Consider the following 144,179-nt stretch of genomic DNA (forward strand, 5'->3'; position numbering starts at 1 on the left):
GTCCTGAATTCAGGTCTTGACTCTGCTGACTTCAGCGCTGCACTAGGTGTCAGCCTTAATGTCCTGTTTCTTCCAAATTCCAGGTGTTTCTTTTTCTATTAGCAAATTATTCCATCTTTTGTACTATACCGTGACCGTGTCCACATTACAAACAGTTGAGCTGTACATATAACTCTACACTTAATTTGTAGAGTACAGATGCTCCTGGGGACAGAACATATACTATTTGGTAATGAGAAAGAACTAACAAATTATTGTAAGTTTCACAGTTTTAAATTGTGAATTAATAAGAGAGAAGACCAAAAAAAGAGTGATATTTTTCCTCTGTTATTTTTGTAATAAAGCAACTGATGAACCAACCAGGAATAAAGGATTGCAATAAGAAGAGAATAACCCAAGCTGAATATTCTGCCCAGTTTGCTGAAAACCACCTTGATGTGAGAATAACAAAATACTATGTGTAGATACCATGTTTTTTGTTTGGTTTTTTTTTTTTTTTTTTTTTTTGAGACAGAATCTTGTTCTTTCACCCAGGCTTCAGCACAGTGGCACAATCTTGGTTCACTGAAACCTCCACCTCCTGAGTTCAAGCAAGCATATCCAGCTAATTTTTGTATTTTTAGTAAAGCTGCGGTTACACCATGTTGGCCAGGCTTGTCTTGAACTCGTGACCTCAAATGATCTGCCCGCCTGGGATCCCAAAGTCCCGGGATTACAGGTGTGAGCCACCCTGCCTGGCTGAGGTTTCTTATATTCTCTTTATTACTTCCTTTTTCTTATACACTGACAGTGAGAGAGGAAATAAAAATGTAGTTTACCTAACATGTATCTCAAGAACAGGAACTGATCTGCTGATATATGAGGGTTGTACTGCTTCATTTTGTCACTTTAATGAGCCCTGTTCTTGGGCAGGCATTATTTTTAAGTTATTATTCGTTATGAAGTGAAGTGTTCCCCCACCTCTGATTACTATGTTGAACTAACCCCTAGTACTTAAGAATGTGACTGTATTTGGAGATAGGACCTTTAATGTGGATATTAAGTAAAATAAGGCTGTCATGAAGGGCCCTAATGCAGTCTTACTGATATCATAATAAGAACAGGAAATTTGGAATACACAGTCACCAGGGATGTTCAAAACCACATGAGAGCACACTGGCAAGCCAAGGGGAGAAGCCTCAAGAGAAATCAAAGCCACCAACACCTTTTCCTAGACTTGCAGCCTCCAGAACTATGAGAACATACATTTTGTTGCTTAAGTCACCCAGGTTGTGGTACTGTATTATACCAGCCCTAGAAAACTAACCTGCTGTCTTAAGATGGCATCACCTACTAAGTAAAAGGCACTTCAATGAAGTGGGCCTTTTTTATCTTATGCCATCATCCTGGGAAAAACAGCATATAGAGAGAAATCAATGAGCTACGTCAGTGTGCAAACACCTCACAAAGGACTTTAATCATCAAATGGGAGATTAAAGACAAAGGCCTTCAATAATCCAATAACAACGTTATACACACTAAAAGCTTGATACAAGGTCTAAAATAGGATTACATATAGGGTCAAGGAAGGGTGACAGAGCAATCTGTCGAAAGTAAGAGACAGGATAACCAAAGTACCACTCTCACAGTTTCTACTTAGAGAAGAAGCGATTAAGATCTCTGAACAACCTGAACACCACAGCAGGCAGACGTATGTCAGTGGTTAGCCAGCACCTAACATTTAAAATGTTATAGGAAAATTATTGATCGACTACTGGATCTTTTCCTTTTTTATATATTGTACTTATTTTAGTTATCTGTGGCGAATATAAAAGCTGACTGCTAAACAAGGAACTCAAAATTTCGTAAATCGTTAAGACCTACTATAGTATCCATTTTGATACACACTTGTGTTAAACCATGTTTTTCGTTTTATATTGCCATTGTTTCTTTGAAGATTGTACAGATGGAAACATGTATGTAAGCCAGAAAGCTTTACAAGTGATGGGTGCCGGGTCTTCTGGCTCCAAAATCCACACGCCCACCGCTCTGCTGTCTTGCAGGTCCTGCCCTCACACTTTGAGAAGCAACCTGCTGCAGGGAGACTGGGACAGGCCGTGAATCTCCATCTGAGAGCATCGAGAACGCTGGACCTTTAGAGTGAGAAAGAAATTTAGAGTTCTTACTCATCTCACTTCACAGGTGAGGAATTCAAAGCTTGACATTAAAAACAGTAATTGAAATTGAGGGATTAAGTGATTGGCTCAAGGCTACATAGCCAGGGTGGCAACGGCACTGAGGGTGTATTGCACTCTTCTCACCTACTCTAGACTAAGAACCTTTACCCACCGCTCCATATCCCCATGTTACGGGCTAACTTGTCCCCCTGAAATTCATATGTTGAAGTCCCAACTCCTTTCCCCTCAGAATAACCGCATTTGGAGATTTAAAGAGGTAATTAAGGTAATTAAGATGGAACAAGGTATCTAGAACGCAGTTCTAATCTATTATGGCTGGCGTATTTTCTAAATAATTTTTAATATTTATAAAATCCTAATGGAAAGGCACAAAATAGGGTCTAACTAGAATTCCAGGTTTCATTGCTTTTAGGTAGAATTATACCAATGTGGTGACATCAGCTATGTCATATGCATCTGATACTTTAATTAGTGATATACATCTTTGATTAATTTAAAATGAGAAAATTATGTATCATTTAACAAAGTTGATTTGCTTGATAAACGAAAAACTCGAGCTTTTTGATGAAGAGAAGATTGAACTCCAGGAACCACTACTTTAAGCCTCCAATTCCTTTAGGTGAATCATCTAAGACCCATGATTGTTAATCCTCTTCAAATTTCTAGAGATCTTTCAGGGATGAACTGAACAAATGATACGGCTTCAGTCATCTGTCACATCAGGGGTGTTGAAAGCCACTGTTTTCAAATCTCAGTGCTACTAAGAAATACAGCTTGCTGGATGCTGTATTTGGTTATTTTCCTGAGAAAAAAATGAAACTTTAAATGAAAACAATTCTAAGATGACATTAAAAACCAGTCTAAATAATTGGATAGACCTAGCTCTTTAACTTAATAGAAGCAAAACTTAAAAGCCGAGATACTCAGTATGTGTACTAGGGTATCAAGTGCCCACAGTAGAACATATCTGAAAGTGTGAACAACAGTACTTTAAGCAGAAATGTACATTTTATTTAAAAAGCAGTAGCAAAGGTGTGAAGAACACAAACTTCTAACAGAAGTTTATTAAATGCTTTATAGTAAAATATTGAGCCCACTCTATTACAATACACAGGCTTAATTTTGTAACAAGCAAAACTGTGTCTCAATTGAGGGAAGCTTGTGATGCGAACGCAATGTGGAATTCTGGGGAGCAACACAAATGGATCCTCCTTCTGCTCTTCCATAACTGTGACACTGATGTTCAAAAATGCTTAGGTATTGGGAGAGAGCTGTAGAATTTCCTGAGTATTCTATTCAACAGTTCTTACAGTTACGTTACCTTAAAGGAAAACATGAAAATTTTCTGATGGAAACATCCATTTTAATATTTATTATCTTCAGTAACTAAGAAACACAATCCTAAAAATGTATTATACCATAAGAAAGTCTTTGGAGTTATCATAAGGCTTTCCAGCACAAGGTAAACTTCAAGGCAATTTATCAAGAACTAAATGTTTTTGAATTACCAAGCTAGTGGCATGTGAAGGTGAAAAGAAATGTCAAGGTTAGCCAATTGTTTTCCAAATACCAGGATCTAAAACATATTGGGGGAAAATAGGATGTGGGAATGAGGGGCTATTGGAAGTAACAGATGGTTAGAAAAAGGTACTGAGACTAGTTAGCATTAACTTGCATGTAATGTATCTTCATTCATTAGTCAACATTGCCTTCATGTGTATAATTATTTCAGGATAGTATTTCTACAACGTCTATTTGTTTATCAAGTCAGCTTGCAAATTTTGATTCTGAATACCTAAAGTTATAGCTACTAAAATTGCATTTTGATATTTATCCATAAGTATATCTGGCATTGTCAGCGATGGCTCTTGGATACATTGTTTCTTGATATAACATCACTGAAAATAGAACTGATGTTGAAAAAAATACTACCTATCTAAAACTCAGGATTCACAATGAACTTAACCAATTCACATCATTGAGCTCACACTGAAACTAGATCTCTTTCATTTTAAATAAGTTAACCAAATCCTACAAAGAACAATTATTCAGAAAATCACAGCCTAAGGCAGGCATCCCCAAACTTTTTACACAGGGGGCCAGTTCACTGTCCCTCAGACCGTTGGAGGGCCACCACATACTGTGCTCCTCTCACTGACCACCAGTGAAAGAGGTGCCCCTTCCTGAAGTCGGCGGGGGGCTGGATAAATGGCCTCAGGGGGCCGCATGCAGCCCGCGGGCCGTAGTTTGGGGACGCCTGGCCTAAGGTTTGCACTCATAGCCATCCATAATACGTACTGAGTATTGGGACTGAATTTGTACTCCTGGTCTGCACCTTGGTACCCTATGTTTTCCATATTGGACATTCCATTTTATAAATAGGGCAATCAAAGAACTTAAAAGTAAAGAAAATAAGTTTTAATTTGGATGCAAGTATTTTGCATTCATATTACTAAAAGAGATCATGCTTTCAAAGGAAGAGAAAATAAAATTCTATGTGATAATATAGAGTACTGCAGTCACAAGTAGCCCAAACATAAAACCATCTTCATTACAGAACTAAGCAGCCAACTCTAATACACTACAAACCATTTGATTAAAAAGGCTTACAGCCAATGCTTTAAGAAGGAAACACCAGTGAAAACAGTTTTTAAATATGTACCCTTGTAAAACGATATATTCTTTTAACACTAAAATCTTGTTTCAGAAGTTCCCCGCTTTAGGTTGTTACTCAAAAACTCATCATGTTCAAAACTCAAATTATTGTGAGATCTTGAAATCATAAGAAGCTTCTCCTTATTGGTAAAGTCTTTTTTGATGGCAACTTGGGGCACAAGTAACCTATCCATTGGGTCCTCTTTGTTCTCTAGTTTCATATACCCCTTGCTGTTGTTCCGATCCAACCTGGGCCAACTTGGATGTTTCCGTTGTTCTGCCTGAACAGTTAGAGTGGAGGGACCCCGGTCTAAGTCTAAGGACTTTGAGTGTGACGACAGCAAATGCAAGGATGTATTGGATCCAAACTGTCTTCTAGCAGCCCCAGGAGACAAGAGCTGTCCAGGCCCAGGCCCGAGAGCCATAGATGACTTGTACTGACTGGACAATGACTCCCCGATGGAATTATTCCTTGGTAGCATGGTGCTGACAGGCTGAAAGGAATCACTGGTGTTGGGCAAAGGAACCACAAGGGAATCCATTGACAAGTTCCTTGACCTGCTTTTGAGGTTGTCAGCATCTTCAGTGATGTTATCTATACTGGGCTCATCAATAACACAGTTATTAAGTTTGATCACAGGCAATGTAAAAGCACTGATGGATGATGACACAATTGACTTGGTTTTGCATTTCTTAGAGCTGCTGGTCTTATCATCAGATGTCTTGGAAGGAGGTGGATAGAGGCCAAAGACAGAGACAGAGCTGTCAGAGAGCAAAGGGGGCATAAGATGTCCAGAACTCTTAGTTTCATTTAACATAAGTTCATCCTCCTCCACGGAGCTGTCCATTCGAAAACTGTTCCGAAAACCCGAGAAAGAGGCGATCGTATTTGCTGCCAATCTGGAGGCACAGGAGCTCCCATTCTGTTTTACTTCTGTCTCTCCCAACAAGCCAGTGTACGTGCCGTTCATTTGCCTCTGCTCCTTGATTCTTAGCGTGTGAATGTCAATGACTGTGGAATAGATATCCCTCATGTGTATGATTTTGGTCTCTTTGTCACGGTTTTCATGAAGAATGGCGTTAGCACAAATGAAAATGAAAATGCCAATCCCCATGGTGAATGGACCAAGCATTTTCATCTTATCAGAATGCAAATGCTGCTCGAAGAAGCGAACCACCACGCCGCCCTCATTCCGAATGACCTGAGTTTCATTTGTTGACAGCGTTGTTTCGGCATCAATAAAATGTTCTTTTTGGGGCCAATATCCAAGAACGGCCATGGCAATTCCTATAATGGAGATGAGTACTCCTAAAATAAGAAAAAATCCAGATGGGGAATAAAGCCGGATTTTACCACGAACAACCACGACATCTGCCCGGGGCCGGCGCCTGACGGGCTTCTTCTCTTGGGTAGCAGGAGACGGGCTGAGGTTGGCAGGCTGCTGTGATCTGGCGGAGTCTTGCCTTTTCAAGGCGGCCAGGCCGGTTATCACTCCACCAGTTGCTATCATAGCTTGGCCTTTTATTCTGGCAGGAAAAAAAAAAAAAGGAAAAAGATGATCTAAATGTGTTCTTGGGGTATCAGCATCAATTCCATTAAACAACTGTTTACATAGAATTTTTGTTGCTGTTACAGTTTCATGCGATTAAATGGGGTAGAATCACTTTTTAATTGACATAGTTTTGGTACAAATTTTATTTATGGACTAATGTAAATTTCTTGAGATTTCTTTTTTGGCTAAGTGAATATCTCTGGGTTTTTTTTTTTTTCAGTTACACTTCTATTGGTAAAATGTGAGCTTGAGGAATATTGTGTTTAAATAATTTTATCACTTATAAAATAGTCCCCTGGCCACAGGCTGATGCACTGTCTCTCTCTCACACACACAGAGTTATCTGTGCTGTTTTAAATCACTGAACAAACACTCCAGACTGACAAAGAGGATACATTCCAGCAATTCATGGTTCTAAGACCTCTCTAGTGAAAGTCATCAATGAATTCTTAGCTGCCACATTTAATTTCTCTCTCTCAATTTTCATCTTCCTTATCCCTCTGCTTCCACAGATATTACCGGCCCCTCCTTTCTCCACACTCTGTCTTCCCTAGTCTTTTATGATGTGAAGTTCTCCTACTTCTGCTCTGACCTCACTATTTCAATAGACTCACCTAAAAGTCGAACTTCTCCCTAGAGTCTTGTCCTTGGCCATCTTCTCTTCCATACTCTCCCCTGGCATTCATATCTGTTCCTACATCTTCCACTATTTCCTTTATGCTAATGAGTCCCAAGTCTATAGTCCAGGTCATATCCTGAGTTTCAGTTTCACAGCTTCCACTGCCCGTTAGGGAACATACACACATCATGTACTGCTAGCGAAGCTGAACTTACCTTCTAGCACACACCAGCTGCAGCACTTGACTTGTCTGACTTTTTTAGCAGGGTTAGTTCTCAGGTTTGGCTCTTTACAGTTATCTTCCTCTTCCAATCAGGTTCTAAATCCTAGAAATTTCCACCACATGATGTCTTTTAATTTCAGCCCCCCCCCCCCCATTCTAATCCTACTCTTCCCAGCCTTGTGCAGATCTTATTACCTTTTACTAGACCATTATTATAACCCCCTAACTGGTCTTCCAAACTATTTCTCTTCCTTTACAATCAAGATTAATCATCTCTGAAGTTTGTTTAAAGAGCAGAATAATGAAAAAATATTCTCCACTACCTACCAAAGCTTAAGCTGAAATTCTAGACCCACTGACTTTAATTTTGTCTCTGACTTTTCTCTTTAATTTGCATAAAACTAAAATCTAACCAATGTCCTGTATTTCTCATTCATATTCCATTTTGTATAATTTCTGAGATTTTTGTTAACAATGTTCCAGCTGTCCAGAATCCACCCCCTCCCCACCCTTGGTCTTCACATATGGACAACTGGCTAGGCATCAAAGCTCATATTCCACTTTCCTTATAAAGTCTTCTCTAGCTGACCCACTGCACCCCATGCAAGCATTTATTCCTCAGACCACTTTATAATGGCAGGTTTTCCATGGCACTCATAATATAATATTATCAAGGTTCTTCTACTTTTTATGATCAAACATCAAATTTAATTCTTATTTTAATTACCAGAAACATTCACTGTAGTGGCTTCACATGGCCACTGTTCAAGAAATATTTGCTAAAATGCTGAATGAGGGATAAATGACTACCATATTACTGTACTAACTTTCCTAGTTGAGAATATGAACAAACTATCCAAACAAAAATCAACATTTGGTAAAATATCTATCCTGATTTATAATAAATGGTTCTCATGCTGCCATATCTAGATGATAGGAAATAAGAAGATATTTTAAGTCCCACAGGTCTTTGGCAAATTTCAGAGTTTATTCAGGGCATCAAATCTCATCTTGCAGCATTGAGCTCTCCTTTTGAATTTCTACTTATGATTTCTAAATTGTGTTTAAATAACAGGGTTGTGGTTGGTATCTACAGTTTCAACAAGCCAGTGAGTAAATCCAGTCTTCAATTAAATTAAAACTAGGATTAAAATAGTTTTATGTTGGAAGAACAAACTAAATTGTAATCTGTTGGTCTAGTCTACGAAATTTATCAAAGTATACATACTACAGATTAGAACCTTCCCAAATCTTTGCTAAAATAAAGCTTAGTGTCAACCTATGTCTTCTTGAACCAAAAGCCATTTCAAATGTTTCAATTAAATGCTTAGATTAGATAGCAGCCATCTAGCCCAGTTATTTCCATATGGCAGGCTTAAGGATTTAGTCTGAAATCCTTCTGAGTAGAACAGAAACAAGGGCAAAAGCCTTTCATTTAATTTAAAAGCAATAAAAGTGAATTACATTCCATACAGATTTCTAGTCCTCCCCCACTTTTAAAAACATTAGCACTACCATTTTCTGTTCAGGAGGCTGACAGAGGAAAGGAGGTTGGAAGAGAAAAGATATTTTAAGAAACATATATAAGGAAGGAAAGGTGAAAAAGAGAGATGGATGACTGAGCTTGCATGTGAGCGTGTGAAGAAAAATGAGACAGGAAGAAACAGCAAGGGTAGCTTAAAAGTATGAAAATGCATAGAAACAAAAAGAGGTAAAAATTCCAGAGTAGTTTAGAAATAAAGAATATAATGAATGGGGGGATCACAGTTTCTTCAGCCATTCTACCCTGCTCAGGCCCAAAGATTAGCAAAATCAAGTTTGGTGTCAATGTCCCTTAATTCTGTTCAAGGCAATTCAGTACTACACAAGGCTCTATTATGACTCAGGATCCCAATCTAGACCCAGAGAGGAAAGCAAAGGTGAGAAAATTCAATCACAGATTCAAAGAGCTTGAAACCTAATGAAGGAGCTAACAGATCCATATAAAACAGAATGAGATAACTCCTAAAATGAAAGTTTCCATTAGGGAAGAATCTTTCAATAGGCTTCACACAGAAGATAGCACATAGATCACAGTCAAAAATCAGGTTAGCAGCATTTCAGGAAGGTCAAGGGAAAGAAAGCAGGCTAGGGAACAGGAACTTGGCCAGCATACAACTCAGTGCTACAGGAGGTCAACTAGGTAAGTAACGTCAGAGCAAGAGGGAGGGTCAAGTCTTGGGAGCTGGCAAATGCTATTCCTAAATGCTGCAATTTTATACACATCTGCCATGGAGTTGGAGTAAGACATAAATAATGCTGTTGTTATTTTAGAAAAATTAACTAGTAGATGAAAGCAGTAACGGGGGACCAATACTGAAAAATGGCATGAGGATGCTAAAGGCAGTTTCACAGTAAGGAGCCTAGTGAAGGCTGGGTGCAGTGGCTCACACTTAGTACTCTAGCACTTTGGGAGGCCAGGCGGGAGCATCACTTGTGGCCAGCAGTTCAAGACCAGCATTGTCAACTTAGCAAGTTAGCCAGGCATGGTTGTACATGCCTGTAGTCTCAGCTACTGAGGAGGTTAAGGCAGGAGGATCAATTGAGTCCAGGAAATGGAGACTGCAATGAGTTATGATCATGCCATTGCACTTCAGCCTGGGTGATACAGTAGTCTGGCTCTCTGAAAAAAATAAGAGGGAAGGAGGGAGAGAGGGAGAGAGAGGGAGGGAGGGAGGGAGGCTGGCTGAGGATTTCTGGCAAGCTGGCCAAACAGGAACAGCTCTGGTGCACAGCTCCCAGTGAGAACGATGCAGAAGGTGGGTGATCTCCACATTTCTAATTAAGGTACCCGGTTCATCTCATTGGGACTGGTTGGGCAGTGGCTGCAGCCCAAGGAGGGTGAACCGAAGCAGACTAGGGCTCACCTCACCCAGGAAGTGCAAGGGGCCAGGGAACTGCCTGCCTAGTCAAGGGAAGCCATTATGGATTTTTCCCAGCACTCTCACTCAGATACTGTGCTTTCCTCACAGTCTTCACAACCCGCAGAACAGGAGACTCCCTCCAGTGCTACAACATGAGCACTCCGGGTTTCTAGCATAAAACTGGGTGGCCATTTGGGAAGACACCAAGTTAGGTGTCTAAGGGGATCCAGAGAGAAAGGTTGGGTTACCCACAAATGAAAGCCCATCAGACTCATAGCGGATCTCTTGGCAGAAACCCTACAAGCCAGAAGAGAGTGGGGGCCAATATTCAACATCCTTAAAGAAAGGGATTTTCAACCCAGAATTTCGTATCCAACCAAACTAAGCTTCATAAGCAAAGGAGAAATAAAATCCTTTACAGACAAACAACTACTGAGAGATTTTTGTCACCACCATGCCTGCCTTACAAGAGCTCCTGAAGGAAGCACTAAACATGGAAAGGAACAACCAGTACCAGCCACTGCAAAAACATACCAAATTGTAAAGACCATCAACATTATGAAGAAACTGCAGCAACTAATGGGCAAAACAACCAAATAGCATCAAAATGGCAGGATCAAATTCACACATAACAATATTAACCTTAAATGTAAATGGGCTAAATGCCCCAATCAAAAGATACAGACTGGCAAATTGGATAAAGAGTCAAGACCCATCGGTGTGCTATATTCAGGAAACCCATCTCATGTGCAAAGACACAGATAGGCTCAAAATAAAAAGATGGAGAAAGATTCACCAAACAAATGGAAAGCAAAAAAACAAAAAACAAAAAACAAAAACAAAAAACAAAAAAACAGGGGTTGCAATCCTACTCTCTGACAAAACAGACTTTAAACCAACAAAGATCAAAAGAGACAAAGAAAGGCATTACACAATGGTAAAGGAATCAATGAAACAAGAAGAGCTAATTATCTAAATATATATGCACCGAATACAGGGGCACCCAGATATATAAAGCAAGTTCTTAATGACCTACAAAATATTAGATCAATGAGACAGAAAATTAACAAAGATATCCAGGACTTGAACTCAGATCTAAACCAAGCAGACCTAATAGACATCTACAGAACTCTCCACCTCAATTCCACAGAATATACATTCTTCTCAGCACTACATCACACTTATTCTAAAAACTGACCACATAATTAGAAGTAAAACACTCCTCAGCAAATGTGAAAGAATGGAAATCATAACAAATGGTCTCTCAGACCACAATGCAATCAAATTAGAACTCAGGATTATGAAACTCACTAAAAACTACACGACTACATGGAAACAGATCCTGAATGACAACTGGATAAATAATGATGACAGAAATAATGATGTTCTTTGAAACCAATGAGAACAGACACAATGTGCCAGAATCTCTGGGACACATTTAAAGCAGTTTGTAGGGGGAAACTGATAGCACTAAATGCCCACAAAAGAAATGAGGAGAGATCTAAAGTTGATACCCTAACATCATGATTAAAAGAGCCAGAGAAGCAAGATCAAACAAACCCCAAAACTAGTAGAAGACAAGAAATAAAATCAGAGCTGAACTGAAGGAGATAGAGACACAAAAAACCCTTCAAAAAAAAAAAAAAAAAAAAAAGTGAACCCAGGAGCTGGGTTTTTTGAAAAGATCAACAAAATACATAGACTGCTAGCTACACTGATACAGAAGAAAAAAGAGAAGAAGCAACTAGATGCAATAAAAAAATGTTAAAGGGGATATCACCACAGATTACACAGAAATACAAACTACCATCATAGAATACTATAAACACCTCTATGCCAAAAAAAAAAAAATCCAATAAATCTAGAAAAAAATTGATAAATTCCTAGACACTTAAACTCTCCCAAGACTAAACCAGGAAGAAGTTGAATCCCTGAATAGATCTCTAACAAGGTTTGAAATTGAAGCCTTAATAGCTGACAAACCAAAAAAAGTCCAGGACCAGACAGGTTCACAGCCGAATTCTACCAGAGGTACAAAGAGGAGGTGGTACCATTCCTTCTGAAACTATCCCAGAAATAGAAAAGGAGAGAATCCTCCCTAACTTATTTTATGTGAACAGCATCATTCTGATACCAAAACCTGGCAGGGACACAATTAAAAAAGAAAATGTCAGGCCAATATCCCCGATGAACATTGATGCAAAAATCCTCAATGAAATACTGGCAAACTGAATCCAGTAGCACATCGAAAAGCTTATCCATCATGATCAAGTCAGCTTCATCCCTGGGATGCAAGGCTGGTTCAACATATGCAAATCTATAAATATAATCCATCACATAAAAAGAACCAAAGACAAAAACCACATGATTATCTCAAACGAGGCAGAGAAGGCCTTCGACAAAATTCAACACCACTTTATGCTAAAAACTCTCAATAAACTAGGTATTGATGATAATAAGAGCTGTTTATGATAAACCCACAGCCAATACCATACTGAATGTGCAAAAACTAGAAGCATTCCCTTTGAAAATTGGCACTACACAAGGATGCCCTCTCTCATCATTCCTATTCAACATAGTATTGGAAGTTCTAGCCAGAGCAATCAGGCAAGTTAAAGATATAAAAGGTATTCAATTAGGAAAGGAGGAAGTCAAATTGTCTCTATTTGCAGATGACATAATTGTATATGTAGAAGACCCCATCGTTTCAGCCTCAAATCTCCTTAAGCTGATAAGCAACTTCAGCAAAGTCGCAAGATACAAAATCAATGTGCAGAAATTACAAGCATTCCTATACACCAATAACAGAGAGCCAAATCATGAGTGAACTGCCATTCACAATTGCTACAAAGAGAATAAAATATCTAGGAACACATCTAACAAAGGATGCGAAGGACCTCTTCAAGGAGAACTACAAACCACTGCTCAAAAAAATAAGAGAGGGCACAAACAGATGGAAAAACATTCCATGCTCATGGCTAGGAAGAATCAATATCATGAAAAGGGACATACTGCCCAAAGTAACTTACAGATTCAATGCTATCCCCATCAAGCTACCACTGACTTTCTTCACAGAACTGGAAAAAAACAACTTAAACTTCATATGGAACCAAAAGAGAGCTGGCATAGCCAAGACAATCCTAAGCAAAAAGAACAAAGCCAGAGGGATCCTGCTACCTGACTTCAAACTATACTACAAGGCTACAGGAATCAAAACAGCAATGGTACTGGTATCAAAACAGAGATATAGACCAATGGAACAGAACAGAGGCCATGGAGGCAATGCCACACATCTACAACCATCTGATCTTTGACAAACCTGACAAAAGCAATGGGGAAAGGATTCCCTATTTAATAAATGGTGTTGGGAAAACTGGCTAGCCATGTGCAGAAAGCTGAAACTGGACCCCTTCCTTATACCTTAGAAAAAAATTAACTCCAGATGGATTAAAGATTTAAACATAAGACCTAACACCATAAAAACCCTAGAAGAAAACCTAGGCAATACCATTCAGGACATAGACATAGGCAAGGACTTCATGACTAAAACACCAAAAGCAATAGCAACAAAAGCCAAACTGGACAAATGAGATCTAATTAATCTAAAGAGCTTCAGCACAGCAAAAGAAACAATCATTAGAGTGAGTTGGCAACCAACAGAATGAGAAAAAATTTTACAAACTACCCATCTGACAAAGGGCTAGTATCCAGAATCTACAAAGAACTTAAACAAATTACAAGAAAAAAAAATAAGCGACCTCCATCAAAAAGTGGGTGAAAGATATGAACAGATACTTCTCAAAAGAAGACATATATGAGGCCAGTAAACACATTAAAAAATGTTCATCATCACTGGCCATTAGAGAAAGCAAATCAAACCACACTGAGATACCATCTCACACTAGTTAAAATGGTGATCATTAAAAAATCAGGAGACGGAATGCTGGGAAGATGGCCGCCTAAGAACAGCTCTGGACTTCAGCTCCCAGTGAAAGTGCAGAGGGTGAGTGGACGCCGCATTTCCAGACGAACTCTTATTGCCCACAGACCAGGAGATACCCAGGCAGAGGGGTCGCCAGCGTCGCAGTCCCAGCCAGTGTGGCTGTTTCGGCCCCCGCGGGGCTGATTCCGCCCACGCGGCTGCTGTGACCACTCCCTGTTGCTGCGGTTCTCCGTACAAAAGCCACTGGTCTGGGAGCCCTCTTAGCTGGCGAGCAGAGCCCTGAGACGGCAGAGTTGCCCATTCATCTGAAATAGCGAGTCAGGCCAGGAGATTCCTAGGCAAAAAATCCGCCAGGAGCCGGCGCCACAGTTCGAGCCGACTCCGTGAGTCGCAGCACGGGAGATCCCGGCGCCTTTTCAACAAGCGACCGGAACGCGGGGTCGTTCAACTTAAAAGAAAAGACTGAGTCAGGGAGCCAGGTGATCAGGCTCCGTTGGTCCCACCCCTCCACCCCCAACAACAACGAAAACAGAAACAGTAATTGGAAACCCTCTGGGTTGAGCCCTTCAAACCAAGCACAGCTGAACCCGGACGGTCCAGCTCCGTGGGGGAGGGGCTTCCGCCATTACTGAGACTCTCCACCGCTACAGAGGCAGGCTGCCGTTGCCGAGGCAACCCGCCATTGCCGAGGCAACCTGCCACAACAGAGAGAGTCCAACATAACAGAGGCGGGGCCACCATTGCCAAGACAGTTCTAACTACGCCCATATAAAAAGGACTACAGGGAAGAGCTCAGGGCAGCTGGGCGGAGCCCACAGCAGCTCAGCAAAGCCCCTGCCGGCAGGCAGAGGCTAGGCGTGCTGCTAGCTGGGCGGGTCCGACCTGAAAGAAAAATCAAAAAAGGCAGTAGTGCAACGGAAACTCATAAAGCTCCAACTCCCTGGGACAGAGACAGACAACAGGTGGATAAACCCACAAAAATGGGAAGAAACCAGCGTAAAAAGGATGAAAACTCCCGAAACCAGAACACCACTCCTCCTAAAAGGGATCACAACTCCTCACCAGCAAGGGAACCAGACCGGATGGAGGAGGGTGATGAAATGACAGAATCAGACTTCAGAAGGTGGGTAGTAAGAAACTACAATGAGCTAAAAGAACATGTTCTAACCCATCACAAAGAAAATAGGAACCTTGAAAAAAGATTGGACGAACTGCTGACGAGAATGGACAGCATAGAGAGGAGTATAAGTGAATTGATGGAGCTGAAAAACGCAACACGAGAACTTCGTGAAGCATGCATAAGCTTCAACAGCCGAATTGACCAAGCAGAAGAAAGGATATCAGAGGTCGAAGATCAACTCAATGAAATAAAAAGAGAAGGCAAGAACAGAGAAAAAAGCGCAAAAAGGAATGAACAAAATCTTCAAGAAATATGGGACTATGTGAAAAGACCTAATCTACGTCTGATAGGTGTACCTGAATGTGATGAAGAGAATGAATCCAAGCTGGAAAATACTCTTCAGGATATTATCCAGGAAAACTTCCCTAACCTAGCAAGGCAGACCAATATTCAAATCGAGGAAATACAGAGAACACTACAAAGATATTCCTCAAGAAGAGCAACCCCAAGGCACATAATCGTCAGATTCACCAGGGTTGAAATGAAAGAGAAAATGCTAAGGGCAGCCAGAGAGAAAGGTCGGGTTACCCACAAAGGGAAGCCCATTAGACTCACAGCAGATCTCTCAGCAGAAACCCTACAAGCCAGAAGAGATTGGGGGCCAATATTCAACATCCTTAAAGAAAAGAACTTTCAACCCAGAATCTCCTATCCAGCCAAACTAAGCTTCATAAGTGAAGGAAAAATAAAATCCTTTGTGAACAAGCAAGCACTCAGAGATTTCATCACCACCAAACCTGCTCTACAAGAACTCCTGAAAGAGGCTCTACACATATAAAGGAACAACCAGTACCAGCCACTCCAAAAACACACCAAATGGTAAAAAAGCATCAACACAATCAAGAATCTGCATCAACTAACCAACAAAACAGCCAGGTAGCATCAAAATGACAGCATCAAATTCACACATAACAATACTATCCCTAAATGTCAATGGACTAAATGCCCCAATCAAAAGACACAGACTGGCAAATTGGATAAAAAGCCAAAACCCATCAGTGTGCTGTATCCAGGAAACCCATCTTACATGCAAGGATACACAAAGGCTCAAAATAAAGGGATGGAGGAAGATCTACCAAGCAAATGGAGAGCAAAAAAAGGCAGGAGTTGCAATTCTCATCTCTGATAAAATAGACTTTAAAGCAACAAAGATCAAAAGAGACAAAGAAGGACATTACATAATGGTAAAAGGATCACTGCAACAAGAAGAGCTAACGATCCTAAATATATATGCACCCAATACAGGAGCACCCAGATACATAAGGCAAGTTCTTAATGACTTACAAAGAGACTTAGACTCCCACACAATAATAGTGGGAGACTTTAACACCCCATTGTCAATATTAGACACATCAACCAGACAGAAAATCAGCAAGGATATCCAGGACCTGAATACAGACCTGGAACAAGCAAACCTAATAGACATTTACAGAACTCTCCACCCCAAATCCACAGAATATACATTCTTCTCAGCACCACATCACACCTACTCTAAAATTGACCACATAATTGGCAATAAATCACTCCTCAGCAAATGCAAAAGAACAGAAATCATAACAAACAGTCTCTCAGACCACAGTGCAATCGAGTTAGAACTCAGAATGCAGAAACTAACTCAGAACCGCACAGCTTCATGGAAACTGAACAACTTGCTCTTGAATGTTGACTGGATAAACAATGAAATGAAGGCAGAAATAAAGATGCTCTTCGAAACCAATGAGAACGAAGACACAACATACCAGAATCTCTGGGACACATTTAAAGCAGTCTCTAGAGGAAAATATATAGCAATGAGTGCCCACATGAGAAGAAAGGAGAGATCTACAATTGACACCCTATCATCAAAATTGAAAGAGTTAGAGGAGCAAGATCAAAAAAACTCAAAACCTAGCAGAAGACAGGAAATAACTAAGATCAGAGCAGAACTGAAGGAAATAGAGACACAAAAAACTCTTCAAAAAATCAATAAATCCAGGAGCTGGTTTTTTGAAAAGATCAACAAAATAGACAGACCACTAGCCAGATTAATAAAAAAGAAAAGAGAGAATAACCAAATTGGTGCAATAAAAAACGATAAAGGGGATATCACCACAGATTCCACAGAAATCCAAACCATCATCAGAGATTATTACAAACAACTCTATGCACATAAACTAGTAAACCTGGAAGAAATGGATAAATTCCTGCACACCTGCAACCTCCCAAGCCTAAACCTGGAAGAAGCCGAAACCCTGAATAGACCAATAACATGGTCTGAAGTCGAGGCAGCAATAAAGAGCCTACCACCCAAAAAAAGCCCAGGTCCAGATGGGTTCACAGCTGAATTCTACCAGACATACAAGGAGGAGCTGATACCATTCCTTCTGAAACTATTCCAGACAATCCAAAAAGAGGGAATCCTTCCCAAATCATTTTACGAGACAAACATCATCCTGATACCAAAACCCGGCAGAGACTCAACAAGAAAAGAAAATTTCAGGCCAATATCCATGATGAACATAGATGCAAAAATCTTCAATAAAATACTGGCAAACCGATTGCAACAGCATATCAAAAAGCTCATCCACCATGATCAAGTAGGATTCATCCCGGGGATGCAAGGCTGGTTCAACATACGCAAGTCCATAAACGTAATTCACCACATAAACAGAACCAAAGACAAAAACCACATGATTATCTCGATTGATGCAGAGAAGGCTTTTGACAAAATTCAACAACCCTTTATGCTAAAAACCCTCAATAAACTAGGTATTGACGGAACGTATCTCAAAACAATAAAAGCTATTTATGACAAACCAACAGCCAATATCATACTGAATGGGCAAAAACTGGAAGCATTCCCTTTGAAATCTGGCACTAGACAAGGATGCCCTCTCTCACCACTCCTATTCAATATAGTACTGGAAGTTCTAGCCAGAGCAATCAGGCAAGAAAAAGAAATAAAGGGTATCCAAATTGGAAAGGAGGAAATCAAATTGTCTCTATTTGCAAATGACATGATTGTATATCTGGAAGACCCCATCATCTCAGCCCAAAATCTCCTGAAACTGATAAACAACTTCAGCAAAGTCTCAGGATACAAAATCAACGTGCAAAAATCACAAGCATTCCTATACACCAGTAATAGACTTCAAGAGAGCCAAATCAAGAACGAACTGCCATTCACAATTGCTACAAAGAGAATAAAGTACCTAGGAATACAACTAACAAGGAACGTAAAGGACCTCTTCAAGGAGAACTACAAGCCATTGCTCAACGAAATAAGAGAGGATACAAACAGATGGGGAAACATTCCATGTTCATGGTTAGGAAGAATCAACATCGTGAAAATGGCCATACTGCCCAAAGTAATTTACAGATTCAATGCTATTCCCATCAAGCTACCAATGACCTTCTTCACAGAACTGGAAAAAAACACCTTAAACTTCATATGGAACCAAAAGAGAGCCCACATAGCCAAGTCAATTCTAAGCAAAAAGAACAAAGCAGGAGGCATCACACTACCGGACTTCAAACTATACTACAAGGCTACAGTAATCAAAACAGCATGGTACTGGTACCAAAACAGAGATATAGACCAATGGAACAGAACAGAGGCCTCAGAGGAAATACAACATACCCACAACCATCTGATCTTCGACAAACCTGACAAAAGCAAGCAATGGGGAAAGGACTCCCTGTTTAATAAATAGTGTTGGGAAAACTGGCTAGCCATGTGCAGAAAGCAGAAACAGGACCCCTTCCTGACACCTTACACCACAATTAACTCCAGATGGATTAAAGACTTAAACATCAGACCTAATACCATAAAAACCTTAGAAGAAAATCTAGGCAAAACCATTCAGGACATAGGTGTAGGCAAGGACTTCATGACCAAAACGCCAAAAGCAATGGCAACAAAAGCCAAAATAGACAAATGGGACCTAATCAAACTCCACAGCTTCTGCACGGCAAAAGAAACAGTCAGTAGAGTGAATCGGCAACCAACAGAATGGGAAAAAATTTTTGCAGTCTACCCATCTGACAAGGGGCTGATATCCAGAATTTACAAAGAACTAAAGCAGATCTACAAGAAAAAAACAAACAAGCCTATTCAAAAATGGGCAAAGGATATGAACAGATACTTTACAAAAGAAGACATACAGGAGGCCAACAAACATATGAAAAAATGCTCATCATCACTGGTCATCAGAGAAATGCAAATCAAAACCACATTGAGATACCATCTCACACCAGTTAGAATGGCGATCATTAAAAAATCGGGAAACAACAGATGCTGGAGAGGATGTGGAGAAATAGGAACACTTTTACACTGTTGGTGGGAATGTAAATTAATTCAACCATTGTGGAAGACAGTGTGGCGATTCCTCAAGGACCTAAAAATAGAAATCCTATTTGACCCAGCAATCCCATTACTGGGTATATATCCAAAGGATTATAAATCATTCTACTACAAGGACACGTGCACACGAATGTTCATTGCAGCACTGTTTACAATAGCAAAGACCTGGAACCAACCCAAATGCCCAACGATGATAGACTGGATAGGGAAAATGTGGTACATATACACCATGGAATATTATGCAGCCATCAAAAACAATGAGTTCACGTCCTTTGTAGGGACATGGATGAACCTGGAAACCTTCATTCTCAGCAAACTGACACAAGAGCAGAAAATCAAACACCATATATTCTCGCTCATAGGCGGGTGTTGAACAATGAGAACACATGGACACAGGGAGGGGAGCACTACACACTGGGGTCTGTTGGGGGGAAATGGGGGAGGGGTGAGGGGGTGGGGAGGTGGGAAGAGATAGCATGGGGAGAAATGACAGATACAGGTGAGGGGACAGAAGGCAGCAAAGCACACTGCCATGTGTGTACCTATGCAAAATCTTGCATGTTCATCACATGTACCCCAAAACCTAAAATGCAATAAAAAAAAAAATCAGGAGACAACAGATGCTAGACAGACTGTGGATAAATAGGAATGCTTTCACACTGTTGGGGGGAGTGTAAATTAGTTCAACCACTTTGGAAGAGGGTGTGGCAATTCCTTGAGGATCTAGATCTAGAAATACCATTTTACCCAGCAATCCCATTACTGGGTATATATCCAAAGGATTATCAGTTATTCTACCATAAAGACACATGCACACATATGTTCACTGCAGCACTGTTTACAATAGCAAAGACTTTGAAACCAATTCAAATGCCCATCAATGATAGACTGGATAAAGAAAATGTGGCACATATACACCATGGAATACTATGCAGACATATAAAAGGATGAGTTTATGTCCTTTGCAGAGACATGGATGAAGCTGGAAATCATCATTCTCAGCAAACTGATACAAGAACAAAAAAACCAAACACCACATATTCTTACTCAAAAGTGAGTGTTGAACAATGAGAACACATGGACACAGGGAGGGGAACATCACACACTGGGGCCTGTTGAAGGGTCAGGGACAAGGGTTGGGATATCAGGGGAAGGGGGGATGGGGAGGGATAGCATTTGGAGAAATACTTAATATAGATGATGGGGTGATGGGTGCAGCAAACCACCATGGCACATGTATACCTATGAAACAAACCTGCACATTCTGCACACATACTCCAGAATTTAAGGTATAACAAAAATAGAAGAAAAAAGAAAAAAGAAGCCATGTGCAACTGTAAAATCTAGAATGAGTGAATCTACAAGCTCTGCATCTTCAAACGGTAATGCCAGTTGGTCCACAGTGTTCAGTATATGCAAAAACAGCCCCCCCAAAATACCTTTTTTTGGTCAATGCTGCAAAGCTACATGCCCTCCATCCTACACTTTTATGACTGTTTTTCATTTTGTATGTTTTTCTATGGCATGAGGGTTTAAGAACCCTGTTAACTAGTCTCCTCCTTGTAAAAGCCATACTTTTCTAAGTTTTAATGTTAGTAATAACGGACTATACTGCTTATGGTCAGGCACTGTTCTAAGTGCTTCAGTACAGAAACATTTATTCTCACAACAATTCTGGAGGTGTACTCATTGTAATATCTATTTTTCATATTTCTGAGGCTAAAGGGGCTTAGGTCACTTGCCTAGGGTCACATAGCTGGGAGGTGACCCCAGATCCTGTGGTCTTAGAGTATTTGAGATGCAGAGGGGCCTCCAGATTTGCATTCATCTGAGGTTTTCTTTTTTCTTATTCTGGTTCCTGTTTCCATAATAACAACAAATGCTAAAGAATGCTGCTTGGCCTTTAAAACTAGGCCTGTGGACCAACCAACTCCCATTTTTCAAATCCCAATGACTGCCTACAAAAAGCGAGGGGGAGTACATAAGTTTGGAGGCCTCACCTTGGGCAAGTATCTGGCCCCTTGCACCTGTCCAGATCCCCTTTAGCGTATGGAGACAAAGACACAAAAGAGACCATATCTCTACCTCCACATCCTCCTCTTTGCTCTCCACCATGGCTGACAGGGCAGGGCCGGGACTTACTCCCTCAAGGATCCAAGTGAAGGATTTTACTACACTGAATTTCATTTTGTTAACTTGGGCACAGAATTTCTGCTTAACAGTCTCTTTGGATCTTAAGCCTGGCTTCCAAAGTCATGTCGTCCCTCTTAGTTTGTGTTCATCTGCAAATATTACAAATCTGACTTCCCAAGCTTCACCCAAGTTTTTGGAAATTGAAGCATAGAACAAGGAAAGCTCTGTGATATTCCACTAGAGACTTCTTTCTAGGTAGACACTGTTCATTTGTTTAGATATTCATGTAATTCCAATAAAAATGGACACCTGGCATCAAATTAGACACTAGGCTCAAAATATGTTTCCTGGCCTCAGACTATATTGATCAGCGACCATCAGTTTGATGGCGTCATTCAACTGGTTATAAGTAACCCTAACTAGAAGGCCAGCCACACTTAATGTTTCCATATACTCCAAAAAGAGATCATGATTTTGTCAAAGGTCAAGTTAAAAGACAAATATGGGCTGGGCGCGATGGCTCACATCTGTAATCCTAGCGACTTTGGAAGGCCGATGTGCAAGAACTGCTTTAGCCCAGGAATTCAAGGCCATGCTGGGCAACATAGCAAGACTGTGTCTCTTAATTAAAAAAAAAAAATGACAAATATGTATATACGCTGCAGACAACCAAAAATACAAAATTGGTTTGGGCTAGCTTTTGGCCACATGTTGATCATCCTTTTTTTTTCTTTTTTCCATTCCCTGCTCATAAACCAGCCACGATTTTGCTAAGCAATAGACATCAAGATTACCAGCTTGAAATTCACAAAACACGTGTTCTTTACTTTGCAAACCAGGATACTGCTGGGCTATCTCCAGGCCTTCGCCATCTTACATAAATCTGAGTCATTGTGGGTCTTGGAAACCAGCTGTAGGAAATCTTATTTTCTACCTTTCTCACTAGAGAGAGATGTACTCATGCCTGCCCTCGAGCCCACTGTCTGCGTGCCTCTCTTAGGTTTACTTCCCTTTGAGTCATGCTTATTTTACCCTTTGCAGACAAAAGCTCTTCTTGACGAGAAGGTTTCTGATTTGTATATCACATGTACATCACATACCATCGGTTCTAATCTTCAGGCTTACCTCTCCTATTTTTGTTCTCATACTAATCTTAAAAGCCTTATTGCTGTTGTTCTTTACCCTTTTTACAAGCCTAAGCACATTCTGGTATTTGCTTTTTCTGGCACTAATCCATCCAGTTTTCAGTATTCCCACACTCTCAGAAGTTTATTCCTATATATTTAGGTCTTCTAACCACTATTCTGACCACATTGTGAGCCTATAATACGTTAGACATGGTTCAGTTATATTTGAGATAATGATAATTACATAGACTTAAAAGTTGAGAGACTTTAGATATCTTTGGGTCCAGACTTTTTTTTTTTTTTAAGCTAACTAAAGACCAGGAATGTTACTGAAGATCAAACACCGAATTAGCAGACAGAATAGAACTGAAAGACAAGTTTTCAGACTCCCAGTCCAGTGTTCATTCTTGTTTTATGTTCCCCTTTCTACTGTTTTTTGTTTTTTGTGTTTTTTCCATGCTGTCCCAGTGCCTGGCAGAGTGCCTGGCATATACTAAATGCTCAGTATCTGTTGACTGTGAACTGAGTTGATGAAGTCTTGGGTATGGTTAAAATGTTCCAGGCACTAGGGACACAAAGTTCATAAAACCTCATCCCTGATTTCAAGGAGTATGGAGTCCAGTAGGAAAGCAATAGAAGTAGACATTTCAAATAATTGCTATGATGGAGTTACAGGAGCTTTGGAGAATGTTCTTCTATACCAGGCGTCCCCAAGCTTTTTAGACAGGGGGCCAGTTTACTGTCCCTCAGACCGTTGGAGGGCCGCCACATACTGTGCTCCTCTCACTGACCACCAATGAAAGAGGTGCCCCTTCCTGAAGTGTGGCGGGGGGCCAGATAAATGGCCTTAGGGGGCCGCATGCGGCCCGCAGGCCGTAGTTTGGGGACGCCTGTTCTATACTATCTGGAGGAATCAGTAGAGGCTTTCAAGAAGTGGTGGCAGTTAATGAAGGCTTGGCACACCAGTGAGGGTATGCCATGCAGATAGATTCTAATTTATCCTTGTTCCTGATATTTCATGAGGGTCCCTGCCCTCCGATTTTTCATCATCTTCCCAGTTGAAGTGTGACTTATTTTAAATATAGTTGATACTGACTTATTTATATGTTTGAATTTTTATCTTTATCTAGAGGTTTAAAAATTCACCAGAATGTGAGGCTGTCTGCCCAAAGGAAGTAAAAATTAATCTATGCCTTGAGTACCAAACAAAAACATTATATAAAAACCCCATGTGGTATCCACAAATGTGACAGATGGAAATATTTTCTGTTCAAGCTAGAACAGTTTTAGGACTTTCTTCCCAGTTGAGACATTTCAAACTTTTAGAATAGGATTTTTCATCTGTATCTTTACCAGAATTGAAAAAAGAAAATTCATATAGGTTACTAAGAGTTCAATCATATAAAGTTTAAAAAAATAAGAATAGAATAAATATCTTCTTTGGCAGGCATGGTGGCTCATGCCAGTAATCCCAGCAATTTGGGAGGCCAAGGTGGGCAGATCACCTGAGGTCAGGAGATCAAGACCAGTCTGGCCAACATGGTGAAACCCCATCTCTACTAAAAATACAGAAAGTTAGCTGAGCATGGTGGCGGCCACCTATAATCCCAGCTACTCAGGAGACTGAGGCAGGATAATCACTTGAACCTGGGAGGTTGCAGTGAGCAAAGATCGTGCCATTACACTCCAGCCTGGGCAACAAGAGTGATACTGTCTCAACATCAAACAAACAAAATATTTTAGTGTGTAGCATAATGGTTTTTCACATCAATACTGGAATCAGAGACGGGGGCTCATCATGTCTTTGCTTCCTTACTTGGTAGCCATGCAAGTGGCTTTTCTTATCTCAGTTCCTCCATCTATAAAATGGCAAAGCCTTCTTTAATACACACAGTATATAGTGCACTTGAGGCAGAAGACGTAGGGGGGCTTGAATCCCTACACAGCACTTGATACTTAATAACCACACTTGAACTGAATCAACCTCTTGGAGTCTCAGTTCCTTCATTTGTAAAATGGGTATAGTTAACAGTACCTGTAGGACTGTTGTGAAGCAGAGGAGATAACGAATGCAAAGGACAGCTCAGTGTCTGGCAATTAAAGCCTACATGAGTGATGTCAGTGATATTAGCTGGGTCTGACTACAAGAAATTTTCAAAGGTAAGTTATGTATATGATGCTTACTTTTGTGTTGATTATAAGAGGTTCTCAATAAAAAATAGCTATTAATAACTCTTCATAGCTCACATTATCCTTTTACTGCTCTGCTAGGCAAATTAAAAATGTACTAAGTTAAGTAATTAATGATGGCTTGCTGTCCATGAAGAGGACTGCAAGTTTGTTCTGAGACTTAGAATCTGTATATTTTAGTGGCAAAAGCATTAACAATTTGGTATTTAAAAAGAACAGTTGAATTTATGTGAGAAAGACGGTTGGGAGATATAGAAAGAATAAAGCATACTTTTTTAAAATTCATTCCATTTCTTCATATTTGGAGACTTGTGTTGTGACAAACATAAAAGCAATAAGAAAAACAAGGTAGGAAAACCTAAACCAGTCCATCTGATGTTTTTAGTTATCTTAGTGATGCAATTGGATCAAATGCATGAGTAATCTGATCAATTGTGCAAGCACTATCCTGTTTCCATTGGGAGACCAGGGCATAAAACTAACTGAAAATGAAGGGTAATATGGGGCCTGGGCATATGAGGAGTAGAGAAGATGCCTTAAGGGTGATATGATGTGAAAATTTGCAAAATGTTAATTCTGTGGCAAGTTTAAGCTATGATTTTAAGGACACATTCTGAAGATCTTTGCTGGTCTACCTTGGAGAGAATTGTTTCTCAATAATCAGTATGGTTCTACATTCACATGAATGCTGGAATTAAAAGGAAATACAAATTGTTTAGATAATTCACAAAATGATATTCAAGTCATTAAATGTAAAATATCACTTTATGGTCAAGTACATCTTGAGCCTGCAGAAAGTGCTAGAAATAGAGACTAGATTACCTTTGGAAATCTATACCTGTTCTGTTAGTAATGCCTTCAAAACCTGCCAGCCTGACAAACTAAAATATGGGCCCACGCCAATTATAAGCAGTGTAACAATGACAGAACAACTGCTCTCCAAAGACTAAAAGCCAGAATCCCGTAGAATACAGATGTCTCCAGAAGGCTAAGTAACAGATCCATAATGAGCTCAAAAAACACCCTGCTGAGACCCTGTGGGAGATATTTTCTGCAGGAACAGAAGAAATTAGAAGGCCGTTTCCCCCCAAGTAGAAATATGCTTTCCGTTCTGCATCCCAACTCCTCAAATCTGGACAAGCTCTTATACAATCACTGTCACACTCCCCATTCTCTGCATTTCCTGACAGGAAGGAGACTTGAAACTGGTAATAGAGAAACTATCACTAAAAATGTCACCAATCTACTAAGATGCAGGACAGTAGCTGAGATATTCCTGGATGAACAACTGAAGCATTTAAAATCACAAAGTGGACTTTTTATAGAGATATCTCCACTGCAGGAAAACATATAGTAATTTCACTTAGAAAATAGTGGCTATGTTTTTGGAGACATCATTGAATAGTGAGACTCTCTTAAGTATTAACATCCTTTCCAGTGATTTTAAACACCTGTAAAATCCCACACGCTGTTGGCTTTCCTACAGGACAAGGCGGAAAGCTGGGGGATAATAGCAATTTAAATTCTATTTGCTCTACATACTATTAAATATCTTGCATAAATAAGTCCACACTTTGGCAAGTAACACAGATGTGTCCATACTGTTAGAGCGTAACTGCTCCAAATAAGGACCCATTTCTCACCAAGATAAAATCACCATCTAAATGAGCAATGAGTTGTGCCGTCTTTTAAACCACAGACTAATACACTGTGCATTAAATTTCTTAAGAAGTTTTCCAATTGATGGTAGCTCAATTAATAGTAAAGCATTCTTAAGAATCTATACAAACATAAGAAAATGGTTCAAATTACATCATTTCTGCTGGAGAATTTCACATTTTTTTTCCCGTAAGTAAAATTTAAGTAAGATCATCCTTAAAGCAAGGTAGAAAGAGGTGTGAAGGGAGACTTCCTGGGGGATGGCAAGACCAAACTTCCTACTACTCACAAGAAGAATGATCCCACTTGGAAATGCAAATTTCTTTTAGCATTTAAGGATCATATAGGGGTTTTTCAGAGAAATCCCACAGATGAAACCTTAATGGTAAATGTACTATTGGAAAAAAAAAAAAAAAGGAAGGTAGTGGAGATGCCTGCAACTATTTCTGGACTATTTCTATTTTCATCTTTTTCCCTCTCTTCTCCTACTTGTGCAGGTTAGTGGCAGCAAGGTGAATTGAAGAAATCATAGATTTTCAATTTTTAAAATGTATTTCTCAGTCTGTTTTTCTCTCATCTATTTCGCTTTGGAAACTACTTGCTATAGACTGAAGATTTATGTCTCCTCAAAATCCATATATTGAAATCCTAGCCCCCAAGGTAGTGGTATTAGGAGACGGAGTCTTTGGGAGGTGATTAGATCCTGAGGGCAGAGTCTGTGAATGGGATTAGTGCCCTTATAATGGGAGGCCCAGAGAGCTCCCTTGCCCCTTCTACCATGTGAGGACATAAGAAGAAGACAGCATCTATGAACCGGGTATACTGTATCTGCTGGTATGTTGGACTTCCCAGCTTTCAGAACTGTGATAAGTAAGTTTCTGCTGCTTATAAGCCATCCAGTCTATAACGCTTTTGTTATAGCAGTCAGAACAAAGTAGGACACTCCACATGCTCATGGTAAAAACCAGCAGTGCAAAATGAAGAGGGAGTCACTTCAGCCTCTAGTTCCCTTTCCCCAACGTAAGCATGGTGTTGGATTACTTATAGCTATATCCAGAGAAGAGAGAAGAATGTTTTCTCATTTATTTTTCTAGAACTGATTTTTACAAGTTTGTTACATATTGAGGAAATCAGGTTTCTGATTGTAATATGCATGGCAAGCCTGTTTAATTTATATTTTTATTTCTTTGTATCTTTTATCATACAGGAAAATTCAATTGTATATTCAATGGTTAATCCTATGAGTATGTTCATGGATGGTTTCATGTCATCATTAGAAAAACCTTCTGCAGTGTAAGATTATATTTAAAACATTCTCTCATGTTTCTTTCCAGTAATTTTATGGTTTAATTCCTTGCATTTAAATTTTCTGATGTACTGAAATTTCTTTTTATGTAAGAATCAGGCAGGGATCTAACTATTGTTTACAGGTAAACAATTTCTCTTCCCTTGGTTTGAAATACTACCTACATTACATATCAATTTTATATATTTGTACTGTATACCAAATCCGGTATGTATTTGGGTCAATATTGAGTTACCATTCTGTTTCATTAAACTGTCAATTAACATGGCAGAACCAAACAGATATTTGAATATCTGATTAAGATTAGCCTATTCTCATTTTTTTTTTTCATATCTTATGGTTTTTTGGTGTTTTCCAGTGAGTTCTATTGCTTCTGTTTTTTGTTGTTGTTTGTTTGTTTAGAAATAGAGTTGCCCAGGCTGGAGTACAGTGGCACAGTCTTGGCTCACTGCAACCTCTGCCTCTGAAGTTCAAGTAATTCTCTTGCCTCAGCCTCCTGAGTAGCTGGGATTACAAGCTCATGCCACCATGCCCAGCTAATTTTTGTATTTTTAGTAGAGACAGGGGTTTTACCATGTCAGCCAGGCTGGTCTTGAACTCCTGACCTCAGGTGATCTACCCACATCTGCCTTCAAAAGTGCTGGGATTCCAGGCATGAGCCACCACTCCTGGGCTCATTATTTCTTTTTGTCAAAAGTTTCTAGTCTGTTCTTACACATCTTATGTTGCACATGAACTTTAGAATTTGATTTTTAAAAAGCTAATTAGTAATTTTTATGGAATCATGCTAAATCTATGCATAAATATATGGAAAACTGATGTTGTTACACTGCTGTAGCATTTTATCAACAAATAAGTTTTGTGTCATAGTTTTTTTTTTTTAACATAGACCTTTCTCATTTCTTGTTACTTTTTATTTCCTGGGTATTTTGTCATTGGGTTTCTAATGTATATTGGTATGCAATACAATTGGTATTGTATATTTCTTTTACTCCCATTTCTATTGTCAAGTAGTTGTTTGAATGTAGGAAGGCTACAGATTTTGTGCATTGATTTTGTACTAAACCACATTACTAAACTTGCTAGCTATTTAAGAAGAAGTTTCCATTTCATCCTCTCAAATATTCTAGAAATACAATAGGTTATATAGTATTATTTGCCCCCCTTTCCTCATTTCAAAACCTACAATTGCTATTTTCTAACTGTATCACTTAGTACCTCCAGTGCAAAGGGAAACACAACTGGGATGAACGTATACATCCTCGCCTCGCTCCCGAATTTAATGGGCACACCTATTGTTTTGCCACTGAAGTATCAATCAATCAGTGCCTGCTTTATTAAGAGTTTTCACCTAGAATTCCAGGAAACAAAATTAATTGGTTCAGAGTTGCTGTCAGAAAGAAAGCGCTCCACCTAGAGAGGAAAACAGAGAAAGTGAAACAAAGGAGCAGAGACAGGGCAAAGAGACGAAAAAAGAAAAAGGTGAAGGATAAAGTACAGGAAGAGAAGGAGAAAGTTGTGCTGGGGGAGGAGAAAACTATGGTTTAATGACATCATTAAATATTGGAAAGCATGAATAAGAATTCCTATATTCCTTCTTAAATGTCCTTACTTCTTAAAAATAGTATCTTCTTTGAAAATAACATGTATCTAAGGACAGGAATTTTCTGCCTGGGATTTTCAAGATTACTGAATTATCTACAGAATATATGAGCTGAAAAAGGAAAATTGAGAAGAATGATAAATTGCCTAAGATGTCAGGAATACAAAAGAGATCAGAAAAGTGAGTTCAAGGGAAGCCTCACATAACAATAACAGGACAAAACAATGTTTCTAGAAACACCATACATACGTACTACCAGTTTCTACAAGGATAGTGTAATTTGGAATCATGCCTCAGATATTCTTAACCTCAAGTATCTGCTACAATTTATAATTGTTTGTTTCCTCTGCAACATCCTGTTAGAGATAGCAAGCCAAGAGAAAAGTGGGCAAAAAATTTTGATAGTTGATTCACAGAAGAAAAAAACATAAATGTTCTGTTAAAAAATGAAAAGAATAATGAGCAGAAAAATGCAAACTAAGGTAATCTCAAAAGTAAAAATATTCACTTACTAACTGGCAGAAATGAAAACAAAAACGGAGATTGATTATGACCATTATTGGTGAGGTTTAAGGAAGAAGCTCTAATAAGCTATCAATGAGAGGATAAATTGGTACTGTTCGTGAGGGTAACGTGAGAAAGACTCAAAAATTGAAATGTCCATTCCCTTTGCCACCCACTGCTTGCTGACTGCCAAGTTCCCTTCTATGAATCCTTTCAAAAGATTTGCCCAAGAATACATGAAACTATGTATAAGGATATTCACTGCAGCACGATAGTAATGGCAACAACTTGGAATCAACTTAAATGCTCAGCAACAGAAAAGTGGTTAAATCAATCATGCCACCTCTATATAATGGAATAGTATACACTATTTAAAAGGATTAATATACACTAACAATGAAAAATGTTTACATGACATTTCTGAGATTGCAGAACAGAAATAAAGAGTTAGATCCTGTTTATGGCAAATATACAGAATGTTATTGATGATAGGTAACAGAAGGCTCACTTACATGTAACTGTATTGCTGACCTTATGCAAGGAACATTCACTGCTTTTATCTCATTTCCAAGTTGGAACTCTAAATACAGAGCAAAAAAAGGATGTTGAATCCAGGAACATTAAGAGTAAAAGGCAAACCAGTCTGGTACCTATTAGGTGTACTTGCTCATTTAAAGCAGGTAGAGTGAAGCCTTTGAGGCAAAAATGCAGGACCAGAATGACTAGAAAATAGCTAAAATCACAAACCAGACTAAATGAGAAGTTCAGGAAAGAAAGATTTATTTATGACACATTATAATCTTGAAGCACTGAAAACAATTCTACCCACTTGGATAACACCTGAATCTACTGGGTGTAAAGAAGCGTAGAGGATGAATTAAGAATTGGTATCTACCTTTATGAAATTTATACTCAAGAATCTGTTTAAGGCTAATGCTGTGCATTGTAAAGCAAATGAGAAGCCTTAAACAGCATTGATGAACTTTCTCTGCACCTAGGTCATCCTAACTTATTGACAGCTTCCTTCTGGTCTCCAAAAGGAGGTGGCTTGCTTTTTTCCCCCAAAGCTCAGTTCCCACTGTTTATTTCTACCTACTTCATGCCAGCTCATCCGTGATCTTCAGTTGCTCTAATCTTACAACTTTGATTCACATATGGAAACAGCTTCTGAGAAGATTCTGTGACTTCAGAATGGTTACTCTCATAAAGCATGCAGCCACAGAGGCTGGACAGAGATCTTCAGCCTTGTGATGTGAGGAAAACTGAGCTGGGGCTCCAAAAAGGATTCTTCCCCTTAACCTAATTTACAGTCATGTCATTAAGGTGGTGAAGCAAGACTGAATTTTATTTAGTTTTCATGCCTTGAAATTAAATCTCCATTCCACTCCCTCTGTTTACCCTGTTTCACTTTTTGTGTGCTGCACAGCCCTGTTCCTACAGAGATCCATGAGTCATCCCAGTCAGCAAGGGTCTGTTTCATCAAGGCCTCAGGGCTGGAGCTGGGTGAGAAAGCGAGAGGCCACTGTCCCTTGCACTCAAGGGTTACCCCACTGGTGGCTTTTCCCTGTCTACTCTCAATCTACAGAAGAAGTATTTACAAATGACTTTTCTTCAAAGCATTACAGTCCCCGGGGCTTATTTTAAATGAGTTTATGACAAGGGAAAACAGTCCCCTACATTCAAATTACTTCAACCATAGTTTTCTTGATTTTTTTCATGAAAATCAAATACTAATAGTGTTATAATGAGTTTTTGATACGTGAATGCTTTCTAAACAAATACTTAGCATTTGTTTGCATTTCTTGATCCTCATCATATCCACAGATGAGCACAACTTATGTAACACTCTGTTTCTTTTTTAGCTTTGCTGTGGTTTCATGCAAAACCATAGATTTATTTGTAGTCTTTTGGAGATTAATGGAATGTTTGTTGGCTTAGTCACATACTTGCTCACTTAATCCTCATAACAACCCTGAAAAGTGGTTATCAACATCCCCTTAGACAGATGAGCTAAGGTCCAAGAGGATATGTAATTGATATATAAGTGGCTGTTTTAGCAGCTCATTCAACTCAAGTTCTGACTATACAACTTTCGCAGCCACTATATTACTTCCGAACTGGTTGTGTCTTCAAAATGAAAATGATGTAGAGAATTGAAATAATTGCTCAGCTTTCTCAGGTTTCAATATCCTTTTCTTTAATATATTTATGGGGTGTCTGGATTATTTTTATATTTTTGAGTGGTGAAGAGGACTCTTCTTTCTTCCTAAATCTGAGTAAGATAATGAAATCAAGTAATTAGGTAAATCAAATAGCATTCCTAATTCTTCCAGAACAATGTTGATAATTGGTTTGAATTTCTAGTTCACTATAATTAGAAGCAGACTCCAACTCATCTCTATTTAGCTCTGCTTGTGTTGTTTTCAATCCAGACCAACAATTATAACTTCAAACTTCTATGCTCCTTTATCTAAGGGAACTTTTATCTTAAACTCTTGTGATGTTTAACATTGATTTCTGCAGAAATATTCAATAGATGCTTGCTGAGCACTGCCATGAATCATGACCAGAGTTTGTCACTGAATCCAACATCCTCTGTGCTCTAACTGCACTGAGGGTCTAGAAGCAGGGAGATGAGCATTACTAGAAAGCATTCTAGGTACAAGGATGGGAGTATTCATGGGGCACAGAGAAGGCCAGAAAAAGACCTCTGGGGATGGAGTAAGAGGGAGGGAGAGAGCAGGAGAGGTTTCACAAAGAAGGTGACCCTCAAGCTGTTTTCAAAGAAAGGAGGAGGAAAAGCAGAGAGGCAGAGAGGAATTACCAGCCAGAAAAATTAAGAGAAGATGGCTACTAGCATAGCATGATTTGATTCGCATGCATTCAGACTGGTCGGAGTTTAGACCTAAGAAACATAACCTTCTATCACCAATTGCAAAGCAGAAGACAGAAAACTGGTAATATCTCTAGGTTTTACTTGAAGACACCAGTCACCATCACGGCTCCCCCACCCATCCCTGGTGATCTTGGGATAATAATTTCAACCCATAATATAAGTTGAAGACTACTGCTTAAAAGGTAATCTCAGGACTCATTCAAATTGAAATTAAATAAAGTTAACTAAACCAAGGTTTACAGCCTCAGATCAAAGTAAATATTAGTTAAATGGAGACTTTTTAATAATGATAAAGTCCAGGAAAAAAGAAACAAAAGTTTTAGCCTAAGTCTTTCCTTAAAGAACTGCCAAGAAGTTTTAAATTATTCATCTGGAGACTTTGGGGGTTAGTATGAAAAATGAGAAGAAAGAGTGAAAATTAGAAATGAGACGAGAACTAGCATTTATTGAGTCCTGATTTTAGTTTTTAGCAAGTCAATATGTATTATTGAATTTAGTTTCAGAAAAATGCAGGAGGAAAAATTGCTCCAATTCATTGAGGCTCAGAAAAGGTCTATAATTTGTTCAGTGTCACACAGCTAGGAAGTGGAAGAGAAAGCTTTCAAATCCAGATCCATTTAGCTTAAAGAACATGCAATTTCTTCTTCCTCATACCACACATTTAACAGAAAAAGGATTAGGAGAAGGAAGCATAATTGAAAATTTGGGGAGTTAACAGATGAGAAAGAAAGAAGCCTTTATGAATTTAGAATGCTGTTAGAAAAAAATATGCTAAAGAAAACATTTTAAAAATACGTTATTTAAAGAAAGAAACCAAATGCATCTCTGAATTGCATAGCACAGTGCCCTGCCCTTGATAACTTGCAACTGTTGATGAGGATAAAATAAGTTCAACTTCTATCCGTTAAAGGAACCCACTTCTAGAAAAAATTATCAAAACTGTATGTGAGAAGTAATCAAATACCTCAAAACAGAAGCAAAAACAAACACACACCACCCAATGCACAAATCGAGCCCAAATATTCCAAATAGCATGTAACGGTGGCAACACATAATCTATTTAGTTTCTTATGCATCTTGTTATTTGGAGGCATAATTTCTATTGTTTTTATCTCTTTATTGCTATAGATTGGACCATCTGTCTCCAAAGCTAAGAGAATATTAAAAATGACTCCTATCACCCCAAACTGACTGATGTTTTTAAACCTAATCAGGTTAAAAATTTCATTTTCCTCCTAAAGTATCACATAGAAATATTAACAAAAGGTTTTTTTGTTAGCAACATTTGTATATATTTTTTTCTCTCTCTCTGGAAGGTAATTTGGCAACATGTACTTTTTTTTTCTTTCAATTATTTTGAAGCAATGATTTTCCAACTCATTAGAGTGTATTCAGATAAAGGAATTCTATGTAATCATTTAAAAATGTAAGACATCATTTAATGATAGGAAGAAATATTCAGTAAACCAGTGAATATAAAGACAATGTGGTAAGCAATCTCATTTATCTGAGACTTTTTCACACATACACATGGCTGGATAATAGATACGAAAATATATACAGCTGTCTATATTCAACTGCTGATTCAGCAACACAAATGTCCCTGTAGTTACAAGAGGCACATGGAGAAAAGATATACACAGAGAAAATACCCAGATAAGCCATGTGTAAAAGAGCTCACTCCATGGTCTAACTAAATATAATTTTAATTTTCCTCATTTGTTAAGTAACACATCAAATAGAAGGTCACTTAAAATATAGCCTTTCATTATATCTTTAGTCTAAAAAGTCAAATTACTTTGTTGTTATGCCATTTGAGAGCTACAACTATGAATTTCTAGCTTAATCAGTGAATTAAATTATAAAATTTCATGTCAAAATCACAGATACATTAATCTTATCTTCTACGAATACTCCTTTTTAATGATTTCAAAAAGGCCAACTGGCTAATTAGCTAGATACCAGAAATAGAATAAGAACACTCATATAAGTTTTTCAAATAGTTGGTTGAAAGAGTCCAAATATCTTTACTATTGTGACCATATATAACTTTCATTAAATGCAGAGCAAAAAACCCTCTCTAAGGTCTTCTGGTGCAAAACAGTTCCTAAGTTTTGGGATTCGCAGTCCGTAACAATCAAAACAACATTCAGGAAGACACATAAAAGACACCAGTATTATGATATTCAGGTGGGCATGGTGGCATACATTTGTAGTCCCAGCTGCTCGGGAGGCTGATGCAGGAGAATCACTTAAACCCGGGAGGTGAAGGTTGCAGTGAGCCAATATTGTACCACTACACTCCAGCCTGGGTGACAAAGTGAGACTCCATCTCAAAACAAACAAATAAAAAACTATAATGAGATACCTCCTCACACCTGTCAGGAAGGTTATTACCAAGAAGACAAAAGATAACATGTGCTGGCAAGGATGTGGAGAAAAGGGAGCCCTTTTACACTGTTGGTGGGAATGTACATTAGTGTAGCCATTACTGAAAAAGTATGAAGGTTCCTCAAACAATTTAAAATAGGACTACCATATGATCCAGCAATCTCTCTTCTATTTATCCAAAGAAATAAAATCAGTATGTTGAAGAGATACCTACAGTCTCATTTTCATTGCTGCATTATTCACAATAGCCAAGACATATAGAAATCAACCTAAAAGTCCAGTGACACATGAAGAAAATGTGATAAACATGTGTATACATATATATACATATACACCCACACTATAAAATATTACTCAGCCTTTAAAAAGAAAGCAAGCATCCCATTTGTGACAACATGAGTCAATCTGGAAGACATTATGTTAAATGAAATAAGCCAGACACAAAGAAAAATACTGTATGATCTCACTTACATATGGAATCTAAAAACGTCAAGTTCATAGAAGCAGAGAGTAAAATGGTGGTGAGCAGGGGTGAAGGGAGAAATGGGAGATGGTCAAAGGGTACAAAGTCTTAGTTACATTAAGATGGTTAAGTTCTAGAGATGTATACCAAGGGACTGTATATAGTTGATAATACTGCATTGTATATTTAAAATTTGCTAAGAGTAGATCTTAAGTGTTCTTAACATGCACGCATGCACACACATATTTACACACGAAGGTAACTATGTGAAGGAATGGATGTGTTAATTAGTGGACTATAGTCATCAGTTTACTGTGTCTATGAACATCAAAACATCATGCTGTGTACCTTAAATATACACAGTTTAATTTTTTTTAAAACAACAACAACAAAAAATAAGCAAAACCAGTACCTGAGAATAAACTAGCATCAGCAAGTCTTGAGATGTAAAGAGGTAAGAGAACAAGAGTTCAGATGGAGTAACATTGCCCAAAGTATGATCCTTGGGCCAGCAACACTGGTATAACCTGCGAGCTTGTTGGGAATGCAGATTCATGGTTCCACTTCCTACTGAATCAGAAGCACTGGACCAAGTGGGCCCGGCAAACTGGTTTCATAAGCCCTCCAGGTGATTCTGATGCCTGCTGAAATTTGACCACCACTGAGATGGAAGAATTTCTGGCACAGATGCAGCCTCTACTCAGATGAAACAGAAGGGGAGGGGACCTTCTAAAACAAGATTCTTTTTGGAGGGTGGGAGGAGGTGGGGAAAGGAATGCTGTTACTAGAGAAACATGACTTGAGGCAGCAGTCTCCAGCATGTCCTCTAGGATCAGGGAGGCTTCTTGGTGCTTCCCCAGTGCTAACAGCCTGGCCATGAAGGATGGAAGAAGAAATGAGTAGGAAGGGAAAGATGACAAGCATAGGATTTCAGGAGCCCTGCACTGAGAAAATGTCCCCTTGTGCTCTGCCTGTGCCTAGAATTCCTTTTAACCGGGACAGCGCTGCTTCTTGTTCACTCAGTCCTTTCTTCACTCACTGTTACCTGAAGATATAAATGGAAACTAAGGACCGGAGGCTGAAGAATGCCAGAATGTGTACTCCAGAGGAGCTCACAGGCCAGAATAACACATTTAAGATTAAAGTGCCAACTGAAGTCACATATTTCCATAGGTCCATTGTTTAACTGCAGTTTCCCAACCCCACGAAGTTAGCCATAGAGAGGTGACTTGCTTAGTCAGAAAATGTGAGTGGAGGGATGTTCATCTCTTCCTAGTGAAAACCTTTTAGAGCTAGTGTGTGACATGACATGATCCCTTCCCCTTGCCATTGTGACCAACAGCCTTCCAGATAGCAATCAATGGGTCAGTCAAGTCAAGCTCTCATGTAAGGATGATGTGGAAGAGGGACTGGCCAAACCACAATGGACCTGAGTAAGTGAGAAATTCATCTTTGTTCTTTTAAATACTGATATTTAGGGGTTGTTTGTTACTGCACATAACCTATTCTGACTGATACAAGTAGGTATTAGTAATATTCCAATGTTATATATAAAGAAATAAAAGATTAAAACAACTTACTAAAATACAGATAGGTGATGCTATGGTCTGAATGTGTCCCCTCCATCAAAATTCAAATTCGTATGTTGAAACTTAATCACCAATGTGATAATAATACTAAGAAGTATGGCCTTTAGGAGGTGATTAGATCATGAGGGCTCCACTTGCATGAAGATGAATGCCCTTATAAAAGAGGCTTCATACAGCCTTCATCCCTTTTGCCTTTCTACCTTCCACCATATGTGGATACAGCAACAGGTACCATCTTGGAAGCAGAGAGGAGCTTTCACCAGACACTGAACCTGCTGGCCTTGATTTTGGGAGTCTCCTAGCCTACAGAGATATGAAAAATAAATTTCTGTTGTTCATGAATTACTCAGTCTGTGGTGTTTTGTTATAGCAGCAAGAACAGACTAAGATAAGTAGTGTCACTATATAAATGTTTTTGGTTTAATTCCTGATGTTTTGGCTTCAGGAGCCAAGAAAATGCAATTACTTGATTCCCTCTTGTAGCTCTAGTTCATACTTTGCCATATTGATGTGTGTTTATATCACATGACTAATAATTGATCAGAAATTGCTTCAACTAGATAAAAAATAATGAATGCTGGAAAGAACGCAGAGAAATGGGAAGTCCTACACACTGTTGGTAAGAATGTACATTAGTACATCCACTATGGGAAACAGTATGGACATTTCTCAAAAAAATAAAAATAGAAATACCATAGGATCTAGCAAAACCATCACTGGTTGTTGATCCTAAGGAAAAGAAATTAGTATATCAAAAAGATGGCTGTACACCCATGTTTACTGCAGCACAATTCATAATGCAAAGATATGGAATCAACCTAAGTGTCCATCAACAGATGAATGGATAAAGAAAACATGGTATATACACACCATGTGATACTATTCAGCCACACACACACACCAAAAAAACAACCATAAAACCATGTCATCCGCAGCAGCATGAATGGGACTGGAGGTCATCATGTCAAGTGAAATCAGTCAGTCATCTATGGCCATACATACCACCCTACACACGCCTGATCTCGTCTGAAATAAGTCAGGCACAGAAAGACAAAATATTGCATGCTATCACTCATATGTGGGACCTAAAAAAGCAGATCTCATGGAGGTAGAGACTAGGATGGTGGATTCCATCCTAGGAAGAGACTGAGTGGGAGTGGTGGTATGAAGAGGTGTTGGTTAATAGATATAAGCATACAGTTAGATGGAAGTTCTCATGTTTCATAGCAGAGTAGGGCAACTATAGTTAACGACAATGTATTATAGGCTGGGCGTGGTGGCTCACGCGTGTAATCCTAATACTTTGCGAGGCCAAGGCAGGTGGATTGCCTGAGCTCAAAAGTTTGAGACCAGCCTGGGCAACATGGTAAAACCCCATCTCAACTGACATACAAAACATTAGCGGGGCATGGTGGCGCATGCCTGTAGTCCCAGCTCAGCTACTGGGGAGGCTGAGGCAGCAGAACTGCTTGAACCCAGGAGGGGGAGGCTGCTATGAGCCGAGATCCTGCCACTGCACTCCAGCCTGGGCAACAGAGTGAGACTCTGTCTCCCCTGCTGCAAAAATAAAAAAAATAAAAACAAAATACAGAGAGGATTTGATATGTACCCAGTACATACAAATGATAAACACTTGAGGTGATGGATACCCTAAATACTCTGAATTGATCATTACACATTCTATGCATAACAAAATATCACATGTACCCCAGAAATATGTGAAATATGTATTAATTTTTTTGAAAGAAACAGCCCTCATCAAAAGAGGCTAAGCATATTGCCCACTGTGACTCAAACTAAAGGAAGGACCCAAACCCAGATCATTCTGACTCTAAAGACTGTGATTTTATCACAGTGCTACATTGCTTTCATGGCTAAACGTATCCTAAACCAACTAAAAGTTCTGGTCTCAATTTCACCCTTAATAGCAATAATCTTGAGGTAATAATATAAGCAATGGCTTCAGGTTTTTATTTGTAAAGTGAGAATGTTTACTATCCCTTCCTCACAGGTTGCTATGAGCTAGACTGAGTTTAAAAGGTTTGCAAATCATACATCAAAGAATTAGAAGTAGTAAACAATATAATTTCAGCTCTGAGACGCTTTGGTTCATGAGTGGCTCTAGAAAAGAGTAATAATGTTGCATTCATCATTTTAGAAGAAAAGCTTTTTACTTTCATTATTTGTGATGGAACTAATACTTCATTCTAGGCTCCTCAAACAACATTAAACATAATTTGATTTCCTTTTGATGACTGAGAGTTGTTTTGGTATGTTTTGATTCAATCAACCAGGACATGGTTTCATGCAATACTCCGACAGCTGTGTGAAAAACCAAGGCCTTTCCTTAAGAAGCTTATCTACATATAATTAAGAATGAGAAATGCCTTTTTAAAGGCATAATCATGCCAAGAGGCAAATGTGGTCAATGTGCTCACACTAGTGACAGTCCGCAGGAGTCTGGAGGAGGAAGAGATGGCCTCTAGGCCAACACCACCGTTGATATGGGTGGGCTACCACAACTGCCTTTTCCTGTCCAATTCATGACTGAAGGTTTTAATTTGCTGTGGCCCTGGAAATGAGACAACAAAGTAAAGAGGCTTACTGATGTGTGTAAATTAAGAGCAAGCAAAGTTGAAGTGAAGACTGAGTATACATACGTGTTGGGCTTTATGACATCTATTTGACTTGTTTTTTTAAATTTTGTGTGTGTATGTCTACTTCCTGGTTTTGCTTCCTCCTTAATAAGCAAAGGTCCATCAAGTGTAAAGTTATGATACTGTATTGGCCTTTAAATGGTTAAACAGTTGTTGAATATGTTGTAGCATTTGAGTGGAGGAAAAATCTGTTCTAGATTTTACATTCCATAAAATACAAAGAATTGATAAAGAATCCTTTCCACTTGTTCAGGACTTACCAATGTATTTAAAATTTTCCACCTAAAAGATTCTTTCTATACATACTTATATGTTGCTAAATCAACTTCAACCTAGGAAGATAAAGCTGCAGATATTTTCAAACTATTTTTTTAAAAGTACTACCATTTGTGTTCCAATTTTCATAATTTAATTTTTTTTCAAACTCAAATGGTCAGAATAATTCAACACCAAAAGTGTTTGAGTAACATTCAAATCAGTATTTCTTTGTTCACTCACTTGTTGCATTTATTTATTTTCATTTATCTAACAAATATTTAATTAGCATCAACTATGTGTCAATCACTCTGCCAGGGGACCAGGGATAAAATGATGAACAACTCAAGACTTGATCCTCACCTTCTTAAATCTAAATCTTGTGCAGAAAGACAGAAATTAAACAAACAATTATACAAGTGATATGTATTAAAAAGAGAAAATGTAGTGTGGTGTGGAAGTGAATACCAAAGTGAGCAATCTTAGTCTGGAAGGTTTTAGAAGGCAGTTTGAGGAAGTGACTTTAAACTGAGACAATGCAGGGAAGGGAGGAAAGAACAGCATGTGCCAAGTCTCCAATACTAGAGTACCTGGTTTCAAAGAAATGAATGAAAAACAATGTGGCTTGGGCAGGAGGTGAGTGAAAAGATAGCAGGCAACATCATACGAGATTTCATAGATCATATGAAGGAGTGTGAACTCTATCTTAGGAGATACCATGAGGACGCTTCTTGCAGAGATAGAACAGGATCAGATTTGCATTTTTATAATATTCGTGCTGCTGTAGGGAAATGGACAAAAAAATAAATGTGGGAAGGCCATTTAAGAAGCCCGGACAGCAAATCCGGAAAGAGATGATAGTAGCTTGAGCCAGGGTGGCAGTCAGTAGGGTGAACAGAGTGGACAGAACAAACAGCTATTTAGAAGACAGACTACAAAGACCTTGACATTGGATGTGGGCAGAAAACATGAGCAGCTATGCAGTTGCTGGCTTGAGCAATTGGATGGATGATGGCACCTTTTACTGGAATAAGAACAAATGAAAAGAAGCTGTTTGAAGAGTTTAGTTTTGAATATATTATTGGTTCTTACATTCCTAGAGACTTCTTGTTAATTGACTATATATAAAGACACACAGACATACACAGACACACAGACACACACACACACACACACACACACACACACACAGAGAGAGAGAGAGAGAGAGAGAGAGAGAGAGAGAGAGCGAAAGAGCGCACAATCCTATAATCAAAACTAAAAATTTAATCCACTAATAAGCATGAAGCTTAGTGACTATGAATCATAATAATGTTGTTCCTCTTAGTGAAATACAATCTCTGAATCTTCACACTAGAATCAAATGCTAACTGATGAGTATAATTTGGGACTAATTTCTGTTCTCTTACATCATCATTTGTTTGATAATGAAGGAGAACTGTGATAGCATGTAGTATAAAGTAATTGTTAAACTCAATATACTACTAAAAAACAAGAAAAAGCCTGCCTCCAACTGCTTCCAAAATAAAAAATCATAGTAAAAATCAATGTAATTGTGACATTAAAATGATAAAAGGAAGAAAAGCCGCAACATTTAGAAACTATTTGGTATATAAAACACTTCGAAACCCTGAAATTCAAAGTAGTATTGTTACCAAATTATTACTAGTTTGATTTTCAAATGACTTGTTTCAACATTTGATAATGAATTTTCACTAATGATGCTTGCAGTGTGACACTTCCTTACATACGCATAGCACAGTAATTCACCTACACATCGTATCACAGCTTTTTCTTTAAGGTTTGGCCACAACCTCAGACATCCTTCAGTAACTTCCTTGTGGCAGCAGGAATAGGAGGGTTTCATGACATGTGGGTAGAGGAAAGGATATCTCATGAGCATGGGAGGAGTGGGCAGATTTCTTGTAATTTAGTAAACAATGAAAGTAGGGCTCAAAGAGACCCCCAGCTCCTTTCAAAATGTAAGGATCTGCCATGTTATGGTGATGTCAGCTCTTTTTCTAACTACTGGCAAATAGTTTTCTTTTCATTATACAGAACTGATTTCTTCACCAAGGGATGGTGCAATTCATTAATAATGAAGCTTGTTAGTGTCAGGTCAAGTACACAAAAGTAAGGAGAATATATGAAAGGATGCATTCTTCCCAGTTGAATTTTATCTTTTAGTCTCACAGGGTATACAGGACCTTCTGCTCATTATCTCAAATCCTCCAGTCCTAGTACATTATGTGCTCCATAGGAAAAGAAAAACTCTCTCTTTGGGGTCAGACCTTTCTTCTTTCCAGCCCCTAAAGGTCCCTAAGTCCCCTGTTGGGCTCTTTTCCTCAGAGTAACCCCTTTCCTTCTGCTTCCCTTGAGGATAATTCTGCAAGTCCTTCCATTCCATTGAATTGCATTCCACATATGTTGGTAGGGATGGGCTTTCAGTCCCTGTGGGTAGACTATCTATAAAACATTTCATACTGAACCAAATACTTGACCTCCTATCAAGGAATGTGCTAAGGAGCCTCTGACTCTTCCTTTCTTTTATATTTCTTATCCAAAGGTGAGTTTGGAAGTTCAGTGTGGTACCAGCCCCATAAAAACAGCCCGTGCAGAGCAAAGGAAAACAGCCCTCAAACCACACATATGTATTTGCTGGTTTACTTGTTTACGACGTGTCTCTTCCACTAGATTATAAAGGGAACACTTTTGTGCACAAGTTCCGAGCATAGTACCTGACACATAGTATGCTTCATATGACATTTACTGAATGAAAGTGGAATCCAGAGAACTGGACTTGGCCAAATGATGTTACAGGAATCTTTGAACTATTCTGTGCTCATGAGGTTGTGAATTTCAAGGCAGACCATGCATATAGTATTGTACTGAATTATGGACAAGTGACAAATTATTACAGTATTTACAAGCACTGGTAATGAAAATTCATCTTTACTATAATGAGTCATTTGAAAATTAAGCCAGTAATAATTTGGTAATAACACTTTAGCATCCCTCTTCTTCCAGAGTTTTAAAGTATTTCATACACCTAATATTTCTAGATATTGCAGGTTTTTACTTTTTCTTTTCTTTTTCTTATTTATTTATTTATTTATTTGAGATAGAGTCTTGCTCTGTTGCCCAAGCTGGAGTGCGGTGGCATGATTTCAGCTTACTGCAAGCTTCACCTCCTGGGTTCAAACAATTCTCCTGGCTCAAGCTCCTGAGTAGGTGGGATTACAGGCGCCTGCCACCACACCCAGCTAATTTTTATATTTTTAGTAGAGACAGGTTTCACCATGTTGGCCAGGCTGGTCTCAAACTCCTGACCTCAAGTTATCCATCTGCCTTAGCCTCCCAAAGTGCTGGGATTACAGGTGTGAGCCATAGCACCTGGTCTCCTTTTATATTTTCAATGTCATAATTACATTGATTTTTATTAAGACTTATTTTGGAAACAGTGAGACGCAGGTTTTGTTGTTTTCTTAACAGTAAATTAAGTTTAACAATTATTTCATATTAATTTCCAAAAAGAGTCTCCTTCAAGTATAAAATAAATAATACTCTAAGATAACAAAAATTAGCACCCAAATCATACACATCAGTTGCTTTTAATTCTAGTGTGAGGATTTAAAACTCCTATTTGGAAGAGGGAAGATAAAAGTTTGATATGTTCTGGCAACAGAAAGAAGGCCAAAGTGGCTGAGGCAGAGAGGGACAAGGGGCTGGTCATGCAGCCTAAATAAAAAGTGTGTGATTTGTTAGGTGTGTTTAAGCAAGTTTATGACACAATCTGATATGCAGAAATCACTTTGGCAGCTGTGAGGATAATGAATCCCGAAGTGGCAAGAATGGAAGCAAGAAGTAGACCAGGTGAGGGATGCTGGTGGCTTGGACCAGGGTTGTGACAGGAGAGGCTGAAAGGAACAGAAGACAGGATGCACTGCATGCGGGGTGAAGGACAAGAATAAAGGGCACTTCCAGATCTCTGGCTGGGGGGATGGCTGTGCCCTTTATTGACACAGGGAAGACTGTGAGTAAGAAGAATATTTGGCCTGAGGAGGACAGTCAGTATTGAGACTGATGAGTTCAGGTGTGGGCATGCGGGTCCGAAATACCTGTGAAACATCAAAATGCAGATGCCAGGGGCCGGTCCTGGTGGCTCATGCCTGTAATCCCAGCACTTTGGGAGGCTGAGGTGGGTGGATCACGAGGTCAGGAGTTTGAGACCAGCCTGACCAACATGATGAAATCCCGTCTCTACTAAAAATACAAAAATTAGCTTGGCATGGTGGCACACATCTGTAATCCCAGCTACTCGGGAGGTTGAGGTAGGAAAATCGCTTGAATCCGAGAGGTGGAGGTTGTAGTAAGCCAAGATCTTGCCAGTGCACTCCAGCCTGAGTGACAGAGTGAGACTCCATCTCAAAAAGAAAATGCAGATATTATATAGATACTGGCTACAGGTACATGAAACCCCAGGATGCCTACTCAACATCTGTTTTGATCTCACAGGCATCTCAATGACAAAGTTTTAATACAATTGAGACAAAAGGGCAATCCAAAGTAGAGGACTTCACAGGCAGTTCCAAGGCCAAAATCTGGGCTGGAATAGAAATTTGGGATTATCAGCACATATTCCATGCGTAGAATGAGAGCAACCTCAAACCTCTGTTCTGTTTAAAAGACTACAGATACGATGCAAGGCAAATGAAGAACTACTGGTACTTGATTCTGAAGTTTCCATCATGAATTACTTTGGACTCAAAATCCTCTGAAGACAACTTACTCCTAAGTAATTTATGTACATATATATTTTACAGAAGATATGTTATAAATATGTTCATTTCTCAATGCAGAATTAATCAGACATCAAAGTTTTGCCTTATTAAAATATGTATCTTCACATTAAAAAGTAAATTGATATGAGGACATTTAAAAAATAATTTCTCTTCAATTATGTGTTCCAGAATCTTGGTTTCAAAATATGAGCATAGAGACACTGCGTTTGGCAAACCATTAGGTAACTTCTAAGTCAACATTCCAAACTAGCATCGAGCCCCATGCTCCTTCAAGAACACATCCCTGAAACATTCTAAGTGGGTGAGCACAGCAGGAATCTACAGCAGAGCAGAGGATTCCTGGTGACCAAAAGTGGGTGTCATGGCTTGGCTAGCATGAGGAGGATGGTTACTCAAAGTTGTGGTAGCCACAGTGGGATATTCAAGTCTGAGCTGGTTAAAGAGGGCATCCCCATAGGGAGGGGAGTAGGGGTGTCTAGGCACAAAGTTTCAGAGCCCAAGCTGAGAGAGAAGCCACTTCATCTGGTGCTGTGGGCCAGCACAACGTGTTAGTATGTGAGGGAGCTGAGATGGGACTCCCTGTGGGAGGGGCAAGATGGATGAGGAGTGGCAATGAGGGGCACAGCCCTGCAGGGAATCAGCTCTGACAGTGAGAGGCAGGAGTCCCTGTGGGGTGGAGGAAGGGCTGCAGGGATGGGAGACGGTTTGCACACAGAGGGCCTATGAGTGGTAGTAATACCTGGATAGCAACAAGCACATCCATCATTCAGACCTTGGTTTCTAAATACCATTTTCCACTAAAAAAAAAAAAAAATCAGGCTTCTGGGAGAAGTAGCTAATTTCAGAGCTAGAGCAGGGAAAGGACAAGATGAGCTCACAACAATTAGTGCCAATAAATAGATAAAGGCACAGAAATGTTCAAAGAATAATGGGGTATGTCAAAAAGGCTTGAATGAATTTCCACCACTGGTCAAATATGGGATAACTGATCATCGAAATAAATAATGACAGTATCAGATTTTACCTATTAAACCACAAGACCTAATAATATAAACAAATGTATACATTGATAGTTTAAGAAGTAACAAGATATTTACATACATTCAATTTACCCCCTTACAAAAAGCTTAGTAATTAAAAATGTAAAACAATATGCAATTTTATAGTGGTGGACATGCCTAATCAAGTGATCAAAGTGAAATTCATTATCATGGGACAAACTGAAATGCAGTAACTAACACAATGAGAAGACAGCACCACTTCCGGGATGATCCTGCCAAACCTGAATCCAACAATAAGCTAGCACCAAACTGCACCTTAGGAGACATTCTATAAAATCACTGGCCCTTCCAGTTTATTGAAGTCAAGCAAATACTGAAGAAATGTTCCAGACTGAAGCAGAGGAGAGACATGACCACTAAATCCAATACATGATTTTGGATTGGATGCTTCTTCTATAAAAGGCATTACTGGAAAACTGGCAAAACTGAAGTGGGATCTGAGAACTCAATGGTAGTAATATGCCAATATTATTGGTTTGAATTTAATGATTATGTTGTAGTTATATAAAAATGTCTTTGTAAGGAATGTTCACTAAGGTACCTGGAGGTGAGAGCAAGTTACTTTCAAGTGTTTTAGGAAAATAGTTTTTTGTACTATACTTGCAAAATTTCTGTAAGCATAACATTTTAAAAAAACTCTTAAAAATGGCATTGATTTGTCTTAATACCCCATAAGCTAAGACATTCAGCCCAACATGGTCAACTACTGGTGTAAAACAAATCTCAAGAGTCAATGTAAAATGCCATATTTATTTTCTTTTTCTTTTTCTTTTTTAAATTAGAGATGGAGTTTTACTCCTTGCCTAGGTTGGAGTGCAATGGCAGGATCAGCTCACTGCAACCTCCACCTCCTGGGTTCAAGAGCTTCTCCTGCCTCAGCCTCCAGAGTAGCTGAGATTACAGGCACCCACCACCACACCTAGCAAATTTTTGTATTTTTAGTAGAGACAGGGTTTCACCATGTGACAAAGCTGGTATCAAACGCCTGTTGATCCACCTGCCTGGGCCTCCCAAAGTGCTGGGATTATAGGTGAGAGCCACCACACCCATCCTGATTTTCCAAAACTTCCACTCAAGCATGCAGTCTCCCTACAGTAGTCAAGTCTAGAGTCCACTGTGGCTTTCCTAGAGCTTCAGTAACACTGACAACTTATTCTTAATTAAATAAGAAGGTCATGCGCCTAAAATCCAATCTTATCAAAATTCAGACATAAGTTCATCAATATTTCACTTGGGCTTTTGAAGTGGTTAATTCTTGCCATGTTTTCTGATTATCACTTAGCTTTGTTGAAACAAGGGATCTGCCACACTCAACAGGAACAATGACTCATTTTTGTACATAGGTTCTAAATACTACAAAATTATAAGACCATATGAAATCTTTTCACCCAAAAGACTTGTAGCGCTAGTAGACAATTTCAGAGAAATATGAGGTTTTTCTTTACATGGTTCTTTTCCTATTTAAGCAACTTCTATATATTCCTTTTAAATAAAAACTATCAGGAAAATGCCCACAATTACCATGAGACATCTTAGACTTAGACATTTCATTTAAAAATGAAAAAGTTAATGTTAAAGGACCTTATCTCACTTCACAGATTTTGAATTCATTTGACTTTCATCTGCCCTTTAGTTGTCTCTTACTGATTTCTAATGTGTAAGATGAGAGCAAAGCAGCGAAGCCAAAGCAATGAGCTTGGTCTTCAGCCCCTTCCTAAATCAGCCAGACCACACAGGGAATTCCCACTCACAGAGAACGCACAAAGAAACTCTGATCACAGGAATACTCAAAAGTCTATCCAGGAGATAAGTTAAGGCTCAATTCCATAACTTAACTCAAACACATTCACTTTAGTTTCAAAATATATGATATTCAATCTAGCATTTTATTTTAAAGAAATGTAGTGTCCAATTTTCCTGTCAGAGTCATATTACATAAATTGCAATGAATACCATAAATCTTCTAAAAACTAAAAATTAACTCCTCATACTTTTCTGATATTTAAAGATTACAATATACTTCAAGAACATGATTCATTGTTTTTGCTTAAACAGTGAGTTTTCATTAAAAAAAAAAAAAAACAAAAAACTGAGAGACAGAAAGGAAGTGCCTTTCATACATAAGGCATATTATTCCATAGAGAACAACTGCCTCAAAAATCATATCAAGATTCACTATAATTCATCCTGGCCTCCCAAATTCTAGGTCACTGGCTTTTAAGATGGTAAATTATCCTCTTCTTTTGTCTAACCACCTGCTAGTCATGAGATATCAAAATACTTTGTATTATAAGAATGACAGAAAAAAAAATCCCATCTATCTGAAGCATTACCTGTCCATCAAATCTTTGAATTGGAGGCAATTCTGTCACAGATAGAATGTGGGAAATAGTTCACTAAGTAGAATTAAGCAAAGGCTGGCACCTCCACACTGGTCCCTGGAAGCCTGTCAGATCCCAGGTAGTTGTAGAGACACACTTGTGCAGAGAAGGCTGGCATGGCCCAAAGGTCCAATCAGTCCTGAGATCATTTATTTAAGATTATTTCTGACTTTAGTTTTAAAAGTTTATTTCATATAAAGGGAGGCATGCTTGTTCAAAGGGTAAAACATAACCACTTAAAGATAAATAATTAAAAATAGACTTTGAGGTATCATGTGTCAGTTCATGTCCAATGGGAAGCAGACGTCAAGAGAGAATTAGAAATATGACTGTTGGGAAAACACTTGTGACAAATAAAGAAAAGAGGATACAGGAATAGGTAGAGAAAACTTGAGACCACCATGAACCCTTGGCACCCATGAAAGGAAGGAAAGGAGGCAGGACTGTGAAGGAAAGAAAGGAGATGCATGTGACTCTGAGAAAGTATCAAGAAAAGACTGCCCATTAGAGGAGTCCCATGCAAGGCACAGCTGGCCTGGCCCTCGTATCCCACCATGCTTAGTTGCTGGGAACATCCCAGGTTCGGGGAGTGGGAGGTGGTCCTGTGTGAGCACTGTGGTGGATCAGATGTGGCACCGCAGGCTGTTGGCTAACTACTCCTACAGTCATTTTCCACTAAAGGGAGATCTGAATGGCACCCTCATCGATGATGTCAATGCAGAAACAACCAAACTAGAAACAACCAAACTAGAAAAAACAACCAAACCTAGCATGCATATACTACACAGGTAGTTTCATATCACTCCACTACTTGAAAGACTGTCAAACTTCTCCATTATCCACGTAATAGTACCCAAACCCACAAAGCACATGATCTTTCATAATCTGGACCTGCTTTTCTGGTCAACTCTATTTCCTACCTCTTTTCCATAAGCACTTTACTACCTACACTTGAGCCACACGTATTTCCTCATGCCCACCCACATGTCTTTCTTTGTCGGTCCTTTGTCTGTATCTGATTCCCCAACCCCATCTAAGATGCAATACCTGCCAAATCCGTTCAGGCCTCTGGGGCCATCAAGAGGCTTGGGGGATTATGGAAAGTAGATAAGGAAGAGGTCAGGGTCAGAGGATGGAGGCTAGAGACAGAAGCAGTATCTCAAATACTCAGGAGGGTCTGGGAAGAGGTTTATCATAGACTTCCTCTGGCGTCAGGTGTAGCTGGATGAATATATCTGGGGAAGTGCCTACCTGGGCAGAAAACCCAGAATGCTTCCCTCCTCATCCCCCTGGTAAATTCCTATCCATTCTTCAACACCCTCATTGGGTTCTGAAGCCTCTACAGTCTGCTCTGCCCAATCCATCAAGGTTCATAACTCCTTCCTTTGGGCCACTACAGTACTGTGCAGTATGGGGCACTTTTAGTACTATCCTGGGAATACTATTTCCATATCTGCCTCCGTACTGCTCCAAACTGCTTGACCATGCCTTATCAACCATTGCATGCCCCACACTTTGCAGATGGAGCATGGTCTAAGTACTCAAAATAGGTTTGATGAATGAATGGCATTTACCACAAATATAACCATATAGATGATACGTAAATAACACATCAATATACTTGTATAAAAATAAAAAGAATAGCAGATGTAAAATTCAGAGACTAGGTCTGAGATGCAGTCTTTTTTTTTTTTTAAGAGGGAAGAAGGCATTTAAGCATTTTCAGATGCAATGTCAAGCTTCTCTGCCTCCCCTCATTCCCTTATCCACATAGGCTTATTACACCACAAGACTTCCAGAATACAATTATAATTCCAGGCATCTTTCACATTATGTAATGGAGGCTTCACTCTCCATCATGTGAAAATAGAAGGAAAGCCACACTAAAATCAGGTATAATATGCTGAAAACCAAGAAGACCAGATTATAAACTATAAGGTTTACATTTAGCATTTAGCAAACAGGACAAAAGAGGCTGTCATGAGTTTTGTTCAGGAAACTAAAGAAGAAACTTTAAAAAAAAAGTTTGATCAGCCATCAAGCGATCAAACAAGGCCAGATCGGAGGCCAAGACGTAAAGACGGTGAGTATGAACTACTGTCACTAAGATTTCAGTCTTAAAGAAAAGGAGAAAGAGCATGAGTTAGAGATGTGTACACAATTAAGAAGAGAGGATTCGGCTTGTGTTTAAGACAGAAGAACTGCTTCTGACAAGGCTAACAAAGTCAGACCAAACAAACGATTTCCAGGGTGTAAGACTGAGAAGGAAGGTTCTTTCATTTAGAATTCAGGACAATTTGTATCAGGTATAGAGTCTACAGCAATACACCTGGAAAATGGGAATTGGTTAAGCAAAAACTGTCACATGTATTAACATAACATAGATCAATCTCATAAACACAGTGGGGAGTGGAAGAGCTAGTTTCAGAAGACTATATATATTTAGATTCCATTTATATTTAAAAATATGTGAGACTAAACAAGACTTTTAAGGGATGCATACATGTGACTAAACTTTAAAGAAATGCAAGGGGGAATAAATATAAAACCCAAGATATTGTTTAGGGGAATGTGGGAGGAGAGATCACGGCACACAAGGGCTACAGATCTATTTAAAAGGGTCTAGTCTCAAGCTGGATACTGTTTTTCTCAATATGATTCTTTTTCTTTTTCTTTTCTTTTTCTTTTTTGAGACAGAGTCTTGTTCTGTCACTAGGCTGGAGTGCAGTGGCGCGATCTCGGCTCACTGCAACCTCTGTCTCCTGGGTTCAAGTGATTCTCCTGCCTCAGCATCCAGAATAGCAGGGACTACAGGCATGCACCGCCATTCCCAGCTAATTTTTGTATTTTCAGTAGAGACAGGGTTTCACGATGTTGGCCAGAATGGTCTCAATCTTCTGACCTTGTGATTCGCCTGCTTCAGCCTCATTACAGGTGTAAGTCACCGCACCCGGCCACTCAGTATATTTCTTTAAGCTGCACATATAGTTTATATTTCTCCTTTGTGCATGGGGTATATTCTATATATTTTTAAAAACCAAATATAATTAAGACAGAAAAAAACTTGGCTATCCTATATGTAAATGGAAAGGTGCCAAGAGGAAAAGTTAGATATTGAAGATATGAAAAGACAAGGATCTGATGGAGACAAATCCTGGAGGAGAAATGATGTCAAAAAATAACAGATGCTGGTGAGGTTGTGGAGAAAAAGGAACACTTATATACTGTTCATAGGAGTGGAAATTAGTTCAATCTCTGTGGAACAAGTGTGGTGATTCCTTAAAGACGTAAAGACAGAAATACCATTGGACCCAGCAATCCCACTACTGGTTATATACACAAAGGAATATAAATCATTCTATTATAAAGACACATGCCCATATATTATGTTCATTGCAGCAGTATTCACAATAGCAGAGACATGGAATCAACCTAGGTGCCCATCAGTGATAGACTGAATAAAGAAAATGTGGTACGTTTACACGAGGGAATACTATGTGGTCATAAAAAAGAATAACATCACGTCCTTGGCAGGGATATGGATGGAGCTAAAGGCCATTATCTTCAGCAAACTAACACAGGAGCATAAAACCAAATACTGCATGTTCTCACAAGTGAGAGCTAAATGATGAGAACACATAGAGGGACACATAGAGGGAAACAACACACACTGGAGCCTACTTGAGGTTGAAGGGTGGGAGGAGGGAGAGAATCAGGAAAAATATCTAATGGGTAGATTTAATACCTGGGTGATGAAATAATCTGTACAACAAACCCCCATAACACAAGTTTAGGCAGTAAACCTGCACTTGTACCCCTGAACTTAAAAGTTTTAAAAGGCTGTAAGTCATGTTGAAAAAAAAAAAGCAAACAGCAAAATGAAAAAAAAGTTTCTGAAATAAGGATTTACTAAAAACCTGTAGATGATCCAGGTTTTTCCACTGTAAAAAATACATGTTATCAAATCGTATAAATTTTTTATTCAAAATTCTATAATTTAAACCATATAATTTGCCTCTTCTAATAATGTTCTGATTATATAAATGATCACCAATGTGAATCAGCAAGTTAAAAATACCTCAAAGTTAAAAAAGAATAAATTCTGGATACCACTTACCAAAATAATAACAATAATTAAGAAGAATTCATTATTACAGTATCTAAAATTTACTTGGTGTGAAAGTACTATCTTCTATGGCCATACATTCTGTCTGAACATCAGAAAACAAAATCTGTGATCTACTGTCATCAAAATTAACTATAAAATGGCTTCTTATGAATTTCTTGCTACATTTATCCAAAGAGTTCAATTTAGAAATTAGTGATTATTAATGTAGTCACATGATGGATGCCCCTCAGAATGGAGGGGACCATCTTCTACACAAATGGTTTTCACTGGTAAAACAAGTGGTTTACCTGGAGTTGCTGAACTTAGAGATATAAAGAAAGAAGCAGGACAGCCAGGGATGGAAATTATACCAATGCAGATTTGGAAGATGGAGAGTAGTAACTAGAGGCAAGTTGCAAAAATTGCAGTTAAAAGTGATATGGGGGCATAAAGAGATGGAAATGGACTCTGGCATACATGCAGAGAACATAAAGAGGCTACATTTTTACAACAACAAGAAGTTATTTATGATATAATTTCTAATAGAGGATAGGGATATTTATAAATAAAATTTCTTTTTTTTTTTTTTTTTTTTTTGATGGAGTTTCGCTCTTGTTACCCAGGCTGGAGTGCAATGGCGTGATCTCGGCTCACCGCAACCTCCGCCTCCTGGGTTCAGGCAATTCTCCTACCTCAGCCTCCTGAGTAGCTGGGATTACAGGCACACGCCACCATGCCCAGCTAATTTTTAGTATTTTTAGTAGAGACGGGGTTTCACCATGTTGATCAGGATGGTCTCAATCTCTTGACCTTGTGATCCACCCGCCTCGGCCTCCCAAAGTGCTGGGATTACAGGCTTGAGCCACCGCACCCGGCCGTATAAATAAAATTTCTAATAGAGGATAGGGATATTTCACCTCATCTAACATATGTACTTTAAATAAACTTTGTATATCAACTTTCTATACAATTACAAAAGTTGAAAACCAAGGATTTATAGAAATTCCTTGAGTTTTTTATGAGTTGTTTAAACTATACACATTATATTCCTCTTCTGTGTCTGCAGTATATTCTACGGGTAGATAGCAAAAAGAAAAGTCTTGGCTATGATACATGCCGAAGAATGAAAGCTGAAAGGAAAGGGAAATATCAAAGGTATAAAAAGACAGGAAGAATCAGTAGAATCAGGTTCTGGAAGAGAGGGCAAACTATGGAATCTTGAGATGGATAGATGAGCCTTGGCTCCTCGTGGTAGCTGGGGTGGGATGGGTAAGAGGCTGGAGGAAAAAAAAAGGAAACTAAACTGTTGTTAGATTAAACCACATAAAATAGCTGACATGGCAGGTCAAAAGTGGTCAAACATCAGCAATTTCATTTGGATCAATATAGTATGCCAAAATCATCACCCAAAAATTATTTTTTGGAACATAGCCTGTAATCAGTACATGTTTAATGAATAATAAATGAAGTTTATTTAAAGTTGAATAGACCCCAAGTAACTCTCATAAGTATAATAAAAAGTTCCTTTGTAGGTCTTATCCAGTTAGTAATAAATCCCTAATAACATAAAAATAGATAAATTATCATTTTTATGTGTCTTTTAATTAGATCCACTGAGTCTCAACGTTTTTCTTTTATTTTTTTGCTCGGCTGATTCCCATTTTCCATGAACAGTGTTATACTCTCTCCAACGGATACCAGTGTTTCCATTTTTATTTCTTGGAAATTGTTGGCTTCACTTTAAAGTTTTCATCATTTCATCATTTTAATGTCTTTTTGCATAATGCTCCATTTGTTTATTATATGAATGGCAAATTGTAAATTTTTCCCATAAAAGTAATTCATAAATTCCTTCTTTTCAGTTTTGTAGTCATAGTAATAAAACCACAAGACTTAAGGTTCTTCTTTAAAGAAAGGCAGCTATGAAGATACAAAATTTTAAACTTCTGTAAGGCAAAGCCACTGTAGTCAAATTTAGAGCACAAACAGCAAACAGAAAAAAACTGTGTGACAGGCAAAGGTACACTATCCTTACCATATAAAGAGTTCTTAGAAATCAATGGTTTAAGAAAAGTGGAAAAATAGGACATAAACAGGCAATTTACAAAAGAGAAAAACTGAAAAAAGTGCATAAACACACACACACACAAACATTAATAAAGAAATACTAAGTAAATAAGTGAGATATCATTGTTTTTACCTATCAAATTTACACATTTAAAAGAACTGAAAAGACCTACTGATGGCAAAGTATGGAAAAACTGTGAAGTGGAAGTACAATGGGTACAAACCTTCAGGGAAACACCTTTAAATACTTTTTTTTTCTTTTTTATGGAGTCTTGCTGTGTTGCCCAGGCTGAAGTGCAGTGGGCATGATCTCAGCTCACTGCAACCTCCACCTCCCAGGTTCAAGCAATTCTCCTACCTCAGCCTTCCAAGTAGCTGGGACTACAGGCACTTGCCACCATGCCCAGCTAACTTTTGTATTTTTGTAGAGATGGGGTTTCATCATATTGGCCAGGCTGGTCTCAAACTCCTGACCTTGTGATCTGCCTGCCTTGGCCTTCCAAAGTGCTGGATTACAGGCATGAGCCACCACAGCCAGCCTTCTAGGCATTTAATAGACAAAATTATTTGACAGGTACACAAAAATATATGTATATGGATACCTGGTTGCAGCATTGTTTAATAGTTAAAAAACAAAAGAATAAAGAAAGAGAGAGAGAGATGAAGGAAGGAAGGAGGGAGGGAGGGAGGAAAAAGAAGGAGGGAGGGAGGGAAAAGAAAGAGGGAGGGAGGGAGAGAAAAGCAGGAGGGAGGGAAAAGCAGGAGGGAGGGAGGGAGGGAGGGAAAAAAGGAAGGAAGGAAGAAAGGAGGGAGGGAGAGAGGGAGGGAAAGAAAGAAGGGAGGGAGGGAGGGAGGGACGGAGGGAGGAAGAAAAAGAAAAGGAAAGAAAAGAAAAGAAAAAGAGATTACCAAGGGAGGGTAAACATTTTCATATATTTGATCCCAGGATCCTTTCTGCTTATCAAATGTTCACATGAATATACTCAAAAAATATCCCAAGGAATCTTGGCTGTCATAAGCAGGCAGGCAACAAGGGAGGAAGGAAGGAAGGGAGGGAGGGAGGGAGGGAGAGAGGGAGGGAGGCAGGCAGGCAGGCAGGCAAAGGAAGGAAGGAAGGAAAAGAAAGAGAAAGAAGAAGGAAAGGAGGGAGGGAAGAAGGAAGGAAGGGAGGGAGGGAAGGAAGGGATCTGTAATAGAGATTAGTCAAATAATTTATGGTTCAGCTGAACAATGGAATGCTAAAAGGCTAATAAAAATAATAATTTACTGATGTAAAAAGATGCCTACCATATAGGAAGTAAAAATGCAAGATATTAAACATGACACCTGGATACAGTGAGGTGGCACTCTGAGGTAAGATGGACCTCCTTGCTAGAAATGCACAGAATTGCTAAATAAACTATAAAAACAAAAAAGGTTAATGCACAGCTGAGCTCTGATGAAGACAAAGAGACATCCCCACTCCCCATTTATTTCCGGAAATAAAGAGGTACTCGAAGCCAGAATGAAAAATTTTAGCTGATGGCAAGGCATCTCAGGGAAATTTCAGACCTAGATGTAAGGTCCATCACTTAATGACTACATTTTGTTTATTTATTTGTTTGTCTGCTTCTGTAACAGCTGTGTGGGGTCAGGTGGTGTGATGAGAAGGCCACACAAGGCAGGGGTTGGACTTGGAACACTAGAATAGAGTCTGTGCCCTGGACAGTCAATTATGCTGAAAAGAGACAAGAAAACTTCAATCACTGGCTCAGTGAAATGATGAGGAAGCTTATCTTTGCCTGAAGCTCCAAGTGTGTGGCTAGGCAGAACCCAAATTAAACTCTCCAGGAAGCACAAAAATCTTACGTCACAAAATTATAGTTAAAAAAAAAAATCTTGGACTAATGATTGGTTTATAATAATGGTTTCCTCAAAACCCAGCAGAAAAAATGTAAGTCTATTGAAACAACTATAATTCAGGGCTTATATATGAAAATAGTCCCAGTTAAAGATAAGCTCACAATTTAAAAAAAATCATAGGAGCTAAACTGTCACTATGATAGAGTCAGGAGATTTCCCAAACAGTAGGACTCATAACCCCAAGAACTGGAGATAATTAAAAAAAAAAAAAAAATAGGAAGGTGACCATAAAGAAAGCTGAACAGGGAAGCAAGCAGTGAACAGGGAAGACTTTCACATTGCTGGTGGGAATGTAAACTGGTACAGCCACTATGGAAAACAGTGTGGAGATTCCTGCATGAACTAAAAGTGAACTATCACTTGATCCAGCAATCCCACTACTGAGTATCTAACCAGAGGAAAAAAAGTCATTATTCGAAAAAGTGACCTGCACATGCATGTTTATAGCATCACAATTGACAATTGCAAAATCGTGGAACCAATCCAAATGCCCATCAGTCAACGAGTGGATAAAGAAACCATGGTATATATGTGATGGAATACTACATAGCCATAAAAAGGAAGACATTAACAGCATTTGCAATGACCTGGATGAGATTGGAGACTATTATTTTAAGTGATGTAATTCAGGAATGGAAAACCAAACATTGTCGGTTCTCACTGATATGTGGGAGCTAAGCTATGAGGAAGCAAAAGCATAAGAATGATACAATGGGGCCGGGCGCGGTGGCTCAAGCCTGTAATCCCAGCACTTTGGGAGGCTGAGGCGGGTGGATCACAAGGTCGAGAGATCGAGACCAACCTGGTCAACATGGTGAAACCCTGTCTCTACTAAAAATACAAAAAATTAGCTGGGCATGGTGGTGCGTGCCTGTAATCCCAGCTACTCAGGAGGTTGAGGCAGGAGAATTGCCTGAACCCAGGAGGCGGAGGTTGCGGTGAGCCGAGATCGCGCCATTGCACTCCAGCCTGGGTAACAAGAGCGAAACTCTGTCTCAAAAAAAAAAAAAAAAAAGAATGATACAATGGTCTTTAGGGACTGAGGGGGAAGAGTTGGAGGGAGGTGAGAGATAGAAGACTACAAATACGGTGCCATGGATACTGCTTGGATGGTGCCTGCACCGAAATCTCACAAATCACCAAATCACCACTAAAGAACTTACTCATGTAACTAAATACTACCTGTATGTACCCCAATACCTTATGGAACTTTTTAAATTTGAATAGGGAAAAAATAAAAGAAGAACTAGCAAACATAAGTAGAAAATGATATACTATTAAAAAACGGTGTTTTTAAACAGAATTTGTTGAATGAAAAATATAATAAATTAAAAGCTCAGTGGCTGCATTGAGCTACAGATTAGTCACTACTAGGGATAAAAGTGACACACAAAGATGCTTCTGAGGAAAATGCCATGAATAAAGAATTGGAAAACATAGTAGCTAGACTCAAAAGATCCAAATTGGTCTATTAAGAGTTCCTGAAGGAAACAATAGCAAGGATGGGAAAGAGGCAATTCAAAGACATAGTGGTTGAAACTTCCACTGCTGATAGAAAACATGACTTAGCAGGCCGAAGAAATATACTAAGTTTTGAAGAATTTGTTTTAATGTATACTTACTTACAATGAAGTAAAACATTACACAAAAAAGAGAAAATCTTGAAACCAATTAAAAAAGGTTACACACAAAGGAACAATAATGTGAGTAAGTCTAGACTTTCTATAAGAAATTGTAGAGTCAGAAGTTAAAGGGAATGGGAACTTGAAGGTGTTGAAGAAAAGGAACCAGCTAAACTATCATTGAAGTCAGAGAAAAAGATAAATATATTTTCAGACAAACTAAGATTGTGTTTACACTCATGGATCTTAATGAAATAACTACTAAAGGATATACTTTAGCAGAAGGAAATTGAACCACGAAGAAAAAAAAAAAGAGATATGAGAGGCAATTGGGAACTAAGAAAATGGTAAACTAATCACTAAATAGCAGTAAGAATTTACTATAAAAATATTATAATATCACTAGATGGTGACAGTTCTCAAAAGAAGACATAAATTAGATCAACAAATAGACACATGAAAAAAACGTTCATCAACACTAATCATTAGAGAAATGCAAATCAAAACCACTATGAGATATCATCTCATACCAGTCAGAATGGCCATTACCAAAAAGTCATAAAACAGATGTTGGTGAGGTTGTGGAGAAAAGGGAACACTTATACACTGCTGGTGGGAATGTAAATTAATTCAGCAACTGTGGAAAGCAGTGTGGAGATTCCTCAAAGAACTTAGAACAGAACTACCATTTGACCCAGCAATCCCACTACTGAGTATATACCCAAAGAAAAAGAAATCATTGTATCAAAAAAGCACATGTACAGGTATGTTCATTATAGCACTACTCATAATAGTAAAGACATAGAATCAACCTAGATGCTCTTCAGTGGTAGACTGGATAAAGAAAATGTGACCACATATACACCAGAGAATACTACATGGTCATACAAAAAATAAATAATGTCCTTTGCGATAACAGGGATGCAGCTGAAAGGGATTATCCTGACAGAACTATGTGGGAATCTGAAACCAACCACATGTTCTCACTTCTAAGCAGGAGCTAAACATTGAATACACATGACCACAAATATGGGAACAGCAGGCACTGGGGACTACTTGAGGGAGGAGGGTGGGAGGGAAATATGGGTTGAAAAACTACCTGTCAGGTACTATGTCACTACCTGGGTGATAGGATCATTTGTACACCAAACCTGAGAGACATGGAATTTACCCATGTAACAAACCTACAAATGTACCCCCTGAACCTAAAATAAAAGTAGAGAGAGAAAAGAAACATCTATAAAGAAAAATAATTTATATTAAAAAATCTAGGAATACCCACTAAATAAAAATTTTACATTTTATACAATTATTATATATTTTATATTGTTTTATGTAATTAGTATATAAAAAATATTGCAAAGGATATATTATAAAAACGTATGCTTTCCAAAGCAACAGAACGAAAAAAATGAAAACCTATGAAAAGGTAACCAATGCAATAAATAAACATAAAAAAACCTGGTGAAAAAAGAAACAAAATAGGATGGTGGAAATCAATCCAAATGCTTCGGTAATCATAATAAAACCATACATATTAAATTTACCAGATAAAAGCCAGACATTTTCACATTAGATTTAAAAAAACACACACAAATTTAAAACATAAATGACACAAAGTAAAAGAACAGAAAAAGACAAATACTAACCCAAAGAAAGCTTGTATAGCAATATTAACATACCAAATAGACTCGCAAGAAGGGGAAAACATTGTTGATGAAAAGAATTATTACATCATGCCAAAAGGAATAATTGGCCATTAAAATGTAGTTTTAAATTTAAATTTTAAATTTTAAATTTAAATTTTAAATCTATGTTTATCCAATAACATGAGTTCAAAATATAGAAAGCAAAAATGGACTAAGTTACAAAAAACTGATCCTTGATAATGGGGATCTAAATTGGTACCATCACTTTAAATTCCATATTTGCAATTATTAGTTAAGTTTAAAGCTGCCCTTAATCTATGATTTTAGTTGAAAATATAAATCCTAGGAAATCTTACATGCATGTACAAGGAGACATGATGTCCTCTGCAATATTGTTTGTAACAGAAAAACTGGAAACAAATTATTAATAGTGGCCCATCAATAAGGGACCGATGATATAACCATGTAATCTAACACTACACAGCAGTTTAAATAATCAGCTAGAGCTACAAGGATTAATCTGGTTAAATTCAAAAAATCTATTTAATGACAAAATGTGCAAAGAGCATGTGAACTAGGAAATCATGTATATGAACTTAAAAATACATAAGACAATGCTATAAATAAGTGTAAGTACAAACATAGTAAAAGTATGAAGCAGAGGTGAAGGCTGTACAGGAGGGTGAAGCATGCAATGTAGGGGGAAGAAGCCTCCAATAGTACCTTCTGTACCCTCATTTTATCTCTTAAAAAGTATTTACACAGTAGTTTTTAATGACAAAATATTAAATTTCACCTGGACGATGAGTACATAGGTGCCTTCTATCCGCTGTATGTTTTGAATCCTTGAAATATTTTACTATTAAATATAAAACCTTAGCAAATTAAAAGATATGGGTGATTCCACTTTTTAAAAATATACTAAGTATAAATGTATGTGCATACATATATAATATTTGTATATATATATAATGTCTATGGTTTTGATACTTTTTAAAGGCTGTGCTCAAAATACGGATTACTTCCAACTTTTACTTATTTTTTTCCCAAATTATCTGATTTTTTAAAAAAGAAAAGTATTATCTTCCTAAAACCAAGCCAACAACAAAAAGAAGAAATTCCCTCCTTTCCTCCTAAGATATTTTATTCTTTACAACCTTTATCTTACCAATTGAAAATATCCTTAGTTTAAAAAGAAAACAGACTGATCAGAATCCAAAATAAGTTCTCAGTCATTTTTTGAGGCTCCAATAAAAATACAAACAAACAAAAATACATACATAAAAAACCAGTGCAAAAGGTTTTTCTTATGTTTTTTTAAAATCTCTATCTTCACTAGCATTTTCAGAGCACCCATTACACACAAGCAACTGCTGGCCCCATGTTCATAAGCATTAGAAATACTAACGTAATAGGTAAAAAGTCTGGGAGTAGAGAAATTCGTAAAAGCTTTAGTTAATATTTTTAGGCAAAAAGAAAAAGAATTAAACCATATCGGCTTTCCATACAGTTTACAACTAAAGCATGTCTAAGACCTTTCTTTGAAAATGATTCCAACATCAAGTATCCCTTTTCATATTTACTCCAGAGAGAAAGATGGAGCTGTTTAAATGTTAAATTTTGGCCACTAAAGGCACTATGACAAGCTGGATAGCCAAACCCTCTTTAGAACTGCCATCACAAAATGATTGTCTTAAGTGATCACAGTACTATTACCTCAGTATTTTAAAGTGCTGTTAAGGGTAGTACTTGCTTTAAATTCAATGACTTTGATCCAGCTTGACTTACCTTCTTGGATATGTAACGCAGTCCCGTCAAAAAGTGTGTGGGATGAGCCTGTTCTATCATCATTAACAACAAAACCTTCTCCATCTGACCAGTCAACCAAAAGCAATTGTTATAAACAGAAATTTCGTTCTTTAACTATTTATTTTTTAATCACTTCCTAATATCAAGTTTATTGAAAGCTATTTTAAAAAATTACTTGACTACTTAAGATTCTCGACCATAACCTAAAACATTTTCAGGGCTACTTTCCCTCAAATTAGCTGTTTAGAATAATCATTCCCTCTGAAGAGACTGTTTTTGAGATCTGTTCTTTCTGAGTATACCTTCACAAATCTGCTATTCATGTTTGAGAAAGTTTAATAGAACAGACGGTCCAAGAAAGGTGATTGGAGCTGCTTTTCCACAGCCTCCAAAATTACAGATTGATTTTGACACCAGCTCTTCAACTAAGGGTTCCATCCTACTTGGGAAAGGGAAAAACTACTCAAATGACCGCTTTCCTAGGCAACTCTATCTAGCTAGAGGAATCATAAGCAATCCAACCAGCACGGCTAGTCAGCTTCTCAGAATTTTTTGTGTGCATGTTTCTGAGGGAAAGGGGGAGTGGAATTTTTCCCTTCCTACATGCAGGAAGGAGCTGTGAAGACAGGTATTGAGTGGACCAAATACATATTTCCTGAGTGTCTACTACTTTCAAAACATTGCAGTGCAGTCAAAATAACACAGGACACAGAGAGATGACCCGGATCCTGGTGGAGGCTCTAGCATGGGTCAGCTGGATGGACTTGAGCAAGCCATGTAACTGTTCCTGGCCTCAGTTTCTAGGAGAAAGAGGCAACACATCACACAAATTTTCACATCCTTACCCTCATACAAGTTTAGGATTCTGTGATTCACTGTTCACTAAGGGGCCTTAAGACTTTTGCAAGAAGGCAAGTAAACCATGCCCACTGTCCTCTGTTTACCCTGTACCATACCTCCTATACCAGACAGACAGCTTCAAACATCTCACGCATGCCTACTGAAAGCTCCAGAATGTAAACGCAGTCTTCAGTGTTTTGCATGTACCTTTTGACATCTTAACACATGCATAAGGTATGCCAAAAAAAGAAATTAGCAAGGTTGCTGTCAGCCAGACATGAAGAGAAGAGGATAATCTGTGCCAAAAAATGTCCTCCCACATATAGAGAAACTGGTAATTGGAAGTAAGAGGAATCCCCCACCTCCCCAGAGCAGACTGTGCAGAGGCGGGCGCCCCTGCCAATATTCAAGCCTTTGCCAAAAGCAGAAGCAGCGTGGGGAGAAAAGAAAGCTCTGCCACCCCTGCCACTCTGAGTATTTACGGGGATGCATTCCAGCTCCCAACAGAAACCTGCTGGCAGAGGTAAGTATTCCCTTTTGTGGGTGCCGAAGGGAATTTCAATATGACAGTTGTGAAACAGCAAAGATCACATCAAGCCTTGATAAAGGTTCGGTTTTTACGAGCAGTCTCAGCTTTACAGACTCTAGGCTGGGTTCAGGAGAAGGATGTTGGCTCCCTCAATATAAAACAATCAAGATCCAAACCTTCTGAGGTTGGTACAAGGTTTTGAGAAATGGACAAATATTGACTTCGAACCCTAACAACGAAATCACAAGTACAGTTTATTGAATCACTAAATGCAGCTAGGGATGTGATTCATTGCCATTTCACCTCAACAGCAAAGCAGCATAAAATAATGGGAACAGAAACTCATTCATTATTCCAATCAAAGAGGCATATGTGATATTCAATCTATAGGATCAAGACAGGAAGAAAAGTTCTTACTCAAAAGGTGGGATATGAGATTCCAATAAATAAGCCATGGTTAGAGATGTTTCAAATGTAATTCTAAAGAGGATGTATTTGGACAATGCAGCAACTATTTCCTGGGCCACAGAGAACAACGTGGTTTCTTTGAAGAAATCATGCATAAAATGGTTAGTGATGTTACTAAACGGTATTTTGCTTATCTCCACAGTGCTGAGAAAACTGTATACCATTTCCCTGTTTTACATGACAGGCCTGGAAAATAATCTTGAAAAATGACTCTTGAGACTATTGTTCCTAGCAGCAAACTAATCTAAAAATTATGCTTACACAGAAAATGACAAAATGCTATCACCATTGGCAGCTGAAGCAACGTGATCTCAATCCATTCAGACCCCCTGAACATGATCTTTGCTTAGGCTCCCATGTGAAGCCGTGTTGACACTGGAGGCCTTAAGACTGATGAAACTCAGCTGCCCATTGTACCCTCACCTCTGATATTTGAACTGGTCATTTCTGGCCCACCGACATGACATGACACCATTTGTTGAAAAATTACTTCATTTCTGTTGCCATAACACTAGGTATATATTTTTTAAATAGCACTCTATTGTTAGAATTAATATTTTTTTTCTTCTGATATTTCTCCCTTACAAGATCAAATTCCTTAAAACTAGGGACAATTAAAGAAGATAGCCTGACTTAATACACAGGCCCTTGGTCTTCCCCTCCCTACCTCCTATTGCAGATTACCTTATCCAGCTAGGACCTCTGACTAGATCCCAGCTTTCAGCTTTACTTTGGATATTTACTGATCTCCTGGTTCTATCTAACAGAGATGCCTACATGGTTTATTCATTCATAATTTGGCTGGTTAATTTCATCAATGAATTCTTATACAATTTTGTTCCTGTGATTTTGCAAGTCTATACTGCCTGATTCAATCTTATGGAACCCTAGCTGTATTCAACTACAAATAGTTATTAAACACCTACTACATGTCAAGAAATGTTCTACTCACTATAGAAACCAAAATAAATGAGGAACCAAAATGAATGAGGTGTCAAAAACTCACAATTCAGAGGTGGGGAACCAAGAAACACAGTTATGCATGGTAAGTGCTAAGAAGTACACATGCACAAAGTGTTACTGGGCTAAGAAGACAGGCGCAAAGTGTAGCAATGATCTCAGGGCAGGGTGCTTAGATGTTACTTCTAAGATGAAGAAATGCTTGAGCTGTATCTTAAAAATAAGTAATGTTAGCTCAACAAAGAAAAGAGAAGAAAAAGAAGAGGGAACAGCCAGCACAAAGACATAGAAGCATGTTGGGATTTGAGTTACTAGGCAATGGAAGACACTAAAAAATATCTCTCTTTCCAGACATCAAGAAAATGGACAGATAGGCTGACAGTGAAACTGGAAGTGGAAAGGCTTGTTAAGAGGCTGCTGCTGTTAATGATTCGGTCAAGTAAGGATCAAGGTCTGCACTGAAGCCACTGCACTGGAAATGAAACAGGTAAGGATGAACTGTGCCTACTGCACTGAAATGGGAGGCAGGATAAAGAAAATGTAGAAACCTAGGCAGGGTGCAGTGGCTCACGCCTGTAATCCCAGCACTTTGGGAGACTGAGGCAGGTGGATCACCTGGGGTCAGGAGTTCGAGACCAACCTGGGCAACGTGGTAGAACCTCGTCTCTAGTAAAAATGCAAAAATTAGCCGGGTATAGTGGCACGTGCCTGTAATCCCAGCTACTTGGAGGGCTGAGACAAGAGAATTGCTTGAACCTGGGAGCCAGAAGTTGTAGTGAGCCTCTCACCATTGCACTCCAGCCTGGGCAACAGAGCAAGTCTCCATCTCAAAAAATAAAAATAAAAAAAAAGAGAAGAAAGAAAAGAAAATGTAGAAACTTGAGTGGGAAAAGAGAAATGGTGAGAGCAAAAGTAAGAAATGCCTCTCAAGTATTTGGTTAAAGCTTGTTTTGAGATCGCATCTACCTTTATTAAGCAGGCTATTCATTGTTTTCTAAGTGATTTATATGCATTATCTCATTAAGTAATTTATATGCATCACCTAATTTGATCTTCACAATAACACTGGAAGATCAGTATCAGTGTGACAGATGAGGAAAATGAGACAAAGAGAGGGTAGGTAATCCATACAAGGTCACTGGGTTATTAAATAGCAAAGCAAGATTCTCACTCCAGAGTCTCTACAATATTCCCTGGGATAAAGAATCTTGAAGGAGGTTTAAAAGAAGTGAAGTCCAGATGTAGTGCCTCATGCCGGTAATCCCAGCACTTTGGGAGGCCAAGGCAAGCGGATCATGAGTTCAGGGGTTCAAGACCAGCCTGACTAACATGGTGAAACCCAGTCTCTACTAAAAATACAAAAATTAGCCAGGCTTGGTGGCATGCGCCTGTAATCCCAGCTACTCAGAAGGCTGAGGCAGGAGAATCGCTTGATCCTGGGAGGCAGAGGTTACAGAGAGCTGAGATTGTGCCACTGCACTCCAACCTGGGAGACAGAGTGAGACTCCATCTCAAAAAAAAAAAAAAAAAAAAAAAAAAAAAAAAAAGAAGTGAAATAAGATGGTGAGTTTAGTTTTATGCATACTGCATTTCTGTTTCTGGAGCTTGCAAAATATGTAAGAGGAGACCTCTAGTAATACTAGGAGCTAACAGGTAGGTTCTAAGCTTGAGATAATATGTTTGAGGATCTTCAGGTTATAGGTGGTTGCTGGAGCCTGGGTATGGGAATTACTACAGAGTTTAAGAGAGAGGGGGAGAGAGAAAGATGCCTTTAATTTCCGCCTGGACCTTGAAACCTAACATTTCAGGTATACAATCCCCGATTACCCTCTTCTTTGACTGAACACATTGTCCAATTATATCAATGATGGGGCATGGGCAAGAGAAAGATCTGAGAAGGTGGTGCCATTAATGGTTTGAGGAAAGAAATCTGAGGTTATGGTGAGTCCTTGCCCTTTCAGTCCAGAAGAAAATAAAAATCCACTGCATGTAATGAACCAACACAGGTTATTATAACTGATGACTTCTTTAAGTATTTCTTAAACCTTTTTCTCTTTCCATATTTATTGCTTCTACGTGTGTCTGAGCTGTGGCACCAGAGAAAGACACCGCACTACCCCCCAGGGGCTGGCAATCTGGTGAGAAGGGGCACAGCTAAACTGATACTTACATCACAAAGCAGTGACTGCTGTATGTTTGTAGTGGTTCTAATTCCAAGGTAATTTTGTCCCCCAGAGGATACTATGCAATGTCCGGAGACATTTTTTTGGCTACATCTTGGGGTAGAGCACTACTAGCACCTAGCAGATAGAGGTTACAGATGGCACTAAACACCCTACAATGCATACACATTACTCAGTCCAAATTGTCAATAGTGTAGAGGTTGAGAAACCGTACTGTGATGAAGGTGAGCTGATAAAGAGCAGAGCAGTCAACAAAAAGTCAAAGGTACCTGGGAGGTTCAAAGCAGCCTCACCAACATGGAAGCTGACTTCAAAAGGAGCAATTTGCTAGGTTAATGTGTCAGTATCTGATTTTTTTTTTGTGTGTGTGCTATGCAGTATTTGCTTTTCATGGTCTCACTCCATTATCAGTATTTGTTAAGAAATACTGTTCTATGCAACACATTGCCCTCTATGCTATGGAAGAGAAATACTCATTAAAAAACAGGATTTGTACTTTAAGTGTATAAAGAATATTAAGGCTTTTCAAGCTTTCTAACATACTTTATCATTTAAACCTCAGCAGTCCTATCAAGTTGGCAGTACTAGTTTTACTCTGTAAAGTCAGAAAGAGCTCCCTGAGATTAAATGACATACTGCAGCCCATACAGGGCTGCTCTGATATACAATGTGTGTTACATTCAGATGATATGGCAAAAAGCTGTGGTCATTTCACCAAATACAGCACATTTGAATTTTCTCTACAGCTATGGTTATAGAACTTCAGAATGCTTCTTGGTTAAAACTCTAATAGATGACACAGAGGTATGAGATCTTATTCCTCCAGCATTCAAACCACTGAGATTAATTAAGCAAAACTGTATGACTCATAATCCTATCTATCAGATTCTGAGATTTAATAAATGAATAAAAGTTTAAATTATATTCAAAAATGATCTGGGGGTTGTTGGGCGTTTCATTTTTTATACTTTTTTTAAAAACTGATAAGTATTTATAGCAATTCATGGTTAAACAGAACATCTAAGAAACCAAAACACATTTCTGGCCATTCTTGACAAGTGTCTAATAAACTTCTAAGCAAAATAACTTATTAGTAACTCTTAGGTATCAATATGAGCAAATTTTACATGGCTAATTGTTCTTAAGTAAAACATTTTAACATAGAACTGGATAGGGATCCTAGAATTTTGACAATGGAAGCCCATGTAATAAACCCAGGGAATCTTGAACTGAGTTCCTTAATTGGCACAACTGGCCTGGAAATTTTACTGAGTAATTTTGAAATTTCTAAGAAAATCTGAAGTTCTGTGTCTCTCTGAACCCACTGCTGGTGTTAAAATTAGGCCTGTGATATTATGTATCTAAAATTAATGATTTCTCAAAATTCTACCAATCTGTATTATTGCTTTCCTCCTATTCAAAATATTTTGGTAGAGGGTCCTAGGATACATTTAACTCTATCACTTTCAAGCTTATAACTTCTTTTCTCTCTCAAATTGTTTCTTACATAGGATATAGAGTTGTGAGTTGAGGGAAGAAGCAACATAGTAAAAGAGAAAGAGCTTAGGTGACAGACACCTTCCCTAGTAGGCAACCAAGGGCAAGTCCCTTCACCTTTCCAGAAAATTCTTAGATGGAGTATCATTACCTCACACAGTACAGTGAGAACCAAATGAGAAGGCATGTACAAAATATTTAGCAAAGTACACAGAGTTCACACTAATAAATGTTAGCCATTTACCTACCCAGAAAGATGAAATCCAAAAGTTAAAGTAACTTTTATCTCACATAGCCCTTCATACTAAAAGGGTGTTCCACAGAGTTCCCATGTGTACAATACACTTGGCTGGTGAACTGCAGTTCCTGGTCCCCACACCCTTAATACTTTTCTGCAGGGTCATGACCAGTTTCTTCTCTTTACCTAATGGTACAAACAGAGTGAAGTTTCTACACCCCTCGGCATCTAGAGTCCCAGCATGCGCCCTCACTGCCCATTTCAAAATCTGCACTTGACCTTCTGGTCTGTGCGCTACACAGGAGAGTGCCCAGGGGTGGGAATCAGGAGAACCCACAGCTGCCTCTGCTTCCACTCATATCTTGTTGTGTGACTAGGTACCAGTACTAAATCTTTATTTGCTCATCTGTAAAACCAGGGGACTCTATTACAAGATCTTCTAGTCTGTCCAAATCTAACAACCGATAGTTCTAATCTAAAACTGTATTTTACAGTTCTACTCTGTTGAAAGACAAAGACTTATCTAAAGATAACGGCGTTAGAACATAGTGCTACTTTCATGTTTATTTTATATTTTCTATAAAATTCATTTTATCTTATACTTATTCAAGAAATCATTGTTCAAAACATGATTTAGGTTTTGTAAATTTCTCTTAAATATAATAATTGATGTTAAAGTTACTGCCACTTACTGATGTGCCAAATGTCATCAGTTAGGTGATTTTATAAACACACATACCTGCAGTGCTGATGCAATTCCCACAAACTGATGCTTTCTATAAGGGTATTCTAATGTTTTATTTTTTCATTCTTGGCAATTTCAGTATTTACAATTGAGTAATACACTGGATTACTGTAAAAGTTACTGTAAAAGTCAACTATATATTTACAAATATAAAAATGAATAGCCATCATTTCTGGTGACAAGATTGAGACATATGATTATCTACTTATGCCACTCAGCAAAAGAACCAATCATCGTAAAAGAAATAGAAAAAAAGGACATATGAATTTAATTATGAAATACTATGCATGAATGAAAACATTCACAAGCAAGAATCCACATTTAACATCTACAGAAACAGAACTTACCTAAACAATGAATTGTCACACCCTGAGGCTATGCCTCATGTTTCTTACTGAGGACAGATACAACACCTCTCTTGATAATTCAGTCCAGAGAGTTATCAAATTGGGAAACATCTGCATAGCTAATATCCTAATGTTGTAGTTTAAGTATATTTCCTTTTTAACTGGTTATTCCTCAAGAAAGTAGATATCTGAGTCCTACATCATCTTAAAGCCATAAATACAAGCCTTCTCTTCTCCAGAATAATCCTAGTTCCTTTCACATTTTCCAACTTCTTATTGCTTGCCTAGAACTTCAACTCCTTCACTTCCTTCTTTTTTGTTAATTACTGAAAGTGACACAGTAATCTCCAAGGGATCTCCACTAGTGTGTAGTATTATAAACTTACTAAGTTTTAAAATGTTATTCTCCCCTTTCCTGAGTGGTACTTGCCATGCTACCTACAACTCCCATACAACTCATCATGAAAACTTCCACCTGTGAAAGGAAAATTATTCTGAGAATCAGAAACTAACTGTAAATCAATACTCTAAGACTTAGGAATACCTACCCTTACACTTTTGTATTCTTTCCTACCTTCAAAAAGGCAAACAGGATTTTAGAAGCTTTTTAAGAGGAAAAGACACCAGAAGTTGGATAGGGCACTAAACCACTCTAGTAAGAAAGTTTAAACCTAAATATTCTCAAGTCTAGTAGCCAAGGAGCCTCATGCATAACTGTTTTGGGGAAACATAATTAAGGGTATGGAAACTAAGTTACAATTTTGAGCTACAATTCCCTTTACATATTTGAGTTCTGTTGGATTAACCAATAGCAAACAAGACTTAAGAAGCCATGTGGCCAAGTCCACATGATTGCATTCAAACAGAAAATAAAAGGGTTGTTTACCCTAACCAGGCCAGGTGCAGTGGCTAACACATAGGATCTCAGCACTTTGGGAGGTCGAGGCAGGTGGATCACCTGAGGTCAGGAGTTTGAGACCAGACTGGCCAACATAGTAAAACACTGTCTCAACTAAAAGTACAAAAATTAGCCAGGTATTATGGTGTTTGCCTGTAATTCCAGCTACTCGGGAGGCAGAGGTGGGAGAATCACTGGAACCCAGGAGGCAGAGGTTGCAGTGAGCAGAGATCACACCATTGCACTCCAGTCTGGGTGGCAAAGCAAGACTCTGTCTCAACAAACAAACAAAGAAACAAACAAACAACAACAAACTTCTATCCAAATAAAAATATCCATTCTGCTACAAAGGAATTACAGAAGATTTTGCAATGACCTTTAATGATGTTACATTATTTTTACTATAAACATGGGTTAAAAACATTCTTTCCTTTTAGGCATCTCAGTATCTTGCACTACTACCTTCATATAAGAAACGCATATTGTCACAAAATTATAGAATTAGAATCTTAAACGTCAAGTCCTTTTAGCATTGATAATTAAAGGCCATCTTCTGCCCACTCACTTCAATAGCATTCAAGGATTATTGATGAATAAACTGTGTGACTGCCTCCACCACAACTGGAAGGTTTTAGGTTTAGAAATAGGTTCTCCATCCCTCCCCCATTTCCCCCCAACGGACCCCAGTGTGTAGTGCTCCCTTCCCTGTGTGGGGAGGTGGGAAGAGATAGCATGGGGAGAAATGACAGATACAGGTGAGGGGAAGGCAGCAAACCACACTGCCATGTGTGTACCTATGCAACAATCTTGCATGTTCTTCACATGTACCCCAAAACCTAAAATGCAATTAAAAAAATAACAATAAAAAATAAAAATAAAAAAAATAAAAAGAAATAGGTTCTCCATGAAAAAGTGCCTGGGAGTACCACAGGAGTGCCTTATAAAAAACCTGGCTTCCAAATGATGCTGGCAAAGAAAAAGGAATGCGCCTTTGAGCATAGTTTTAAAGTAACAGTATGTTAATGCAAGGCAAATTTGTTTTATTTGAAAATGCCCCAAGTTCCTATCTGAGAAGGACATTCTCACTAATTCTTGAGATGACATTCTTCTTAGTTCTTGCGGGGGTTTTGGTTTGTTCATTGGAATTTTTTGGTGAAAACAAAATCTCAATGCTAATCACCAAGAATATCTTCTAAAGCTCTATGGTTTCCTTTCTGCACTAGACATTGATGTTGAAAAGGGTTAAGGATTTAATTTTGTATCTATGTGGAGGGAAAAACCAGACATCTAAGATGAAGAGGTTAGAGCTTTCCTAATCTCTTCCCTAGATTCTCTCTACTGGTCTAAAAAGATCATCAATTTCAATTCCCATATGCCACTCTTTGGTTGATAATAACATAGTTTCCTTTAGTGACTCAAGAGTAGCTTATAAACAGTGCATCTTTAGAGTAATCAGTTTGCTCTGACAAGCAGAATTCTAGTCCACAGCAGTTTTCAGCCCTGTTCTAAGCGAACTCAGTGGCTAGTCCTTTTGGCAAACAAGACTTTGAAACACTCAAGTGCCGCACACAGAAGCCACTCCCACGTACCTCTAACCGTTCCTCTGAGCTTCAGTGAATGAGATTGGTCCCCGTTCAAGCTCCTGGATTTACTGTATTAGAGATCATTTATCTTTGAGGCATGGGGCTGGGATTACTTCAGAGAATAAAAACCAAAAAACTGTCTCAATAAATTATTTTCTCTCAAAACTGAATGTTAGTTGTTTTATAAACCAAGTTACATACCTAGATATATACACACAAGTGAAATAAAGAATAAAGAAAAATTCTAGATAATTTGAGTTCAAGAGTCCCCTTACAAATATACAAAACAATTTTCTTCAGATTATCAACATTATTTCAGAAACATGGGATTTTCTTCAACTGAAGGATTATTTTCTCAACTGTTCATTTTGCATTTTAAGGCACCTTTCACCAAAGGGCAAAAGGTGATCCCCAAAAATTCATCTGAAAATTATTTCTATACTTTACATAAAATAATGTGAGATAACATAGCATCATGAAATGGCTAATGCTCAGACTCTTAGAGAAGGTTTTCAAAAAGAAAAACAGCATGAAAGATTACAGTTAACAAGGTTATAAACCTCCTTTTATTCCAAGCAGAACAAATGTAATTTTGAAATTATAGAAGAGCAAAGAAAATTATTTTTTTCTGTAGACAATAAGCTTCTAATTAAGGGCCTTTCTCTTGGGGATTTGTGTGGAGAGAAAAGAACTAGAGGAATGAGGAGCAGTCTTGCTAAAACAGCCTATGCTATAAAATGACCTATACACTTATTTTTACAGTGAGTGTTTTACTAGAGCAGAGACCTATCTCTATCTCAATTTAAAAGTGCTTATTGCAAGGAACTTTAAAATGTCCAAATAAGACATCTGGTTTATTTAACCAAGTTGACGAAAGAACTGCCTGACAAAGTTCCACCAATAAACTCTGTTTAGAATTTAAATAAATGCAGTCAGATCACTGGAAGACTAAACCCATTACAGAAATCATCATAAAAAGTCACCATCTAGGTGGTGATTAGTGTCCCAGGTCCCTGACATCATTCCCTGCTGTCACTCACCTCCAGAGCCAGGTGTCCCAGGAGAGCCCTGGCTCTCTTCCGTCCTTTTCAGTGGCTCTGTGTAGTAAGAAATACCGCATGTTCTCACTCATGGGTGGGTGCTGAACAATGAGAACACATGGACACAGGGAGAGGAGTACTACACACTGGGGTCTGTTGCGGGGAAATAGAGGAGGGACAACAGGGGGTGGGGAGTTTGGGAGAGATAACACGGGAGAAATGCCAGATATAGGTGATGGGGAGGAAGGCAGCAAATCACACTGCCACATGTGTACCTATGCAACAATCTTGCATGTTCTTCACATGTACCCCAAAATCTAAAATGCAATAAAATAAATTTTAAAAAATAAATTTTCTTATGTGAGCTCCATAATTGACAATGTTGCAAATGCACATGCATGAAGCATAATGTCAACAAGGCAAATCCTCTTTCTAGATATAGACTACTTTTCTCTGACTATATTCTTCCATATTTGTATCCAAAAGAATATGTCAGAAATGACTGAATGGTCACGTGTTTCTCTCTGCCACTGGATGAGATGCTGTGATAGAGATAAATCCATTAGCAAAAAAATAACAAATGTACACCAAATGTAAATTTTTGTATATTAGAAGAAAAGCAAAAATAATCCCGAACTGTCTAACATCCTCAAACTTTTAAAGAAAAAGGAAAACTATTCTGCTAGAAAATTTTATAGGAGAGATATCTACCTGTTGACCAGCGTAATTTGATCATCACTTCAAAGGTTAAGCTTGATAGAAAATAAAACTATCGAATGATTACATATCGGAAACATGCTATTCCTTTCTGAATCAAGGAAATTGCAAAGGAAAGTTTGAAGTTTCACAACAATTAACATTTCCTTTTTTATTAATTAAAAACAATAATTTTTTGGCAGGTAACATGGATCACGCCTATAATCTCAGCACTTTGGGAGGCCAAGGTAGGAGGATCACTTGAGTTCAGGAGTTCAAGACCAGCCTTGGCAACATAGCAAGACCACCAACTCTATAAAACATTAAAAAAAATTCACCAGGTATGATGGCATACACCTGTAGTCTCAGCTACTCGGGAGGCTGAGACAGGAGGATTCCTTGAACCCAGAAATTTGAGGACACAGTGAGCTATGATCATGTCACTGCTTTCCAACCTGGGAGACAGAGTAAAATCCTTTAAATAAATAAATAAAACAAAAATAAAAATACAGTTAACAGACCATTATACAGCCTTTAGAAAGGTATGCTTACAAAAATTTCATGTTTACAAAAAAACATAATAAATACATATAATAAACTACAAAAAATCATTGACAAACAGCAAGCTTATTCTTTATAAAAGACTAAAAACAGCTTACAATGTTGAGAAAGTACTTACAAGTGATTTCTCCTTTTTTTTTTTTTTTTTTTTTTTTTTGACAGAGTCTCACTTTGTTACTGAGGCTGGCGTGCAGTCGCGGTATCTCAGCTTACTGCAATCTCCACTTCCCAGGTTAAGGCAATTCTTGTGCCTCAGCCACCCAAGTAGTTGGGACCATGGGTATGCGCCACCACACATGGCTAATTTTTTGGATTTTTAATAAACCTGGGGTTTCACCTTGTTGGCCAGGCTGGTCTCGAACTTCTGATCTCAAGGGATCTGCCTGTCTCAGCTTCCCAAAGTGCTGGGATTACAGGCATGAACCACCGTACCCAGCCTCTTCTGTTCTCATATAATTTGAATAAATTATTCCTACAAACTTCTTTGGGCCTCGTGTCCTTCAAAATTAATACTTGTCAGAATTATTCAAAAAATATTAAAAAGGAAAAAATAATCTTTTGTACTCATAATGAAGACAATATTTACCATGTCTTGATATTCATTTTTATATCAATGCCAACCACATGTGATTGATTAAAACACTAAAAATTAAAAGAAAACTAAAAATACTGTTTTTTTTTTTTTAAATCACAACAGCTCATAATTCATTGATCAGTATTTTCAGAGACCCAAAAAGCCATGTCTGGATACAGCTGAGTGAAGATGGCTATGGGAACCAGATTATTTTCCATCACAGGCATTCAAGTGTTCACATTTCAATTTTATTAAGATAGCATCATGCATGTTTCAAACATCAAAGTGAATAAGGTCAAGAATGGGAGTGGATTATCCCCCGCCATGAATACTCCCCATCTGGCTGTTGTGGAATGTCAGCATGCTGGAACTTGCTGCTCAGCTCACGGCGTCTCATTCTCTCCAGGATAGCGCTCACCTCACAGCATCTCACTCTCTCCAGGATAGCACTGCTGACTTCCTAGCAATCAGGAAGAGAAAAACTCCAAGCCTAGGGTAGCTTTTTCTGAGCTTATTAATGCCCTTGGTTTGATATGACATGTTCCTCAGTTGAATGACACCGTCCTGCCTGATGTCACAGACAACTAATGAATCCCATGGAGCTGCCATCCTAATTCAATTGAATGTGACAAATTTAATAATGCCTGAACAAATAGATGGGGGCCATAAGGAGGAGTTGCGGACACAGTGTGACATCAAGCCTGGCCTCAAGGAACTCACACAGTTTCTGGGTGAGATGGTTTGCTTCCTGGTCTAAAGTCACTAGGGAGCCCAAACAGGTGCCTTGAGAAACCTGGCCACAGACAAATGACTTCACATATAGCACAAATGTTCCTGCTTCGTGCCACTGCCTCGCCTCTGCCCCAAGAAGCTGGAGGGAGAAGTTCTTGAAGGCCAGAGGAAGGGGGATACTTTCACTGGGGCTGCAGTCATTCCCCTGAATCAATCCACTAGTCTCCAAAAATCAAGCACTCAATTCTCCATCAACAGAGCTGATATGGGCTCTAATTTTTGGTAACATTGCCAGTGGTAAAATCACTAAATGGAAAAAAAATTCATTCATGTTCCACTCTCCACTCAACTCTTTTTGTAGTCCTAAGGACATGCGGTCCACTTCTACCACTTATAGCCATGGGTTTAGGCTAAACACAGAAGATAGACCAGTCACTGTAATTCCATACAAGCTTAGCTGCTGGTATGAGCAAAGCTGAAGGTGCTAGAAGCTGCAACCAACTCTCCTGAGACAGGACAGAGAAGACTCCATGGAAGAGATGAACTAATGGAAGGTGGGTCTAGAAGAGTGAAAAATGCTTCCCCAGCAAAGACTTCCCATCCAGGCAGAGCTAACAGTTGTTTCCAATAGCGCATGGGTGCCTGCCAGTGGGGAAGGGAATGACACTGAGCAGTCTCCACTTTGTGCCACACACTGTGCCGCGTCGTCACTTACATGACCTTTCATACCCACCCCCCGCAAGTCCTAAGGTGATCATGCTGCCCTACACTAACCTGGGACTCACAAGGTGAAGTAATTTGTCCAAGGTTTCATAGATCTTAGGTAGTAATGCTCTAACCCTCCTGTGATTTTCAAATTATCCTTGGCAATGGAATTCTTTTTTCCAAACAAAATCTCAATTGAATCATAAGTAGCCCAAATCATAAAAGGTTCACTACATATCTTTAAAACTATCTTTGAAGGAGAGTCACTCAAGTAAGGCAGCCAGATGGCAGTGTGTTCTGGAGTGAATGTAAAAGGAAGCCACAGATCATAGAAGCTGCAGACAGGTCGGTTAACCAGCCTTTCAAATGTTAACCTTCAGTCAGCAATTTCTCAAATTCTACTAGATAAACTATGGAACTCGAGAGTAAAAACCAAATAAACCTTTCTGGTTCCTAGATTTGAATTTTAAAATGACACTGTCGTTCCATAAACTTTTAATTTGTGCATCTCAAAGGAAAAAAAAAAAAAGTAGCCTCCCATTGTCCAGGTGCAATATCATCCTGTCTGTGTGGCATAACACAGGGCAGCTTTGGGACCGCCCTCCACATTCTGCTGTTGTCACAGAAACATGGTGGACATTCATTCTCTGATGATTGCACTGGGAGAATTATTAGAGTGTCTGGCACCATAATCCGAGGCTGATACTTGTTCTTCACTCAACTTCTGCAACTGATGTACGTGTCCAAAGGGAAGTCAACTTTTGCAAATATAAATATCCTCCCTGATCAGGAAAACAGCTCCACTCCCCTCATGGGCCATCTTCAGAGGTGGTTCACCCAAAGGCACAGATTTTAAAAAGCAAAATTATATTTTTTTGGTTAGAGGCAGACAAGAGGATGGATCATCAAATACAGCCAGCAATATTCAGCACTGCTTCTTATGACACATGGCTGATAAAGGTCATCCATAACTGGCAGATACTTATGCCAGGACAGATAGGACCACTGATAAGTTCCCCTTCTAAGCATTCAGATAAGAAGAGAAAGGTGCCACATGATTGACTGGATGCTTCTTATTAAACAGGAGACCCTGAATGGCACCATGCTAACTCCCAGACAACCAATGTCTAGGTAAGTTTTCACTTTATACTTCTAAGTCATAACTTAAGAGAGTACTGCAGATATATTAGACATTATTAGGTGCTTTGATAACTTCATTTTAAAAATTACTTCTGAAACTTAATTTTTATTTTTTTAGAGACAGGGTCTCGCTCTGTTGCACAGGCTAGCTTACTGCAGCCTTGAATTCCTGGGCTTAAACATTCCTCCCACCTCGGCCTCCCAAAGTGCTGGGATTACAGGTATGAGCCATCACATCCAGCCTTAATTTTTTAATAGTTTAAATATTATAAGAAATGAAAAGACTACATTGGTATATTAGAGAAATGTAAAATAAATGTAGCCACCCCTAATTTGACAATGCTCACACAAGGCTGATTTTTAATTTTTTCATATCCATTTCATGTACTACCAGTGACTCTCTGGTGTATAATTCACTGTAGGAAAATAAGAACAAGGATGTTATGTTCCCTCAGGGTGCACCATCACATACAGAATGGGCCAAGATAAGCTCCCAAATGGAAAGGCTAAAAGCAACCTCCAATAAAAGTTGTATTTTCTTGTCAATTTTAATGAGCTAAAATGCATTCATAATAAAAGCCAGGGTAGCCTTCAGAGTCTTCTGCTAGCTATTTGAGCACTTCTCTTTTAAATTTTATACTTTCCTTATAGTGTCCTGGCAAATAGCTTAAACTTCTATTTGTGGCTTTAAAAACATCTATAACAAAAATAATATGTCACCTGGTCGTAAGCCTGCAGATGCTTTAAAAAAGTATAAAGGCCTACTCAACTGGAAGGAAGCAACGGAGTTGACAGTAAGAATAGATTAGTCATCAGCATGATCATGAAATCAACCTTCAGATGCACTATTTTATCAATATTTTATTGTGAAGGTATGACTGTGTCTATTCTGCTCTAACAGTATCAACAACTATGACATGGAATTCAAAAAAAGATTTTCAGTAATTTTTAATCCCATTTCATTCAAAAATTTTAAGGTTATACTGCATCAGAGTTGCACTTACAAAGTAAATTGAAGATACTGAACCCAAATATTCAAAAAGGGCTTCAGTAAGGACCAAGTGCGAACAAAGCTTTATTGCTAATATCATGGAGCTTTCATCAGCGGCAGCACACCCCAGCTTTTCTCCCACTACTAGGGCTGCTGCTTCTCGGTATGCTCTCTGATGACCCTGAAATAGAGAAATCCCCAAAGCTTGTTCCTAAGCCTTCTCCTTTTCTCAATCTCTATTCTCTCCACAGCTTTATTTATCAGCTACATACTAATGACTCTTAAATTTAAGTCTCCATTCTGTATTTCTCATCTGAGCACCAGCCCCATCTGTCTGAGCTCCTGACTCATCTCTGAGGTCCTGCCTCATCTGTCCCATCTGTACTCTTTCCTCTAAGATGTCTCACAGGTATCTCAAATTTAATGTGAGTGATACTGAACTCATGCCCTAACTAGTCACACCGACTGGTTCTGGCCAGTCTATGGAGAAGGCACAGTAAGGGTTTTTGTATCCTCTGCATTTGTATCCTTCACCATTCGACAATGGAGGATGGCAAGATCCACCCACAGATCATGCTAACCCCACCATTTTTTGTATATGGGACCCATAGAGAGGCATGAAGCTCAACCGTGCATGTGCATGTTTCTTCATTAATATTTATGACTCCTCCTATGGCTTATTGAATATGCTTATTTGGCCACTACATTCAGCATGAATTCCTGTTTCCTTTGTCCCTCCCTCTGAATATCTGTTTCTGGCTTCTGGCTGGAGGCTATGCTTCCCAGACTGTCAGAATGTCACCCTGCAGGCTGTAACCCTTTATAAGAAAGTCCCCTTGTCTCCTTTTCTAAATTTCTAAATTGTACTATTTTTCAATTTAACACAGTGTTGTCTGAAAAATTCTCTTTACAGCTCTCTACCAACAACAAAATTTTGTTCACACCTGCTATGGTTTGAATGTGTCCCCCAAACTTCAAGTATTAAAAACTTAATCCCCAGTTCAAGAGTATCCAGAGGTAGGACCCCTGAGAAGTGATTAGGCCACGAGGCCTCTGTCCTCATGGATGGATTACTGCCATTATGGAAGGAGTGGGTTAGTTATTACAGGAATGGTTTCTTCATGAAAAGAATTCGCTCAAGCCCCTTCTTTTTTTGTACCCACACGCTTTTGTCCTTCTGCCTTCTGCCATGAGAATATACAGCAAGAAGGCCCTCACCAGTTGCCAGCACCCTGATATTGTCAGCACTCTAATAACCCAGCCTCCAGAACTTGATACATTTCTTTTCTTCTTGAATTACCCTGTGATATTCATGTTATAGCAGCATGAAATAAACTAAAACATCATCCAAACTAAAATATCTCCCATTAGGCTTGGGAATTCTCTGGGCTATTCTTACTCAAGATATTTATCAATATCACTTTCACATGACCACAGGATTTCTAAGAACATTGAATTTGAGTTCAGGCCCCATCAGGCAGGGCCCATAGCCAATGCAGACACCTGGGATTTTACTCACTGTATATTTTCTTCTGAGACTAACAATAAAAGTGAGAGTTGGGACCACCAAAACCCCTACTGATGGGCCTGAAATCATGTGGTCACATGAAAATGGCATTGATAGAGGTAGGCTCCTAGCAGATACTTCCCATACAACTCAGAGTGAAGTCCAAAGTTTCCTTGTGACCCCAAGACCCTCTGTGAGCCTCATACAGTGAGGCTACGAATGCTACTCACACAGTCCAAGCCAACTCCCACCCAATACGCCAACTCCTCATGGCCTTTGCCCTTTCTATTCCTCCTGTGGCACACTCCTTCCCGAGATATTCTAATGACTTCTTCCGTCACATCATTCAGGTCTCTGCTCAAATGTCAGACCTTAACAGAAAGGCCTTCCTTGGCCATACCGCTCTACCCCCATCCTAATTGCTCTTAGTCCCTGGGCTCTGCTTTATTTTTCTTATTATTTGTCACAATAAATTATATGTGTACTGCCTGTCTTCCCCAGCTGGAGTATAAGGCTCATAAAGACAGGAAATTTGTTTCCTATTACATTTCCAGTGCCTAAAATAGTACATGGTAAATACTCAGAAAATATTTATCGAATGAATAAATAAAGGAACAAATGAGTGAGGCTCTACTGGAAATGAAAGCAGCAGGATGGGTGCCTCTTCCAATCCAAAACTGCAGGAGGACTTGGAAGAGCAGCTTAGGTCGCTGTACCCGGAGACAAAAGAGTCAATATGCAGCCCCACATGCAGAAGGATGAAGAAGGGAGGCTGGGCTCATGGGACTCTAGGTAGGGATGAGTCCCAGAGGCCTGCAGCCAGATGGGTTTTCTGCCCAATAAACAGATGAGATTCTGGCAGTTGGGGCAGTAGAACAGGGAATCCCTAGGGCAGTAGCTCTAGAAATGAGAATTGGGATGTGGGTGACCTTGTTACCTGGAGATGGATGGCATGCGCTGCTTTTATTATTTCTTTTTTCTTTTTTGTTTTTTGAGACGGAGTGTCACTCTTGTTGCCCAGGCTGGAGTGCAATGATGCGATCTGGACTCACCACAACCTCCGCCTCCCAGGTTCAAGTGATTCTCCTGCCCCAGACTCCCAAGTAGCTGGGATTATAGGCACCCACCACCACATCCAGCTAATTGTGTATTTTTAGTAGAGACGGGGTTTCTCCATGTTGGTCAGGCTGGTCTAGAACTCTTGACCTCAGGTGATCCACCCGCCTCGGCCTCCCAAAGTGCTAGGATTACAGGCGTGAGCCACCACGCCTAGCCCATGTGCTGCCTTTATATCTTTGACTTCTTTTTGTAATCTGTCTTTTGAAATCACTTAACCAAATACCAGATTTAAGGAATTCCTGAATTAATTCAGTTTCACTCCTCATTACTGCCACCCCAACTTAGACTCAGGAAGTCCCATATATCATCTTATTGCAAAACTCTTTCCCTTGCTCTAAGTACTTAGAGTATTACCTGATGCCTCTCTAGCCTGTGAGTTTCTTGAGAAAAGCTTGTGATGCTCTTAGCATAGAACACAACGGCCAGCACTTAGCATGCTCTCCATATATGTCTGATGACTTAGTAAGTATATTTGAATAGATCTCCCAGAAGACACTGAGCTAAATATTCATTAACAAGCCACATTAATTACATGTTATTATCTTATATTCAATTATGCACAGAAATTTCTGAATAGAGGTTAGCTCGAGAATTGGGGGACTTATAAAATAAGGAATTTCCACGTCAAGTAAAGTGTGATAAGAACACGTGATATTAATAAAATCTTTATCTAAAATGTGGACTTTCCAGAGATTTCTACTTAACCAGGAAGGAAAAGGAATTTATGTGAGGAAGATGATTAAACTTGTGTATTTTTTTATTTTTCAATATTTCAATTTTTAACATTTTCAATACGATTTAAAATTACTATTAACATTTAAGAGTATAAGCAACATATTATCTCTTTTTTTTTTCCAAAAAGTGGCTTAGTCTTTTCATAAAAATACTGTTATATGTGATTTTGCTGGGTGCAGTGGCTCACACTTGTAAGCCTAGCACTTTGTGAGGCCAAGGACAGGTGGATTGCTTGAGGTCAGGAGTTCAAGACCAGCCTGGCCAACATGGTGAAACTCCATCTCTACTAAAAACACAAAAATTAGCTGGGCATGGTGATGCATGCCTGTAGTCCCAGCTACTTGGGAGACTACTTGTGGAGTCCCAGCACAAGAATCACTTGAACCGGGGAGGGGGAGGTTGCAGTGAGCCAAAATCACATCACTACTCTAGCCTGGGTGACAGAGCAAGACCCTGTCTCAAAAAATAAATAATTAATTGAATGTGATAATTATTTAATGTAACAATAATTAAATGTGAAAATAATTTAATTAATTTAATGTGATTTTATATCCTTGGGTAATTTCTTTCTTAAAGGTAGAATATTTTATATGGTTAATTTAGCAACATTTACCAAATGCATATAATGTACAAGTCATAATGCCAGGCTCAGTTGAAGAATACAAGGTTTACCTAACAAAAACTCTGATGGACTTACTAAGCTCTCTATATTCTATTGAAATTGCTGTTTATATTTAGTTACATTTATATATTTATTAAATATATTCACATGTTATATTTATGTTAAAGCCCCTTTGTAGGTAGACATACATATGGTGATATATGACATCTCTTGAGCATAGCTACATGTAGCCTCAAATGTGAGCACTGTTTTTGCTCCCAATACCAATATCATCATTACAGTGAAGTACTACTTGCATTCTTCATCTCAACACTCGTTTTTAATAAATGACCTCAAACATCATGCTCCAAAAGAGCAACCTTCTAATGGCTTTCCAGTGCACTGAGTATAAAACCTACTCTAATGCCCCCTTCCCCAGACACGTGAGGCTGGCTCCTTATTGTCTTGCAGGTTGTAGCTCAAATTCGTCAAACACAGAGAGGTCCTCTTTGACCCTCTGACCTAAATGAGCCCATGCCCTCTCTGTGACATCAGATTTCTTGACTTCCCTTACAGCACATTTGACTGCCTGAAATTGCCTTGCTCATTTATATGTTTCCTGTTTGTCTCCTCCATTTACAATATAAGCTCCTCCATAACTCTTCGTTTTGGGGATCCTTACTGGATCCCCAGCTGCCAGCACAAATATTTAATGAATCCCTTATTAATGAATAAACATTCTCCTGAGCCAAGTTTACTTTTTAACGAATGTTATGAGAGCTTTTAGTTGTCTTGTAAGTAAGCAAGCAAATGTATAGGCCATGAATTCCCACACGGGGTTCTGCATTATTGTTGTATAAAAAGATCTGTCTCACATTTGACAAAATGGGTCATAAATATAATTTAACAGCACCTGCTGAATCTCCCTAAATAATCACTTGTTGAACAAATTAATGAAAATAATTGTGTTCAAAATTATTGACTGAGATCCTTAAAGGAGAATAGTTATTACAGTATAATAATACTATCCTTCAACTTTTAGAAGAAAACCCAAATATTTTTTTAGTTGTAAATTATTTTTGTAGGAATATAATCGTTGTGGAAAAACTGAAACTGGCACTCAAAAACCACCTCAAATTGACTGCTACAGTAAGTTTAATAGTTCCCTTTACTCTTAATAAGTGTTTTTTAGACAATAAAATATCCTGCAAAGTATGTGTAACATCCAAATTCCTCCTTCTGGAATAAGTCAAAGTTCATTGCCATAAAAACTAAGTATAGTGATGTGGTGGAATTTTCTTTGGAAAACAAAGAAAAACCAGAAGTTTCAAAATTTAGGATCTTTGTTTCTGGGCTATCAGTGACTAATACAGAAGTTTTCTAGGGGAAAAATCTCAAGCATTTTCATGGCCAGGTATGGTAGCTCATGCATATAATCCCAGCACTTGCGAGGCTGAGGCATGTGGATCACCTGAAGTCAGGAGTTTGAGACCAGCCTGGCCATCTCTACTAAAAATAACAACAAAACAACAAAATTAGCCGGGCATGGTGGTGCACCCCTGTAATCCCAGCTACTCAGGAGACTGAGGGAGGAGAATTGCTTGAACCTGGGAGGCGGAGATTACAGTGAGCTGAGATCATGCCACTGCACTCCAGCCTGACTGGTGAAACAGCAAGCCTCCGTCTGAAAGAAAAAAAAAAAAAAAAAACAGGCATTTTCAGATTCTACCTCCCAGTACAACTTGGTCTAAGGTCACTTGTTGAGGATACAGCCATGGCCAAAACAGATACAGGCCTCCTCCTCACTTGGGTGACAGCCCCAGTGGAGAGTGCAGTTAGAAAACTCCATGTCTACCAGGACCTAATACCCAAGGGTAGAGAGGCGGGCCTGTCAGGGGTTTAGCTCTGCCAAAAGGGGCTCTCATCCTACATCAATCATCTTCTCTCATAGGCTTTCCACACCAGGGTCTGAAGAGCGCCCTTACAGGATGTGTAAAACACTGGCTTTCAAAAAATCATTCACTAGCTACTTTTCCCTCTGTCATGGGCCCCTATCTGCATGTCCAGAAACACTTGTAAATTTTTTAAAGTGAAATGTATCACAATATCTTACACAGTCTACATTCTAAAAGGGAGATTTTGGTAACAAAGGAACAAAATCAGCAGTTAGCATTAACTATTCCTTTTTTCAAAATGGTAGTTTTAAATTTAAAAACAAAAAACACCACCAAGTGAGAGCACATGGACGGTAGTTCCATGCACTGTCAGTCACAACTTCATTTATTTGAAAATCAGTTTGGCATTAAGTACCAAGAGCCTGAAAATGTTCATAACCTTTGACCCAAGAATTATCCTTCCATGAATCTTTCTTAAAGAAGAAATCTGGTAAACACATATAAAATGGAATATAAATACATTTATAACCCTTATACACAAAAAAGAGTCTGAAATTTGAATAAAGATTCATCAAAGTGCCATTTATAATACCAAATATTTGGAAATGGCCTAAAGGTCCAATTTTAAGGGAATAGTTAATGAATTATGCTATGTCCACATAATCCAATATTATACTGACATTAATAAAGCTTGCCTAGAAGTTGGAAAATATTTAGGACATACGATTAAGCAAACCGAGTAGGTTGTAATATGCTATTAACCAATATGGAAAAAATCATTAAAAATAAGGAGAAAGAAATCGCCAAAATGTTATGAGTGCCTTTGGGTCATAAGATTACAGGCAAATTTTCTCCCTTACTTTTTATACTTAATGTATTTTCCAGGGTTTTTATGGGAAGTATGTATTGCCTTTATGATTAGAAAATATAATATCTCTTCGGAAATGCTTATTCCATTTTATTACAAATACTTGCACATATATGTTCACTAAGCCGATTGGACTTCCTTTACCAAGGGAAACAAAATTTGTATCTCTCCAATGCCAACCTCAGCTTAGAGACGGTGCAGAGATTCTTTGGATTCACCCTGCATTTAAACCCAAAGATGTTGATTCTCAAAAGGAAAATATTTTCTTTTCTCCCCAGCAGCTGCTAATCTATCGGCACCTCTGTGATTAGCTCACTACTCACAAGAAAGAGCCTACTCCTTTTCTGCATTGCTTTTGTATCACAAGCCTCTAATACGCTGATCTCTCTACCAGCTTTATTTCAAAGCATTGCAATCACTTGTTTACATATTATTCTATTGAGTTGTTTTAAAAGTTTTACACATGTTGGTTTTACCTCTCCGAAGAGGCTACAAGGTTCTCATAAATATGTCTATTATTATATACCTTCTCATTCTCTTTCTTGTCATACATATATACACAGTCAATTGCACACACATCCAGTCACACACCTAAGCAGATACAAATTTGACCTTGCATTTGTTGGGGAATGATGTCACTCACATTCTATTAGTAACTCATTTTATTTAGAGTATCTTCAAGTATACACCTTTATAACTAGAGTGTGTTTCAGGAACCTACTACATTCAGCATGTGCTAGCCAGTGTTCTCTCTCCCTCTCTATATGGATCTACTTCTTATTTTTCACATTTCAGGGCAGAGAATCCGCATGTATAAAGGTAAATTCAGGCCATGGCAGCTGGCAGAGGTCCCTTCTCTTTAACTGAAATCGGTGACTTAAATTAAGCCTTCCAAACATCTGACTTGCTGACGTATCTACCCTGCATAATGATAGAGATCCTGTACTGAGGGGAAAAAACCTACTAGATTATTAACTTTTCTGCCAAAGCCGGATATAATCCTGCTGGACAATTCTCTTCAGACCGTCTGCTCTTATCTCACACTCAGATGTCTAAAAGTTAGCTTACTGTCTTCCTTCACAACACATGCCCCTGCTGATTTCCCCATTTTCATCTCAGACTTGATATTGACCTTGCCCTGCTAGCACCAGGATGACTTCCTGAAGATCTAGGAAGAGGTCTGGATTCCAACAGATCTGAGTTCCATGCTAGCTCTTTCACTTTCCAGTCTAGCTCCAGGAGCTCAGATAAGTCACTTAACCTTCTGAGACTTCATTTCCTGGCTTAAGAAAAGTGGTGAGGGTGGGAAGGCATAATATTTACCCTTCTGGGACTATAATGAAAATTTAGTGAACTTACATATCTAAGGCACATGACCCTACAAATGTTAGCTCCTTTCCCTGATAGTGCCTGACAACTAATAGAATCCTGTCTCCCTCTGAGGAGCTGCCCATTCTTACTGACTTACACCAGGACAGATACTTAAGGCCATAGAAGATGTTAGAGTTCCTTTCTCAGATCAACAGTCAAACCTCAGTTGTTCTATTGATCCGTCCATCTGTTCGACTTCCTGATAATTCCTTGATATACCCCAAACCCCAAACCCAGAATGGATGCATGTGATATTTTTTCCTTTCCAAGAATGTCTTACCTTGGCATTCTTGTTCAGGTTGGCTCTGAGCATGCGTGGATTCTATGTACTTCCACCTTAATAATCTCTGTTCTATGCCTTCTATTCAACCTGGACTTCTGGCAATCTCATTTCCTATCAGAAGGGCCAACCTTTAGCTGGTCCTTCAGTTTAGCCCGATACAGTGGATTTGACCTTGGGCTTAAGAGAAGTATTGCAAAGTGGTTAAAGCAAGGCTTTGTTGTCCAACTGCACAGGGTTTGAATTCCAGCTGTACTGTGTAATGACCTCATAACCTTCAGCAAGTTATTTACCTCCCTGACTTTCAGTTTTCTCTCATTGGAGGGCTACTGTGAGATTTACATAACATTAATATAATAACTTTAAAGTATGCAACATGAACCTACCATACTAAGGAGATCAACAAATGTCAGTTCTATACATGCCCCTAGGACTCATGGTGACCACAGGCCTCCTGTCTACACAATCCATTTGCTATTGACCTATGTGCCATGCACAGCCATTTCACCTACTGGCCCAGGCTGTCTTATTAGTCTAGTCCCTCCTGGTTTATTTCATTCCAAAAATGCTTCTGTCAACACAGATGCTTCTTCACCCTGACATATGACCTCACAAGAACTTCATAATATTGCTTACAAATTCTTGCTGCCAGTACTCTAATTAGAAACCAATCATCTTATGCCTCCTAAGTGGCAACCCTAATCTGTGCCTGCCACTCCCCTCTGCCCATTTCCAACAATCCAATGACTGTACATAAACAATAGTTCTGTGTTCATCACTTCAGCTCCCTGTTCAAACTTCTACTGGCTCTGCAATGGCCAAAGTAGAGGATCTCCAATCTCATCATCACTAGATGGGCAGGGCTTTTAAAAACAAAATCTCTGGGCTGGAAATAAGGCACAGGAATGTTTGCTAGAAGTGCATAGGTATAAATAAATGGTGGCTTCCCATTCAATAGCATTCTGGAAACAATCCTCCATTTAATAAAGTTTAAATGTGAGGGCATTATTTCATCACTGGGCTATACTTTGCTTGGAAGGAAGGTCCCACTTATGGGATATGCGTTACCTTGGGCATCTGAGTTGCTATCATGTGCAAACTCCACAGCATTGTGCAGATGGCTGTCCCCCCCAAAAAAAGGAATTATTCCCAATAATAGACATATCGTTTTTGATTGGCAACATTATTTTCTTGGGAGAACCACACCTCCACGTAATCTTGACAGAAATGCCTATCATGGTGCCCAACCAGCCTCCTCCTCCTCCTCATTCCAGCACCAGAACCACATATACACAGAGTTGGGCATACAATCCAGTCCAGTACAATCAGAGTAGCACTCTGTTAGACACAGACACCAATTCAATTACCACGGAGCAGGGCCAATCAGAGCCCTTCAAGGAGATTTATATAAATGGGACCTGGAAGAAAATCGACACCTCTCTCTCTCACATAGGTGAAAAGCCCAGGAATGTAGGTTTAGAACTACCCACATTCATCTTTCTCCATGCACAGAAAGAATGCCTTAGAATACAGCTGACCCAGAGAGAAGTAGGGCCCAGAAATGGGGGGAGAAAGACGCCCAGCAAAGTTGTGTACGTCTCTGTTCCAGCCATGATTGAAGCAAGGACCATCATTGGATTTTCTGGTCACATGAGCCAGTAAGTCTTTTTTTGCTTTACCTAGTTAAATATTCACACATACAAGTAAATGAATCCTAAATAACTCCCTTCTACATGAACACAGAGCGGGGTGGTGAACACAGAATTGGGTGGTGAGGGACTTGTCCCCCCTTCATGCACTTCGTGCTCAGGGCAGAGTGATTAGGGCTCTGCAGGAAGGAATGTACAGATGCTCATCCTACACCTTGCTAGATTTCTATGCCTTCTGTGTAATTTCACCTCTGGTGACAAAGTTTCCAAAGCACAACTTGCAGAACACATCCTATTAATTAATGATACAATGGCCCCAGAATCCTCAATATGAAATGCATATATTTCCCTTTTCCAGCATCATGAAAAGCTCTTGGAAGAGTCATACCACTCTGTGATAGTCAACCTCCAGAATTCCTGCTGGGGAAGTGGGTCGGGGTGGGGGGTGGGAGGGGGACCTGAGGTGAGGAGGAGGACAGAACAGGAGCAATCAGATTAAACATCAATAATCAGAATTCAAGGCATTTCAGGAAGTCTTGAGCTCATAATTGGAGACTTCTGTGTTCCAGAATGTAACCTAAATTCTTACTCAGAAATTCAACCTCACCTAAAATCTGACACCAACCTTCTCTCTCTTCCCTGTTTACTCAGAGTTTCCAAAGTGAGCTTTAGCTTCTCCTATCTCTACAAATCCTGCAGAAAGGCAGTGGAGCACACTGGTGCAGTTGTGCTTCACAGCATTAGTCCCGGATTCATCGCCTTTCCGCTCTAATTACTTCTGAGGGTTCTTATGAAAATCAATTGCCATCATTTGTGAAAATTCGTGGAAAACCACCCAGTACTAAGTGAAAGTTGATATTTTTATTATTTTATTATGTATGTTCAATTCAGATAATCAATGTTAGGCCAGATGTCCCAGGCCAGATATTTTTTACTTCTCTTTGCCATTTCCATTTCAATACAACCAGCAAGACCTCCAGCCTGTCTTCCTCCAACCAAAACCCTACAAACCACCCTCCCACACACATCATTTCTCTTTCTTTAATTCTGCGGAATTTGCCTTGCAGCGTCTTAGAAAGAGAACATAAAGCTCACCAGTCCAAAGCTCTCATTCTGCAGAAGAGGGCACCAAGGACCAGAAAGGCAGAAGAACTCACCCACAGCCACCTAATCAGTGACTCAGTCAAGATGACAACTCCCATCCAGGGCCCTTTACAACCCACTATGCTGCTTCCCAGTCTGCACTGGTCCCCGATGCTCTCAGATCACCTCAGCTTCCAGGTGATCTGTGGTACATTTATCAGTTCCCTCTCTCCATCAGCCTATAAGCCCATAGCAGAGTCCTGGGGCGGGAAGCTAGGATGACACCACAACAAGCACTCATCGACATTTTCTGAGTTTTTGAGCACGTATCAGATAAACATAGTGTAAGTCCAGGAACAAGTGGATCTGCTTGATAAAACTGTAAATCATATATACATTCTTTAATAAAATGAGGTCCATCTCATTGCAGGTTTGGTTTTCTGTCCCTACACAAGTTATTTTTCCAAATGTGTTTTGCTCAACAAAGACTTCCCATGATGTTCTGTTTAGGGAGAGTAACACTATACAAAATTTATTTTTAAACTGCCTCCTCTTTTAAATTCTACCTTATATTTGATAAGTAATGTGTATGACTACAAGGACTTATTTATCCTCTACTAATTTTGCTTGACTTGCTTTTATCTTTGTTCTTATCTATCTTCCTAAGCTAAATATGAATTTCTCTCCTTTATGCTAAGAGTCATTAGAAGTAGAGAATTTAACCAATCAGTTCAGATCCACTCCCTCTATATGTCAATAGTTATCCTTTTCTGTCCAATGAGCTATTGTCAAAATTCTGAAACTACACAAGTCCAAATATAGCAATCTAACTCTTGGAAGTATTCAAAAGCCTCACGAAAAATTTCTCTAAGTTAAAGTAACAAGTGCAGCCATCCCTCTTTACTGTGATCTTTCCTGAAGAATCCCTTCTGATTATGGGTGTCTTTAGACACTATACGCATTTACCTAAACCTGTCTCAAAAGCAACAGGTGCAGCCTTTCTGTGTTAACTGCCTGGAAATCTCTTTACCGAAGGCTTTCCACAAAGCTGATTATAAATAGGGTTACAAATTGTAGCTAAATTATCTCATAATTATGAGCTGTCTAGTAGGACTTGGTTTAAAAAATCATTCTAAACACCTTAGTGTGTATTTTTAAAGTAAAAAAAAAAATCCTAATGTTAAATTATCAAGGATTTAACTATAGTTTCCACTTAATGGAAGTATTATTTTGTTTAGAAGGACTTATGTTCTTCACCTGAGGTGTTTAAAAAGAAGAAACTACAATCACCTGCTTCTGTGTAGGCAAACAGTAGTGGGAAAACAAAGATTTTAAAAGTTTCAAAATTTAGTCTACTTTTCACAAAATGATAATATTTTCTAGTATCAATAGCCAAATATCAAACTGAAGGTCTTTTGATAAGTGTTTCCATAACTCAAGAAATGACAAAATAACTAGCTTTCACAAGCTCTACAGCAAGTGTGCCTTTGAACTCGGTTTGACGGCAAAACCGAGAGTTCAATATTCTTTCTCACAAAGAATAATTATCGATTCTTGAAGTGTTTTCTACGCAGTTGTCCATAACTACTTCTGAAGGTATTCAGAAGAGACAAGGCAAGAGACACGTTAGTCCCACATATTTAGTTTTTAAATACACCAGACACCATATTTAGTTTTAAAAACTAAGTAGTTTTTAAACACAACACAGTTAGCTTTTAATTGGACGGGGCTGATTCCAATTAGTCAATTACATGTATGTGCTGCATCTGCCTTTCTCTCTGACATTACCAATGCCTGGTACTGAACAATAAATTGTTATTAAAAACACACACACAAACACACGCACACATTTCTCGAAATCAAACAGAGGTAAGCACACACGGAGAGCTTTCGCCTACACAATGTGAAGTGTTGGCTTGAACAATTTATCGCAAAAGAATGATTAATGAAGCAAATCCTGAAAGCCCCAGTCCTTTCTCCTTCGGACAAGACTATACAGGGAGAAGAGTAGTGCTAAATTTTGCAAATAATTGCTTTGCCTCTATTTTGCCTGTGTAGATTCTACCCCATCCAGATACTGCTTTAGGAAACCCTGACCATACTTTTCTCAATCATAAATTAACGCTGTGGACATTACAGAGAATGCTGACTCTCAGGAACCGAGACAAAGGAGGGTGTTGCTTGGAGAAACCCAGCTGGGCGCTCCAGGACTCCGGGTTCTCCGAGGCTGCCCCGCACGGCTTCTCTGGGGCTCTGGGCACTGGGGAATCCGGACCCAATGGAGGACTTGGTTTATTTCCGAAACTTCAGTAGAGACAGCGTTTACCTAACTCTGGAGGCTGCAGCGGAGGGAAGTGCCCGGTTTCGGCTGCGGTGGCCGCCCACCCACCTCCCCACGCCCGGCAGCACCCTTTCCTCCCCTCACCTGTCCTCAGCACCGGGCCCTGGGGATCGGGTCGCCTCTCCCGGTTCTCAGTTCTCGTCTCACTCCAGGAGCTGTTGGGACGTCGGGCGCCTCTGGAGGCGGACGAAGGCGGCGGTGGGGTCGGGGGCGTCAGCTGGAATCTCAGCGGCCGCGGGCAGCCGCGGTCTCCCTCCCCATCCCAGGGCTTGTGCGGCCACCGCGGGCGGATGAGTCAGGCGAGGGGGCGGGCGGCGAGGGGCGCGAGCTGGCGGAGGGTGGGGGTGCCCCTATGCCCGCGCCGGAGGAGGGGGCACCGGTGGCCTGCGGGCAGGGGACGCGCCCGCTGCCCGTGCTCGACGCGGGCCGCCGCCACTGGGGCGCAGAGTCCCGGCACGCCTGTCCTCGGAGCGCACCGGGCGCCGCGAGCCGGGCAGGGGCGAGGGAGTCGCGGCTCTGGCGCCGCCGCCGCCGCGGCCAAGAAAGACAAAAGGAACCGGGAACTGGGAGGGGAAAAGTTTTCTGCTCCGCTCCAGACGGATCCCAGCCCCAACCTCACGCCTTCAAGCCCCGAAAAGGCGGGTCGGGGGCGGGGGCCGGGGCGGGCTTCCAGGGGCGTCGCTGCGCGCCCGCGATCCCGAACGGAGCCCAGCTCTCCGCCGCCCCAAACCTGTGGGAACCCCGGTCCTGCCGACCCTCCTCCTGGAGGACGCTGCAGGATCCGCTCCTCCCTCCGCGGGTCCCCAGGCCGGCCGATCCGCGCCCCGGCCACAAAGTTGCACTTGGAGAGCTCGAATCACCCGCAGGCAAAACCCATCTTCAGGAACAAAGTCCGGCTTCCAGGCGCTCTTCCCCAGCGGGAAGGCCGGCGTGCGGAAGCGGACACACCCACCCGCGAGGCCCGCCGCTCGCTGCCGCGGAACCGCGGGTTCAGGAGCCAGGCACCGGCTCCCCCGGTTCTCCGGAGCGGCGGGGGAGCTCCGGCCGACTCGGGGTGCTCCCGGAGCAGGCGCCGCAGGACCCCGGCTCCACGCCCCTCGGACGCTTTCTCGTCAGCTGCCGCCCGGAGGGTCGGGGTCCCCCTGGCGGGCTGCGTGAGCAAAACCAGACCTGGCCGGAGAACACACGGCCTAGGCCCGCCCCGTCCGCTAGTCCCGCTGGCAAGGCAAGGGGCTCGGGACAGCGGCTTATGGGGGGTGGGGGGCGTGCAAGAACCATGGGCGAGGGGAATGGGAGACAGAGGGAACTGACGCGCAGGGGGCTTCGATGAGCAGTGCGGTTGTTCAGCTGCAAACATGAAAGCCAATGAGAGGTTCAAGTTCCTTGACCTCAAATATCCAGTGAGGGGAGACTGTGTCCTGTTCATAAAGTATGTCATCTCTAATTCGGCAAAGACAGTGATGACTATATATGCAGACCAATTCTGTAAGTACGTTTTCATGTAAAACTGATTACCTGATATTTCAACCACCGCCTAGACCTGAGCAGAGCAGGCCAGCGGTATGCACAGGGGATGTGCTACGCTTGTGTCCCTGGATGTGTTTTAAGTGATGGACTTAGAAGGCAAGTATGTTATTCTGGTGGACTTAGAAGGCAAGTATGATATTTTGATGCAGTATATTTGTGTATTTCAGTATGTGGTCTGTTTATCTCATCTTCAGGAAAAGTTTGCTTCTGGCGGGTGTACAATGTATGGGTGGGGGATGGAGGAGATCCCTGCAAAAATTTCCACGTTAGAAAAAAAAATCTTTAAAAGCAGATATGGCAATGAGAAGAGACTGTAGGAACAGGTTTCCTGTGGTATAACCTTCTTGCCTTCACTAGAAGAATATAGAGATTGTGCGTTTTTAGTGGAGATTTCACAATCAAAATGTTTTATAAAAAGAAAGAAAAGTAAAGTAAAGGAGTTGGGGTGGGGGAAGGATGAGTCACCTTTATAAACCATCTGTAGTTTTATTTTTACCCCACCTGCATCTAGTATTCTAGCCCACAGCCACCTGCTCAATTCTCTTAGGTTTTCTTAAACTCATTTGTCAAGCACCCTATCAAAGGAGTGTGCTTCCATTGGACCTTCCTCCTAGTTGCCTCTGTATTTTATAAAGAAATACCCTGAAGCCACATTGTCCATAAAGCTCCTGAGAAGAACACCTTCTGGTTCCCCTCGCCAGCTAAGGAATGAGTAATAAAAATAGGTTCATAGTCCATAGATCATTTGCAATGACATCCTAAGACCCATGGCGAAATGTTTAAAATGGTCATCTAGCCATTTAAAGCATTGAATGAGCCTTCCTCAAAAAAAAAAAAAAAAAAAAAAAAAAAAAAAAAAAAAAAAAGACTGAAAAGAGCCATGAAAAAAGGGAATAAGCACATTCTTAAGGCCACAGATATTGATGATTCCTCATTTATGAACTATGAACTCAGATTTTAGTGATTTACTAAGAAAGAAGAAAGACTAAGTAAGGTCACCAAAAAGGAAATTATTTAGATTTCTTTTAAAAATAATTGATGTTAGTCTCAGAGAAGATGGGTAAAATGGCCTGTAAATAGATGATTATCTGCAATTCGGTAGTCTGAGCAACTCTCAACATATTAGTTATAAATTTTCCCTGACATTGAGTACTGAAGGGAATCTCAGGTAAATTATTTATCTTTACTAATGGCCAATATCTTCCCATCTGAAAGTGAATGTACCATGCCAGTAATGGATTTTGAATTTAGCTGCACATCTGCTTTTGAAATAATGGGTAGAAGTCATCTATTTTCTACTTCTCACCATCAAGTAGCACTATACTTCACGCATGATATTTTTTGCTATGTCCATATGAGGTGTGTAAATTTCCACTAGGACAAGCCCATCTTATAAGAGTGCATAGTAGGAAGAGAGTAATCCAAGCTCAACCACCTACTAACAGAGGGACTTTGTACTTCATTTCTCCCATATCTAAGTAGGAACAAAGTGTCTATTTCAAAGTGTTGTGAGAATTGAATGAAATGATATGTATAATATTCTTATGAGTCCTCAACATATATGTAATTGAACATATATACATTCACATCAAACTTTTTAAAATGAAATTAACATCATCCAAAAAAAAAAAAAAAAGACTATTCATCTGGAATCAAGGATCAACTTTAAAAAAAAATGTCAAAATATGAAGATCAACATTTTCACTCTTGATATACTATTATGAAAGTCTAATGGATGTCAATTAATTTTAATGAATAAATTTTGTAAACATACATTGAAATGAAAATTAATCAGTATTTTTAAGAGGCCATGTAACAAGTCTAATGGAAGGGCTATTAGAAAGTTTGTGTGGGATTAGTTTCAATTTCTCTTGCCATTTTAGCCCATAGCATTTTTAGAGCTGAGAAGCGGTCCTCAAACAGAAAATAAAAATGTCTTCAATGGGAAAAAAAATGGAATTGTTTGCTAGATTTTTATCTGAATGGCTTTGTTCTTAATGTGAAATTGATAGTCTTAAAGACCCTGAAGTATTTCTGCTGGCAGCCATAGTCACTTTTTCAAAGTAGAGGGTACAGTCAATAAAGAAAATGAACTTTCTGACTTTGTTCTTGAAATAAGGAAATAGGAGGGAGGAATATGTTTAAAATTACAATTTTAAGGTCATTTTTATTTCAGTGTGATTTTGAATAGCACTTTGTCATATCTTTCATTTTTTCTTTCTCATTATGTACAATTGACTAATAGTTCAGTGGATTTCACAGTAGAAAGATGTTGGTAATTTCTGTTCATTAAATGTGCAAGTAACAGTGCTAACCCCTCTCAAATTGATATTTTATAATGTTGAGGCTGATATGACTACTTAAATATTTATAAATTCTGTATTAGATACAGAATCATCTATATTAGATAATTAGATACCTCCTTGTTAGATAATAAACCTGATTAGATTCTTTTTGCCTTAGGGGCACTGGCAGCATACCATTTAGAAATGCGAAAGGAGCCACACTCTCTTCCTTCCAAAGCCCAGTTTTTCTTCTGAACAGATTTGTGCAACAATTGAAGGCAATAATCACCAAGTAGCTTATAGAAATCCAAAAATTACTTTTTAAAGATTTTGACTGTGTTTGTTGCAAGAGTCTACCCATAGACGTTAATAGAGATTGGACTGAAATGAGAAGATGGTAGTGGTGGCCCACCTGTTCCACTGTCCATGGTACTGAAATAGTGCTGAAATAGTGCCTGACTACTCAAAAGCATAGTCTGAGAATCAGCAATATTTGCATCACGGGGGAACTGTAAGCATAGCAAGATCTCAGACCCTTGCCCAAACCTATTAAATCATACTCTGCAACTCAACAACATACTCAAGTAATCTGTCTGAATGTTAATATTTGAAAAGCACTGCACTAGGGCACAGTTCACGTGTACTCTGACTTCCCTGGTGCTCTGCTTATATCAGCCTTCACTTCAGTCCCTTCCAGAAACACAGTCCAAATGCTGCCTTTTTAGCTACATTTCATTTAGTGATAGCAGTGTGGTGTTTCACAGAGAGTACAGCCTTTGAATCTAACAGCTGGGCTAAAATATTAACTTTTACTAATTATTCTGGGTTTCATTGCCCTTATCCATAAAGTCCCAGTAATTTTAATATGTTAATATAACACTGACTTAAGTATTCACTGATAGTAAGATGATAATTGTAAAACATTTAGCTCTGCATGTAGCAGATATTCAACAAATCTCTCAGGCACTGTATGAGTGATACATCCTCAACCCAAGAAGGGGTACCTCCTCAATGTAATACTCTCAGGCATGGTGAAAATTTATTGTAAAAGAATTTAATTCTCTAATTTCTGCTCAATCAAAACAGTACAACCATATTAAATCAGTTGACAAAATAAAATGTTTAAATTCACTAAATCATCTTTCTGTTTGGGGTTTCTCCATCCATAATCATGACGTAAAGAAAAAATAAGGCTTTTCTTGACAATTAGATTTGTTTTATTAAGTTAGGACAAAACTACTTGGCATCTTCAATTCTAAAATGTTTATAAATATCGAGATGTCTTAATCCTACAACCAACAGAAATCTGTACACACATACAGCTGAGTTTGTAAACAGCAATCATTTAGACCCGAATTAACCCAAAATGTTGGTAAAATAGAAAGCAGTTGAAATCATGCTACTTAAGGGCCCAGGGAATACCCTTTCACACATTTCTTTTGGAACATGAGAAATACGTTGACACATTCATTTTTCAAAAGAAGCTTCAAACTTGATAGTCATGTAATGAGTTTCGACACTAGAAATTATCGCTGATTGTGTCACTTCTGATCTAGAAACACCTGTTTATGTAAGGGAATAAGTTATAATGAACTTGAGTATGTCAGATCTTCTTTTAGATATTAAATTTATTCTTTGCCATTAGATACCCTTTTTTGCCACTCCTGCATTTTTTAGTTTGTAAATACAAGTGTCCAGCTCAAGCTCACATAACCACAGAATGGTAGGGTGATAGCTAGAACCTGGATCTACCTATTCCTAGTTCAGTGCTTATTCAACACTCATAAAACATGACTCATGTTAGAGTGCTTTATGGGTCCCATGTGACTGAAAGATTTCAGCGTATCCCTGGAGGCTATGCATTTTCCCAGCCCTACCACACCTTCACACGTAAGGAAACAGCCTTGTGATAAAATGTGAGCAGAGCTTCAGCTTTAGATTGTTGTTTTATTAATTGAGAAAGCATTCACATAACATATTGGGCATTATATTCAGTTAGGGCCCTATAGAAATGAACAAGTGAGAGCCCTTTTCCACATATTTATTGTGGTCTTGTGTGTTTGGCACTTTTGTAAGCAAATAGCTGCAGTATGAAAAGTGTCCTAATGGGTACAAAATGGCGATATAAAGTAAGGATAATCATAAATCCTTTGTTCAAAGGAGATTTCAAAGACATAGGGATCCAAGATCTTGGCTTTGAAAGATGCAGAGGCTTCAAAAGATGGACAACAATGTAACAGAATTCAAAAACAGGGAAATGTGTGTGCAAGTTCCAGAAAAGAACACAGTATTGTACACTCAGAGAAGTGTAGGCAGAATCAGTATGCCTGGAGTTTGGGAAGGCAGAGGAGAAATAGGCAGAGGCCAGCTTGCAGAAGGCTTTACATGTCAGGTTAAGAATTTGTTCTGTGTCCTCAAACAAATCAGACCTATTCAAAAGTTGAAGTTTAGATACATATAAAATCAGTGGATTGTAGTATTGCATGTAGTGATAAAAATATTCTATAAAATTATTGTACAGTACTTAAATAGGCACTATTATAAAGCATTTTCTATTAGCTCTTCATAATAATCTTCTAACATAAGCACTAATTGTTTTTCTCCCTTTTACAGCTGAAATAACTGGAGTAAGGGAGAGTAAGTAATTTATCCAAGTAAGTAAGTGGAGGAAATGGTTCATGAACCCATGCAATCTGATGCTAAGGCCTGTGCTCTCAACAACTATGATAGCTGCCTCTCAGTGAAACTGGAAATCACCTCTGTGCTCATCAATAGGAGACTATTTAAATTATGACATGTTTATACAATAGAATGTTTATACATGTTTATACAATATTTATACAATCATGCAGCATTAAACCGAAAAGATCTGTATCAACTGATATGGGTAGGTGTCAAGGAGACACTATCAGTGAGAAAATAAGTTGTAGAATCTTGTATAGTGTGATCCTATCTTTGTTAATATGTGCGTGTGTGTGTGTAAGGCATGGTGGGATATACACAAAAATATTTACAGAGGCTACCAGTGGAGAATGAAATTGAAGAATAAGGTTATTACTCTAATTTTTAATTTTGACAATTTTGTTCTTTCAAATTTTTTTGGTGAAATTGTATTATTTTGATAATGAACAGTTTAAAAAAATAACAGCAGCAACCATCAAGCCCTTTGCCTCCTTTGTCAACTGTGGACATAGCAGTGTTGGAGCTTACTGATAAATGACAGATTTTGGAAGTTCACCTTCAGATTTTCAGAAGTTTCCTGACATGTACACACAACAACAAATTTAAAAACTGAATTTCACCTTAGAATTTATCAGCTAAAATGCAAGATTTTTAGAATCCTTACTGAGATCTACAATCAGAATAGAAAGCTTCCTAAACTCTCAGTGTGTCTAAAAGAAAGTTTTAAGGAATCTTCAGGCAAGTGTAATCAATGTGTAGCTTCCTTCCATTTGCTTCTTTTAGATACATGAAAGAATGAGTTACTTCAAAACACGGAAGAAGGCAAGGTAATGGTTGCTTGATTTTTTAAATATCCTGGTAGGGAAAATGCTATCTACTTAGATTCTTCTGCCTTGGTGGCAAGGAAAATGCAGCTTTTTGCCAAAGGATATTTGATTAGCAACCCACAGCTGATAAAAGAACAGATAAAAAATAATAAATATCTGCTATGAAAGAAATTAACCCTACTCATTAGTCTTATACCTAATTTAGTATTTCTTTTGCTACTGACAAATCTTCATTCCTCAAGTGCTTGTCAAATCAGCTCTTTTGTCTTCCTGTTAACGTCCTCATTACTTACTTAAACACAATTTTGACATGTGCCAACAAACAATTTGAGAACTGTACTTTTATAAAGTTTACCCAAACATACTCATGAGCGATGCCCTTTTACAGTGTTTAATAAAGTGTGTTGACTACTAGCAGGTTTTTCTTTCACAGGTTGATCAATTACCTACTAGAGATTTAAAATTATTTTTTTAAACTTGAGAGGGAAGATACACATTGGAATGTTGGAGCTCTGAGAGTTTAACATGCCAAGGATCTGGCAGCAAACAAATGTTAAGGCTAGGACAAGAACACAGGGCTCCTGTCTTCTTGCTCATTATCCTCTATGTAAAAATACTCTTAGAGGAAATGGTTATAACAGGAGTACAGGTGGTTTGCCAGGGGCTACTGCAAGTCAGGAGTTAATGTGGTACAGCCTCCTGAATCAGCAATTTTGCTGGATGATTGAAGAAAGATTTTTTTAACTGAAATAAAAAGATGCCATAGCAGATTGTTTTAAATCACATAGAGTTTTAAAGGTAAAACACAAAATAGCAAGAAACTCTCCATTCCCTTCTAATGATTGGACCTATGTCCCCACTTCATAGTACAGTAGGTATAAATGTAGAAGTCCACTTTCCTCAGCAAAAGAGATATTTTGATGGAGGTATTTGAATGGGAAGCTAAGCAACATTGAGTCACTCAGATTTGAGAGCATATGAAACATAAATTAATTGTGGCTGATTGTCCTCTTAATTTCTTCCCTGTAGTTCCAACAGGTAAGTGACTTCTTCATAGAAAGGAAAGTTACTAAGTCCAGAAACGCAAATGATTGAGGACCAAGCTCAATTCAATGACTTCCACCCTCAGAGAAAAAAGGAAAACTAAGAAAGCTGTTGGGGACTCTGGTACCATCTACAGGAATGTCAGAAACAATCAACTTGTGATAACGACTATTCGTTCCTTTATTCAGTACACTTTTCATGAATCCCTACTACTATGTTCCAGACCACAGTCTTCACCCTTAATGACATAGATGCCAGAGGGGCAGATAATAATTACATACATAATATAATGTTTGGAAGTGATACATGTTATGAAGAAAAATAAGATAGGGTAAAAGGCTAGACAGTGATCCTGAGATGAGAATGTGATTTTATGTAGAAGTATCAGAGAAATTCTCTTTAGGATGCAATATTAGAGCAGATATCTGCATAAAATAAGGCAGGAGCTTTGCAAATATCTGCAGCAGGGGCAGACCAGGCTGAGGGAAAGGCAAATGCAGAAACTGAACTAGAGTGTTCTGGGCATATGTAGGGACCAACCAAATGGCCACTCCAGCTGAAAAAAAAATGAGGAAATGGGTGAATACAGATTGATGAGAAAGGACAAGGAGTCCGGGACCTGATTATCCAGGGCTTTGTAGGACTCAGGTGTTGATTATAGGTTTGATGGGAAATCAAAGAGACTTTAAAACAGGTGAGAATCTTGATCTTATTTGTATGTTGTACAATCTTATTTGCATCTTTACAATTCTGAGAATTTAGTAAAATTTTCAAACAATTATGGGAACTAAACAAAGGAACAGACAAAATAGGCTGCACCTCTACAAGGCTATGGCAAGGAAAAAATGGAACTAATGGGAAAGTGTCTCAGAATGGAAAAGATAGTGCAGAATTTTCATTGACATAAATCTTTTGTGATCTCTCCAAATGTTCACTAAATCGTGCTGCTCTACACCTGTGTAGATATTTATCTAATAGCCACTGGGCTGAAGTACCCAACTACCCCTGCTTCCATTTGTGATATTTCTGGGACTGCCCCTCTTGTGTCTGGTCCCACTTACTGGTACTTCTCCATTTTCCCTGTATCTGTCATGCCATCTTGCCTCACTAATGATAGATCCCTGGGGGCTACCCCATTGAAGCACAATTTCCTTTCATTGCCTGGTGGGTTTAACATTTTTCTTTTTGAAAATGGAATTCCCTGGTAGTCACAGCATTATGTGACCACAAGTTTCCTCCAGTAGAGAAAATGTTACATCTTTTCAGTCATTGGAACCAGGTGGATAAACAAAAAGAACTGCATTAAGGAAGAGTTATACATGTCATTCAAGTTTAAAAATGGAGGTGACACCAATGTTAGTTGCATTTTTCTTTTTTTTTTTAGTCAGAGTCTCCCCCTATCACCCAGGCTGGATTAGAGTGGCACAATCTCTGCTCACTGCAACCACCACGTCCCAGGTTCAAGGAATTCTCCTGCCTCAGCCTCCTGTGTAACTGGGATTACAGGCACATGCCACCATGACCAGCTAATTTTTGTGTTTTTAGTAGAGACAAGGTTTCACCATGTTGGCCAGGCTAGTCTCAAACTCCCTACCTCAGGTGATTTACCCTCCTCAGCCTCCCAAATTGCTGGGATTACAGGTGTGAGCCACCACGCCCGGCCAGTTGCATCCTTATTGAAAACAAATGTACCTTACAGGCACTGCTACAGATGTCACATAGGATGGAAAGTTCTGAAGTTCACTTTATCTGGGAAACCCACACATCACTGATTGCTGAGAAGGCCAGAGTCTTTAAAGAGAGATTTTTTCTGTGTTTTTAATAATCAGTTGATTTCCCAAGGAAAGTGTGGCTCTGGAATGCCATAAGTCTTTTAAAAATTTCGCATTGGGTTAAAAGATTAGCAAGTCTCAATCAGAGAAACATCATCTTGATCCCATAAACAAAAGGTGACTCTGCTATCTCTTCCAATTTGAATTGGCATCGTCAGGTTGTGCCAAGGGATATCAACTTTCATTTATTTTTGTTAACTTTTATTTTAGGCTTACGGGTTTATTTATTTATTCAAACCTTACATGTACAGGTTTGTTACATAGGTAAACTCATGTCACAGAGGTTTGTTGTACAGATTATTTTGTCACCCACATACTAAACCTGGCTCCCAATCGTGATTTTTTAATTCTCTCCTCCTCCCACCATTCACCCTCATGTAGGCCCCAGTGTCTACTGTTTCCCTCTTGTGTCCATGTGTTCTCATCATTTAGCTCCCATTTATAAGTGACAACACATGGTATTTGTCTTTCTGTTTCTGCATAAGTTTGCTAAGGATCATGGCCTCTGGCTCCATCCATGTGCCTGCAAAGGATGTGATCTCATTCATTTTTATGGCTGCATAGTATTCCATAGTGTATATGTACCATATTTTCCTTATCCAGTCTCCATCGATGAGCATTTAGATTGATTCTATGTCTTTGCTATTGTGAATAGCACTGCAATGAATATATGCATGCATTTGCCTTTGTGTGTTTTTTTTTTCATATGCTTGCTGGCTGCATGAACATATGCATACACATGTCTTTAAGACAGAACAATTTGTATTCCTTTGGGTATATACCCAGTAATGGGATTGCTGGGTCAAATGGTAAGTCTGTTTTTAGGTCTTTGAGGAATTGCCACACCTGTTTCCACAATGATTGAATTAATTTATACTCCCACCAACAGTGTATAAGCATTCCTTTTTCTCTACAACCTTACCCGCATCTGTTTTTTTTTTTTTTTTTTTTTTTTTACCTTTTAAAAATAGCCATTGTGACTGGTGTGAGATGGTATCTCACTGTGGTTTTGATTAGCATTTCTCTAACGATCAGTGATGTTGAGCTTTTTTTCTTATGCTTGTTGGCTGCATGTATGTATTCTTTTGAAAAATTTCTGTTCAAGTCCTTTGCCTACTTTTTAATGGGGTTGCTTTTTTCTTGCAAAGTTGTTTAAGTTCCTTATAGATGCTGGATATTAGACTTTTTTCAGATGCATACTTTGCAAATATTTTCTACTCTTCTCTAGGTTATCTATTGAAACCGTTGGTAGTTTCTTTTGCTGTGGCATACCATACTTTTAAGGAAAACTGATGTCTGAGAGATGGCTTACAGCCTGCAGACACAGATGTGTTAGTTGATTTTGTATCCCTCTGTGAGTCTCGGATTTTTAGGAGAGTTAGTCTGATCTTTTCTTCTGGTCTCGTTTGTCTGCTGCTCTTCCCTTTATCCCTTTGCTCCCTAAAATAGTATATTTGAGATGACTGATGTAGAAATCAAAGCTTATTTTGGATAAGCAATTTTATTTTTGTAGTAAATTTTAGGGTTATAAAATCTAGATTAAAAAGAGGGCTGGAAATCCCAGCTGACAGCCTGCTTTGTTGTTGTAAGGTATTGCAAATCATGTTATTTGAAGTTGTACCTTTATTTCCTATAATAAGTGCAGATGTAGAAATTAGAATTTTATTTTTGGAAACCTATTTAAAATATAAAATACAAAAATTAATAACCTAAATAAATAAAACAAAAGCATATGTATTAGGCGCTTACGTTCTAGAAGGCTCGTCTCCTCTCCTCTAGGTTTAACCAACTGCATGTACACAAAACAACTGATGGACAGGTAGAGGCTAAATATCCGTTTTATTTATGGTAATGCAAACAAATAACTCTCGAATGCAGAGCTATCAAATCAAAGCTGGATTAGAGATACTATTATGGCCTGAATCATTCTACTCCCTCTCTCTCCATCACTAGATCTTCTGTCTCAGACAGTTAAGCTGGAGCAGAAAGACTAGATGCAGGCCAGGCATGGTGGTTCATGACTATAATCCCAGTACTCCTTGCCCACTTTGGGAGGCTCAGGCGGGTAGATCATGAGGTCAGGAGTTAGAGACCAACCTGACCAACATGGTGAGACCCTGTCTCTACTAAAACAAATACAAAAATTAGCTGGGTGTCCAGCAACCGATAGAATGGGAAAAAAATTTTTGCAATCTACCCATCTGACAAAGGGCTAATAAATATCCAGAATCTACAAATAACTAAAACAGATATATAAGAAAAAAACAACCCCATTCAAAATTAGGCAATGGATATGAACAGACACTTTTTAAAAGAAGACATATATGAGGACAACAAACATGAAAAAATGCTCATCATCACTAATTATTAAAGAAATGCAAATCAAAACCATATTGAGATACCATCTCATGTCAGTTAGAATGGTGATCATTAAAAAATCTGGAGACAACAGATGCTGGAGAGGATGTGGAGAAATAGAAAAACTTTTACACTGTCGGTGGGAGTGTAAATTAGTTCAACCATTGTGGAAGACAGTGTGGCAATTCCTGAAGGACCTAGAAATAGAAATTCCATTTGACCCAACAATCCCATTACTGAGTATTTATCCAAAGGATTATAAATCATTCTATTATAAAGTCACATGCACAAGTATATTCATTGCAACACTGTTTACAAGAGCAAAAACCTGGAACCAACCCAAATGCCTATCGATGATAGACTGGACAAGGAAAATGTGGCACATCTATACCATGGAATATTATACAGCCATAGAACAGGATGAGTCTGTGTCCTTTGTAGGGACATGGATGAACCTGGAAACCATCATTCTCAGCAAACTAACAAGAACAGAAAATCAAACACCGCATGTTCTCACTCATAGGCAGGTGTTGAACAATGAGAACAAATGGACACAGGGAAGGGAGCATCACACACTGGGGTCTGTTGCAGGGGGACTATGGGAGGGACAGTGGGAGTTGGGGAGGTTGGGGAGGGATAACATGGGGAGAAGTGACAGATATAGGTGACGGGGGGATGGAAGCAGCAAACTGCATTGCCGTGTATGTACCTATTCAACAGTCCTGCATGATCTGCACATGTACCCCGGAAACTAAAGTGCAATTAAAATAATACATAAATTAGCTAGGCTAATTTATACATTAGGATATATATATATATATGTATTAGGTGGTGGCATGCACCTGTAATCCCAGCGACTCAGGAGACTGAGGCAGGAGAATTGCTTGAACCTGGGAGGCAGAAGTTGCAGTTAGCCGAGATCATGCCACGGCACTCCAGACTGCGACAGAGTGAGACTTGTCTCAAAAACAAAAAAGAAAACAAAGAAAGACTAGATGCAGAATAGAGTACTGGCCTTTCTAACTGGTAGTGAGTATATGATTTTAAAAGGAAGTAGATGTGAACAAGGGGAACCTTTCACACAAGATCCCAAAAGAAAACAAGTAAGGAACAAGAAGCATTTACTCTGCTTTATTTGCTGATAGAAATGCGAAGAAATAGAAAATAAATGTGTCAACTCCTTCCAACATTTTAGTTTTAAACAATTATTAATTAGGTAAAGCCAAAATTTTTTACAGTATATCATAAATGATCATTTTAGCTAAGGCTCATTAGCATAAGAACTCTGAGAATCTCAGAATATAGATACATCTGTTATAGGTAAAGCTCCCCAGAGCAGCACGTTTTCTTGCTGTTCATAGGAACTGTGAGTTCTATTCAAAATTAAAGTCTACTCTTCAAAATGTTTAATTTCCAACTCAGTGAGCATGAAGACCCCAGACACACTGGAAAAGCAAGTTCTGGGAAAGAGAAATTTTCATGTCCTTCAGTGGTCTTCGCTCTAAGTGCAGCTACACAATGAGCTTGAGTGGCCCTATCCTTCACTTTGCATTAGCACTTAGATGCATACATCAGGTGGGTATTTGGGGTCCCTTTGACTGGAGGTAATTTGCAATCATAAATAGGAGAATCGGTGGTTACTAATGGCTGGGATGATGTTTTATTTATAGTCAGAAAAGTCATAAAGTGAAGAGGTTCCAATTCAAAACCCCTTAAGTTGTGAGTCGTACTGGAGTTTTAAAATATGATGAGAAAAACTGCTGAAGTAATTTTAATGGGCTTCTACTCATAGCGCCTTCATATCTCCATTCATTAATATAGCTCCTTGACTTGAGTTGATCTCCCTTTCTTATGTAAAACAACCATATTAATTTTTAATCAAGTTTTTCTCCCCTGAAAACATCCATGACTGTGTATTGTAACAAGATAAAGTGAAAACTATTCAGCTTGTCATAACAACCAAGTGTGCTTTTTACCCTTCTAGCCTTATCTAAAACCCCTCTCATGAAACTAACAGAGCCGCCTTCCCTGGATGTCCTGACAGTTAATTTGGGAACAGGCATAATGACACATGACCTATGAAAGATACTGAGACTTCTCTGGTCCCAATTATGAGAATCTGTTCTCTGCCTTTTGCTTGTTGAGCTCCCTACATTCATCTGTGAAGTCAGGCAGTCTTCTTTTGCACCACTTGAGGACAGCTGACAAATTCTCTCCTTCCTGCTGTGTGATGGGGCTTCGAAGCTCAAAGTCTGTATTTACTCATCCAGTAAACAGTGCCAAGAGCCTGCCATGTGCAGGTACTGAGGATTCAAAGGCATTCCAAACTCTGCTACCTCTTGAGGCTGTTTCAGGAGACTTGGACACACTCCCTATCACCATGTCTCCCAAACCAATCTCGTCCATAATTTTACCTAAACCTTGTCATAGCCTGGGGGATTCGTATTTGCCAACGCAAGTACAGTTCCACCTAGATTAACACAGCATCCCTGTTTTATCGAAAACACGCCCGGATGATGAACACCCTAACAGGCAGGAGGAGCTGAGTTGTCTACACGGCTGCCTGACAGGAAATACCTCAGTGGATGGCTGCTGCTTGTTTCTCAGAAAAGAGGTTGTGAGTTTCTGAGGCTTGCTTCATTCCTAGGCTGCTTTTTCTAATATCCTTCTCCCTTTAGGGGAGCCACCTGTCTTCTGCCTCCACCTCCATACAGGCATCTAATACCTTCCTGTTCTATGCATGCTTCTGCCACCTCCACCCCCATGCCCCGATCCCCACAACAGAAAATTCAACTCAACTCTGCACTCTTTTATTAAAGATGTATATGTTAAGTATTGAGCCGCTCATTGCCCCATCTTAAGAGGTTTAGAATAAATGGATGAATTGATGGAATTTTAATCACAGCCTAATTTTAGATCCATAAAACATCCCTTTTCCTCCATTTGGGTACTGTGATAGAAACAAGTTGTGTAGACACTTTGGTAGAGGAGATGGAGGGGGTAGGTTGGGCTTGGGGCGGGGGCAGGTGTTCTGAAACAGTAGAAGAAAAATCTTTTAGACCAAATGAATGCAGTCTCTTTTTTTTGTTCTTTCTGCTTCCCTTTTCTCCTCTTCCTTCCCCTGCCCTCCCCTCTCCTTCCCTCCCCCGCCCCTTTCTTCCTTCTTTCTTTCTTTCTGGAAAATATGCATATATTGAGATGAGTGGCATCTGCAACAAAGGATTGCCGGATAGAATCCAGGGAACGGCTGGACTCCATGGTTCACGTCAGTAATCCCAGCACTCAGCACTTTGGGAGGTCAAGATGGGTGAGTCACTTGAGGCCAGGAGTTCAAGACCAGCCGGGTCAACATGGTGAAGCCCCATCTCTATTAAAAATACAAAAATTAGCTGGGCCTAGTGGCATGTGCCTGTAATCCCAGCTGCTCAGGAGGCTGAGGCAGGAGAATGAATTGAACCTGGGAAACGGATGTTGCAGTGAACAGAGATCACATTGCGGTACTCCAGCCTGGGTGACAGACCAAGACTCTGTCCCCACAAAAAAAAAAAGAAGCCATGGAAAGTTAAAAACAAGTATCTCTAGAAGAATGTTTAAGCATAATATATTAAGAAAATAAATTTGGATTAAAATATTAGATTCCAGGATTTTGCCAGTGGGCAAACGTGGACAGCTAGAGATACACATGTAGGGGAAACAGTGGGAGGACAAAAAGCAGAACGTCAGCAGCTGTTCTTACCAGTGTAGTTGGAGTTAGAGGGGAACTTCCTTTTGTATTACCAAATTTTCTGCAGTGAACATTTGTTATTCTATAATAAAATCAATAAATCACTAATAAGATGAGGAAAACAAAAGCCAGAAAAGCTTTTGTCTCTGAAGGTTACTTGCTGCCTAGGGTGCCCAGCAGGCTACTGTCTTATAACTGTTATTCAGGTAAAAGAGATCCATGCCTCTTTTTTTGTTTTTTAGAGACAGTCTCACTCTGTCACTCAAGCTGGAGTGCAGTGGTGCGATCTCAGCTCACTGCAACCTCCATCTCCTGGGTTCAAGTGATTCTCCTGCCTCAGCCTCCTGAGTAGCTGGGATGACAGTCGCCTACTGCCATACCCGGCTATTTTTTTTTTTTTTTTTTTAATTTTTAGTAGTGACAGGGTTCCACTATGTTGGCCAGGCTGGTCTCAAACTCCTGACCTCAAGTGATCCACTCAACTCAGACCCCAAAAGTGCTGGATTTATAGGCCTGAGCCACCGATCCCAGCCCATGACTCATCGTCAGTGATTTCTTCTAGTACTGATACTTTTTCTCCTGCCATTTTCTTCCATTTCTAAGCTACTTCTCAGTACACCCAGCCCCCAACTCACCCAGCCCACGCATACCCTTTGCCCTGGGACTGAGCTCTCCCCACAGTGAATCAGCTCTCATAGTCTGACTTCTAGGAGAGGAATATGTGGACAATCTTTGAAGCAGGAAAATAACAGAAAATTGAGCCTATAGGACACATACAGCTTTTTTATAATACTGCAGCGATATGCCTTTATTATTTAACTATTTCTTCACCCATGCATCAGTATGTTATTTTTGTACTCGTTGTGACTATAAAGCATTCTTTTCATTGTTTCGGTCACGACTTTTGATATCGGTAGCTCACTTGTGATCCTGATTTGTGGAGACTTGGAGTTGACTCAGGAGACCTCAGGGAGAATGTCTGAGCTTTCAGTGAAATGAAATCTTTTTCATGATAAGCTTAAAAGACTATTTGAAAAAGATTCTGTGTTTATTGATAATGCAGCCCTGAAATTGCCTTTTATACTAGATTTAATATAAAATTAGACAAAAAACTAAAAGTACACAAAAATCAATAATTCTAGAAGTGATTAAATTTTATTTAAAATTTCCAGAAATTATCTATTTTCAGAAATTTTCTAAAATTACTTAACTCATTTTAGAAAAGCCAAGCTTTGTTCCTTGCATAATGGAATCAAGGCCCCGGCATGGTCAAAATGTCCTAGGTTTACCATCTAAATTGCTAACTAAGTCATAATCAGCACTTCCTCTCCTTTTACACTCTATAGATAAAGACTTTGGGAATTTTATATGATTTGAATAGTATTTCTTTCAGGAAAGCTACTTAGGTCAAGAACAGTTCAAATCAATTAAATATTGAGTTACATATAAAATTTACTACACAATTAAGTGTTAGGTTAAACAATTTTCTTTTTAATTTTTAATTTTAATAATAGAGTCTCACTGTCTTGGTTATAATTAAAGAAAAAGAGGTATTCATGTATGTTTATTGCAGCACTGTTCACGACAGCAAAGACTTGGAACCAACCTAAATGCCCATCAATGATAGATTGGATAAAGAAAATGTGGCACATATATACGATGGAATATTATACAGCCATAAAAAAGGATGAGTTCATGTTCTTTGCAAGAACATGGATGAAGCTAGAAACCATCATTCTTAGCAAACTAACACAAGAACAGAAAACCAAACACCACCTATTCTCATTCATAAATGGCAGTTGAACAATGAGAACACATGGACACAGGGAGCGGGACATCACACATCAGGGCCTGTCTAGGGTTGGGGGTTAGGAGAGGGAGAGCATTAGGAGAAATATCTAATGTAGATGATAGGGTGCTGGATGCAACAGACCACCATGGCACATGTATAACTATGTAGCAAGCCTGCGTGATCTGCACATGTACCCCAGAACTTAAAGTATAATAATAAAAAAAAAAGAAAGATGTTCATTCCTAGTATTATGAAACCCTGTCTAGGTGATATGGTGTTTTATATTTTTTAAAGAAGAGAAATTCCTTAAAAAATAAGGTTACACCATGGTTTACAGAGTCTCTAAAGTGAGTTTTAAAGAGATTAACTTTTATTAATTATAAATGTGATTGCAAGATATTAAAATTAATAACCCAATTCTTAGCTAAAATTAATTGAAAATTATGCTTAATGCACAGGTTGCTTAGCAATTACATTTTTATGTTTTCACATAAATTTTCCAAAAAGCTCCTGCTCGGTTTATGCATGATAGACAAAAACAGCTCATTATGATTCCAAAACAATTTTTCTGAGGTTTGTAACCAACATCTTGTTAAAAAATTTTAAAAAGGCTTTCAATCTCTAGTTCTTAACTGTTCTATTTTAGTTGATATATATTTATTAGACACAAGGTCTTTTGAGAATCTGGTAAAAACTATGGCCCCTCATCCCAGAAAAAGACTGATGTAATCATATTCACAGTTTTTCATGCTCATAGAGGGTTTCCTGACAACCTGATAGATATCTTTCCGTGGACCACCCAACTAACTGTGAACCCAAAGTTAAGAACTACTGTCCCGAAACCAGGCAAATAATTATGGTAAGGTCAGGGGACATGTCAGTATTTTTGGCTATAGGAACTCTTTATTTCCTTGTCAAGTTTAATCCATTGGTGGAATAAAAAAAAATGGATGTTTTAAATGTATAGAGCTAAATTTACAAAGGTGTTTGGAAGTGGAAAACACATGATTATATATTTTAATATTTTTGGTGGTTAGCAGGATCATAGAAAATGGAGAATACATAGTGAAATGTCATCCTTTAGCCATTTATTTCCTAAAAGCCCTCAAAAGATCATGTTTCCATGTGTTTAACAATCTGCTACAATAACAACAAGCCTCCCACTCACAGGTGCTGCCATCAGCCCCACTCTCATTATACCAATTCCAGGATGTCATCCATGTCCTCACATACTGACAGATGAAAGGCACTCCTCATTGTCAAACACCCCTGCATGTGCCTTGAACTTTACCAAGAATATTTTCATTCACCTTTATATAATTTAAATATTGTTAAAGTTTTAAGCTGGAGTGCGCTTCAGCTAACCAGAGTTGGCTTCATTTAATTTTGAGGCAAGTGAAGTATGATTTTATCCCACTTCTTACTCAATAAATCTGCTCAGCAGGTGAGAAAAAACAACAAAATAACTAAAATCTGAATTACAAAACAAGAACTAGGCATTCCTATGCATCTTTATTCTAAAAAGTCATTTAAGTTTGACCATTTTGCATTGTACATGGGATAGTCTAAATTATCATTCAGCTGAAGGATTCTGATGTGATGTCATGTGTTAAAGTAAGATAGAAAGACCATATTTGTTATTATCACTAATCTATTTCCTTCTTTCCCTCCCTAACTCCCTCCCTGCCTCCCTTCCTCTTTCCTTCCTTCCTTCTTTCTTTCCTTCATGCCTCCTTCCTTCCTTCCCTTCTTCCTTCCTTTCTTCCTCCCTCCCTCCCTCCCTCCCTATGTCTTTCTTTCACAGCAAGCTCAAACAATACACAAACAGTAACACTGAGAGTTTGTGGAATCCCACATCAATAAGGCTTAATTATTAAAGGTACCTAAAACTTCATGTGTTCCAAATGTACTGGAAACCTTTTAATACTTCTGGCATCATTTTTTGCATCCAGACAGATTTCACTGAAGGATGACACACCCTGAGAGGACTGACTACATCACAGAAGTCAAATATCATCAAACAAATAAACAAAAAGGTTCAAGAAAAGACTGAAGCATATAACCTTCACATTTATCATAAAGGATACCAGATGACTGGTCATGATAGCAGGAAATTTCATGCTAAGTTGTTTGTGAAGAAAGTCTAGAAATGATATAAACATAATCAGAATATCCAGTTGGATCAGACCTAGTATTTTCTTCCTTTTAGCATTTCCAAGGAATTTTTGTAGAATTAAAAGATGAAATTGTGAGAATCTATTTTCATTTTACTTTAATCCTTCTAATTTTTACTTAATTGATTAGTATTTGTGGTAATAAGAATAATGGCTTCTCAAAGATGTCCATACCCCAATCCGCAGAAACTGTGAATATGTTATGTTGTATGGCAATGGGGAATTATAATTGTAGATGGAATTAGGTTTGCTAATCAGCTGACAATGAGATGGAGAGATTATCTTGGATTATCCAAGTGTTCCCAATGTAATCCTCGGGATCCTTATAAGTGAAAGAGGCAGGGAGGCAAGAGAATCATAGTCAGAGGGAAATTAGAAGATGCTGTACTAGTGGATTTGAAGATTGACGAGGCCACAGGCCAAAGAATAAGGGAAAAGGCAAGGAAACCATTTCTCCTCCAGCACCTCGAGAAGGAACAAGCCCTGTGGATACCTTGATTTCAGTCCAGTAAGACTCATTGCGGACTTTTCACTCCAGAAATGTGAAATAAAGTTGCATTGCTTAAACCACTAATTACCTGGCCATTTGTTATGGCGGCAATAGAAAACTAACACAGTATTATTGAACACATATTGTGTAACTGTCTGTGCATTATAAATTAGATGTAAGACATGGTCCCTAACCTCAGTAAGATTAGTGGAGATTATATCCTCTGCATATCACTGAGTGAGACCTCCAAAATGGAACCTATCACAATATTAAGAGTCCCATGTTTGAGGGGGATATAGATGATTACATAAATGGAGGGGAATAGACTTGGAAATGAATGAAGAATATTCAAATTGGGAAGGCCATCATCTTTAATTGAATCAGGACTTGTATCCTGATATCCACACTACTACTGACGTTATTTCTTCTATGCCCAACCACCGATTGTAGAAGGTAAGAATGTGAATTAATTCTTGAGAGTCCTAGTTTCTGAAAGAGGAGTTTAGAAGGGAGAAAGAGAATGGAAGAAAGAGGAAAAAAAGCTTAAATGTGGGTTTAATCCATTCACACTGCTATAAAGAACTGCGCTAGACTGGGTAACTTATAAAGAAAAGAGGTTTAATTGACTCAAAATTCCGCATGGCTTGAGAGGCCTCAGGAAATTTACAATTACAGCAGAAGGGGAAGCAGTCACATCTTACATGGCAGCAGGGGAGAGAAGAGTGTGTGAAGGAAAAACTGTCAAACACTTATGAAACCATCAAGTCTCATGAGAACTCACTCACTATCCCAGGAAGAGCATGGGAGAAACTGCCCCTATGATACAATCACCTCCTTCCGGGTCCCTCCCTTGACACATAGGACTTATGGGAATTACAATTTGAGATGTAATTCAGCTGGGAAAACAGAGCCAGACCATATTATACTGTCCCTGGCCCATCCCAAATCTCACATTCTTTTTACATTTCAAAACCAATCATTCCTCCCCAACAGTCCCTCCAAAGTCTTAACTCATTCCAGCATTAACTCAAAAGTCCAAGTCCAAAGTCTCATCTGAGACAAGGCAAGTCCCTTCCACCTAGGAGCCTATAAAATCAAAAGCCAGTTAGTTACTTCCAAGACACAATATGGGTATAGGTATTGGATAAATGATCCCTTTCAAATTGGAGAAATTGGCCAAAACAAAAGGGCTGTAGGCACCATGTAAGTCTGAAATCCATCATGGCAGTCATTAAATTTTAAAAGCTCTAAAATAATCTGCCTTGACCCCATGCCTTACATCCAGGGCACACTGATGCAAAGTGTGGGCTCCCATAGCCTTGGGCAGCTGTGCCCCTGTGGATCTGTAGGATTCAGCAACTGTGGCTGCTGTCATGGGATGGGATTGAGTGTCTGGGGCTTTTCCAGGTGCATGGCACAAGCTGTTGGTGGATCTTCCACTCTGGGGTCTGGAGGATGATGGCTTTCTTCTCACAGCTTCACTAGGTGGTCCCCTAGGGGGGACTCTGTGTGAAGGCTCCAACCCACATTTCCCTTCTGCACTGCCCTTGTAGAGTTTGTCCATGAAGGCTCTGTCCCTTGCAGCAGACTTCTGCCTGTATATCCAGACATTTCCATAAATTCTCTGAAATTTAGGCAGAGGTTCCCAAATCTCAATGCTGAACTTCTGTGCATCCACAGGCCCAACAGCACTTGGAAGTTGCCAAGGCTTGGAGCTCGCACTCTCTGAAGCAATGGCCAAAGCCGTATCTCGGCCCTTTTTAGCCCTGGCTGGAGCTGGAGCAGCTGGAATGCAGGGCACAGAGTTCTGAGGCTACACGAAACAGTGAGGGGTCTGGGCCCAGCCCATGAAACCATTTTTTTCCTTCTAGACCCCTAGGCCTGTGATGGGAGGGCCTGCTGTGAAGTTCTCTAATGTGCTCTGGAGAAATTTTCCCTATTGTCTTGGTGATTAACGTTTGACAATTTGTTACCTATGCAAATTTCTGCAGTGGACTTGAATTTCTTCCCAGAAAATGAGGTTTTCTTTTCTACTACATGGTCAAGCTGTAAATTTTCTAAACTTTTATGCTCTGCTTCCCTCTTAAACATAAATTTCAATTTAAAATCATCTCTTTCAAGTTCAAAGTTTCACAGATCTCTAGGGCAGGGGCAAAAAGCCACCGATCTCTTTGTTAAAGCACAGCCAGAGTAACCTTTGCTCCAGTTCCCCATAAGTTCCTCATCTCCATATGAGACCAGCTCAGCCTGGACTTCATTGTCCACATCACTATCAGCATTTTGGTCAAAACCATTTAACAAGTCTCTAAGAAGTTCCAAACTTCCCCACATAATCCTATCTTCTTTGGGGCCCTCCAAATTACTCCTACCTCTGTCTATTACCCAGTTCCAAAATTTCTTCCACATTTTGGGGTATCTTTATAACAAAGGCAAAGGATACCACTCCCAGTACTAATTTACTGTATTAGTCCATTCTCACATTGCTATAAAGAACTGCCCAAGACTGGGTCATTTATAAAGAAAAGAGGTTTATTGACTCATTTTATGACACATCTTATTGACTTACAGTTCTGCATGGCTCAGGAGGCCTTGGGAAACTTACAATCATGGTGGAAGGGGAAGCAGGCACGTCCTAAGTGGTGGCAGAAGAGAAAAGAGCATCTGCATGAGGAACTGTCAAACACATATAAAACCATCAGATCTCATGAGAACTCACTCACTATCACAAGAACCACATGGGGAAACCACCCCCGTGATCTAATCACCTCCTACCAGATCCCTCCCTCAACACATGGGGATTGTGAGGATTATAATTTGAGATGAGATTTGGATGGGGACACAGACCCAGACCATATCAAGGTGCCCAGCTGTACTCAGTGCAAATGGTACTGCTGGTGATGGTAGAAATCAACATTGCCCAATTTGCATTTGTGTCTGGCTGGTCTCCCAATCTTTTCTGGTAGCATTAGCATCTGATGGTCTAGTTAAGCCTTGGTTATAACTTATATTCAGTGCTTTATAGCTGAGACATACATTTGCATGAGTATAAATGGTGATTCACATGTAAAGTGGCCAGAAACTGATCTTCTACAAAGACCACCACAAGATTGTCTAGCAAGGTGCAAATTCCACATCTTGAATGAAAGGGTTGAAAAAGAGTGAATTACACATTCAGATTTTGACATAAGTATGAAGAAATGGTATCCTGCCCCTCAGAGGAAAGCAATTACCTTTGCCTCCTAGACTAGAGACTCAAAGAATCACCAACCAGCATTCTTCAGGCATTTAGCTACACTATGTAAGCAGGAAGCACAATGATGGCAGGCACTTCTCCATTATTCATGTGGAAGGGTGAATTTTTAGGTGTCCCTCTTATAGGAAACACAAATGTGAAAATGGAACAAAATATGCAAAAAAAATAAATATGGAACCAGTTATCTAAAATGTTACTTCCACTCACCTAGGATATTCTCTACAGCTATGGTAAATAAGCTTTCCTTTTTTTAGAATAAAACTTTCTCAGAGATAGTCCCATGCACTAGGTTTGAACTCTCCAAAGTAGTATTATATAATTTTTAGATGCAGACATATCAGAATTCAAATCCTGGCTCTGCCACTGTGTGACCCTAACAATCTAAACTCCGTTTTCCTTATCTGTAAAGCAGGGATACTAGAAAATATCTCATAAGTGTTTTTTGATCATTAAAGAGATAATTTATGTAACATGCTTAATACATTGCATTACTAAATGTTAGCTTTTATTTTAATAGCTGAAGCATAGTCATCTACTGACACAGAGTATGTGTCCGAAAATGTTGGCTTACAAAACCCCAGCATTGATCATGTTGATTGGGTAAATCAATGAATAATGAGTGTGTATCTGACTTGTTTATATCTACAGCATGTAATGAGTACATTGTCCTTCACTTAGCAGGACATAGGTGGTCCTCTATCATGAAGATTCATTAATAGAATTGTTTCCTGATTGGCAATTCAGTTGGGCTGATCCATCACATTCCTTGATGTGTCTGGTGACAAGTCACATACATTGGACAGCTGGTGTTGTTTGGGATCAGCTATACTACTCAGTTTTGGAACACTGTTTTCTGGTTTTGGAATGAACCTACTCATACAGGGAGAGAACCCACAACCTTGGCCTTATTTCCATTCACCCTGGAGCATAAAAAATCTGCTAATTGACTGCCTGCTGACCACTTGGCTCATCTTTGGGAATAGGAAAGCCAACTTTGAGAAAAATAGCATCTGGGAGCCTGACCCTTTGCTGCTCTCAGGTCTTGGCCCCATCTCCTGCAGCTCAGAGACAAAGGTGATTGATATTGCTGAGTGTTTTGCAAATACCATAAATCTTTTAAATGAAAAGAGTTGATTGATAAGTGATATGTTGTCCTTTTCACACTAAGCCTGCATGCTGGCTGTCTGCTGGTAACAGATTTGTCTACTGTAAATATAGCCTGGTTGTTCATATCTCCCTGCCTTTCTCAGATAACTGCACTGATGGTGCAGCATAAAGAGAGTTATACCAGAAGTTTGGGAACATGGGCTTTCATTCTGGATCTGCCACACATTGTATATATAGCTTTGAGTAAGAGGGAAGAAACTAGCATTGTTGAATGTCTTCCAAATACAGGCCTCTGGATAAGATACTGCATATGCATGTAACCTCTTTAAATCTTCCCAATTACCTTGAAAGGCAAGGATAATGATCCCCATTTTACATTTGAAGGAGATGAATCTCAGAGAGACTGTAAAACTTGCCCAAGATTACTGACCTTAACAAGTAGCAGCAGAATCAAGAAGCTAACTTAGTTCTGCTCATTCTAAAGCCATTGTTGTTTCTAGCATACCATGCTGCCTCTGAAACTCAGTTGTCTCATCTGTAAAATGAAGGAGGTGAACTATATGGGCACACACTGTTTTCAGTAAATGACTGCACAAGAACAAAACCCAATGCCTTGAGGACCACAATCTTTTCTTTTTCTTTCTTTTCCTTAAAAGTTTTCTTTAATAATGTGTCCATGCCTTATGTAGAAGTGTTGCAGGATCTTCCACTGAGATAATAATTTGTTTGAATGTGTTTCCCTCCTCTTTTCCCTTCCCATCATCAGTTTTAAGCAATGAGCAGGGTTGTGCTCCTTTGCCTCAGAGGACATTTATGGCAGGATGGACAGCAGAAGCCACTTGAAATCAGAGAATTTTCTTAGTTTTTTTTTTTTTAAACTAAGCTCTTGGATGTTATTATGATAAGCGTGCCAGGGGATGAGGAAGGAGAAAGCAGTGACTTTGAGGTCAACAGAGGGAGGAGGAGAGATTTCTCCAGAGAATAGAAAGAATGTTATTTCTGTGCAGGAACCTGAGCATAGCTCCTTGGCAGACCCTCAGGGAAGCTGCAGCCCCACTGAAGAGTCTGGCTGTCCTCTGAGTCCAAAAAAACTGGATCCCAAGCCCAGAGCTTGCAGCCTTAGAAAAGACTCCTGGGTCTCCATGTGGCATGAAAGCAGAGCACATAGGCTTGAAGCATGACTATAGATGACTGTGATGAGCTAGAGATGAAACTCTTTCTCCATCTGTCAGCATCATGAACATTTCCTTGATGTTTATGCAGCCTTAATGACTAAAACTGAATTTCTCCCCTGTTGGACAGTACAAGAGCTTATATCAGATTTCATATTGATTTAAAATAATAAACAAATGTGATATTTCCTTCCACCAGAATTTGTAACCTGAATCACACCTGCTCTAAAATATTGGCTATGACTCAAACTTGAGTCAGGTGCCCGTGGAAGCTTTATTGAAACCTATCTTCCTTCTGTTTATAATCTCTCAAAAGGTCCCCTTTTCAAGGTTTAATTTTAAAGGAATTAAATATGAGCTACTCAAAATTCTATATTAAATTAGACTCAGCTTCCAGTAAAATTGCTAAATGATCTAAGTCTATTTAACAATATAATCGCTAGTAGTCAGTCATGAAGCAATCATTCAGAAAAGGGTTATGATGTGCTGAACCACTAGTTCCACTAGTTCATACTTAAGTTACAATATATATCTCAGAATCTTAGTTACTTCTGAGGAGAAGGTAGAGCAATGAGACCAGGAAGGAGCACAAAGGGACATGAGTGGTTGTGGTCAAGTTCAAAAGTCTAAATCTTAAATGGGTGGTGTGAGTATCAGTCTTTGCTTTATTATATATCATACATAACTTACACACACAACGATACTCTTTTGCAGATCTCAAATATGTAAAATATGTTTTCATGCTGAAAACCTCTAGCAACAAAGACCTAGGTCATAATCCGAATACATATCCCTAGAAGATTTGCTTTACTATTCTGCCGCAGAAGACTGATTTACATCTTCTCATCACTCCGCAAACTTGTCACACCCATCACACACACACACACACACACACACACACACACACACACACAAAACTGTGGCCACATCTTGAATTTTATTGAGGAACTAAGTACAATGATTATGTTCTAATCACTAAATCGACCAAGTGGCTTGCATCTGAACTTTGCTTTTTTCCTTCTCTTCTGCGACCATAGAAAAATTATGGCAGTCCCTCCACAGGTCTGAATCCTATCTCTTCCCGTAGACAAAGATCTTTCTCCTGTATCAGTTTGCAGGTGCTGTAGTATCTCTCCTTCAGCAAACAACCATAAACACCCTCTCAGGACCTAGGGTCCCCTCAGCTAATTCTTTCTCCTTCACAGCGAAACTTCTTTCTAAAAATCTGAACATCCTAATAGCTTACATTTTCTCATCTCCTAGTTTTCCCCTCAGCCTACTTGGCTGCGTATCTCCACTCAAACCACTGATGCTGAGAGCACAAAAGTCCCCCCTATTGTCAAATCCAACTGTTTCTGCTGGCTACTTTCATGAGCTGTCAGCATGTTATTCAATATAGTTGAGTGCTCCTTCTAAAACACTCCGTTTCTGTGGTTTTCCAACCACCTCAACTGATCCCTTCTGCAGTCCCACTTCTGACACCTTCTCTGGTGAATCCTAGCTAGTGCCCAGGACCTTTTCTCTGACTTTACCTCTAACCTCTACCTTTTGCTCTAAACTCATATATATAGATGCTTTCTTGACATCTCCATCTGAATGTCTAATTTACCTCTCAAATTTAACATGTCTAAAACAGAACTCCTGCTTTCCCTCTAATCTTACCCAATATTTTCCTTCTCAATAAATAGTACCACCTTCTACAGCCTCAGTCACTCAAAACAAAAATCTAGTAACCACATTCCATTCATCTCACAACTTCCTCTTTCATGTTCAGATTCTCAAGCCCTGGCAACTCTACTCCAAAGAATGCCACAAGCTTATTACCTCTGCTCTAGTTCTATCTACCATCCTAATTCAACCATCATTGTATTTTGTTTTAGCTACTGCCATAGCATCCTAACTAATCCATTACTTCCACTTTTACATTTTCACAAACTACCCTCAAAATGATAGAGATTTTTTTTTAATCAGAAATCAGAGCATGTCTGCCTGGCATGATTAATCCTTAATCATTACAGGGCCTATTTCACCTTGATATCCAGGTATTGTGTCAAATGTCACCTCTTAAGAGAATACATACTTCACCATGCTATGTAAAGTTGTAAACACACAGAAGCACATACACTTACACATATATATGTATTTTTTACCATTTGTAAAACTAGTTAGCATACTATGTTGGTACATACTAAAAGCTTATAAACTTCATGTATTTATTTTTATCCAAGGTCACTAACATGACTTCCCTCATCAACTCTAAGATTTTTAAAAAACAAGTTTTCTTGAATTTTCTATTTGGCAATCTTATTTTCTGGGTATAATGTTAATGTTTTCTTCTCCTTTTTATTGTCTTATTTGCCTTGTATTACTGCATTGGACAGAATATCCAAAGCAATGTTGAATCTCAGTGATCACAGTAAACAGCAGCCTTATGGTTCTGACTTTAATAGAAGTAGCTCCAGTATAACATTAGCTATAGTGACTTCTTTGCTTGGGTACTCCATGCAAATTCCACTTTTTCTGCTTTTATATCTAATACTCTAATATCTTTTATTTAGTTATAAATTTCTTTAATATTCAGTCATGGCTTAAATTAATTTCTACTCCCTGTTGCACCCTTTTGTATTCTAAGGATATCCTATTCCTTAAAATGAGTTCTGCAGAGAGCTAAACTCATCCATATTCTGTTCATTTTTTTTTTGTATCAATGTGTGCAGAAGAATATTTCTGGTAGCAAATGACCTGGAGATTTTATAAATGGTAGAGATTATAATGTTGGTATTTCAGAAGCTTCTTTTCCTAATTCTTCCAAGCTGGGTCAAGGGAGCAGGCAGCACCCAAACAGCCAATGTCCACTCAGCTCATCAGAAGAAATCCTCAAGCCACCTTTAATATACCCTTTCCACCAATGATTTTTGGTACCCCCATTTGCTGCTGTGAATTCCTGGCTTTTGAGTTCTTCTAGCTCAGGAGCATCAATTACATAATTCTTCTTTAACTACGCTTCCTCAGTAAGATATTAATATGTTCCTCAAATCCAATGGTCATATAATTTAATTTCCTCCCTTTTCCTATTCTAAACTAACCAACTCCAGCAGCCATATCCAGTTATATTTCTAAGTAAACAAGTTTCCAAACCATAGCTACATGGCTGAATTTCACTGTATGCTTTGAAGTCAAGATATTGGTAACTTTATTTATGTAGACTAAAGCTTTGATAGCAATATAAACTCACATAGTCTATTTTTTTTTAAAGTTTATATCACAAAATACAGCCATTTTAACTGCATCCCAGGTCTCCTATACCAACAACCCAACATGTTTTTGCATCTTAATAGGATGCCCTCCATTACCTACAAGTCCTCTTTGTTACTCACCTCAAATGTGGAAAATATCCTCTCATCTCCTGGGCCTGTCTAACTTTCAGGCAGCTATCCTTACTTCATCATACATGATATGTACTATGCTGCAATTATTCATCTCCCCCACACTTATCAGCGTCACTGAACCATCTTTTTTTTTACTTTAAGTTCTGGGATACGTGTGTTGAATGTGCAGGTTTGGTACATAGGTATACATGTGCCATGGTAGTTTGCTGTACCTATCAACCTGCCATCTAGATTTTGAGCCCTGCATACATTAGGTATTTTTCCTAGTGCTCTTCCTCCCCTTTGGTCTACGCCTAGATCCCCTCCCTAACTTACTTGTGGCCATCTAAAGACAATCTCTTATATTCTTTTTTCCCTCTGACACTCTCAACCTTGTCTTGGTAAATCTGCCATTTTTACTTTATACGCATAAACCTTACACTCACTTTCTTTCCACTTAGATTTCTCTACATTACATCTATATACTTTGGATTCCAAATGATTTTCTATATATTATCCAGAGATTTCTTCAAGTTGATAATAGGTGAATGGAGAATTCTAGCAAACTGGATCTATATTTGGATGACTAGAACTTTTCTAAGGTTCAGAATTTGTCATTGGCTAGACAGCCTTGGTCTTAAGGTGTAATTGATCCTAGTAGTGTTAGCATGGTGGGCTGGAGGCAGTAAACAGAGAGTGTGCAGAGTAGAGGCTGAGAGGACCAAACTTGATTTGGGTTGACCTCATGTGTAGTCATCTAATAATAAAACCTCAAAGTCCAAACAACTTGGATTCAGTTTCCTTATAGGCTAGTGTGAATATACAGAAGGCCTACTCTTTTAGGTGGAGTTATGGGATTTGTATTGCCTGGGCATTGATGGCATGTAAGTGGTAGCATCTTAACCCAAAAAGAAGTGGGGGGAAAATGAATTTCAAATTGAAACAGGACCCTAGCCAGTTCCTCTACATAGTAGACAGAGTTCAGCCCCTCAGGAAGTGAGGATTGGCTAGTACTGGGCTGTTGTTTGGCCAAAACCAGATGCCAGAGTCCAGGGCACATAGCTCCAAGCCCAGAAGTTCCTTTAATATGAGTCAGACTTGGAGCACAAATCCCATCACAGGACTGGCTTACCAGGAGAAACTGTGGAAAGGGTATCAGTCAACTATTCCATGGGTCCACTTCCAGGGTCTCACATGAGATCTGCAACATAGATCAGCAGGTGAATTTCAAATCTCAGCTTCAGTGGAAAACTCAGAAAGTAGATAGAATACAGGTAGCTACATATAGGGGTAAAATAGACCATACCTAGAGAGTTAGAGCCTTCTGGGCTGGTCTATATTTTAATATTTTAACCTCAATTCTGGAGAAAAACAATGTTTGCCTCATTAATTCTCCTGGTTCATTTGAAAAATACTTACTTTTTAATTAATTTTTTATTTACTTCTTCCTTATTTTCTTTGTTGATCTCTTCACATATATGTTTCATTAGTCATAATATGGGTACTGTAGTCACTTCTACCTTACAAATTCTGCTGAGTATTAAAATGACAAAACATTAAAAAGTGTCTTGCATTTAGCATAATGCCAGATACATACACCTCAATATGATGATGATTATAAATATTAATATCAGTATCTGTTCCATACAGATTATAAATACCAGCTGTCAATTTAGTAAGTCTGTAACCAGGCATGAAAGCCAAGTTGACTATTTACTCAGTTTTAACTTAGATAGCTTTTTGATGCACAAGTCTAATGGCTATTTTTATTAGATTCCTTTTATTTAAAGAGTCGTCTGGTTTGTTATCCACTTATTTAGAATTCACTAGTTATTAAATATAGAATTTCATGTTTTTCAGTCCTAAATATTTAAGAGATTTACTGATATTCTAGAGAAAAATGAATGCCTTTTTAAAAGCTTTAAGTCTGATACTTAATAATAAATTCCATTTAGTTTAGTTCTAGAATCTGGAGAAGAGTAGTATCTGTTTACTGGCAGCTTTCTTTGGAATGAACTTCTTTAGCCTGTAATTTCTTTTAATCAAATTTTGACTGATGTGTTTCCTGAAAAAAAGGCACATGCCGTGCTTATTTTTCATAGTAAAATTCATTGATTTATAGCTGTCCACCTATATAAACATCATGTTCCAGGGGTTTTAAATTCATTTAAGGAAACAAGAATGTAGTCTAGAAAAGGAAGGTAAAGCATTTCCTAATTTATGAGGTACGTACTGGGAAGAAACATACCATGCTAAAACAAATGCTTTCCTATGAAAACAGAAAGTATCAGGGGAATTATAATAGAATTATTTGTTTGTTTATTTTTAAAAATATAGGTATATTTAAATATATATATATATACATATATATATACATATATATATATATATGTATATATATATATATATTTTTTTTTTGAGACGGAGTTTCACTCTTGTTACCCAGGCTGGAGTGCAATGGCACAATCTCCACTCACCGCAACCTCCGCCTCCTGGGTTCAGGCAATTCTCCTGTCTCAGCCTCCTGAGTAGCTGGGATTACAGGCACGCACAACAATGCCCAGCTAATTTTTTGTATTTTTAGTAGAGACGGGGTTTCACCTTGTTGACCAGGATGGTCTCGATCTCTCGACCTTGTGATCCACCTGCCTCGGCCTCCCAAAGTGCTGAGATTACAGGCTTGAGCCACCGCGCCCAGCCCAAATATATAATATTTTAAATAAATATTTGCTTAATGTTTGTTTATAAATCCATTCTTTAAACCTGAAATAAATCACAATTTAAAATATAACTACCTTACAGTTTAAAATGGTATTCACTGCAGTATCATGTCTGTATCCACCAGGGTAGTGCCTGGCTGATCTGTGCAGTTTACAGCTGGAGGGGTGGAGTAGACATTCACATTATCCTCTATGGGACTAGCATCCATGCCCGGAATAGTACAGTACACAATGTGTACAGCTGTGCTCAGTGGCCCTAGATATGGCAGACACACTCATAATTAGTGGCAATCCTAAATTCCTGTGGCATCCAAATTGTTCATTCCACAAAAAGAAAAAAACAAGTACAAATATTTATGGACTGCCTTCTGTGCACCATTAAAATTACTACAATGCCTAAGAAAGAATTCCTACCCGAAAGGAGCAGAAAGGGAAAGCCAGACAGATGAGCAGTAAAATTGAATGTGATACAAGTATTTAGTTAGGGAAATGCACAAGGTACAATAGGACAAAAGAAAAGGGGCATTCAATACAATGTGGGACTTCAGAAAAGAGTTACTAAAAAAATACATCACATGGGCTCAGCAGTGAGAAGGAGCAGGAGTTTGCAAAAGAAAAAGAAATGACCAGGCATTTCTAGAGATAGAAACATCCTGGGTAAAGTCATAGGGGCAGGAAATATCAGGGTATATGGCAGAAGGCATAACCGACTCAATACTATTTAAGCATAGAACATGAAGGCAAGTGTAAAGAAACATGAAGCTAGAATTAAGGCAGGTGGCTGAGATATAAATAGAGTCAGAAAAATCCAAATTAGAAGCTACTGCAATAGCCTAGATAAGAGATACTGAATGCTGAAACTAGGATCGAGATGGCAAGAATGAAAAGGAGGGGACAGATTGGATAAATTTTCATCATTTATTTATTCCTCTGATATTTGCTGAGTGTTAAGGACTATGATCAATATGCCTCTGAATTTATCAGCCCAGTCCCTGTCCACATGGCAGATGCAGTCACGTAAGGGATATACACGGGAGGCAAAATTGAGGATTAAGTGTCTGATAGAATTGGAAAATAAATAAGTGAAAGCCAGGCAAGTCAACTTCTGGATTCTTGAAGGGCAACAGCTAGATGTGACCCATTCTCTAAAATCGGTATTCCTGTGGAAGGAGAGGATGATGATGAGTACGGGAATGGGCACATTGAACTGGAAACACTCAAACCATGACATTTAAAGAGTAATTTCAGCATTGAATTGTGCCAAAAATATAAAGAAATACATAAATCATACATACGGTGATGGTTAATTTTAGGTGTCAACTTGACTGGTTTAAGGGATATCCAGATAGCCAGTAAAGTATTATGTCTGGGTGTGTCTGTGAGGATGTTTCCAGAAAAGATGAGCATTTGAATTAGTAGACTGAGTCAAGAAGATGGCCCTCACCAAAGTGGGCAGGCATCATCCAAGCTGTTTAGAACCTGAACAAAGAGGCAGAGGGAAGGTGAATTCGCTCTCTTCAGGAGCTGGGACACCCATCGTCTCCTGTCCTTGGACATCAGACCTCCAGGTTCTCCACCTTTCAGACTCTGGGGTTTGCAGCAGCAGCCCACGAAGTTCACAGGTCTTTTGTCCTCACACATCTTCCTTAGCTCTCCAGCTTGCAGACAACATATCATGGGTATTCTTGGCCTCCAAAACCGTATGAGTCAATTCCCATAAGAAATCCCTTCTTACATATCTCTCTCTATACATATAGGTTCTTTTTCTCTGGAGAACGTTGAATAACATACTACATATATATATAAACACATAAAACTACTATGAGATTTCTGCTAAACAAAAAAACCTGCTAGAGCTCTTATGAATGGATGCAGTTATTCAGAGCTGAATTGTACGTGCAGTATTTCCTTTAAGGCTACACTGATATTTATGGAAATAAAAAGATGTTTAATTTAAATGACAAACTTATAATTTAAAGCAATTAAAAAAATACATAAGAACCCCTGACTCCGTGGCAAGATTGAACTGCAGCCTCACAGTATGAGGCACCGGGAAAGAATCTGTTCTTGTGCGTAGGCTGGACCCAGACCAGTAGGCGATTACATCTGGGCAAGTTCTGTGAATGAATTAACATTTTCTATTTAAACAAATGTTCTCTAAAAAGTCGTTTTTGTTATTTTACTTTCAGCTGTTTTCAAGGATTATTCAGATTTTTTGAATTCAGGAATTCACTTGAAGTATTTAACAGATCATCCGGCTTCTTCCCAGCCTAATTTTCCTAATAAGTGGCATTTTAACCTACTTTCTTCAAGAAAAGAGAAATAACTTCAAGGAGAAAGAAAGTACACAGTAAGCTGATACAAGCAGTCCAGAAAGTGCTTCACAATTTGAAAAATATCTAAGAATGAAATTTTATATTTTGATGGTAAAAAAAAGCTAGTTCCAAAAATAATTATGCCTTAATATTATACAAATTCATACAACCATATGAAAAATATAGACTGCCACATACATACTTCACAGACATTTCTTAACAGCAAAATCAACCACAATGAACATACACATCATATGTATGGCTTTTGCCAAATTGGGGCAGCAATCTGTTTAAAAGGAGAAAAAAAGTACTGAATTTAAGTTTTCGTTTCTAATCTGAAAATAAGAGGGTTGACCTAATTATCTTGAAAGTAATTTCTCACTAAAAAAGCCTACTATTCTAGATCAGTATTTTGGTATTAAACTAATCTGTCTAAACTAAAGTTTCTAAACTTTGTAAATTATTAACAGTAATTTGCTCTATATAAAATGTTAAGACATTTTGAAGGTTTATTTACACTTAAAATGTTCTATTTTTAATCATGCAAGATTGATATGTTATTTTTAAAAGTTCCAAGATGTTAAATGCCAGAGTGTATTTATTCATTCATCCCTTGTGCGTCCCATGGACTCCATCATATTGAGCCATTTATTTATTCATTCATTGGTTTAAATATTTATTGAGCATATGCTGCATATCTAGCACTTCAAAGGCACTAATGAAAGGGAACCAGAAGGCACATTTTCTTCCCTTTTCCCTTAGAAACTGGTTGGATGGGAAATTCTTTCTTTCCTTCCTTCCTTCCTTTCTTCCTTTCCTTCCTTTCTCTTTCTTTCTCCTTCCTTCCTTCCTTCTTTCTTTCTCTTTCTTTTTCTCCCTCTGTGACCCCGGCTGGAGTACAGTGTCGCAATCTCAGCTCACTGCCACCTCCACCTCCCAGGTTCAAGCGATCCTCCTGCTTCAGCCTTCTGAGGCTGAGATTACAGGCACAAGCCACCACACCCAGCTAATTTTTGTATTTTTAGTAGAGATGGGGTGTCGCCATGTTGGCCAGGCTGGTCTTGAACTCCTGGCCTCAAGTGATCCTCCTGCCTTGGCCTCCCAAAGTGCTGGGATTACAGGTGTGAGCCACCATGCCTGGCCTGAACAGGAAATTCTTGAATTTGACTTAACCATGTACAGCAACAGTCCAAGCATTCATCATACAAAAAAAAAAAAAAAAAAAATGGAAATGTTACAATACAATATATTAGTGTGTCTTTGTCCATAATTTCAGAGAAATACAAGTGAAAGGGTCAATTAAGGTAATTGAACGATGTGACTTGTCATGGATTCTCTGCCAAGATTATCTCAAGGGAAGCCGGGAGTGAAAACTCCAACATAGAGGCTGCAGGGAGCCTGGCTTTTGCAAGGTCTCGGGAAGCAGTATCTGTTGTCCTATTCTCTCATTCTCTTTATTCTATATCTGTGTAACATTCACTTATCAGAAGAATCACTTAAGAACTTTATTATGTTTACTGTGAACGGCAGACACTCTTTGCTGTTTTGACTTTTTAAAAAATCCTCCGTGATAACTGCTTGTAAAAAAGTTTTATTTAATATGGCAATGGCCTTTGCATGATAGTTCTTGTCTGACTTTTCACCTATTATTCCATGAACATTTTCTATTGTCAATTTTTAAATGTTAGGGGAAAAAACAAACTAGTGGCTTGGGCTTCAAGTCTAGTTAATGCAATTTTCTGTTAACCAGCAAATCACTACCATACTGCCACCTAGTGGGCCATAGCAGCAGCCTCCACGATTGACAGAAATTGTTAATTCAAGTAAACTCAAATCTAGGATTCTTCAAAATTTCTGCTTTTGCATGAGTTGCTTGGAATACTCAAATCATCTTAACATAAAAACAATATCGTGAATGGTTGTTAGGTTTACAGCTTGCTCACAAAACCATTGATCCCACAATGCACTTTGTTTTGTCTTGTTTTGTTTTATTTTGTTTTGAGACAGTCTCACTCACTCTGTTGCCTAGGCTGGAGTGCAGTGGTGCGATCTTGGCTCACTGCAACTTCGCCTCCCAGGTTCAAGCGATTCTCCTGCCTCAGCCTCCAGAGTAGCTGGAACTACAGGCGTGCATCACCACGCCCAGGGTTCACAATGTACTTTGAATGAACACTTTCCATGTGTGTTGACCCATATTCCCAGCCTTCCACTCCGGCCTTGACCCGTACTCTGGCTCTGGCAGAAAAGGACCTTCCATGGGGTCTGTCTCTCTCTGCCTGCTGCTGGTTCCTGAAGCTGTGGCTCAACCAACAGCCAGGTTCTGTCTCTGTCCCTGTCCCAGCTTCCACCCGACCCTTGCCTGGCTCTTAGGGATGTCTCACTCCAGCCTTGCCTTGCTGATGGCTCAGTTAAACCCTCACTAATGAGTTCCTATAGTGGCTTTCACCCTGTGGCTGGATCAGGGGCCTTACAGCTTCTCTTGACCAGAGAGGTAGTTTTCTTCTCCTCTATTCCCCTTTTCCAAATATTCCTAAATGTATGATGAATTAGTACCATGGTTGCCTGACCCTAGGGTAAAGGGCACACAGTAGCTTAAGGAATTTCTCATTCTTCTGGTTTTTTGTGATGGCCCCTGTCCTTGAGTTGAGGGCTGAATATATGTAGAATATGTCTAGCTAAAAAGAGACTGCCTTACAGTCTAGACTTTTTTTTTTTTCAAATTTTACATACAGGTGTAAAATATGTAATGGATATATAGGTAATTTGGCCAGGCGGTGTTTTAGGCTCTAGATATAAGATGCAATTCTCATGGAATTGACATTTTATTGGGAGAATGAAAGATAGACCAAAAGTTAGCACATATGTAACATATAATAATAGTTTGGATGATGAAAAGTGTCTTGAATAAGAAAAAACAAGGTAAGAGGACAATGAATACTAGGGATAGTATGTGTTGCTGGGGGTAGTTTACATAGGTTTTTTAGAAAATACCTCTGGATTAGTTGTCTATAACTGCACAAAAATTATCCAGAAGTTTAGCAGCTTAAAATAACAAACATTTATTACTTCATCATTTCCATGGGTCAGCAATCCAGCTGCAGATGAGCTGGGTGCCCGTGAATCAGGAAGTCTCCTCACAAGTCAGCCATCAGGGTTGGGGCTGCAATCATCTCAAGGCTTCACTGGGAGAGGATCTGTTTCCAAGCTCATTCACATGGTCAGTGACGAGCCCCAGGGACTCACCTGGCTCTTGATCAGAGCCATTAGTTTCTTGCCTTATAGGTCTCTTCATAAGGCAATTGACAAGGGTTCTAAGAAAAATAGAATTAGAAAGGCTGGGAGAGAGCATGAAAGATGGAAGCCAGACTCTTTTTGTAACCTCATCATGGAGGTGACATCCTATCAATTTATTGTAGTCTATTTGCTACAAGTGAGTCACTAGGTCCAGCCCACACTCACCTAGTAAATACAAGGAGGCAGAGTGCATTGGGAGTCACGTTAGACAAAGTGATATTGGATGAGAGGCCAGGATGAAGTAAGGAAAAAGCTCTCTGGGGAAATAATTCCCATGACAAGGGATCAGCAAACATGTAAACCTTGAGACAGACACATTCTTGATGTGTTCAAAGAAAAGCAAGGAGGTTTGCTTGTTTGGAGCCCAGGAAGTAAAGGAGAGAAGCATAAAAGATGAAGTCAGATATACCTGGAAGGTAGACACTGATCTGCTGTCTATCACTATAGATCAGTGTGCAATTTTAAGAATTTTATATAAATGGCATCATTTATATAAATAATAATCAGAACATTTATTTTGAGATTTATCCATGTTCCTGAGTATATCAAGAATCCATTCCTCTTTATGTCATTGATTGTAACACTGTTAATCTATTCACCTCTTGATGGACATTTAGGTTGTTTCTACTTTCTGGCCATTATAAACAAAGTTGCTATAAACATTCATGTGCAAATCTTTGTATAGACATACTTTTATTTATCTTGGATAGTTACATGAGCATGCAGTAACTGAGTCATACAGCAGCTATATTTATCTTTTTAAAAACTGCCAAGCTGTTTTCCAAAGTGGCCGGACCATTTTACATTCCCACTGTTCAGTGTGTGCAAGTTCCAGTTTCTCCACATTCTACCCCAATACTTGATTTGATCCGTCTTTTTAATTTTAGCCATTCTAATAGGTGCATAATGACATTATTTTGTGGCTTTAGTTTTCCTTTCCTCAATGATTAGTGCTATTTGACATTTTTTCATCTACCTACTTGCTATTCATTTATCTTCTTTGATGAAGTTTCTGTTCAAATTTCTCCCATTTCTTTTTTTGAAGAGGGGGGAGTTGCGTGAGTTTTGAGAGTTCTCTGGATATGCTGGATTTGAGTCTTTTATTGGATATGTGTTTGATATTTATTTCCCATTTCTGCCATTTGTTCTTTATTGTCTTTTTCCTTTGATTACCTTCTTTTGGGTAGATTGAATAGTTTTTTTAATTCCATTTTTATATTCTCCATAATTTTTAAATGTATTAGGGGATGTGGTGTGTGTGTGTGTGTGTGTGTGTGTGTGTGTGTGTGTGTTTATTTTTTTCTCTTTGCATTTCATTCTGGATACTTTTTATTGATCTACATCAAGTTTACTGTTTATTTTCTTAGCCATGTCAAGCAAATATTTCTATTTTTCCCTTCTGGGTATTTTTTGTTTATTTGTTTTGCTATTGCTTCCATGCACTTTACTTTTACATGTTAAACTTATATGTTAAAACCCCACAATATTTGGTTGTTAATCCTGCCTCAAGCCATTGATTATATTTTAAAGACATTTAATTTAAAAAAGGTCTCTATATTTCCTACATGCCATTTATAATTCTCTTCATTATTTTGTATAGGGCCAAATTTCCATCTAGTATCATTTGCCTTCTGCTTGAAAGACTTCTTTCAACATTTTTTGTAGGGCAGGGTCTGCTGGTGATTAATTCCTTTAGCTAATTTGTGCCTTCATTTTTGCAAGATGTTTTCCCTGGATAAAAAAATTACATATTGACCAAAAATCTAGAAGAAAAGCATAAATTCCTGGACACTTACACCCTCCCAAGTCTAAACCAGGAAGAAGTTGAATTCCTGAATAGACCAATAACAAGGTCTGAAAATGAGGCAGCAATTAATAGCCTATCAACCAAAAAAAGTCCAGGACCAGACAGGTTCACAACCAAATTCTACCAGAGGTACAAACAGGAGCTGGTACCATTCCTTCTGAAACTATTCCAAACAATACAAAAAGAGGGAATCCTCCCTAACTCATTTTATGAGACCAACATCATCTTGATACCAAAACCTGGCAGAGACACAACTGAAATAAAAAAGTTTCAGCCCAATATCCATGATGAATATTAATGCAAAAATCCTCAATAAAATACTGGCAAGCCAAAACCAACAGCACATCAAAAAGCTTATCCATCACAATCAAGTCTGTTTATCACTGGAATGCAAGGCTGGTTCAACATACACAAATCAGCAAGTGTAATCCATTACATAAGCAGAACCAAAGACCAAAACCACATGATTATCTCAGTAGATGCAGAGAAGGCCTTTGACAAAATTCAACAGCCCTTTATGCTAAAAAACTCTCGGTAAACTAGGCATTGATGGAACATAGCACAAAATGATAAAAGCTATTTATGTCAAACCCACAGCCAGTATCATACTGAATGGGCAAAAACTGGAAGCATTCCCTTTGAAAACTGGAACAAGACAAGGATGCCCTCTCTCACCACTCCTATTCAACACAGTATTGATGTTCTGGCCAAGGCAATCAGGAAAGAAAAAGATTATTCAATTAGGAAGAGAGGAAGTCAAATTGTCTCTATTTGTAGATGACATGATTGTATGTTTAGAAGACCCCATCATCTCAGCCTAAAATCTCAAAGTCTCAAAATCAGCAAAGTCTCAGGATACAAAATCAATGTGCAAAAATTACAAGTATTCCTATACACCAATAGCAGACAAACAGAAAGCCAAATCAGGAGTGAACTCTCATTCACAATTGCTACAAAGAGAATAAAATACCTAGGAATACAACAAACAAGGGATGTGAAGGACCTCTTCAAAGAGAACTACAAACCACTGCTGAAGGAAATAAGAGAGGACACAAACAGATGAAAAACATTCTATGTTCATGGTTAGGAAGAATCAATATCATAAAAATAGTCATACTGCCCAAACTAATTTAGAGATTCAATGCTATCCATATCAAGCCACCACTGATTTTCTTCACAGAATTTGGAAAAAACTACTTTAAATTTCATATGGAACCAAAAAAGAGCCTACATAGCCAAAAGAATCCTAAGGGGGAAAAAAAAGCTGGAGGCATCACACTATCTGACTTCAAATTATACTACAAGGCTACAGTAATCAAAACAGCATGGTACTGGTACCAAAACAGAGATATAGACCAATGGAACAGAACAGAGGCCTCAGAAGTAATGACACATCTACAACCATCTGATCTTTGATAAACCTGACAAAAACAAGCAGTGTGGAAAGGATTCTCTATTTAATAAATAGTGTTGGGAAAACTGGCTAGCCATATGCAGAAAGCTGAAACTGGATTCCTTTCTTACCCCTTATACAAAAATTAACTCCAGATGGATTAAAGATTTAAACCTAAGACCTAACACCATAAAACCCTTAGAAGAAAACCTAGGCAATACCATTCAGGACATAGACATGGGCAAAGACTTCATGGCTAAAACACCAAATGCAATGGCAACAAAAGCCAAAATAGACAAACGGGATCTAATTAAACCAAAGAGTTTCTGCACAGCAAAAGAAAATATCATTAGAGTAAACTGGCAACCAACAGAATGGGAAAAAAATTTTGCAATCTACTCATGTGACAAAGGGCTAATATCCAGAATCTACAAGGAACTTAAACAAATTTTCAAGAAAAAAAAACAAACAACCCCATCAAAAAGTGAGCAAAGGGTATGAAAAGACACTTCTCAAAAGAAGACATTTATGCAGCCAATGAACATATGAATAAAAGCAATAAAAGCTCATCATCACTGGTCATTAGAGAAATGCAAATTAAAGCCACATTGAGATACCATCTCATACCAGCTAGAATGGTAATCATTAAAAAATCAGGAGACAACAGATGCTGGACAGGATGTGGAGAAATAGGAATGTTTTTACACTGTTGGTGGGAGTGTAAATTAGTTCTACCATTGTGGAAGACAGTGGCAATTTCTCAAGGATATAGGTCTAGAAATAGCATTTGACCCAGCAATCCCATGGCTGGATATATACCTAAAGGATTATAAATCTTTCTATTATAAAGACACATGCAAATGTATGTTTATTATGGCACTGTTCACAATAGCAAAGATTTGGAACCAACCCAAATGCCCACTTATGATGGATGGATAAAGAAATGTATCATATATATATATACACATACATACACACCATGGAATACTATGCAGCCATAAAAAAGGATGAGTTCATGTCCTTTGCAGGGGCATGGATGCAGCTAGAAACCGTCATTCTCAGCAAACTGACACAAGAACAGAAAACCAAACACTGTGTGTTCTCACTCATAAGTGGGTGCTGAACAATGAGAACATATGGACCCGGGCGGGGGGAGGGGTGGGCGGACATCAGACACCAGGGCCTATCAGCATATAGGGGACTAGGGGAGGGATAGCATTAGGAGAAATACCTAATATAGTTGACGGGTTGATGGACTCAGCAAACCACCATGACATGTGTATACCTATGTAACAAACTTGCATGTTCTGCATATGTACACCAGAACTTAAAGTATAATAAAAAATATTACAGGCTGAAAGTTTTTTTTTTTTTGTTTTTTCAGTATTCCCTGATGCTGCTTCACTGTTGTCTGGTCTGCACTGTTTTCATCAAGAACTCTGCTCCCCTCCTTGTCTTTGTTCCTTTGTATCTAATGTGTCTTTTGCCTCTAGCTTTCAAAATTTCCTTTTTTCACTGGTTTTAAGCAATTTCATTATAATGTGTCTTTGCATACTTTTCTTCAAGTTTCCTATGCTTGGTGTTCTTTAAGATTTTTAGATCTGAGGGTTTATCATTTTCATCAAATTTGGAAATGTTTTTAGCAGTTATTCCTTCAAATTTTTTTCTGTCCCTCTCTCTTCTCCTCTGTGGGTTCCAAATTCTCATGTATTCGTTTGCTTGAAGTTTCCCCACAACCCACTGATGCTCTACTCATTTGTTCAGTATTTTTTCCCTCTTGGATAGTTTCATTTGGGATAATTTCCATTACCATGTCTTCAAGTTCACTAATCTTTTTTTTCTGCAATGCCTAATCAGCCATTGATCCAGTCTGTCTTTTTATCTCACACTTATAATTTTAACTTTGAACAATTGGATTTTTGTATCTTCATATATAAAACAGATTAATCTTTTCTCTAGCTCTATAAATACATGGAATACCTATACTCTGTTTTAATAACAGCATTAATTACCTTATCAATAAGTTTAATGCCTTTTATAACTAATTGTTCATGCAATTTCTGGGCCAATTTCAATTGATTATTTTTTACCTGTTTGTGGGCCCTGTTTTCCTGTGTCTTTTTATGACTATTCATATTTTATTAGATGGGCTGGGCACAGTGGCTCATACCTGTAATCCCAGTACTTTGGTAGGCCAAGGCAGAGAGATCACTTGAGGTCAGGGGTTCAAGACCAGCCTTGCCAACATGGTGAAACCCCGTCTCTACTAAAAATACAAAAATTAGCTGGGCATGGTGGCGAGTGCCTGTAATCCCAGTTACTCAGGAGAAGAGGCAGGAGAATCACTTGAACTCAGGAGGCAGAGGTTGCAGTGAGCCAAGATCTTGCCACCACACTCCAGCCTGGGTGACAGAGTGAGACTGTCTCAGAAGAAAAAATGTCAGACATTAGATGTCAGACATTGTAAACTTCGTCTTCTTGAGTGCTGCCTATATATTTTATTTCTATAAATATTCTTGAGCTTTGTTATGGGAGATAGTCCACTGGAAACCATATAATCATTTTGAGTCTTGCTTTTTTAAGCTTTGTTAGGCAGAAGCAGAGCAGTGATAATCCAGGCCTGATTTTTGCTGTGCTACTGAGGCAAAATTCTTCTGAGTACTCGACTCAAATGCCCAGTGAAGTATGAAGCTTTCCATTCTGGCTGATGGGAAGAAGTTCCAGTTGTGGCTCCATGTGAGCTCCATGGATTTCCCCTCTAATCCTTTGGATTGTTGCCCCCAGCCTGGGGTGCTTTCCTAACATGCATGTGCTGATCAGAACTCAGCTGGATATTTACGAAAGCCTCCCTTCAGAACTGCAGTTTTCTCTCTATGTAGTTCTCTCTTTTCTGACATTCTGTGCTGTGGCCTCTAGCCACCTTGGCCTTCCCAGACAATCAACATTGCCTCCTTACTCTGAGAATCTGCTATAGGTCTGCAGCCTGAATACTCTCTCCAGGCAGTAAGCTGGGTCATGTATGGGACTTACTTAGTTTATTTCCCATCTCTTCAGCATCATTGTCCTTTGCTGTCTGTGGACAATGTCTTGAGAACTGCTGTTTGTACATTTTTCTAGTTTTCCAGTTGCTTCCAATGGGAGAATAAATCCTGTCCCTGTCATTCCATCTTGGTCAAGAGCAGAAATTAGAAGTACATTTTTAGAATAGCCATTCTATGTATTCTGTCTTTTCTCTGTGTACAAAACAACTCATCCTTTAAGTGCAAATATAATGTCAGCTTCTTCGTATAAGACTTTCCTGACATTCCCAGTATTTCCTAATGTACCCTATTATAGCATTTATCACAGTGTATTTCAATTATTTGGTTATATCTCCTCTGTTAGGAGAGATATACATAATATCATCTATCATAATGTAATACATGTACTTACTATATCTCAACTGCCTAGAATAATAAGTAACACATAGTAGGTCCTCAACAAATACTTTATGAATGTTCTGTGAGTTCTTTCTGATTCTTCTTTGGAAGGTGCTCATAAACTGGCTATCAGTTCATCTAAATCTGGAAGGTCAGCCTTCAGTACTTTAGGATTTTAGGGAACTGTTGGGCTCCATTACTGCCTTCTTTCTCCCACTCCCTTATCACCTAGTTGCTCATGGTTGTTCAGGAAAATAATAGCTAATAGTAACGATAGGAACAGTAAGGCAAATAGCTGGTGGTGGCTACTAAGTACATCCAAATTGTAACTCAGGGTCTCTCATTGGTCCATCAGCATTGAATTCTAAAACTCCACAGACCAGGAGTCAGAACGCCTGATGTGCAGTCTGCTCTGTCACCTCCTGGTTGTGCAAATAGAGCTGTTAACCAAGCTCTTAAAGTCATTTTGTGGTTAACAAAATGGAATAATAATCATACAGGTTTACAATCTTTTGTGAGCAATTTCAAAATCCTAAAAGCTATGAAACCCAAACGCTTTGTCATAACTCATTCGGCTTCAAAATCTGACCTGTGTGGAATGAACTCGTGAAGTTCTTTAAAACTTTTATTTGATCTCATTATGGTCACTCAGACCTTCCTGGGTATAGTGTATAATGCATGCTAAGGCCACCAACTTTCTTTCTAAAAATTGACAAATTCTAAATTCCACAATCTGGCCCCAATGCACATACCTTAATAGAGCACACATTTGGGCCAAGTATTTACTAAAAGCGACTGTGGGTCTTTCCCTACCTCATGGGGTGGTTGTGAGGTGTAAGGATAATACAAATTAAAGCTCTTATCACAGCACCTGGATGCAGTAAGCCCTCATGAATTTAAGTTATTATTATTTTTTAATTATACAATTTTTTAGCCCAACATTTTCTCAGTCCCTCTGGAAAAGCACAAATAACCTATAGCACACTCTTCTAGCAATGTGCTCAAGTGTTCTCTTCCCTTTCTCTTTTTTCTCTTTGTCACATTTTCTTATCCTTCCTTCCTTCCTCTCTTCTTAATATCCCATTCTCTCTTTTTTTTTTTTTTTTTTTTTTTTTTTTTTTTGAGACAGCCTTGCTCTGTCACCCAGGCTGGAGTGCAGTGGCAGGATCTTGGCTCACTGAAACCTCCACCTCCCAGACTCAAGCGATTCTCTTGCTTTAGCCTTGTAAGAAGCTGGGATTACAGGTACCCACCACTATACCTGGCTAAATTTTGTATTTTTAGTAGAGATGGCTTTTTGCCATGTTGGCCAGGCTGGGCTTGAATTCCTGACCTCAAGTCATCCACCCACCTCGGCCTCCCAAAGTGCTGAGATTACAGGCATGAGCCCCTGCGCCTGGCCTCTAATATCTCATTCTTTTAATCTCTTTGAGAGTGTGATGAAAAGATAGGAATCTTCTTCCCAGAAAATCACTCCTTAGCACATACATACACACTTTCATATGCCCCTTTATAGATGTCACAAATTCCACCAAGTCCATCAGGGGATCCTATTTTGGGGAACTAATTGTTCTAGAATTAATATCATATGTATAAGAAAAATACCATTCACATGATTACTACTGTTTACCAATCATTTAAATTATTTAAAAAATCATTTTATACTAAACAATATTATGCAAAATGTTTAAATATTTTGGAAAAAAGGAAAATATTTTCAATATAAATAAAAGGAATAACAGATAAGTTACTGTCCTAAATAACTTAGGCAGGTGAATGAACGAAACCATCTCTTATGTATATTATCAGTTCTATTTTTCTGTGATTCTATTCTTGTCAACAATTTAAATTTGTGTAGTACATATAGCTTATAAATTGCCTTCATATATATTCATTCCATAAATCCTCATAGATTTCTTGAGAGTTGGTAAAGAGGCAGGTATTATCTTCATTTTACAGATTTAAAATTCCGATAGGCCAAATGACTTTATGTGAGGTCACATAATTCAATCTCCAAATGTCTAATCCAGCGATTACACTACCACATTCACCGGTTCTTATGAAAATGACTCCCACATACCACCCTTCCATTCCAAGTTTTCATTGACACTCTAAATCATATTTGCATTTGAGTTCTTTTATATGTATGTACCTCTGATATATATATATTCATATGATATTTTTCTGACATACTATAAGTTGGTGGCTGTGACTGCTTCCCTCCCATATTTTCTATTGACTTTTATCTAAGCATATGACATGCCAGTATAAGCCAATACATTGCTGTGAAAATCAAAGACAAGAACACTGTATTATTCTCAATGCTCATTATCTTGAAAGCACAAGCACAATATAATATGTAGTCTGAGCAGGGAACTTGTGGTTTGGCCATATATTAAGATTCAAATAAGTCATAATACAATGGAAATATTAATTCATATTTAATGAGGATGTGATAACCAATAATTTTAAAGTGCTGGTATTCAGAAAGCACTGATTATTCCTAGAAGCATCTGGAGGGCATTTTTTAAAATCACATATAGCTATACCTATAGAAAATGCAAAAGAAGTCAAATTCCAGGTCAAAGTTTTGTTCATACGACACTTAGTTTATTTCATCTGTTGTTTTTTCACAATTCCCCTGTTGAGGGAATTTTACTCCTGAGAGATCCATGACTCTTTTAGGGCCAGATATTTATCTGTGAAGATTACCACCTAACATTTTGTTAATTATTGAATTTAAATTCAGTATCTTTTTTGATGATTTCTTATGGCTAAATCCCACCTAATCCCTTAAAAGTCATGAGTTGAGTTCTTTCTCATCAATAAGAGGAATTATACATGAGCAAGTATGACTAATACCTAAATAACACTTTCAGATTGCATCTAAGAGTAAATTAAAGAGAAAGTCTAACTGTAAGAACGTATGCCTTTGATTTTGTGGGTAAAATGGCGACCTGTAATCTTTATGTTTTTAAGCGATGAATCATAACCCAGCATAGGTGTCTATTTGGAATTTGTAAAGAGTTTTCATAAATACTGTCTTGCTCAAAGATGTCTATTCTGGCGGTTCCTTTATTTCAGAGCCTCTTAAAGTCTATATCGTTAGTTTCAAATGTTGCTTTTGTTGAACACATGATAAAAATATAACAATAAGGGCTTTAAGCGAAACAAAAAGAACATTTAAAAAGTGTGTTTTGTACCTTCAAATTTCCATTCTTTTTCTTTAACCAAAACCATTGATAACACCTTTCCAACATACATGTTTTACATCCTTTCCACCTTCCCTCTTATCAAAACCTAGTTTCAGATAAGCAGCTGGGAATTCTGGCTACATGCAGCAGATTAAACTCACATGTTTACTATTGCTCCTCTGTAACACACCAAAATGAAAATAAATGATTAAAAAGGCATGAATCTACAAGAACAAAGAGAATGGGAGAGCAGATAACAGTAGATGAGAGATGTCAACAAAACTTTAGACTCAGAGAAGCAGATGGATAAATAGCAATTGATTTGGCAGACCAGAGGTGACGGAACTGTGAGCTTCCAGAGGAGGAAGCTGCTTAGCCCTAGTGAATCTTGGAAAGACTTAAATCAGGGTTAGTAGGTACCTCTGATAGCAGAACTTCAGGTCAAAGCTGCAAATGGAACAACAGACTGAAAGTTTATGTGAGGCTCAGTTACACTCCCAGATTCTCTCCCCAGGATCCTGGCGCTCTTCTACCTCTACTGAACAAATTTACCTTTGGAAAGACAGCTAAAAATGGACAGTGGGGTGGCATTGGTGAGAGGCAACACAGAACGTGAGGAAATTTAATAGAGTCTACTAACTGAATAGTGAGTCTCAAGCCTCTTTACCCTTTGTCTCTCAGACTGCTTACAACTGTACTTTTATTTTCCAGGCAGGAGACAGAATTCCTTAAGGAGTTAGTGGTTATTAATGTAGGGCAATTTCATCCACTAGGGGGACATGTGAAAATGTCTCAAGACATGTTTGTTTCATACACCTGGTGTGTGGATAGGGGCTGTTGGGGATTGCCTCTTGTGTCTAGTGGCTAGAGGCCAGGGATGCTGCTAAACACCCTACAAATTACACAAGCCAGCACCACACAACAAAGAATTACCCAGCACAAAATGTCAATAGTCCCAACATTAAGAAATCCTGCACCACGACAGTGCTTTTCAAAGTGTACTCCCCAAACCCACAGCATACTCAGCAACTGGGAACTTGTTAGAAATCTAAGACTCCCCAGACCTACCCAATCACACACTTTGGCGGTAAGCCTCGGGCCTCTGTGTTTTAATAGGCTCTCCAAGAGATTCTAACTTCGTTAGAGTTTGAACCACTATAGAACCACTGCTCTCAGGAAGCCACAACCCAAAAGAAAAGCCCCTTAGATGCTGCGAGCTGGTGATCCTCAAGGTGCGGGTGTAACTTCCCCATGTTCCCGTCATGTGCTAAACCCCATGAGATTGACATCAACTTATCAATGCTTGATTCTTAAAAAAGAATAACCAGCCAGATAAATCACCAAATGATTGAGAAAAAAGTATCTAACATGAAAAGGACCCAAACAAACAAAAGGTATATGTGTGTATGCAAGTATACTCACACATAAGGTCTATAATTAATATCTTCAACAAAATAAGGTGGGTTTCAACAAAACAGGACACATGCCATTTTAGGCTGGATTTTTTTCAAAGAAAAAAAGTTAAAAAGCAAAAATTATCATCAAAGGAATAAAGAAAAAGAAGAAAAGACAAGGCACAGAACCAAAATAGGGAATTGCAAATCACAGTCCAACAGAAATGAGAATAATTTGAAGCTGAGTCCCAGAGTAAATGGGGTAAGATTACTTTACTGTCTCCTACTCAAAGACTGGATTGGCCCTGGACCCATAGGTGGTTAAAATAAGAAAAGACTCCACCTCTGGCTGAGGAGGACCGTAAGGGTAAGGGACAGGAAGAGCCTGAGGAGGACAGAGCTCTCTAACAGTGTGGTGAGCAAACACGATTCAGGAATCAATGCATTACTTTCCTTTCATTTCCCACTGTTTTACAATTTCTTCAGTGGAAAACACCTTCTGCTTTTTTATAAAAGCCTTGGCAGTTTCCTGACTTCTCACTCTTAAGTTATAGAGAGTTCAACCACCACTTAAAGTCACAAAACGAAGTCTTAATTTACACATGAAACTTGTCCAGTACAGTATATCAATCAACACTTCCATATTTATTTAGGGTAAGATGTCTCCTTCTCCTCTTTTAGCTACATGCCGCAGAAGAAAGAACTAGTCCTTAGCAGGAGGCATTTGTTAGCTCTGGCTTCCCTCTTTCTCACGCTGCTTTTCCCCTCTTGCTGTCTGTGGTTTCAGCCCTCAGGCCTGCAAGTGGAGACGAGGGGAGAGGTAAAAAGATGCTTTCTGGGCTTGTTTCAGGCAGGCTCCTGCTCTCACTCGTACTTCTTTGTGCTCATCAGAGGCCCCTCTCCTGATGGGGAATGAAATCTATTCCTGTAGTTGTCATTCAGTCCTCGGATCCTCATTCTCTAGCTGTTCAACCAAACAGAGACCCCGTTTGGAAGTTCCTCTAGGACAGGACTTGAAACTGCTCCAGTCCATCTCATTTGGCTCTTTTTTCCCCCTCTCCCCAAGATGGCTGTCATCTGGTCCCATAAGACTTTTACATCCTTTGCCCTGGTAAATGCGGGCATAGGAGACCATCTCAGCACCGCCACCTCCACTCTGCTGCTCAGGCCTCTTAAACTACTGAGCCTAAAAGAAAGCTGTAGTCTGGCAGATGTCTTCACAGATTTTTTTTTCAACACTTGAGATATTCCCTTTGCTCTTAGTCTCAGCCAATTTTTAGCATGCCCCTGCCTGCAAAATATCCCCTCATTTTCTCAGGAAACTTCAGAATACTGCTCTGGTCACACTGCACCATGAGTGGCTGCAGCAGCAACCAGGGAGCTGTGGGCTGGTGGAACCCTCCTCGCCTCCGCCTTCAGGAGGGCACATAACTTCTCCAGGCTCCTGTGCCTTCGTCTCTCATAGAACGCATCTTTTGTAAAATGCTTTCTAAATACACTTTCAGTCCTAATATGTTTTGATTCTGTCCATATAAATAAAACACTATTTTGGTAGCTGGATGGGTAAAATCTATATTCACAATAGAAAAGACTCAAGTATAATAAAAGATTTAAGATTCTTATTTTTATTATTATTATTATTTTTTTTTTTTGAGATGGAGTTTCACTCTTGTTACCCAGGCTGGAGTGCAATGGCTCGATCTCGGCTCACCGCAACCTCTGCCTCCTGGGTTCAGGCAATTCTCCTGCCTCAGCCTCCTGAGTAGCTGGGATTACAGGCATGCGCCACCATGCCCAGCTAATTTTTTGTATTTTTAGTAGAGACGGGGTTTCACCATGTTGACCAGGATGGTCTCGATCTCTTGACCTCATGATCCACCCACCTCGGCCTCCCAAAGATTCTTTTTAAATGCAGCTCCTCCCCTCTCTCTGCAAGTGCACAATTTGAGGGAGGAGGTGAGGTGGCGCAGGGGATGTGTGGTTCTGTGTCAGGGCTCCTGGCTCAGCTTTAGTCTCTATTCAGCCCTCCCTAGCGCTGGGGTCATACATCCAAGATACACCTCCTCAGTGCCCTCGCATTGGGCTAATACTGACAAACTCTCCCCGCTTAATCCCCAGAAAAACACTGTTAGCTGTGATTTCAGCTTTTATCTTTGAAAAATCAAAACCTACTAAATTCAGCATATAGCTGTAGTTACTGAGAATCTCACACTGGAGGATCCATTTATCCGATGCAGTGGAAAAAATTAGTGGCTATGTAAATAAACATACATTTACGATCAGTCTTCTGCTCATTATTTTTGCGATATAATTCAGATCCTTAAGCCTGTGAGATATGCAGTCTACAGTTGTAGGGCATGGAAATTCACAGGTGTTAAATTATCTGCATAGAGCACATTCACTGTAATTCTGAATTCAATAGAAGTACATTATTTATTGCCTGGAAAAATTATAGCACTAAAATAGAATATAAAAACATTCAAGGAAATTGTGTTCCCCAGCTCACAACCAAAACTATATGTATGCACAATGTGTTGAATTTTGTTATAATGTGGTATGTTGTGCCTTGTTTTTTTTAAACAAAAAGAATTAAAATATTTTCATTAACCAAAAAGCATTTTTAGAAGACAGAGATAATTAACCCTGGAAAGCAAATTATTCCTTTGGTTAATTATAAATAAAATATAGATAGAAAACATTTCTATCAATAAAAATTCTCCTCATGAGAGTTCTAAAACTCACCATATATGAAATGAAATCTTCTCAAAATGCAATGCAGTATAGTTTTACTAAGATTACATTCGCCTTACAGATATTATAATATTCATAAAGATGTGGGAGCAATTACGGTGATGATATTTTGCATTCTTTGAAACAATTGAAACTGATTCTGTTTCAAATGGTTAGGCATACCAGAAAATTCCGGGAGAATATTATTCTCTAAGGTAAGAATAGAGAAACCGTGAGTGTACACGATTCTTCTCTTATTTTTCTATGCATCTGCAGCCCATTTGGGGTTTGGATTTGGAATGCAGTATTATGCTCAGACAGAAACAGGCATTA

At 38.9% G+C, this 144,179-nt stretch overlaps 1 protein-coding gene across 3 annotated transcripts; it reads right to left on the reverse strand.

Moving 5' to 3' along the window:
- Positions 1–3,166: 3,166 nt before the first annotated feature.
- TMEM200A (transmembrane protein 200A) lies at positions 3,167–92,600 on the reverse strand. 3 transcript variants are annotated; one of them, XM_010342996.3, is made up of 2 exons: positions 92,030–92,600; positions 3,167–6,359 (listed from the first exon to the last, which is right to left on the reverse strand). In XM_010342996.3, the coding sequence occupies exon 2, from the start codon at positions 6,341–6,343 to the stop codon at positions 4,868–4,870; it is 1,476 nt and encodes a 491-aa protein (XP_010341298.1). In that variant the 5' UTR covers positions 6,344–6,359; positions 92,030–92,600; the 3' UTR covers positions 3,167–4,867. The 3 variants fall into 3 exon arrangements, 2 of the variants coding, with proteins under 2 accessions (XP_010341298.1, XP_074253569.1); XM_074397468.1 differs by lacking the exon at positions 92,030–92,600 and adding an exon at positions 7,000–7,068; XR_012517186.1 differs by lacking the exon at positions 3,167–6,359 and adding an exon at positions 7,226–7,330.
- Between the last annotated feature and the right edge of the window lie 51,579 nt (positions 92,601–144,179).

The sequence above is a fragment of the Saimiri boliviensis genome, chromosome 4, assembly GCF_048565385.1.
Source record: "Saimiri boliviensis isolate mSaiBol1 chromosome 4, mSaiBol1.pri, whole genome shotgun sequence".
Classification (NCBI taxonomy): Eukaryota; Metazoa; Chordata; class Mammalia; order Primates; family Cebidae; genus Saimiri; species Saimiri boliviensis.

Bases quoted from the DNA above. Each gene is read 5' to 3' on its own strand.
- TMEM200A (XM_074397468.1), bottom strand. From the start codon at position 7,067: ATGCCAGGGGAGAGTATGGAAGAGAAGATGGCCAAGGACAAGACTCTA. The intron at 6,360-6,999 runs GTGAGTCTATTG...TTTTCCTGCCAG, and splicing joins GGGAGAAGTTCGACTTTTAG to AATAAAAGGCCAAGCTATGA.